General features: G+C 43.5%; 6 protein-coding genes and 1 non-coding gene across 10 annotated transcripts; 4 read left to right on the plus strand and 3 right to left on the minus strand.

The window, feature by feature from the left end:
- Positions 1–12786: 12786 nt before the first annotated feature.
- PNLDC1 (PARN like ribonuclease domain containing exonuclease 1) lies at positions 12787–24736 on the minus strand. The gene is made up of 19 exons (XM_086461070.1): positions 24661–24736; positions 24102–24159; positions 23907–23998; positions 22941–22974; positions 22697–22817; positions 21885–21973; positions 21490–21590; positions 20096–20175; positions 18951–19088; positions 17964–18033; positions 17622–17707; positions 17339–17394; positions 16178–16245; positions 15243–15296; positions 14994–15036; positions 14323–14422; positions 13675–13850; positions 13416–13514; positions 12787–12859 (listed from the first exon to the last, which is right to left on the minus strand). The coding sequence occupies exons 1-19, from the start codon at positions 24734–24736 to the stop codon at positions 12787–12789; spliced, it is 1614 nt and encodes a 537-aa protein (XP_086317196.1).
- Positions 24737–25361: 625 nt separating this feature from the next.
- On the minus strand, positions 25362–28718 carry MRPL18 (mitochondrial ribosomal protein L18). The gene is made up of 4 exons (XM_086461071.1): positions 28655–28718; positions 27012–27192; positions 25810–26044; positions 25362–25565 (listed from the first exon to the last, which is right to left on the minus strand). Exons 1-4 carry the CDS (start codon positions 28716–28718, stop codon positions 25494–25496), a joined length of 552 nt encoding a protein of 183 aa, XP_086317197.1. The 3' UTR covers positions 25362–25493.
- Positions 28719–29721: 1003 nt separating this feature from the next.
- On the plus strand, positions 29722–38752 carry TCP1 (t-complex 1). 3 transcript variants are annotated; one of them, XM_086482376.1, is made up of 12 exons: positions 29722–29800; positions 31284–31369; positions 32147–32275; positions 32872–32969; positions 33317–33427; positions 34116–34297; positions 34945–35071; positions 35395–35570; positions 36338–36461; positions 37520–37712; positions 38048–38211; positions 38462–38752. In XM_086482376.1, the coding sequence occupies exons 1-12, from the start codon at positions 29728–29730 to the stop codon at positions 38673–38675; spliced, it is 1677 nt and encodes a 558-aa protein (XP_086338502.1). In that variant the 5' UTR covers positions 29722–29727; the 3' UTR covers positions 38676–38752. The 3 variants fall into 3 exon arrangements, with proteins under 3 accessions (XP_086338502.1, XP_086338504.1, XP_086338505.1); XM_086482378.1 differs by lacking the exon at positions 29722–29800 and adding an exon at positions 30683–30758; XM_086482379.1 differs by lacking the exons at positions 29722–29800; positions 31284–31369; positions 32147–32275; positions 32872–32969 and adding an exon at positions 32800–32817.
- LOC147415990 (small nucleolar RNA SNORA29) lies at positions 30669–30804 on the plus strand. The gene has a single exon (XR_015183404.1). It is a non-coding gene; the product is annotated as a small nucleolar RNA SNORA29 (small nucleolar RNA).
- Positions 38753–38944: 192 nt separating the features above from the next.
- On the minus strand, positions 38945–47409 carry ACAT2 (acetyl-CoA acetyltransferase 2). The gene is made up of 9 exons (XM_086461072.1): positions 47361–47409; positions 47114–47248; positions 45674–45855; positions 44762–44879; positions 43844–43987; positions 42618–42740; positions 41727–41881; positions 39772–39882; positions 38945–39186 (listed from the first exon to the last, which is right to left on the minus strand). The coding sequence occupies exons 1-9, from the start codon at positions 47407–47409 to the stop codon at positions 39019–39021; spliced, it is 1185 nt and encodes a 394-aa protein (XP_086317198.1). The 3' UTR covers positions 38945–39018.
- Positions 47410–61734: 14325 nt separating this feature from the next.
- WTAP (WT1 associated protein) lies at positions 61735–90286 on the plus strand. The gene is made up of 8 exons (XM_086482380.1): positions 61735–61829; positions 65356–65393; positions 65478–65533; positions 73232–73290; positions 75066–75193; positions 82044–82222; positions 87021–87175; positions 89059–90286. The coding sequence occupies exons 2-8, from the start codon at positions 65364–65366 to the stop codon at positions 89640–89642; spliced, it is 1191 nt and encodes a 396-aa protein (XP_086338506.1). The 5' UTR covers positions 61735–61829; positions 65356–65363; the 3' UTR covers positions 89643–90286.
- Positions 90287–93679: 3393 nt separating this feature from the next.
- On the plus strand, positions 93680–102399 carry SOD2 (superoxide dismutase 2). 2 transcript variants are annotated; one of them, XM_086461073.1, is made up of 5 exons: positions 93680–93745; positions 94901–95103; positions 98804–98920; positions 100672–100851; positions 102202–102399. In XM_086461073.1, the coding sequence occupies exons 1-5, from the start codon at positions 93708–93710 to the stop codon at positions 102345–102347; spliced, it is 684 nt and encodes a 227-aa protein (XP_086317199.1). In that variant the 5' UTR covers positions 93680–93707; the 3' UTR covers positions 102348–102399. The 2 variants fall into 2 exon arrangements, with proteins under 2 accessions (XP_086317199.1, XP_086317200.1); XM_086461074.1 differs by lacking the exons at positions 93680–93745; positions 98804–98920 and having other exon boundaries at positions 94880–95103.
- The last annotated feature ends 39158 nt before the right edge of the window (positions 102400–141557 follow it).

The following is a 141557-nucleotide window of genomic DNA, read 5'->3' on the forward strand; positions in this document are numbered from 1 at the left end:
CCAGTGGAAACGTGATTGAGTAAGCCTAATTATACCTTCTGGCTTCCAAGAACAGGCCTTCATGTTAATGCAATAGGAGATACCTTCTGTGCCTTACTTCACAGCTGAGAGCCCTCCCCAACTGCACTAATCTGCAGGATCTTCCAGAGAGGCAATACTCATATTTTCGCTTATTCCTCACTTATCTCAAATACACCCTTATATCACAAGCAGATCAGCCCCTTGTATCACTCTCAGACATGGCTGTTGTAGCCATAAGGCGAATTACGTGTTTGTGCTTTGAAAAGCCTTTCTTTTCATACAAAACATTGCCTAAGAATCAAAATTCTTCTGGAGTAGACACAGGTGGCCCCTCCCTTCTAGGGTCATTTCTTTCTCATATGCCAAAGCCAAGCTGTTTCTCTCAGGTGAGGATTTGGAAACACTTCTGGGGAAAGGAGAGGAAGCATCTCCTTTTTGGGCCTCTGCCCTGGTCCCTTCTACTCTTGGATAACTTCACAATCTGATGGATGTAGAAGCCAGAGATGCCCTCCTGGGGCTAGGCAAAGGCCTGGACTGCCAAATCGGCTGTTTGACAGCTGATTTGAAAACAAACAGACCTTAAAATAGTATTTCTGCCATTGCATTGGCTTCAAACTTTCAGCCCTGCGTCGAATTGGACCAAGCAAAAGGAGCAGAATAAGCAGCGCTAAAATGACTTGTGCTTCCTTTGTCCTCCATATTACTCCAATGTCCACAACTCTTTTCATTCAATCTCGTCTTCCTTTATGCCTGTTTCTTGGTTATTTTTTTGCTCTGCCCTTTCTCTTATCACCCACATGCTCTGCAGCTCTCCACTGAGATGTTAGCTTCCTTCCTGTGACCTGAAGTGCCAGACAAGGCTTGAGAGACTTGGGAAAATGAAAAGAGAAGAATGATGTAAAGGAAAAAGCCATGTGACATTTCGTTTACTTCAGTGCAGACAGAGCCCTCAAAGCACAGTTAAAACTAGTATGGTGGGCACGCATCTTTGGTATCTCCCTGCGACATCACATCATTGCATTTCTACCCAGCACATCTCCACAGTCAGTCTAATCATAACCTGCTTCATGCCCTTGTCCTGTCACACCACCAGCATTAAAAGCTTTCCTCTCTCTACATGCTCATTCCAAAATCACCCACTGACTCTGGAGGGCTGCCTTCACCCCTCTTAGAATGTGCTCCTTCTACTTCGGACAGATGATTTATTTTTGCCCAGTTGTTTACATGATGTTTTTATTTGGTACAGGTCTTCCAGGACACAGACATGCACATGAAACAGGGAATCTCAGGAGTTTCTCCACTTTCCAAATTTAGACAGAAAAGAAAACCTTCTCTTTCATCTTAACCCTTTAGATTCACTGAACATCAAGGAAACGTTACCTTTTTGGAGGCCTTGTGCCATTTCCCCAGTTATGACGTCAGCCCTGGAGCCTCTCTGAGCGCACGTGGTGACCTGCCTCAGCTTTGCCTTTTGCTCTTCCTCCCACACGGCTCATCTACAGACTGTGGGACTCAGCAGCCCTGGGCGAAGAAGTTGTGAGCTGGATTAGCTGGGGTTCCCCTCGCTGCAAACATGGTGGCTGCCACTAAATATGTGCAATTCTTCACATGCACAACTACCCGTTTTCTGTAAAAATTAGCATACTGTCATTATTCAAGATATAAGTAATTATTTTTAAGTGTGTATCTTCAACATTTTCATTACCGCAGCAGCTCCCATCAAAACCTCCAGGAAAGCTTGCCCCTTGGCTTAACTGGGAACAGGACCCAGCCTGAAACTTGTTTGAATCTTGACTTGTATTTTTGTTCCAAAAAACTGAGGAAAACTGCCTGTGAAGCACATTTTTTTCCTCCAGTTAGGAATGACATGGTTACTTATGTCAGACATTATCTGAAAGTGTCAGAGTGCCTTGCCTGGGCTGACGAGATTGTGTCACCTCTAGCATGACAGTGCAGCAGGGCTGGAAACTGATGTGGTCGTTTTCTGGACAAGCTGGGACAAGAATGGGCAGAAAATCCTGAATACTTTTAGAAGGAGTACTATCAGCTTAAATTAACAGTTTGTTGTTTGGGTTTTTTTAATGTAGTAAGAAGAAATTGGGCTCTGGAAAGTAAGAGCTTCTTTCTAGTCCTGTGTTTCCAATTACTTCAGCACATTAATGATCTCACTTCAGTTTAGTGCAAAAAAAAAATCAGTATATTCTCCTTTACATCTGTTCTGCTCTTGGGAATTCTGGATTCAAGCACTGTGTCTGCAGCAGTGGCATTAATAAAGTCTGCTTATTTTGCTTTAATCTAGTTCATGGGTATGTCTGGGACTTTCCATTCCTGTACAACTAGTGGGGCCTTCAGCATCCCATTTGCTTTGTTTTGCAAGTCTTGCAAGCAAGAGAGTTGTCTGAGAAAGAAGGCGGCCATCTCCTGCAATTCCCTGGACACCAGAACAGTCTTAAACAATTGCAATAGCAAGTGTACATCCTTGTGCCCACAGTTCCTCCTTTGAGGGAGTCGAAAAAACATGTGAGGCTGCTACAAGGCTCACGTTCTGCCCCAGCAAAGACAACATGAAAATGGTAGGTGTGGGTGCTGTCAGCACAAAACAAGAGTCTTAGCAAATGCCTCCTGGCCTACTTTGCTTATGGAAGAAGAAAAGTAGTTTGAATCATAATACTGGTTGGCTTATTGTTTTAAATCACTGCCATGTAGTACTCAGATTTTTCTGAGTCTTTTTAAATAATGGAGTATACAAAGAAGTATTTAAACAGCCCAAAGAGTTTTTACCGTTTCATTCAAAACTCAGAGATCAAATGCACCAGAATAAAGATTTCATCCCAAACTTTTTTTTTCCCCAGTTTTCATAGTCTCATTTTATTCTTATTTATATACTTTTAAAATGCCCCTGGGCATTCCCCGTTGGGTGTCTAAAAGCAGACTGATAAGGCAGTGCATTGCCTTTGTTGACAGGAGATAACCCAGGACACACTGGGGAAGGTCATGGTGACAGAGCTGAGTACCCAGCCCTTCCTCAAAACAGAGGTATTGAAGCTGTGCCTCCTTGCCTTGAGACAAGCCTGTGACCTCTCCCCTTTTCTATTGGATATAGGGAACGATAGAAATCAGCACACCAGTGCTGGACGGATCAGGGTTACACCCCTGGTTAGATCCCTGGAGACAAATTACAACGAAATTCATTCATGACTCGTGGAAAATGTAGGCTCTAGTCCCACAAAGCGTTGAACGTTATCAGCTGTTATTACCAGAAATGAGGTAAAAGATGCTTGGTACTTCGTACTTGGTACTTTTTTTTTCCAAGCCTATATAAATATGAGCAAACAACATTAGATAGCAAAACGTGCAAGATCAACTGGTACCATGAGTTATGTATGTATACTTGTGAATATTTATGTGCTAACACAATGCATTAGTTGCCATTTTAACACAGAGGGACACAAATAATTTTGATCAATGGTTTTGTGTGCTCTAAAAAATTACAAACATTTTGGTTACATAAACAACACTTTATGTATCTGTGATTATTTTTTTCTTCTATAGTAATGATTTTACCAGACTGGTTTCCATGAAAAGTACTTAGTAGCTGACAAAGCACATTGTAATACAGATCATTTGCTAACACGGTCACATTTGCTGGGTCTTTATCATAAGAGAATAAGCATCCTTCATTGCTTTGGGGCTCTGGATTCCTAATACCCACAAAAGTAAGATCAGTAGGCCCATCCTATTTATTATTTTCTAGTTATTTCTTTGCATGCAGTGCTATGTGAAAGAGAATCTCTGCTGTGCCATCAGCTCAATACTGTCAGCTCAGATGTTCTCATAACTTGCAGAATTTTATTTCTAACCTTTGCAGAAATCCTCTCCAATGAGCAGCTGTCTCTCTGCAAGAAACTTTTTACCTTCCCCTTTTCCTGCCTTCGCTGAGATCTTTGTAACCCTGCTGTAACGGGGAACCAGGAATCACTCAGTAAAACATCTGTGATAGAATATGCAGTACAAAATGTGTATCAGCTTTAACTCTGAGGTGTTTGATAAACTCATTTCTCCTTTGGTGGAGAATTTTAATTGTTTAATTAAAGTAACATTCAGAGACTATTCTGTTTCTAACACCTTGGAATCATGAGACATTAAGTTGTTTGCAATCTCTCTGAATTATACTACCTATGAACTTCTAAACTATTTGGTAATAAAATGATGATATTTTCCCATCAGCTTCAGTAATACAAACTGATGGCAGAACATCCCTCGCTTGCTGACGGAGAAAACAGCTCTCGGTTCAAGTGACACCATGACAGAGTCGAACACTGTGCTGTCCCTCATTACAGACCCAGCAAAGCCTAATGACACTAAACCCAAGGGCTGAGAAGCAGCATGTTAATTTCTGAAGGCAGTCTTTATCTGGTGAGTGCTTCCCACCACCACTTTGAGATTCAATGGGAATGGTATCATCCTGTTTTCTGTGCTCCAGGATGAAGAGGAACAGATTTACTCTGTATGTCCTAAATCTGGCCATCACTGATGTGACCTCCATGCCAACACTAATGGACCTGCAGCCATCTGCAGTTTCAGAGAAGCTTCTCAGCTATCTCAGCTTGGTGCTGGGCATCATTTTCTCTGCCGGGTACAACGCTGGTCTCTTCCTTTTAACAGCTGGCAGTGCAGCCTGGTGCCTGATGGTCCTGTCCTCACACAGCACTGACGCAGTCAGCCTGAGCCCCTCTCATCCCAAGTGTGTGCTCTTCTTTGGAGCCTGTCCTGCCTGCTCAGTGGGATGGGGGATTTCACCAAATGAAGGACTCACAAGCTGTGCTCACCAAGGGCTCTCAGAGCAGCAATGCAATAATTATCTTCACTTCTGTCATTAATTACCTCATTTTTACCCCTCTCATGGTTCTCTCCAGTTTGGTCTTGTTCATCACTGTCCAAAACAGGCCTCTGCAGCAGAGATCCTGCACGAGGCTTGACCTCACCATTATTGTCACCATCATGGCATTCCTCATCTTTGCCGTGCCTGTCAGGCTCACAAGCACTGTGGAACGCAGACTTCCTACTTCACTGCCATTCAGGCTCATTCACATTTCTGCTTCGTTCAACATCACCAACCACGGTGCAAACCCCCCCCGGTCTCTTTCTGTGTTGGGGCACGGAGGAAGATGAGACTCAGAGAAGCCATTTGGAGAGCACTTCAGAGAGCCTTAAAGGATGGCACAGGGAGGGCAAGAGCAGAAACAGAGCCAGGACAGGTTGGAAACCCAGGAGTTTGATTACAAGACCCTCTCGAGGGGAGGCACTCCACAGCTGGATGAGCTTTTCAGACTTGTGAAGACTATAAAAACAGTGAGTCACTACACAAGATTACCAAGGAAGACTTTGCAGGCTTCAGTACAAGTGGATTTGAAGGGGAGGTGAAACAAGCGGTGAGTGGTGTTGTCAGACCTGTGGTGTGACAAAACAAAAACATTTTTCCTTGCAAAGAAAAGCAGATTTTGAAAAGTTAAAGTGAACTCCCCGTATTATTTCTTCCCCAAAATTGCTCCATTTTTGTGGTGAAAACTCCATTTGTAGGTGAATTTGAGTTTTCTTGATAAAAAAAAAAAAACACTAAATGCTCAACACTTTAATGAGACAGAGCATTTCACATCTCAAAAAATGGATTGCAAGCGGCTACAGGATGGAAAGCTTCCGCTTGGGTATTGCAGGGGTAAAGAGTGAAGGAAGAAAGAAACCTTCAAACCACCCTCTCAGGTAGGCACCCTTCCCATGGCTAGAAAATTAAAATCACACAGGGTCCCTGCCTGAGTGATTCGAGGGAAATTTCCTCCCAGCCCCCCCCTGAACAAGGCAGTTGAGCAGACTAAAGGGGGCAGGGAAACCAGCCTGGTCACACCAGGGCAGCAGCACGGGCCCATGCTGGCTCTGGTGGGCTGAGGAGAGCTGGGTGCAGAGTGGGGCAACCATGGCTGTATTCAGCTGGCCTGGGACACCTGCCTGGGGATAAGAGACGTGTGAACACGGAGCAGAGCACCATCCCTGAGCACCATCCCCATGCTAGAAAAAGTGTGGGGGGCAGGGGAAATCCACACATGAAAGCTGCATTCTTTTCTATACTTCAGAGCTGGAGGAGAGTAGCAGGAAACACCCTTGCTGCAGGTTGCCAGCTCCTCGTGTCGGCTGCTCCAGCCCTCTTGCCCGTCTCTGGTGGGCTGGGTGGGCTTCGTGCTCATGTGGCAGAGTAGAGGGTGCATATGCAAAACCCTGAGAGAAGTGGTAACCTTCAGCAAGGAGGAAGTGATGTGCAGGTGAAGCTGCCAAAACCCCCAGCATTGGGCTTGAGCCTAGTTTCGCCCTGCAGATCAGCAGCGCAAACCCTTTCACATCACCTCCAGCTCCCAGTCACCTATTCCTGCCCATCCTCTCCAAATGCAACTTCTTCTCCCAGCCCTTCTGCCCTGCTGAGGGGAGGCAAAGCCCATCTGTCTCCTACACTTGCTGCTGACCCTGGGACCTGGTGGGGGCCAACAACTGAGAAGAAAGGGTGGGACCAGGGTCCTCTTGTACTCTTGCCTTGCAAGCAGATGAGGCTGCTAATCCTGGCACATGTGCCAGGAGTTCATGACCACTGCTTTAGCACAAATACTAATAGAAATAGCTGACAGGCAAGCTCATCCTCCTTGGGAACCGCCTGCAGCAAGGGGATGGAGCAATGCTTTGTGCAGCAGCAGCCCTGTCTGCTGCTTGGTGTGACCCCACCATGGGCTAGCAGCCACCAACAGGCAGGATTTGTTCCTCCAGGTGCCGCCTCCAGCAGTAACACCACTGGAAGTACACAGGTAAAGGAGACTAAGCTCAGTAGGGAGCAGGTGTGGAATCTAAGGTGCCAGCCGGACTGTACAAGTATTTGGGAGTCTAAAGATGGTGACAGGTGCCTGTGGGATTAGGAAGAGCTCCAGTTGCATTTCTGTTCCCCATCACCATGCTCTTCTCTTGTACTAAGTTATAGCAAGCTGTGGAGCAAGAGCATCCCCCTCCACAGGGATGCCTCTGGCTGCAGACAGCCCCCAGACACCCCTCGCTGAGCAGCCAGCCCCAGCCCATCCCCTGGAGGCTGCCCAGCTGCTGCTGGAGACTGCAGGACTGCAGGGGAGGCTCAGGAGCCCAGCATGTCTCCTGTGGCATTGGTTCCCATGACCCAGCAGCCCTATGGAACAATTACATCAAGCCGCTTCAGTCCTGCATCCCTCAGGGGAGGGGGCAAGTTTTGAGCACTGCAGGCAGCTGTGGGAGACTGCGGGTTTGCAAATCCTCATATTTCTGTAGGAGTGGCAAAGTTTGTTGTACGTGTTTCACGCACAGGACAGATGAGTTCCAGTGGGTGAGTGAACGACTGCCTGTTTTGGTTACGCTGGCTGCACTTGTAAGCAAACAGCTTGTTAAACAATGAGAAATTATAGACAGCATGACCTTTGGTAACCAAAAGCTGGAGGCAAAGCAGAAATTTCTAGCAGCATCTTTTAGAGCAAGCTCAGAACATGCCACAGCTCTGTCCGATCGCTAGTGCCAAGTTTTATGGGCTAAATAAAAGAGTTCGTATTACTCCGTAATGCAGAATGAGGATTGCCGATTACTCTTCCACTGCTTAGAAACCCGGGTGAACTCCAAGGGTCTCAGTGGTCTGGACCAGGTCCAGACTTAGAACTTTTTTAGTATTTCCTCAATTTGTGAGTGCCTGGGTGGTGTTGAATAACCCATTTTCATATTTTAAATAGTGCTTTTTTTTTTTCTTTTTAACTGGATGTGTTTCTCCTGCGTTGTAAGCCCTACCTCTTACAGATTTCTGTCTCATAGGTATTTTAAAAGCAAGCCTAACTTACAGCACCAGCATTAGGTTCTTTGCCAACAGATTTGCTGTTGCTATTTTATTTTAAAGCTTGGCTCCAGAAGGTCTTGTATAGGTCTATGGGTTGGTACACTTGCTCCAGAAACAGAACCAGTGTCAATCACTCCTGTGTCTGGAAGGGCGGCCTTGGCTGTCAGACATGAGGAGGAGGGGTGCAGGAGCCCCATCTCCATCTTGCCTTTGTGAAACATCTCTCTGTTCATCTCTAATATGCTCACGAGGCTGGAGAGAAGTTGCAAGAGGATTCAACTACTTGCCTGATTGTTAGGATGCTAATGGGAAAGGCCCATTTGAATCCCCCCACGCTGAGTATTCAGGTCTTGTTCCCCTGCCTAAGCTGCAGGGCAGGGTCTGAATGTCAGGCAGGAGTGCTTCCGTGTGCAGTGCCTGTGCTTAAAAGCAAGCAACCCTGGCCCAGGTACCCCTCAGAGCTGGGGCTGCCCCATGCTCTTTCCCTGAGGGTGAGCCCAAAGGTGCTCATGCAATACTTGAAGTACTGGTTTTGTTAAAAACGTTAAAACCACAAGGTAGTTTCTGCAGCAAGAGAAAGCATAGATGAGCCGGCTGAGACACTGGGCATAAACTCTCCCTCATGCCCCATGCATCCTGGCAGTACATCTCTTCTCCACTTTCATGACCTCCTGCCTTGCAATGAACTCACAGCTCCTTGGGCACCTCCAGAAGAAAATCTTCCTTTCCCTCACCTCTGCCTGCACGTGTTCTCCTTCCAGTCTCCATCCTTGCTGAGCCTCCCCTTTCTGCCTGTGCCCCACAGCCACCCTCAGCCATTTTCTGCCCCGTGAGTTCCACATGTCTCTGAGGGCAGAGGTAGGGATTGGAGGCAGCTTGCTTCCCTCCCTGCTGCTCAGCCACAGCCTTTGTAACAAGATACTCGGTGCTTACACATACTCGCACGGGTAGCTCTCCACCAGCGCTCCTGTGGATGTGTGGGCTAGCCCCAGCAGCAGCTCTGCGAGCCAGCCACCTCAGTAGTCAGCCATCCCCACCACGAGACGTGCCACACCTCCAGTGCAGCTCTACTCCCTTGCTTTTGGGCTCCCCCAGCAAACCAAAAGATACACAGATTTGTGCTTTCCCCAGCATCACTGGCCTGTATCTCCTTAACACACCTGCCTTACGGAGGGGAGTGGGCCAAAGCAATGCTCCCCTTCTGAGGGTCCCTTGTGTCAGACTGAGTATAATCACCCCCTTTCCTTAAGCATAAGGGTTGTTAGAAGAAATATGGCCACAGCATTTCATGCACTGCCCTCTCAATTAGTCTTTGGGGGCGGGGGCTTGTCCAGTGGTGGAGACTACAGCAACCAGTGTAGAGGGGCCGTTGGGAAAAGCCATGGGAAAAAGGGAGATAAACCCAGAACATAAAAGCCAGAGCTGCTGCTGCATATGCAGAACACCACAAAAACGTGTTAACAGAGCAGTTGTACAGCAGGGTTTTCCCATCTCTGAGGCATATGGAAATTTCCTCAGTCTCTTCATCAGCGCACAAAGTTCTGACCCAGCCGCAGGGCTGCGATACAGCCAAAGCCACTCTGGCTTGGCAGGGTACCTCGCATCAAGGGGGCACTTAGCACCGGGCCTTTTCACTTGATTTGTCCAGTAAGACATTTGCAACCTCACCATTCCAAGATGCACCAAGGTTTTCAGCTATGATGTATTTTGAATAAATGCATAATATTAAGAAGATTCATTGATTCACACCATTAGAAGACATAAGAGTACGTAAAACTTTCTTCTATACAAAAAGAATACCTTGACTTTTAGGAGAGGTAAATCCTGCTGTCTTCCAATGCCAGTGTGTATCTGGCATATCACCACTGAAGACACAAGAAGTAAGAATGATGTTTTAAGGAATATTTAGAGACAGTTTCACCTTTTCCATGTATGGATCCATTGACATTTTTGCATAATTGAATAGTGCTGTTTGTTGGGCTTTTTTTTTTTTTAATTAAGGATAAAAATAAAATTTCTTAACAACTGTCTGGTGTGACAGGATTTCTCTGAAACAATACTGAGCTCTGCCATTGCAAGACTTCCATTGGGGGTGTTCAGCAACAGGAGGTGCCCTGAGAGGCTTCCCACCAGAGTAGAGGTATTATCTCAAAACACACATATTTAATCTTGAACATGTAAAAAAAAAAAAAAAAAATCAAATTGTTCTTGGAAATAGGCATATTCTGATCTGCAGTGCTCCACTAGCAGGGCTATACTTTTAACACAAACCTTCACAATTTCAGAGTTCTAACATCTTGTTTCATTGAGGGTTGGAATTATGCTTTCAAGCCTTACAGCTAAAGCACAAATTTCTCACAGTGCAGGGAAGCAGATGTGCTGTAAGTGCTGCTAGGGACTTCGCTGTGGTTTTATCACTGTCTTAGGGAGACAGGTTTGATTTTCTGAGCTGCCAGCCCCCAGAGCGACTCAGCAACTTTGACATGCACCTCTTCAGAGCCAGTTACAAGGCAGGTTGCACCACCTCGAACTGGCTTCATAAGAATCAAAAGTACCCCCCACTCCTTGCAGAAGACATGCAGGAACAGGCATAACCTGAATTACCTTTGGTACTTCCAACTTCAATTAATAACAATTCCCTAGTCTGGAACAAAAGCAACAGCTGAGGTCAGAATGGCCAGACCAGCGTGTTCAGGGAGATTTTGTCTTGATCTACAGCTGCTCAGAAAAACTTGTAAATCTGTTCCCACAGCTGAAAGTTGCTGCTTTGATTTGTTAGAGCAGCCCCCAGCCAACCCATTCCATGGGAATTGACTGCTAGTACATCTGACTGATGCCTTTAAAAGGCTCTGAGCAGCGAGTGACCCTAGGTTATTACAGACAGGCAACTTGTTTCTGTAAATTCTCCCCTAGGAGACAGATCAGAATATACTCATCCCGCTTATTTCTTCTTCATGTATTTGCTATGCATGTAAACTCAACCGATTTATAGTAGCAGTATCTGATCTACAGCAATTGTTATTTACAAGTTCTCCCATGTCTAGTGCAGGAAAGCCAAGTCTCTTGATTCACTGCTACATGAAGCATGTCTGTCCCTTGGAAAGGGAGAAGGCATGGTCAGAGCCCATGGGCTATTTCTCGGAAAGGGGTGAAAGGATCTCTGCTTTCTTCCCCAGGGAAGTTGGTGTGTTTCTCTAGAAGATGAACCACGAAAGAGAGTAGTACTGCAGGGAGCTAATCCATTATTTGTCTATGTGCCACTTGGAGAAGAAAATGAGAGGAAGGGAACAAAATTTAAAGACAAACAAGTTCTTTGTTCCTTCGAAGTGCGTGCTCCCTTAAAAACTGCTGTGCTTCTCAAAGGTAACAGCATCTGTATCATCATGATCCCCAGACTGTAAAGATTAGATGCAAGTGAGGCTGCATCTCCCCCTGTTTAAGTAGCTAGCTGAATCTGGACCCCAGAGAACAAGGGTATTATTTTTTCCCATATCACAAGCTAGTAAGAGTGCTTCTGTGGGAAAATGCATGCTACTGCATGTAACGCCCAGTGAAAATTTTCCCAAATCTACACAACACACAGAGCTTATGCTCTCCTTGACACAAGGGGGGGTGCCTAATGATGCTAAAAGACAAACACACCCCCCCCCCAACATTACAGAATAAACAGGGAGATACTCACACTGGTGTTTGAAGGAACACTGCCACAGAGAACCCCATCACTGAAGGGGTTACCAAAAAACAAAAAACAAAAAACAAACCCAAAGTCATCAAGAAGTCAGTTACTTGTCAGGCTAGGAGCTGGCTTATGAAACAAAAGCAGTAAACCACAAGCTGTGCAGAACTTGAGAACCACATCTGAAGACACACTGCCCTTTTCTCCCGAAGAGCAGCAGTGGCAAACCGTTCGCAGCAGAGAGCACGTGATCCTCAGGCACACTGCAATACTGCGCTGCTGCTTTAATACTGCCCTGCAGCAACTCCCATTTTACAGTCGATTAAAGGCAGATTCTACATATTAGATGATCGTGGACCCCACCCAATTAGGTCTGACTGATGAAATCTAGGGACCAGTATTTGGAAGCCATGGATCAGCAGGTTGTCTTTAAGAATAAAAGGAAATTAGGAAGGAAAAATTTCTGAAGACCACAGTCCCGGGACTGGCAAATACTCCAGCTGTATCAGAGAAACTGATCCACAAAGCCTGCCTCACGATATTCTTGGATAAAGGACTGCTCACATGCGGTGCACTAGAAGCAAACAGAAATGAGTGCCAACTCACCTGACCTGCGTATATTCTACAAATTGGAAGCTGATAAATTCTACTTATCCGTGTCCATCCTCAGCTCTGCTGCCGCTGAAAACACTACTGCATGACACTGACAGCACTGCAAATCAGTTACTATTCCCCAGAATCCTTCGTGACCCCCAAAAGTGGTTTCTCCATCAACTCTGCCCATTTTCATTTGGTAAACAGCGACATTTCCCCTGCTTTACAACTGAAGCTAAAAATAGCCTCTTCCATTTCATAACTTTACAAACTTCATCAGAAATATATTTTATGCAGCAGCACAAGCACTGGGAACAAGCTGGGGTTATGAATAGCTGTGAAGAACCAACAGAGGATCAAAGTAAATTAGGCATCGAAAGAACCATCTCTCATTCTTCAGGAGGGGACTATGCTTTGAACAGATTACAAAATACCACAAACTGGAAACAAACACATCCTCTTTAAAAAACACATTTCCAAGAAAGCAATTAAAAACACTATTCATAGCTTTTTTTTTTTTAACTCAGTTTATTGAATGAAATGAAACAAAACATAGACAAACACAAAAAAAGTAAGATCTGCATTCCTCACGTCTCATCTGTGAGGCAGTCCTTTAGAACGAACGGCAAGGAGCTCCTCCAAGTACAAAGGCCAAAAGAGACCACAGTGCCACAATACCAGAGACTCTAAAGGGTAAGAATAATAAATGCTGTTAGACTACTTACATTTAGGGCTTAATTTTGTTCTTATTAAGCACTGAGATTCTTTTCCAAACCATGTCAGACCAGAAATTCACCCTTCATGAGCATCGCTGTCACCGCCTCACAAGAGGGGTGCGCTGTGAATCCGGAATTCTGTCCTACTACTGAGCTTTTGACTCTGCTGTAGAGAAAACACATCCACTCAAGATGCTGCCTCTCTTTGAGCTTATTAGAGCTAGCGCTACAGCTCATCAAGATAATCCTCTCTCCGCTATGATAGCACATGATAGTTTTGTGCTATCCATGCTGTAACATTCCCTGGTTAATCAGGATCAAGACTAAAGTCCATCTGCCCAGGGCTGAAAGCTCAGAAGCAGCCACCCAGCCGTCGCCAAGCAAACCCACTTCCGAACCCCTTGTTCTCCTGAAGGGCTGGCAGAAGAACATCGCAGAGGGGCGGCAGCCCGCTGCTGTGGCAGGGCCGGGCACCCCGAAAGGAACGCTTTCCCCCCTGCCCGCTGCTGTGCTTCCCGTCACTCACTGCAGCAGGCAGCTCACGGGCGGAGAGTCCCTCCAGTGGCGATAGACGGACACCCGCAGGTGAGGGTGATGCCTGTAGTCTCGCAGAACGCGCCTGACGCTGCAATGGAAGCAGATGCCATGAGCTGAGGCTTGCAGGCTGCTCGCAGCACCCCACAGCTCAGGACACGAATCTCTTTATCTAATAGTTGTCACAGCAGGGGGAGGGTGGATCAGAGAGGATCAAGGGACCACAAAATTAAGACTTTCCAGCCACTTACTGCTTAAATTTATTGGAGAGCAGAATGAACTGGTTCTTTGAAAGCTGTCTGACATCAAAGCGACAAAGAGCTTTAAACTCTTGGTAAATCTGCCTTTCATTCAGCCCTGGCCAGCCATGGACATGGACAACCAAGAGAGGGGGATATTGGCAGGGAGCATCTTCTCCACAGAAATTCTGGAAAACGTACAGTACTGAGATATACCTGAGTTCAGAAATACTACAGAAACACTACTAATATAATCAGAAAATATGCAAAACGTGACACAAATAAAACAAGTTGTACAACGCAGCTGTTGGTGTAAAATTATTTTCTTTTGTCCTAAGGTTCTTCTAAACACGAGTCATAAAAGCCAACTGTCCCAATTACCATGGAGAGACAACCAGAGAAACAGCAAGCTCTCTTACAGAGCAGGATTAGGGCAACGTAAATTGACTAATGCCATCTTACAGGATAACAATATTAAAACACTTCACAAGGCAGAAATTCAACTCATTTGCCATTTTGAAAGGTCAACTGTGCCATTTGTGTGACAGCAACTTGGCGGGCCCAGGCACTGGCAGAGTCTTGTCCTCTAGTGAAGCCGTCAACTAGGCTACTGACCTACGCACCCCACAAACTGGTCACAGACCTGCAATTCATACGCACAATGCTTGAAACACCACCTCGGATGAAATTCACTTTGTTCAGACACTCGGCTAACACGCTGAGATATTGAGAGAAAGAAGGATCAGCCTCCACTGCATCACTACATCAGAAAACAAAATGGAAGAAAGTTGTGTTTCTCCAGTGCTGCACTGCTCCACAGTGTCTCTGGAGCACAGAGCTCCTGCAGGAGCTCTTCAAATAGCGACAAAATAGGTATTTCAGATCTTGGGATTTTCTACAAGAAGTCAAAAAGCTGCCAGCAAAGGGAAGGGATCTGAACAGTTGCCTCTTAGGAACTTAACTGAAGGCACTGAATCACACAGATTTCAAAAATGGAAACTAATGGAAAATTATTTGACCCTTACTCAAGTGCACTGAACTTGAGAGAGCTTGTTCAAGGATAAAAGAGTCACAATGCCATTTCCCAACCTCTGAGCCATCGCATGGCCCCTGATTTCATTTTTTAAATGTCAGCTTTGACATAAAGCTACTACTTTCAGATTTATAAAATAAAAATCTAATTAGAAGTGACATTTCCAATAACACTTTCTCTTATCCAAAAGGAAGGCCAGCCTGTAAAATGAAAAGTCAGCCAGAACGAGCTGACAACCATTTTCCGTAGGGCCCATCCACGTAATGCAAATTTCAGTAAACATCTAAACATCACTCACTCTGTGGATCTGCACAGTAGCAAATGAGCTGACTTCAGAAGAACTAGAAGGAGGAATAATGAGGTGGCATTAGAACAAAGCTAAAGAAACATAACTAAGCAAACGTAAAGCAAAACCTCATTAAAGTGCAGCTAAGTTACTAAGAGCAACAGACTGCATATAAACAAGTATTTCTTAGCATCTTAGAGCAGGAAAGGAATTGCCAAGTCCTAATACAAACTCTGAAGAAGTGTTTAAGAAACATTTTACCTGAACCACAGAGAAATGCATCATAGCCTGCCTCGTGAGGAGATTTCTTCTCAGCTGTACGTGTCCGACAAAACCAAAAAGGAGTAACACCTTTAGCACACTACGGGAACTGCCCCACTGCAGAATCCTAAGATTTGTAAGATCCACTGTTCTGTTTTGGAGGTTTTTCCCCCCACACCCTCAGTTCCATTTCCTCCCTCACCCCGAAACCTTTACATCCCATAGAAAGTCTATGCTTCTACCATGCATTTTAAAACGATACCAACACAAAGGCAGCAATTACACGAATGGCTGAAAAGCTTAGCGAGATGCACATTAAAAAAATTCTAACTTTCATGAAGATCTAAACCAAATTGTGTTGTATACGTTACTGACGGTATGGGAACCATTTCAAAACGCAGGAGGCTCTGCGCTGCAGGACACCATGCTGCCAGGAGAAGCCAGGGAACACCTGCCTCGCAGCCCATATCACACCACGTACCGAACACGCCCTCCGGCACACACAGCACCACTAACCCAGCACATGAGCCACTGAGCTCCTGCTACTTTCTGGGACCTCCCTGCCATTAGTCCCCACCCACTATTTTCCACTCTAGGATCACTGTTTCCCACCTCCCCTTGCCCCTTCCAAGGCCCACCAACTCTTCACAGTCCCAACCTGGGCTCAGTTCAGCCCAAGTTAGAGCAAAATGCCATTTGTGCTAGCTGCACGATGCAAAACTGCCCTGCGTTACCCTTGGCAGCTACCAGGGACATGCAGAACACATGTTATTTTGGGAGCTCAGGCTTTGGGTCTGGGCAGAAATGTGTATCAGCAGCTCAGTGCCAATTCAGCAGACCCACTGGCACTCACTCATGCTTTGCACGTGGACATCCACACAGTAAATCAAACCCCTTTTAACTACCAGACTTTGAACATTTGCTTAAGAACATACCATATCTTGAGCAATCACTTGCAAGAGCTATCACTGGGCATGCTGGATCTTCGGGATTTTGGTTGCTGCTGAAAACAAGTGGATGTGTAAGATTTTTGTCTTTTGTCATTACATTAGAGATGTTAGATAATGTTCTTTAGTGACCTGTGGCTTCATTTCAGAAAAAGCTACTGAGGACTTTAAAATGAAGTTTGGTAGTAATCCATGAAAAGGCTAAGATACTTAGTTAAGTAATATCTACCAGTTTTCTTCCTGAAAACTAACTCCTAAATACTTCTTCAGTCTCTTCCCACAATCAAACCTTCTAAGCAGCAGGTCTGCTCTAATTGCATACAAAAAAAAAATGTGACCAGAACTAAAAATCAATGGAAAACTCCAAGGAAAGGAGTTGACTAGATGGTTCTATTTGCATAGGGAACTCTGGAGGACAGATTAATAAACAGATAGCCATGGAATGACTGAAATAAAAGAAAGTACAAACAAGCATAAAAATTCCTAAGAATCTGCAGACTGAAATTGCTAAAACAAAAAACCCCTAGAATCCCAGTACTGTTTTTATAAGCACTAATGTTGCATCTCCTTCTTGGGAGTAGGGGGTGACAGGAAAGAGGCGAAATTTTCCTTTTCTTAGCAAAATTGACATGAATACAATTTATCCACAAAAGAAGTGTAAAAAAGAGAGAAAAAGAGAGAACTCTTCTACCACATCAATGCTAACTTCATGAGATACTGTATCTACTCACGTGCTCGATTTGAACACTGTATTTAGTTACTGCTTTGGGCTCAGTGCAGCTCTTTCTTGGGAGCTGCCATTTGAAATTAGGGTGTAGTTTCACTGGGAACTGAAACTCATTCATTTCATAACATGACATAAGCAACACACAACTCTAGAGTTGTATGTAAAACCGTCGGCAAGCCAAACTTGTGACCAATGAAGTAATGGTAGTACAATACAAGAAGTGACTTAGAACAAATAATTACTGCACAATTACTTTGTAAGAAAGACAAGCAAATCTTTTGCTCTTAAATTTAGAAAGCCAAGAAACCAGCTGAGGAACATCTGGGAGAAGGAAAGGTATGAACATGTGAAATGACTGACTTTGAAATATCTTCCCCGAGAAAACAAAAGGATTGCTGAAGGCTTTATAGACCACCACTTACCTGCACAAAACCGCATACACCTCCAAAAGATTAGATACTCGAGGAAATGGACATTTCTATAAAAGAAGAACACGTCAGAAACCCAACCAAGACAGACCTTGTGGTAAGTGAGATCATTTGCTGGTACTGCTGATTCATTAAATGAGATCTACAATCAGAATGTCTCAGGACAACACTGAGAACTGGTCACAGTTCTGTAACCACAGGGCACTGAGGAAAGATATCCTCTCTTTTGGGTGAAAGACAAGCTTTAACTCCAAACAAAAAGACCTCTGCATCTCACCTTCCAGAGGGATTTTGTTACAGTCTTGGTGTCTATGAGGACAGGAAACAGGTTGTGAATGTTCCTTTTAAACTCCTCATAGCTTTCTGAAAGCAAAACATACGTGGAGAAAGACATCGTAAACCTGAGGAAAAGCCAACTGTATTTCAAATGAGTACGAAAGAGAGGTGAAGTCAGAGGAACTATGCACTGCTCCAGCAGCTAAGAGCTCAGAAGAGGCAACTAGCACTGCTGCTTGCTAAGCACTGTGGGTGGCTGGGGTGGCGAATGACCACTGTGCTTACTGTCCCATCCCCATTGCAAAGGCAGCAGCCTGGGGACAGCAGCTACGTACAGCATTACCTGGAAGGGGCTTGTAGAACTTGTCGTGAAGATGCATAAGGTCCATAAGCATGTTATGTCCCACCAGGGGCTACAGGAAAAACATAAACACAACAGCCCATTGGAGCATATTTTTGAAGAGAGCTCAGGGATAACCAACTTTAGGCATGCTCAACAGCTGTAATCCTTTCCTCTGGTGGACAGCATCCACACAGGCTCATCCAAAAGACATTCAGGCTGCAAAGCTCACAGGAGGACCACTGCTTTCAAGAAATCAGACTTGTGAACTCTTTGAGGAGGGTGTTTTTTCAGCAGCATTCTAGTTTGAGTGGACCTAAGGAGCTAGGTAGATTCAGCTGAACACTGGCAAGATCTTCCAGTGATCAGATTTATAGGCTCACTCACAAGATGAGGTGCCTGCACATCACCCATAGTCTTCTGAAGCTGAAATTCATTCAGTAATCTGGATACAGAACATAAGACTTTCCACACATAATCAGACCAATGGTCCACGTGGTCCAGTAAACTGGTCTGTCAAATGCTGAAAAGCCTAACTTGCCCAAAAGGCAAGAATCTGCTCAGCTTTCTTAGATGGTCACTCACGTGGCATAACACAAGGATTTTCAACATTGCAGACTCCTGCATTTTCTCAAGTGACATACGAAACACATTGCAGAATGGGTTCTGGCTCCCTCTCCCCTGGCTGCACTTGGTTTGCAGAAATCACAGAAAAGCAACACAGGGAAATCTAATGTTTGGATCCAGAATTCTGAGCATGCTTTGGGAGGGGGATCAGGTCAGTAAGAAGACGCAGTGTTTAACACTCATTTTTTCTCATTGTGACTGCAGTCTAAGAGTACACCTCAGTTTTACTGACAACTAAACAGGATGATCACACTGAATGAGTTATTTAATACAAATTACTACTTTATCTTTTATCATCCCTCTACATCCAGTGTAGCCAATCAAAAAGAGATAAACAATGAGAGTAGGGATGAGGCATTTTACCTTCTTGGCTTTAACAAGTGTCTGGAAGAGGTTGGTGAAGCCCCGGGCAGACAGAAGAATAAGCTCCTTCTGGCAGCAGTCGTAACGAGAGTTCTCCAGAAGCTGACGATGCTGTGGACTCACTTTTTTCACCATTACCTGAAACGAACAGTCATTGGGTATCTCAGCCTCCCACGCTAGTTGTACGTACGTTGCTTACTGGGGTTCAGTAACGCTGAGGACAAGTTCAGCTTCTAGGCTATGAAGGATGGAGAAACTGCATTCCCTGGGACCCCAGGACTGCCTTCTCATTTCTTGTCCATATGGAGATCAGTGCTCCAGTAACGGAACAGGCAGCTGCTCTAAGGGTGTCTTACTAATTCTTCTCTTGTTAAGAGGATGGATCCTACAACATTTTTTTTTGGAGCACTAATGAAGTTAATTCAATTTAACTTGACACCAACATGGTAAGTTTATGGCACTGAAAAACAGAAGCAAACAGCAATCACGCAAACTGAGTCCCCAAAGGTGAGAAGGCTGGGTAAACCTGTCACTCTGCTGACACTGGTTATCAGACCAAAATAGTACCAATGGAGGGAAAAAAACAAAACCACCACCAACAAAAAACCTTCTGTAATGTACTTCTAAGCAACTAGTATCATAGCCATACCATGGTTTGAGAAGTCCACACCCATAGGTTTAATTCAGAAAATACCGCACCAAATGTAAAACAGCAACAGCAAACAGCAAGCCATATAACAGAGTAAAAGTCTTCAAAGCAACTACATGGCAAAAGTCAGCAAAGGAAAACCACAAAAAAGGCTAAAACCTGTACATTCTTGTGGAGTTACTGAAGGAGAGATCTAACAAAGTCTGGAGACACGGAGACAGTCTCTCCAGAAATGCCCCAAGGACAAGGACTTCCAGCTCAAGGTATTTTGTGGCTACAGGACAAACAGAAACCAAAGTTACTCAGGTCTTCTGGATCGCTTTTCTTGGAATCCCACAAGCAACACTTCCTAGAACATTCCTTTGTCACGGTCTTCTCCTCCTCCTAGACCCTATCACTAAAAGTATAGGTAACATTTCAGAGTCCATGCAAGAATGCCAGTCCTATCTGTCTAGATAGAAACCCTCTTTTCAAAAGGTCCCCATTTCCATCTCACCTCCTTGTCTCCAAGAGGCTGTGTCCAAACATTTTGGAGAGCCTGTCTCAGAACCAGCTGAACTTCAAACATCTGATAGCCTGAGAAAATAAAATAAAAACTTCAGAGGTGCAGACAAGCCTATTTAGGAAAACACATTTTTCTAGACAGAAGGACTGACAAGATGTTTCTCCCCCAGTGTAAAGAAAATACTCCTGAATCTATGATCTTGGTACATTACCATACACAATGGCAAGAAAAAAACCAAAACAAAACCATACCAAAACCAAACCCAAAAAATAGGCCACACTGAGATTTCAGGCAAATAACATCTTGTGAGGACACAGAGGAAAGGAAAAGACTAACTGAAAAGAAGAGGGAGGAAGGGTACCGCTCTGAAAAAGACTGTGGTTTTGGAAGGTTTCAGAGCAACACACCCAGAAGCCAAACGTACATGAGAGGCACCAATCAATGCATTTTCCCCCACAGCTGATAAGGAACCAACCCAGTCCTCTTCTGAACAGCATTCAAAAAGACACCTTAATCAGCGGTATTACTTCCTTAAATAAATGTATGTCTTGTCACAGGTGCTCACCGTTGCCAAACCCTACTAAAATATCAGTAACACATGTACTGCAGCTGACACAGCAGATACAGGGGGTGGGGAGTTCACTGTGTTTTGTATTTCACATGCTGCAAAAAAGCCTCAATAGACAAAGCCTTAAACACTTTCTGTCCTTCCCCATTTTTTTAAATTTTATTCCCTGACTTAGAGGATTAAGATTTGGTTTCTATGACCAAACTTACAAACTGTTCTCTGCTACAATTCCCTGTCCCTCAACTCCTTCAAAACAGCACAGAAATTCCTCAGCTCTGCTATAGTGCTCCCAAAAGCTAACACACGTGGTAAGTGGCCTGTTTATCCCCACCGGCATATATTTGTGTCTCCATGGGGCTCCTTGTTCCTCCACATGAGAGGGAACAAACTCTGAAATGGCGCCTGCCTTTCCCTTCCCCAAGCAGAAGAAAACAAACAAAAACCAGATCACCCAGGATTTAAAACAAGTCAAAAGTTGTTCTGAGCCAGAGCAACTACAAATTCTCCAGTTACTGCTCTGAAGCAGCACAAAATGGAAGTCTGTTACTAGAAGTACGTAGACATCCACTTCCACTACAGAAAGACCCACCACCCCAATGGAGCAGAAAAGCAGAGCCCAGAGATGAATGCTGGACAGGAACTGAGGCGCAGACAGGGGCAAAGAGTTACCAAGGCAGGATGGGCACAGGCGCTCTTCCTCTCAACAGAGCACTTTAACGGAACAGGCAGCAAAGGACAGCAGCAGCCCCAGAGGTTCAGAAGCGATGAAGCCACTCAGAGCCCGCAAGGGCCTAAAGGGAGGCTCCCTGTTTCATACCACTCAGATCCTGCAGAATCATAGTCTCCTCTTCCCCTGCTGAAGCTATCCAACAGGTCACTTCGTCAATAGCCTTCTTCAGCACATCCCTGTCCAGGGCACTAAAGCAGGATCAAGGGGAAAGAGGCAGCTTGTGAGAAAAAACTCTTCACAGATGGAGCCTTGTGCCTGGCTCTGGGAACGCAAAAGCATAAATTTCTCAACATCCACCCAATTCTCCAGATCGTATCCCGACATCTCAGTCTTCCTTCAGGCAGACGGCAGCATGCTGGACCAGCTGGTGGTGAGGCATTCAGACCAACAGGCTTTAATATTTCTGCAAAATGTGGTCTGAGTGAAGGCGAGTGGTCAATGCAGCCAGTACTGAGGGATCCACGTCTCTGAACAGCGCTCACCTGTTGACTTTCCAGCTGCCCGCTAAGAGATGCTGGCTAAGGATCTTCTCCTGTACCTCATTCATGTATGGGATTCCATCTTTGAGGAACTGAGAGGGGAAAAAAAATGCCAGGTTGGTTACTCTCCCCTCAACTTTCTTGCTGCAAATCAGAGGACAGAGGTTAGCCAGGTCCCAATCCAGTATATACTTGGAAGATGCTCGTGTTCCTCATTCTCAGACTATCCTCTTCAAAAAAAATCAAACTGTAGGTAATCCAAGATGCATTCTTACGTAAAGGAAGGGGTGTTTACGTGTAGAGGAAAGACAAGGATTTTTGCCAACAGTAATCAATTTCTTTTTCTTTGCTTTTACCTTTCCTTTAATGAGATACTTCAAGCGTCAAGATATCACGATGCATGCTGTCCAAAATTGCTAAACAGTGCTCTTATGTGATGACACAGTCTGAATTTTACAGGAAATCTGGCAATAGGCAAGATGCAGGAAAAATGAGACTTCCCCACCTTCAGGGCTCATAAAGCCTCCCATTGAGGTCAGTTTAGTAACCCCTCTTCTCAGCTCACCAGAGACAGGTGTTCTTTTTTTTGAGGTGAGGAAATCTGTCTTAGGCTGACAAAGATGTGGTCGTTACCTCTACGGCAGTTCAGTAAAACCAGCACCCAGTCTCCCTGTTGATAACAAACCACCTGATGCATTCCCTTTAGCAAGATGCTATTTCCACCAGAAATGTAGCACTTAGGGATACTAATCCTAATTTCTCCTGTAATTGCACAACTTCCTCTGTTCTAGATTTCTGGCAGAGAGATTACATACCTTATTATAGTCAAAGCCATAATGAGACAGGAACCGAATGCTAGATGCAGAGAGGGTGAATTCGACATCTGTAACTCCAAATGACGGAAAGAGAAAAAAGTTGTATGAATGCACCACGTACCTACAATGAAAAGAAAAATCTCTCTAGAAGATAAGTACAAGAAGTAACTCCTCCCAAGAGAATTCTGCATAAAATCTCAACTGCACTGTCTTCATTATAACACAAAACCGTTTTTTTACTTACTTGTTTGAACTTTCGTTTGAGAACATTGCCAGCCCTGCAAAAGAGAAACCTCCGTTGAAACGGCAACGTTTAGCTGGATGTCTACAGATACCGTGAAGACTAGGTAAGGGATGTGGGGCTCCCCTGCCGGACTACGTGTTTTCCATTCACTAATGCCACAGACACTGCCAGGCCACCCCCCAGCTCCCTGGGAGCTGAACAGGGACAAGCCTTTAGCGTTAAGTGGGAAAAGGAGTCGAGTCTGATTAAACAGCGAATGGATTGAGCAGTGGGTGAGAAGAGGCGAGTTGGTGACAAAAATCTCCAAGTAGGCATGCACGGGCCTGGAGGTCCAACTACACTGCAAAAGCATTTGGAAGGAGCTAGGCACCACAGAGGACTAGAACATATATGTTACTACTTAGTACTTTTTTTTCTATTAAGCCCTAAAAAGCACATTAAGATCTTAGATCACCTAAGTCTTTGAACAATGTTTTAAGCAGTCTTGGAGCTGGGCTCTTGACCCCTAACTGGTAACTGTCAATAGCCCTCCACCACCACCACCGGCCCTTTCTGGCATTGATTTTTCATTATTTTAGGAATATCAGAAATACTAGCCTTCATTTTCCTCTCTGACATTCCCCTTACTCATACACTGTATCAGATGACACAATCTTGAATGGAAGGTGCTGTCACCTACTTCTCACTTGCATCCTGTTTTAAAAGCCCTCTATTTGTACCTTCAAGCTTGAAATATAAACAGCTTTAGACCAGCAAAAAGTCAGGTGGGCCATATACTGTCATTTAAAATATTAAAAAGCTGGTAGCATTAAACTTCAGAGAGAAAAGAAAACTTACCACAGCAAACAAACAGCTCTGTAACGAGCGAATTAAGACCAGAGCTACCTGCAGGGCTCACCAGCTGACCAAAGGCCAGTTACCGCTGGGACCCTGGGAGATTCTTTTCTGTGTCAGAGCAGCACTTACCAAGCTGAGTGACAGTGAAGCGCTGAACGCTCTGCCTGGCCTTCAGGTACCGCTCCACCGGGGAATCAAACAGGCTATGAACAAAACCAGAATTGGGGGAAGGGGAGTAGACACGAGGAGGTTTGCAACGCACAGGTTGTTCTCTCAGCGCTGGAGCAACAAGCCTCCCTCACATTCCAAGTCCAACAACTTTACCTGGGCTCGCTATTTTGTGGGAAAGTTGAATGTAAGCCAGTAAACTCCATATCGAGGGCTGTTCAGGGGGAAAGAACACGCAAAAAAAAAAAAAAAAAATCTTAAATATGAGGCATGCATTCCACCAGCCGCAGGACAAGGATCTCTGAACACCCTTCTTCACCATAACCTGTGTGCCAAACCCACGGGCCGCAACCTCAAGAGGCAACCGGGCGCCGCGGCAGCGGAGTCTCCTACTGCCTCATCCCCGGGGCAGGATGAGGAAAGGGAAACATCCCCCGGGAAGGGTCCCCCGCCCGCCACTAACACCCGAGCCCGCAGCCCACCAGCCGAGGCCAGCACCGCAGAGGGCTCACTTTACAACCTCTCCTGCCTGTTTCAAGCCCCAGCGTCTCGGCGTTCGCTGTTCCAGCACACACCCGCTAACAGACACCTCAATGCCCGGGTCGCTACGGCCTCGCCCCTCGCCGGGCAACGGCCTGCCACCCCCCCCCCGGCAGGGGCCGGCGCCGGGGCTGAGGGCACCGCCAAGGCCCCCGGCCGCCCCCGCCCCGCTCACCCACGAAGGCGGCGCGGCGCAGGCGGCCCCGCAGGCGCGGCAGGCGCCGCTCGAAGGCGGCCGCCCCCACCTCCATGGTGGGCCCCGCACGGCCCCCGGCCCCGCGCGCCTGCGCCGGTCCGGCGGGGGCGGCTCTTCCCCCGGGGGCACCAACAGAGGGGGCGGGCCCGGCCGGGGTCGGGCAGCCCGCGGGAGGCAAAGGGCGGGGAGGTTTGGGATCGAAACGTGCCGCACGCACACGGCGGGGGCGGCCGGGAGCGATAGGGAACCGTCCGCGGAGAAGCCGGCGGGCGGGCACGGGGAGCGGGACGGGGACGGCGGCGCCCTCCTGCCGGCCGTCGGCACTGGGGCCGCTTCCCTCCTCGGGCCGCCGGGCCTAAGCAGTTGGAATCTAGGGCTGCGAAGATGTATTGGGGGAATTTAATCTTTTTATCGAGTTTACGGCAAAACTTTATTACAGTTCTGAACATTGGTGTAATGACGGCATCCTGCTAAGTTAGACTGGCAGTGTAGAGGGATCAAATATCTAAGCATTTCCAGAGTTCAGATTAGAACAAACCCAAATATTAAAAATAAAATATACTTTAAAATTATTGAATTCTGAAGTAAATTGTTAACCTGTCAGGCTGAACTATGGTAACAGTTTATTCTAGCCTTAAAGGTGTTGGTAATTTTAGAATCAAGAACATGACACACTGCTGTCCCGTTTAGAAATGTTTTATTAGAAGATGCCACGTTCCAACCTTTCCCAGCTCTGGACCTTCACTGTGCCGGCGCACACACCTAAAGAAGCGATCGCCATTCCTTGGAACGTTTTCCCAACCGTCTCCACTTCACTGATAGATTCTTCGTGGCTCATGCAGAACAACACCACCCTCCTCCATAGCTTTTTCAAATTCCTGAATCTTGTTTAAAAGACAGAGACAAAGAAAAGCCATCAGCACTGAAACATCAGTGGGGACACGTAGGTGGAGGGGCAGAGGTTAGCTGAAGCATAATGCCAGGAACTGCAGCTTGTCAAAGCCGCCCTTTTGAGTGTTGCAAGAACGGACTGCCAAGCCACATAAGGAAATTAATGGTGAAAAGGAATACATTTGATGCTTAAAAAGGAGAAATGGACCAAGTAAGCGTAAGGAGATAGGTACTTGCCGAGTCGCAATGATGTTCCCAGGGGATAACAGCTTTAAAGTTCACGAAGTTGATTCCTGCTTCCAAGCAGCGCTGTGCCATTACACGGCCAAGGTTTTTGCACGCTGTTACTCCCTTGGGACTGTACAGGTGTTTCTTTATGGCCCACTCTCGGGTAGAGGCAGATACCACAACATCCCCGTTACTGCGCTCAACAAAGGCTTCTACATAATGCTGTGTCCGCTCAATCCGTAATCTGAGTGAAGGAAAGAAAGAAGATGGGATTATGATGTCTTTTCCCGATGTAAAGAGAGAACACATTCAAATGCTTAAATATGTGACGCACTTTAGGAAATAAAATTGAATGTACTAGAACTATTAATGTAATAATGAATTCTTAATATTGTTTCTATTATCTAGGTGTTTGTTTATTAGGATATAAAACAAGACTCCTATTACCAGTTCAGCAGAGTGAAATTCCAAGAGCAGCTTTTCACCAGTTACTCGGGTGACAGCCCCACGCTGCCTCATGCTCCAAGCCCAGCCCTGTACACCTGCACAGTGGTACAGGCACATCTGAGCTGGACCAGGGGAACGGCTCCAGCAGACACGTAACTGCAGGTTTGCTACGTGGTCTCTTAAAGGCTTGTGCTTACACAGCAGGCGGCAACTTGTCGGGATGGGCAAGTGGTCAGACAGTACTTCATAAGCCATAACACAGAACCACAGAGTATTAGGAGCAACCATTTCTTGCTGCACTGGGACAGTATCAGATTTCCAGGTATGAACAAACCTGACATGGTTCCCCCCTCAAGAATAAAATAATGATTTTGACTCCCCAGCTTAAAATGAACTTATTTTCCAGAGGGCAAGCAGACAGCAGTTTCTAGCTCAAATAAAACAATGATGTATGGTCAGTGCAGGACTAGGAGAATCCTAAATTAAACAGCAGTTACTTAAGCAACATTACTGCTGCCTTAACAGTAAACATCTTCAATGCATACACTAGCTTTCACATGACACTAGCCAACTGTTCTCTGAACACAGAAGGTATCTGTTGATTAAGAGCAACCAAGGGGGCAACTGATTCAGCAACCCAAAAAGCTCATTTTGTAGAGTTTCTGCCTGGTGGGTTCCTGGGCTTCGGTTTTGTTTGTTTTGTTGTTTGTTTGGGTTTTTCTTCTTTTGGAGTCTTCATTTCTGCTGGTGACTTTCTGACTCACCTATGCCAGAATTCACGCTTTGGCCACGTTGTCTTCCAGCCACGCTCCTTCCTAGCCAGGGCCAACTGCTCCAAGTTCCGAGGATTCCTGTTAGTGAAGTCTGGAGCAACAACCTCATTTTCGCTTGTGTCCACTTCAGTCTCAGTTCTGACACTGGCTGTAGTTGATGCAGAACGAAGACCTTGGGGGAAAAGGGGAAATAAAATCCCACAGACTTAAAAAAGAGTGCAGACCGCAGAACAAACACAATACAGAATGATGCAGCTTGTAAAAGTTCACAGGGTAAAACCAGCTTTTAAAAAAAAAAAAACAAACGCTAAATAGATGGATAACCATAGCTCAACTTGTTTCTCCAATTTATGAGGTGAACTGTAAGCTAAAAACTAAAAGTTTTAACACTGGTTCAAAATTTGTGCATAAAATATAAATTCTCGCATGACTAGAAGATCCCCAGGATTACAGAAAGTGAAGTACACAAAGAACAGATGATAGGGCTACCAAATAGCAAGGTAAAAATCATCGATGCTGTCAGACTAATTATGTTGGGAATTAAAATAGTTTACTTGTAGAATATTAGAATTGATTATGTCATTGCTTAAATTTAGGCTGAACTGAAACTTGTTTTACTTCGATTAGCATGTGTTAAGGAAGACCAGTCCTTCAGCTCAAATAAGTGAGCTTTGCGTGGAACGAATCACTCTGTGCCATTTGGCAGAACACTTGGCATGGCCGGCTCAGCCCGGGCAGCTCCATTTACTGAAGCCTTAGGCCACAAGTGGTGACCTGATGCTGAACTTGTGCTTAGCGTGCGAAGGGAGGCCTCGGCAGCTGCATCCCGGGAAAAATGAGGTAGCCTCACTCTCGGCAGAAACTGTGTCCTGTGGAAAATGGGGCGCCCGTATTCCTAACAGATGCTGCATCCTCAAGGCAGGAAAAGCTGGAGACAGAAAAAGCATCCAACGAAGAACAAAAGGACCCCAGATCCAAATATTGTTATTGGACTGAACCATGGCGTGACGGGAGGAGAACTTAGATTGTGAGGGTGTAATTGCCCATGGATTTCTTTGTTCGTGGTCCCTCTCGGAGGGTCCCAGATGGAGCTGAAACAAATCGACTCTGTGGCAGAACCGAGGGTCCAAACTCTTCTTTGCAGTCGGGGGCTAAGATTGGATCGAGCCACACCTGGACTGCTCTGAGAGGAGGTTCAGAAAGCAAGGGGGTCCAGTCTGAACCTCACGGCTTGGCAGAGGGTCTTCCCAAACTCGTCTATAACAAATCGTCACTAATTAACCTAACAAACACGAATTTTGAGTTCGACTTGCAAACTGGCTCTGCTATACAACTTTTCGGTCCAGAAAGGCAGTGGGAACCTCTCACCAGAGTGACAGGCAGCGCCTCTCCCTGTCAGACCGCCCGCCCCGGCCGGAGACGCACGAGCAGCGCCCCCATCCCACAGCAGCCCGAACGGCCATTACAAGCGGGAGCCCGGCACAGACCGGGGCCTGCGCACGGCGGAGCAGCCCCACGAGGACACCCGGCCTCCGGGTCACCCTGGGAGCAGCCTTCCACCGGCAGCACCGGCGGTGCGGAGCCTCGCTGCCGGGAAAGGCCAGCATGGCGAGCCACAGAGGCGCTGAGCTTACCCGCTCCACGTGCCTGGAGCCTGCCGGCCGCCAGCAGCAGGCAGCCGCGGCTGCTCAGCGCCATGGGGAGCCAGTGCCCGCCGCAGCCTCGGGCGGCAGTCACCTCCCCTTTGCTCCACTCAGGGGCACCTGGGCGCCGCCATCTTGCCGACCTCGGCACTTCCCCCGGAAGCCGGCTTGGAGGTACTTCCGCCCGCAGTTGATGATGTCACGCGGAAGCGCCGGCTAACCCGCCCTGCGGCCAAGTGCCTCCGGTGCAAGCGTCCCGGGGAAGGGCACGGTGCGTCAGTCACGCCTCGCAGAACAAAGCCCCGACTTGGGCATCTCCTGTCATTTCGCCCCTCGGAAAAAGGCCGCGGGGCGGTGTCGGCGCTCCGTTTCCTGGGCCGGGTCTAAGGAGGAGGGAGCCGGGCCCAGCAAGCGGACGACTCCCCGCGCCTAACCAAAGCCACGGGGCCGAGACCAAAGCCGCTGCAAAGCCCTTGCCCGCCTTTAGTAAAAGGCGAAACTGATCCTTTTGCGCTGCAGGCTGCGGATCTGCCGCTACGGAACAGGGCACAGGCGGCGCCGGGAGGCGTGCGGTACAGCCCACCCCACGGAGGCGGCAGAGGGTACCGCCACCCCCGCTGCTGCCCCCTCCCCGGCCGCTGCAGGGTCATCCTGAGCGCTAACAAACCCCGCAGCCTTCGCGGGGGCGGGGCGGGGCCGGCACGGCACGGCACGGCGGGCCCTGCCCGCTCCCTCACCGCGCCCCTGAGAGGCGAGGGAGCCGGCGCGCATGCGCGCGAGCCCCCGCTACCTTCTAGAACCTCCTGGAACGGCTCCTGCCCCTCCCTCGGCGCGGCGGCTTTGTTCAACGGCACGCACCAATCGCGGCTTGAGACTGGACCGTACCGCGCTCCTGGATTGGGCAGGAGGGCGTGGGCCCGCCCCTCGCTGGCACGGAGCGGTCCCCAGCGCCTCCACCCAGGCGGGGGGGAGGGTGTACCCAGAGTTCCGTGCGGCCCTCTGGCCTTTCCGCGGCTCCGGGCGTTCCCATCCCTCTCCGTTTGGCGCCGTGGCCGGGCGGGAAGATGGCGGCGATGGAGGGGCCCCTGGCTGTCTTCGGCGAGCGGACCAGCGGCGACACGATCCGCACGCAGAACGGTAACGGCCGCGCGCTGCCGGCAGGGGCTGGATGAGCGGTGGGGGCAGACGCAGAAAGGAGGTAACATGGCGCGGCCGTTCCCGCCGCCATGTGCTCGGCCGCCTCTCCCCCCGCCTGGGGAAGGCCTCGCCCTGCCGCCAGCTTCTCTCAGTCCCGGCCCGCTGGGAGCCGTTGGGAGGGCCGCTGCTACCGGGAGGGAGGGTGGATAGCACTGCTCCTTCTCCGCAGCCTCCCCGAGGGAACGAGGGGCTCCCGCAGCCCCGGGCCGCTCCCAGGCGTTTGGGTTGCGAAGTGATGCTGCGTACGCCGTCCTCCCTTGGTAGAAGCACACACCGGGAGGGGGGCGGCTGCTGACTAGAATTCGGCTCTGTTCCGTCCCGAGCTCGTCGGGCGTGGGTCGGCAAGACCTGCAGACTGGCCGAGGAACCTTGGTGGGGAAGGGGCGGCTGGGGAAGCTTACTGGTCCACAGCACAGTGAAATAACCTGATTCTGAAAGCGGGGACCGTCCTCAGGATGCGTATCTTTAACTGTAGTTCTTAAAAACGTTCCACGTTTCTTAGGATTTTATACCAAGTCTTGGGGGAAGGCTGCAGGTTCCGAGACTCTTCTCAATTTCTAAGGGGGTAAAAGACGAAGGAAGAAGCTGAAGACCTTTACCCTGATGATCGTGAGAGTTAGCTCTGATGATACTTTAGGCAAAACGTTTGGAATGAGAATTGCTTTAATCTACGGCTGAGATTCTACTTGGTAATGGCAGCTTTGATACAACGGTTATTTCTTTCAGAAAGCTGTCATTACTCTTCCAAAGCAAAAGAAATCGGTATATTGATTGTTTGAAGTTCAGAGTGAAGATCTGAGTTGTAACTATTCCCATTATACTACCACTTTTTCAGTTTCCCGATTAAGTGGCTATGCTTGTGGGATAAAGAAAAACTTGCCACGGTCTGAAGGAAAAGGTTGTTTGTATCTTTTTCCTATATGAAGTTGGCAGAACATTCTTTAAACAGTCCACTGTGTTAAAGGTTTCGCGTTACTTTAGTAGTGACCAAAAGGGTCACATTTTATTTCCTTGGCTTAGTTACAGAATAAGTGTTTTGTTTAAGTCACGGACCTGGTGAGGACAAAAAGATGTGTTACTAATTAATATATGGTGATACCACTGTTCTGTGTCTGCCTAGAACTGAGGAGTAGAGTCCTCCATCTTACTGAGCCAGCAGAAAACAGTTCTTTTTCTGATTGGTTAGTTTTGCAGAGTTACTTGGCTGAACCAGCTTGGAGGGAAGAGTGAGGTTTGGCACAGATTGTATCTTGTAGTAGTAGCAATCTGTTACTAGCTTAGCTAGGCTAAAACCTAATCCTAGATTAGGTCACTTCATCTCAAATTTCTGACTCGCAGGTTCTTGGCACATTTTCATGTAAACTGAAATCACCCTGAAGTTGGAAAGCTAAAATCATTTTTCTTTTTTCTTTCACTTATTCAGTTACTGCTGCATCTGCTATTGCCAATATTGTGAAGAGTTCTCTTGGGCCACTCGGTCTGGATAAGATGTTGGTGGATGATATTGGAGTAAGTAAGCTTTATTTAGGAAGTGTCGGGAGGAGTTCTGTTCCTGGGTGAAAGTGCTTCCACTTAGTGTGCTTCCACAGGTCTAATGTGCACATACCTGTTTTTTCCATGGTTCTGAGAGGGGAGGGAATAGGAGGAGAACTGTGGTAAAACTGAGCGTCTGGTAATGTATGCTACATAATTTTACCTTAATCTAGTACTTCAGTTAATGTGGTACAGTTGTCTCCTTTCTACATGTAAGTTCTTGTCACCATTTGCAAGTATTGGTCAAATTCATAGGAATGAATATCTCCATTAAAGTGAGGCCTTGTGATGGTGTTGGCTTATATGTTCTGATCTCCACATTAGGAGAAATAACAAAAAAAGAATTCAAATAATCCCGTAACATTTTAAAGCAGTATTCTATGTTTCATATTTTAAAATAATTCAATCAAATGAGGAAAGTTTGCCATTTTACAGGCTGCTGTAGTAACGTACTGTATTAGAGGGTAGTCACTGCACTACTACTAGTCAGGTGTGTGCAAAATGTTTGACGAGTTTCTGTAACATAAAGACTTCTCTGATAAAAAGAAAGTGCAGATTCTGCACTGATAACGTTTCTGTTCTTAGAATGGGACTCCTGGGTTAAAAAGAAGTAGTAAACATTTGGTATAAATAGTTATTTTATGGACATTTGCAAAGAATAACTAACTTTCATTTGTATGAATGTTATGAAATACAAAAGTCAAAAGATGATGGAGATATGCTTTGTATTAACACTTGATTTCTGAAAATTAGGATGTGACCATTACTAATGATGGGGCAACTATTCTGAAACTGCTAGAAGTGGAACATCCTGCTGCAAAAGTTCTCTGTGAGCTGGCAGACCTGCAGCACAAAGAAGTTGGTGATGGGACAACCTCAGTGGTATGTAGGAAGTCTTACAGGCATGTGCACCAAAAGTCAGGGTTTCATTATCACAGTGCGGCTTTTGATTGATCCATTATGAATTTGATGCGAGGTCTATGAGTTACACAGAATGAAAAACCTTGTGGTTGACTGAATATAAGCAGTTTTTTAAAGTAGGTTATAGAATAAAGAAATTAGACTTTTGGGTTTTCTGAGAGATGCTAGTCTTCATATGCAGCTAGTGCTCTGGAATGGAATTTGCTTACTGCAGTTTCATTATTTATTTTTTCTGTTCTTGAAGGTTGAGGATAGATTCTGAATTAAGCTTCTCGGTTTTTAACAACCATGAGAAATTAAAGCGTGGAGACTTAAGAAGGTTGCTAAGTGTTGAAAATTTGCCTAAAATTTTTGACAGCTTGGGGGGCGAGGTGGGGGGCACAATCAGGTGGCTTTTACCTGATGTCAGAAACTATTTATAATTCTAGGTTGCAAGTACTTGTTTCCACTGAGTAGACATTGGACAACTATTTGTGCTTCTGCTTTCCACTTAATGGCAACAGGTAGTTATTTTGCTTGTATGGAATACATGTATTTAGTGTTTGTATTTCAAATAGGTAATTATTGCTGCAGAACTTCTAAAAAATGCAGATGAGCTAGTGAAACAGAAAATTCATCCTACCTCCATTATTGGTGGATACCGACTTGCTTGCAAGTAAGAAACTAATACAGTTGAAGTACATTGCATTTTTAAGGTACAATAACTGCATGCTTTTTGTTTATTTCTGTATTTGTGGCTCCATTAATACAGACTTCTTCGTGCAAAGTGGATGAGGTGTTTTGTTTTGGGTGGGTGTTGGTTTTTTTTTGGTTGGCTGGGGTTTTATTTTTTTAATTTTGTATTTCAATAATCACATAAAAATGTGACGTTCCTGTCCTAGAAGGTGAATTGATTTCATCCCTGTGTTCTTTGAGGTATCATTTAGAAGGCTGAAAACATGTAAGATTTTTGTCTTTCTGCAGCAGTGGAATTCTTTACCAGTATTTGTCTTTATTCTACAGGGAAGCAGTGCGCTACATCAATGAAAATCTTATTATTAACACAGATGAATTGGGCAGGGAGTGCCTAATTAATGCTGCTAAAACATCAATGTCCTCTAAAATTATAGGAATGTATCCTTTAAGTTGGTCAAGTTAGTTAACTGAAAGTGATTGACTGGAGACCTTGAGTAGCAAAGCTATTTTCCTTTGCAGCAATTTTTATGAATAGGGTATAGTATTCAAGCTGTCGTTTTTGTAACAGGGGTGTGAAAAACATTTCACGGTCATTATTGTCTGGCGTGGGAAAACACCTTCAGACTCTTCAAATTTATTTAAGCCTGGTTAGGCACACAGCAATAGCTTTAACTGTGTATTGTTTCCTTTACCATGTTGCACCTTATGAGACCAGATAAGGAGTTGTGTGAATGGAAGAATGTGTTACAGAAGTCAGGTACCTGGGGAGTGAAGCTGGAGGAGAGAAGGTTGCATTTTACTCCTTAGTCACAGAGAAAACCCTGCATTTTTTAGCTTTTGTGCTGACAAGGGAATACAGACTGACTGTAGGATAGGTGTTTTTGTTAAGGAACAAAACGTGTGTAAGATGCAAGCATCACACTAGCCTGTCCTAATTTTTTGTTTGAGGTTCAAGAATTACTCATTCCTTTAAGGCAGTGGTAAAGAAAGCTAGTGCTTCCATGCCTTTCTGGAGTTCTTTTTTGGGAAAAATTTTTGACTCTTAGTTTGGACACTGTCGGTGACTTTTTTTCTGAAGCATAATACTAGTTTTCTTCTTCAGTTTTTAACCTTAACAGCATTTTAGTGATGGTGATTTCTTTGCTAATATGGTGGTGGATGCTGCGCTAGCAGTTAAATACACAGACCAGAAGGGTCAGGCTCGGTATCCGATCAACTCGGTTAATGTTTTGAAGGCACACGGCCGCAGCCAGAAAGAGAGCATACTTGTGAACGGTTACGCTCTGAACTGCGTGGTGGGCTCTCAGGGTAAGAACATGCTACATTTGCATAATGCCTTTGGGTGAACTCAGTCGCCTTCGTCTTTTCTGCGTGAATCTTCTTACTGACTGCATTAGTTACAAGTCATGTGGGCTTTCAATTCCAGACCAATTAAACAAGAATCCAAAACAGCCTTCCCGCTTCACCAGTGGTTTCTAGGCTAGGGTCTGCCTGCTCGTAGTGATCCCCAAAGTGTTGGTGAGTTACTGTGGTTTCCCTAGCTCAGCGTCAGCGTGGTGACGCTGTGATCTTCTGGAATGGAAGTGCCCTCCCCTGTGGGGAGCCAAGGTCAGGTTTGGAGGGAACTGTTACATTTAGCAGAGCTGTGTTGTGATTAGGTAACGTAGAGGAAGCAAGAGCGATGGGTCAGCTTTTCATGGTCATTCACATTTTGGGGATGGAGGTCTGAAAAAGATAACAGGTTACAGAAGAGATGTGTTTTTAAAAAACCAACTCTCTTTTGGAAAGTCTTTATTAGCATTTTTCTGTACTAGGGCAGAACTGGAGGTGGAGAAGCAAACTGAACAGAAATCTGAAATGTGGAAGTAACATTAGTTTTAACCTCTAGTGCTATCTTGATGTTCCGTTAACTCGATTCAGCAAAATCCTTCTCCTTTCTTGTTTTCTGTCATCAGGTATGACCAAGAGAATAGTTAATGCAAAGATTGCATGCCTTGACTTCAGCCTGCAGAAAGCAAAAATGAAGCTTGGTGTTCAGGTTGTTATCTCGGACCCTGAGAAGCTGGACCAGATAAGGCAGAGGTGTGTGGAAGGTTGAGTAACTGACAGTGGGGTTTCACAGGCTTGTTTTGGTTTCTTCAGTTGAGCTGGCTTGGTGTAATTTTGGCTGAGTGCAAGAGGTTAAAAAGGTTTTAAATGTTAGCATTGCCCAACAATACCAACTATTAATGGTTAAAAGTCTTCACTTCTGGAGGCTGAAATAGTATTAAGTCAGTTTTTGAGAAATCCAGGTATGTTCGTGCAGTGGTCCCTTCTCCTTGCAGAGCTCTGCATTAAGATTTCAGGAAATGGGTTGACAGAATGTGATTGTAAATATTTAAATACGTTTGACTTTATCCTCGCAGAGAGTCCGATATTACCAAAGAAAGGATCCAGAAGATCTTGGCCACTGGTGCCAATGTTGTTCTCACCACTGGAGGTATTGATGATATGTGTCTGAAATACTTCGTTGATGCTGGTGCTATGGCAGTACGAAGAGTTGTAAAAAAGGACCTTAAGCGGATTGCTAAGGCGTCTGGAGGTATGTGTATATAGAAATATCTTATTTTTTTCATCTCTTTTTTTTCTTTTGTTAAGTAAAAGTTGTTGTTTAGGGTATTGGTAACTAATTTTCAAAGTATGGCTTCTTAATGTGCAAGCCATGCAAGGAGAGGATGAGTAGAGCTGAGCCACTCTTCTTAAGTTTTAACTTTACTGTTGCTTTTAAGTGACTTCTGTCAAAGTAGATGAGTACTGTAAGAGTTGTCTGTTGGAGATTTAGGGGGGAAAAAACATGCTGCCTTGCAGCTGTCCTCTTGCGGAAACCAGAATCTGTGTTTATTTAGAAGTCTTCATTAAGCACACATTCATAAGCCTCTGCTCAGAGGGTTGTATCAAGGGTATTGTTTAGATCGTTCAAAACAAATTAAGAACTCCTAAATCATTAAATACATACTGAAAAAAAAATCTGGTCCTATACAGGGTTGTTTTTTTTTTTTTCTGTCAATTCTTAAATTAGAAAGGAAGCATTTTCATTATGGTAAATAAAGCACAGAAGCTTGTACTAGCTGTGGAAAAATAAGTGCTGTAAAGATTGTGCAGAAAGAGCAGCGTCAATTATAAACTGTGGAATATTGAGTTGCTACCTGAGAATGAGAAGTGCTGCTGAATTTAAGAAAAAACTAATTATGTTGCTTTGATTTTTGTTTTCAATTTCTGGCTTTTCTTTCTGTATGCCTGTTCTGAGAAGTTGACAAAGGATGTGCTGGAATAGAATGCTAATTTCACTTTCTGATTTGTTTGTTAAAGCAACCATATGTTCAACTCTTGCAAACCTTGAAGGTGAGGAGAGTTTTGAGGCATTAATGCTGGGACAGGCAGAAGAGGTGATTCAAGAGAGAATCTGTGATGATGAGCTGATTTTAATCAAGAAGTAAGGATCCTTTTTAAAATACTCAAGTTTTCTGTATGCTTTCTACTAAGTTTGAGATAAAATCCCTTTTACTTCCATGCTGTCTCAGTGGTATGAGTAGTTGTGCCCATGGGAAAGAGTATACCAGTCCTCTGCAAATTAAGAGATGAAAGTATCAGTGTTTAATCTCCTTTGCTGGGGCTGGACACTTGTTTCATCAACCATGATGTGTGAGACAATCAGATTGCTAGATAGACCTTGCTTAAAATTTTGTTTATAAACAATTTTGTCTAAACTGGCTTCCCTTTACAGACAGTAAAGGGAAATAGGTACCATCTGAGTGATTTCATCTGAATAAGAAGGTGCAAGTGAAATCTTCACCATTTCTGGTAGAAGACAGGGTTTACTTGTGCTGGTTTCATTGAATCATTGAACCTGCTGGGTAGTATGAAATGGCCCGTATTGTTGAAAGGGTATTTGTTTTTAATGGGGTTTTAAGAGCAGCAACAATCACTAACTGTCCACGCACATGGTGTTTTCCATTAAGTTTTAGTATGCCACTGCTGTCTGGTACCTGAAGACTTGAGCATCAGTTTGCTGAACAAGAACATACCTCTGACACTAACTCGGCCCCTGCTTCAGTGTCCCCTCTCAGCGTTCAGCTTCCTGTAGCCTTGTTTGTGCGTGAACACTGACCGCGGTGCTTGTGTGGCAGTTACACGACTGCTTATACTGTAACGCTGGCATGAGCTCACTTGATGGCTATGCAAAAGAGAACTTTCTTAATACCTAATCACATTTTCCCCCTATTTGATGGGAAAGTACCTTGTCTGCCATGCTTTTGTTGGATAGCTTTCTCTAAAAGTCTGAAACTCAAATTGGGTTCTTGCATATTAGAAATTATTGACGTACTGAGTTACAATGTACATAGTCTGCGAGGGTGCGTAACAACGTTAAGATTTTCTTTTGAACATTGGAAGACTCTGGCTCAACTGAACTTGGCTTTAAAGAAAAAATTTGGCAAGACAAGTTTTAATTTGTATACAGCATGGCTGACTTCTGATTCCTTTTTTCCCTAGTACAAAGGCTCGTACTTCAGCATCAATTATCTTACGAGGAGCTAATGACTTCATGTGCGATGAAATGGAACGATCTATACACGATGCTCTCTGTGTTGTCAAAAGGGTATTGGAATCCAAGTCTGTTGTCCCAGGTGGTGGTGCTGTGGAGGCAGCACTTTCAATATATCTTGAAAATTACGCGACCAGCATGGTAAGCCTTGCAGGAAGAGGTAATGGTGTGTGCGTGTTAAACTAGGACAGGGTGAATTTTCAAGCGTTTATTTTCTTCTACTAGAAGTTGGTTCTGTGGTTGATGAAAACCTCATCATCTTACAGAATGTAAGATGCATCTTTAAAATGGAGGATAAGTTATTCTTTCTCTGATAATTAGACTCTATGTGTGATTCTTTGACTTAAAAATAGATTTTGCATGTCAAAACCCATACCTACTGTTGACACTCTTGATTGTTGCTGTATTTGATTGTTGCTGTATTTTTTTCCTCTTCTATTGAAACAATTTGTTTAAAAACTTTTTCCTCTTTCTAGGGATCACGTGAACAACTTGCAATAGCAGAGTTTGCAAGATCCCTCTTAATAATTCCAAATACGTTGGCAGTAAATGCCGCTCAGGATGCAACAGATCTTGTTGCGAAGTTGAGAGCGTTCCACAACGAGGCTCAAGTTAACCCAGATCGTAAAAATCTGAAATGGCAAGTATCTGCCTGTAGGAAGGCTGTTAAAAGCGAAGTGGGTGGGTGACTTAAGTGGAGAATTGTTCTGCCAGTTTATTGAACCATCATTTGCATGAAAAAAAAAAAGGGGTGTAGGTTATCACTGAACTCTTCTCCCTCTGTCCTTTAGTCCTATGTGTACGGGGACCTAACAGTAGTTAACTGTCATACGCCCAACTGTGTTTTGGCTTTTCCTACCTCTCCGTCTGACAAGATTTCTTCTTTGCAGGATTGGTCTTGACTTGATCAATGGAAAACCTCGTGATAACAAGCAAGCTGGTGTCTTTGAACCAACCATGGTCAAAACTAAGAGCCTAAAGTTTGCAACAGAAGCTGCGATTACTATTCTTCGAATTGATGATCTTATTAAACTGCACCCTGAAACTAAAGAGGAGAGAGGGTGCTATGAGGATGCAGCTCACTCTGGAGCACTTGAAGAATAACTTAGGTTTTATTTATGTTTGTCTAACTTACACTTCCCACTCTTGTAACTAAGATGTTAATAAAACAAGTGGTTGAATTCTGCTGCTATTTTCTCGTGAACAAATTTAATTTTTGAAAGTGAGGTTGGTCCTTCCATTAGGAATTTAAGCTGTAGCATGTTTAACAGATAGAGTGCCTGCAGTAGCCACTGCTCTTTTTGTCAAGGCACTGATTAAGTGGCAAAAAGTAACGGAGTAAGCTCATTTAATTTGGGGCAAAACAAACAATGTAAGCTTCATGATCAGAAGTTTATTAGTAAACTGTTTCAAAGCTAGTTCACGCTAGCCCTCTGTTCATTCACATTCATCTCTCGACGCACATGGCTATTCCCATTCCTCCTCCTATGCAGAGAGCAGCGACACCACATTTTCCACCTGTTCGTTCCAGTGCATGTAGAAGAGTAACAAGGATGCGGCAGCCAGAGGCACCAAGCGGGTGGCCGAGAGCAATAGCTCCACCTTGGATATTAATCTAAAATAAAGAGCAAAGCCAATACAAAAGGTCAAGTCAAGAAACTATTTAAACTAGGTTAGCTGAGTTTCAACAGGAGTGACTTCACTGGACATAGTCCTTGATTGTGAATGAGCCTGAAACTGCTGCCGCCAGGTCAAGGAGACAGTGAACATGGATGCCACAGCTGTTAATAATTAGCTTTTCTTCCAAAAGGACCCATCTTTACTCTCTGAAGATAATTAAGGCGATAATTGATGTGAGTTTAGGGAGGAGGGAAGAATGACATTGCTGGAAGAATACAGTGGCAAATACACTTCCAGCAGCAAGTTCAACGGGGGCAGTTAACTGTAAGTGCGCTCAAGCAGCGAATGAATACAGCGTTGCAGCCCGTTCAGCTGGGAAGGGGCATGCCTGCTGGCAGGGCAAGGCAAGGCTACTGCTGAGCGGCATGCGGAAACACTGACGAGAGTTCCCGTCCTTTCTGCGTACAGCAAAGTGACTGTGAGGGGGCCGTTCTCTTCGGAGTACAATCGAGGTGTGCAGAAAGGAACAACTTTGAGTTACAGGAGGCAAACTAATTATGGCCTCAAATGCGTTCATTACCTTTTCTGGATTGACTTTCAGTTCTTTTGCTATTGCAACAGAGAGTGATGCAAAGGCTTCATTAATTTCAAACAGGTCAACTTGTTCCAGAGTCCAGCTGGCTTTGTCAATCTGAGAAAACAAAATAAGAGATTTTATTAGCTTTTAGGTCTTCAGCACCAGAGGAAGCTTTTTGTAAGACTTAAATTGGGTGATTTGAAGTCAGCACTTCTAAAAAGTTGAAGGAAACATTTTACTTTTTTTGTATAGCCAGGGTTGATGACATAATTCTTGAAGCAACAGACAAAACTTCAGCGTCAGCAAAGGTCAGTACCATGTGCTATAACATGCTGGCTGCTCTTAAGAAATCTTGACTAATTTTACACACGTAGTGGTGCAATTGTGGAAATTAAACCATATGTGGGCCCTTAATACAAGTAAGTTGCCACTTGAAGCTTCTCACAGGTGCCTATTTTGGAGATGCTTTGGCTCATGTTTTCACTTGAGAAACTCTTGTGGTGCAATTGCCTACTTGGGTACAGGCTTAAGCATGTTTCACATACTTACATTTTTACTTCCACTCGCTTCGTTTCTAACAACAATCCTTTTATCTGCAGAGACATCTGCAGCCATGATGTTTCACAACTAGCTAGCCAGACTTGCATATATCCAGGACTACAGTCAAGGAGGAGGGCCTCTTTCTACTAATTACAGACAGTATGGAAACTGTTCACCTGGGAAAAGTCTTTTAAGATTTACTGTGGTGTTGTGACATCATAGTGAGAGGAGGTCTGGGCCTTGCATTTTAAAGTGCTACTATGAAATTCTGAAGAGATAAACTGATAATATAGAGAAGGGTGTAAAGTGTTTGGTAAGTTTACATTAAGAAGCAGGGTGCCCTTTTTTCCAGAGCACCTATAAAATTATAGGTACTGTTAAATACAGCTTGTGTGTTCCACCATTTAAACTAAAAACGTGTGTTGTGTATACATTTACAGAATTCTTCATTTAAAAGAACAACTTGAGATCTGATAAGAAAAAGCTTTAGCATTACAGTTCTGATTTTCCCTTTAAAAGCCCAGAGCTTGGATGAGTTCAAGTTCGGCTTGTGCATTGCCAGGACCTTCAGAGATGAACAAAAGGCGGCCTTTATACAGTAAACATAAAACTAGGAAGGAATACTAAAGCGAATCTATCATCAGCTGTACAGGAGCTCTTTTCACGCTCAGTTTCATAGCTCAGTTTGAACAAATAATCAGCTGGGGCTGCCACGGGCTATGCCTCTGTTGGCAAGCAGCTGGTACCACAGGGGCTGCTCATTCGGGGAGTTTTATTTGAGAACCTTGTCCTGTGGTCTGAACACAGCGCATTGGGGGGTGATAATGGTCTGAGCACATCAGACATGCTTCTGGAGCACACCTTCTTGTGTAGTTTCACCTGAAAGGAACCCAGTTTGCATGCTCCGACCCTTTCGCAGGGGAAACACACACAAAGGGCACCATCGCGTTTGCTAATGCAGACGCACTCGCTGGCCCTTCTCTCAGCCTTGTGCTATTGCAGTACGATCAGGCAGCTATCTGAAAGTTAACCTGGCCAGACACAACATCAGAACCCTATCGCGGCAGGACCAAATCACCTCCAAATTAGGTTGGCATACACATCCATGAAATCTGATCTTTAGCCTCCTAGGTTATCGAGGTGGCCTTTCACAGACCTGACTAGTTTATGCTCTGAACTCCACTCGTACACCTAGACTTTTTTTTTTCCCCCCAATGAGCAGGCACCAGCCTGGTAGCACTAGAAATCTTAATCTTATATACTCTCTGCTATTTTAAGTCTTGGTTTCACTTAGTTAATTTTTTCTACTAAGTTTTCCTTAGAATACAGAAAAACCAGGACATGGCCAGAAAATGAAAAGTGATTATAAGCAAGAGTTTTTAAATAATAGATACGCAGATAGATAGATAATTACTTACAGCTTGCTTTATTGCTGAAATGGGCCCTACTCCCATTATAGATGGATCTATACCTGTCTGAGCCCAAGAAACAATCCGAGCCAAAGGCATAAGACCTCTCCTCGCAGCTTCCGATTTCTTCATCAGAACTACGGCGGCAGCTCCATCATTTATACCTGCAGAATGACAAACAACTTGGATGTATTTGTTGGGTTTTATGGCTTTTACTGTACCACCTTTTCCTGCCTGCATACATTCACAATCTAGGCAAAACAAAACCCAGGAATCTTCTATTGGTTTAGGGCAGTATTGTTCAGATCAACCAAGTCTGACCTCTGACAGAAAGTCTTAAAGAGGGTAACACATCTATACTGCTGTAAATGTGACACGTTCGTGATTTCTATTTGGAAAGCAGCAGGTGTAGAATTGAGACACAACCTGACAATGAGCACATCGGATTTATTAGGTAGCCTCTGGAAGAGGCAGCATAAGGACCAAGGAAGAAGTTTCAAAGCTGCCTGTGGCAGGACAGTTAGTCCCACAGGAGTAACATTTTCCAACATGAATCATTAGGTTTTCCTTTGTCCAGACGTGCAGTATTAGAAACCACTAGACAGCCAGATACAGAGGGGATGGCGTTTCCATTTGTACCAGCCTACCAAACATTGCTGTTACTGCCCAAACGCTTGTATGGTTTTACAGGAAGCAAGCAGACAAGAGACAACCCATCTGTAAAGAAATCCTCCACCACAGTTATATTCCAGTTCTACCTATGTTGTCAAACATGTTGCCATTTCCTGCAAAATACATTCAGCAGTAACCGCGGTAAAACCTAACCCTCGCAGAGACCCTCCCTTGAGCCACGAGCAGCTACTGTTCTTCTCCATGTCAGTTTTGGCCAGATGGACAAACCTGAAGCGTTAGCTGCTGTTACTGTCCCAGTTCCGTCCGTCAGGAAACAGGGCTTTAACTTTGCCATTGTTTCCAAGTTGCTCCCGTGTCGAGGGTGTTCATCTGTTTTAACTTCTACAGGACCTGCAAAACAGAGCGTTATACTCACAGGAGGGTCTAATCACACACACACATGCCTCGAGCAGAAGGCCAGCGTCAACAACAGGCCGATCGGGAATACTTGCCGTATTCCTTGTGACCAACAAGCCAGCCTTACGTCAGAGATAGCTTCCAACTCAGCGCAGCTGTTTAACAAACTGCTCTAACCCTCCAGCTGCTTCTAGCAGGACAGACAGCTGGGTTTCCTGAGACAAACACTAACACCTAAAATACTGTCTAGCTGTACAAAAGCAGATCTTGTTCCTGCTGTTCCTAAGCCAATGGTTTCTCTTGCAAGCAGAAGGATATCTCATGGCAAAGTATTATTATCTGAACTGGTATCAAGAAAGCCCTTCATTAATTTGTACCCAGCCTAATGCCAGAACTTTTCCCACAGCCCCTATTCAATGCAAATGTTGAACAACTGATTGTTGATTTCTGTTTGGAAAATTCAGTTTTGCACCCACCTCACAAGGAGCTGGGGGAATTCCCCTGCTCTAGAAACAGACCTGTGGCTCAAGCACAGGTTATAACCCTAACAGACCTAACGAGAAGCATACCTAATACACATAACCTGACCTAGTTCATTAACTAGTAACCCTAATTATTGTCACTGTGTATTTTACTAGGTGGGCAAGGTTTGCCAGACCCACATGACTGTTTGAAGTTTGGTAAAGGAGGAGTCTAACAAAACAAAAACCACTGACGTGGTTTAGTGGGCATGGTGCTATCAGGTCAACGTTTGGACTTGATGATATTAGAAGTCTATTCCAACATAACAATTCTATGACTCTATGATTTTGGTACCATAGCCAAGCCCATGTTAAGTCAGTGGTTTGCCTGGGTAGTAATTACATCTCTAATAAGAGCTACATTTAGATATTCCACATTTGCGTTGCTTCTCTCTTACTTAAAATATAACCATTGAAAGTTGAAAAAGTGAGCAACAGGCTACATACTTACAGAACAGCTTACAGAAAAGGCTGGACAAGTGGGAAACCATCCACTGATTATAGAAGACATAGTAGAAAACAGATTTTTTTTTTCTTCTTCTTTAAAATCAGCTCTCGTTATCCATTCACACCCACCTTTTTTAGAAGGTACAAGAACAGGAACAATTTCTTTTGTAAAATAGCCAGCTTTCTGTGCTGCCTCTGCCCTGTTTTGTGACTGTACAGCAAGTTGGTCCTGCTCCCCTCTGCTGATTTGCCACTGATTGGCCACATTTTCAGCTGAAATAGGAACAAAATGCAAACTGCCATCAGGAAATGCTAAAATTTTAGGTTGTAAAATTGTAAGCACAAAGGTAGTCACTAATGTTTGCTATAGCAAGCAGCTAAGCTTGTTGAACGGTTTTCATTCTGATTCCCTCATTTTGTTTGCTTATGATATTCTACTATATTTTCTTTTGAGGGTGAAAATTTCTCTGTGGGATCCTATCCCAGGTGTTATATCAAGTTAAATGCAAATACAAAGAAATCTAGTTTGTTGCTTCTATGGATTATTATGCTCAGATCCCTCTACAGCTGCTTCAGAGAAGGGAACAGTTCTGGAGCTACTCTGTTTCATAAGCAGGGTCTGAAAAAGCGGTTGGCTGACTATCCCATCCAGGGTGCAATAACCTGAATTCGCAGAGCCATGTGTATCCACAGTACACTTTACGAAATCCCTGCCCGCTGTAAATCTGTGCTGCTTAATGCTCCAGCTACATGCAGGGGTTATTTTGTTTATTTTTCCTGAAACTAAATTAAATTGTTCAGATGCAAAAGCGATGCAGTGAGATTAGCTCAGACAGAAAAAAAACACCCCGAACAGTAGCTTTAGAAACAAAGCAGAAAATGCCTTTGATGCCTTTCAATATTAGGGAATTCTTTCTTTTTCATGACTACAACTAAGACAGCTTGAAATGCATTATTTGAAACATCAGATTTCTGAAATTTCCTGTCAGTGAACCCTTCCCCCCCTCCCCAGTTAACCATTTGATTTTCTGGACTGTCACCACTTACCTGTTATACCCATATGATACTGATAAAAAGCATCCGTAAGGCCATCAAGGATTATAGTGTCCTGCAAGGAAGCCTCTCCCATTTTCACCCCAGCTCGCATGTGGATGACATGAGGAGCCTGCAAGAAGGTATTTCGAAAGGGGTTGGATGTTTTGTATCTCCAGTGCACAATACAGCCAGAAGCAGAAGAGACAGGCCTGGTCTGTCAGCTGGCACGGTCTGTTTGGTCTGTGCATTTCCCCAGCAGCAGATCACCAAGCAGCAAGCGCTTTCTCGCCACAGATGGAATCAATCGTCCCTGGGGCCATACGGCCGTAGGTCCCCCATCCCACCAGCCTGCTCTAGGTGGTTCCCGATCACACTCCACTGAAGCCAACGCGAATGTCACTCAGCACGGGCAGATAGCGAGCCCCGGCAGAAGAGGCCACTGCTGCTTCAGCCATCAGATCACCGGCCCAGCACCATTCCTCAATACAGCCTTGGGATGAACACCTTGAAATAAAGGTGCCTCTCCAAGCTCAGTTTGCTTGGTGAACAATAACGTTCCCAGTTATCCCTTCTTTGGGCTTCTTGCCACACAAAAAACCTGCCTATTTGCCATCTGTCACAAGCAAGTCATTCAGCACAACAGGGCTGGATGGAAATTAAGATGGAATTTTAAATATGGTGTGTGTTTGCATGGCACCTTTTCAGCAGCTACAGTATCAGGGTTTTTTTTAAAAAAAACAAACCAAAACCAAGCTACGGAAGTCAATTACGGCACGTGTAAATTCATTCCCAAGTGCAGAAACTGAAGCTGCTCTTTCCAATCTGCCTCCAGAGCGCTAGCCTAGAAACACAGCGCTTCAACATGACCTGGTGCTGTTCTATCCCAGTAAGCCAGCACAACGCGAGTGCAATCATTTGCTTTACCTTGCTCATACTTTCCATCCCTCCTGCGACCACGATGCTGGAGTCCCCCGTCAGTATGGACTGAGCAGCCAGACATACCGCTTTCAAGCCTGACCCACAGATCATCTGGCAGCTCCAGGCGGGCACAGAGTAAGGGATTCCTGCAGCAACACTTGCCTGACGGACGGGGTTCTGGCCCGCACCTGCAGGAAAAGGCAGCATTTTTCCTTTGTCTGTTCTTAAAAAACAAATGTCGGCCTTCTCACTTTTCACAGCAGGTACCCCAATCCCAAATTTAGAGCTTGCTCCTATTTTCAGTTGGTAAATAGATAAGTTCCCAGTGGCAATCTGCAAACAGGAGCTCAGCTACCTCTCTCATTTATATCATTGACCAATAAAATATCTGCAAGATCAGTGACTTGCTACTGATAGTTTTATATCTGCAACTCTGCTTTTGATGGCAGGTCAGATGAAACACCAACTTCAGATTAGCACTAGCCTGTTGTACAATGTGTAAGACGACAGCTCATTTAAATTGCTACTCGCTGAAGGGTTTCTTTTTGACAGCCGTACAGCACCAGCAGACAACTTTCCCTCAAAGGTCCTACAGAGACCAAAAGCACAATTATGCAAGGACAGTCCTGAAAGCTCCCATTCTTTGTTGTAATCCTTCTGGAGAGAATAGGAGTGCTTTATTCAAAGAAAGCATTCTTTATCTGCACCTCCTCAGGCCAAAGTAATGCCAGCTCTTTGTATGCAAGCAAATGGGTAAGGAGAGCACATCATTCGGTAATCTAAAAATATACAGGAATCTGAATCAGCTTTAAGTAAGACAAAAATACTGATCTCCTTTATTTTCTTCCTTCATCTTTAAAATACAAAACTGCCCTATGACTCCGTTGATTAAACATTACCCTGGAAAAAGCAGGGGACCGTTCAAAACAAACAATTCCTTACCAGCCATGCTTCCATTAAATCAAAATATCTGTCTCCAAGCAAGTGGCATCGCAGATCCCGCAGGCGGGTTTTGCAGACCAGCACTAATGCAGGCCTCACCCCTAAAACCTCAGAGTTATGACTACTTATGATGTTAAATTTATGAGAGGACATGGCCAACGCAAGAAAAGGGAAGCCATAACAAAGAGAAGAACTGACTTTCACACATACACTGTTACCTACTTTCGGGGATTTAAAAATAAAGCGAACCATCCCCCCCCCACCACATCCTTTCCAAAAACCCAGCAATGGGTTCGGCCATCCAGAGCGCGCGGAGAGGCGGCCAAGGTGCCGCTCGAGTCCTTTGTTAACGAGCCACGTTCTTAACGGCAAGGAACAGCGCTCCGGCACTCGAAACCCGAGCCCTTCCCTTGGGACAACGGAGGGGACGTGGCCGTGGAAAGGAAGCACCCGCCCAGCCGAGGCAAGAGGGCTCCCCGCCGCGCCCCCCCGCCGCCCGCGTACCTGCGGTGAGGACCTGCCCCAGGATCACCTCCGACACCTCCCCGGGGGCCAGCCCGGCCCGCCGCAGCACCTCCCGGATGACGGCGGCCCCCAGCTCGTGCGCCGGCAGCGCCGACAGGCCGCCGTTGAAGGAGCCTGGGCAGACACAGAGGGAGAGCGCTCAGCACCGGCCCCGGGCGGCGGGAACGACACCCGACACCCGCCCCCGGCGGGAACATCCGCCGCCCGGCCCGGCCTGACCCCTCACCGACGGCGGTCCTGGCGGCGGAGACGAAGACAACGGGGTCCGCACTCATGGCGGCAGCGGCGGCGGGGAGCGAGAGCGGGAGCGGCGGCCGCGGCTGGAGCGAAAGCGGAGCCGGCGCCGGGGCCGCCCCTCGCGTGTTGCCGGTCCCGCCCCTCGCGCGCTGCCGGGCGGGGCGGGGCGGGCCGCGGCCGGAGCCGGAGCCGGAGCCGGGGTGGTGCGCACGGGTGGTCCGTGGCCGCGCCCCTGGGGAGAGCGGGGCGGCCGGGGCGGCGATGGGGCCCGCCCGTACCCCCGGCGGCGGGGCGAGGGCGGCCCTGCCATCTCCCTGCCGGCGGCGGCGGGAAAAGCCGGGGCAGCGCCTCGGCCTGCCCGGCCCGGGCTGCCGCGCACTTGTGGGCGTTCCGGTCGCTGCCTTCTCCGCGGCCCGCTGGTACGGCCAGGCTCGGTTCAGCGCCGTTTGCCAGCTCCTGCTTATACTCGGTTTAGTGTTTTACAACATAAAACACGCAGATCAAGTGCGCTGTGGTTATATTGTAAGCAGTTTGTTTACTTCATGGTGGCGTTTCATTGTATGTACGTGAGCAGAAAAAACTCCAACAGATAAATAAACTATAACGTGTGAGATGGCACAAGCAGGATGCAGGAAAAACCACAAAACCACGGATAAAACGCGAAGAGCAAATTTATTCTCCTTACCTCGCGAGCCGGGAGATCTCCGCAGCAGCACCCGGGGGCAGGCACGCAAGCGGGGACGCAGGCACCACCGGGCTCTGTCCGTGCTGGAGAGAGAGATTTCAAACCTGCTGCTTTCACTGGTATATCAGGGATTTTCGCAGGCATAGTTTTTCCACTGTGCTTTGATCTTTCCCACAGCAGGGCAGGAACCTCAAGCGTGTTGGATAGGGTGCCTCTGAGTCCATCACAGGCCCATGTTACCTAAACACAAGGGCTTCAGGACATGGTTTAGCGGTGGACTCGGCAGTGCTAGGTTAAAGGCTGGACTTGATGATCTTAAAGGTCGTTTCCAAACTAAACAAGTCTATGATTCTATGTTCTACTTCTCAAGCACACAGACTAAACAACAGTTAGTATGATGTATGTGTTTTTTGACACCCCAGCTGCAAGTCACTTGGGCGTGTTTACAATCCCCCTCACCAATCCTCTGTTATCTTCCCACATTCCAGCCCCTTGCTCAAAAGACCACTTACACTGGGCCTGGCAAAGCTGGAGGTCTTCATTTGGGCTTTCAGGGTGTAGGGCAGGGTAATTTACAGAGGCATACAATAAACACATACAGAAAAAAGGAATAAACTTATCTCTACAATAATGCTTTGACTCAGGTGTCCCATTCATCCTGTCAGGGAACTAAACCACTTAGCCAGCCAGGCACAATCAGTAGATTGTTCATTTGATGCATGAAGTCCTGGAGATGTCGAATGTTGACCTTTACACTGGCTGGTTCATCAGTTATGTTGAAGCAACACAGGCCTTCAAAATTGAAGCAGCATTTATGGTGTCAAAGGAGGAAATAGTCCACCGTCAATCAATTTTGTAATGTTCATTGGCATACAGCCATTACTACTCAGAAAAAAACAAGCAATGAGAAACATTAATATCAAAATCACTTAGTATAATTCTGTAACAGCTACTGGGGTTAGCACACCAATGAAACACATCAAAAGATCTGCAGTTGTTAATCTTCCCTTAATATAACAGCAGATGAGTTAGTTACAGTAGAGGCTAACAAAATCTAAGTATTTACACGTTGATCTTGCGGAAATGTATCCAGGGTATGTGCCTGCAGTATAAGACTACAAAGCACGACGAGCCAACCTGTGATAGGGGAGGAAAACAGGAGCACCTTGTCCTTCCAGTAATACATACCCCATTCGTTGCTCCAGCTCCCTCAGCCAATATTACTCTGGGTTTGATAACCTGATGTGGGGCCATTGCCTACACAGATCGGAGAGCTATGGCTTGCACTTTTTCAGATTGAACTTCAACTCGATGTTGGTTTCGTGACACCAATAACGCTGTTCCAATGCTGTCTCCTCTAGATAAGGCATGGGTATTTGTTGAAGACACCTGAAATACAAGAACTCGAGAATCTGGTATCAATAGAGAGTGTAACGTAAGAGCAGAAGTTGGTGTACAGAACCATATGGCATTTTTAGGGGTTATTATATGAATCTTCACGTCTAGGCTAATAGGTCATGGTCCCACCATGCAATCCATCGGTGTAAACAATTCTATTTCCCCTGTAGTTAATATTTTGGGAGAGAATGGGTTGTTCAATTGTGCTATGTTGATTAGCGTATTTGGTGGGTTAGGCAAAAAAAAGCCCCGACACTGTAACCACAGCAGTGAATACATATTATCACCCCCTCCACAGCGGCAGGGGGCCCATGTAATCAACCTGCCAGGTGCTCAAGGCCCATTGACCACGTTTTATCTTTCCCCATGGTCTATACACTGCCCTTAAATGTAACAGTGTACAAATAGTACAATTCTGTGAATATGCTCTGTAAAGCAGATCTATCCCCTCCTTCCAGGGTTGTAAATCTTTGCTGATTTTTTTTTCTGTGTAACCATGCCTGCCCCTCCCTACAATCTACAGTCATTCTCCAAGTGCCACCACGTTTTCGAACAGGCCGAATAGGATCCAGCGATTTTAGGGGACCTGCCAAACCTCCATTTCTGCTGTTTTGGCATTTGCCAGGTAGTGCATTGCCTTGAGGTGGCAGATGGGGGTGGAGGGTGGGCATGGAGGTGGCGGTGGGGCCAGGGACAGTCAGCTTTTTTGTGTAGATGCTAACTTCTGCCATTGGCGAAACATTTCTGATGTTGTGATCCCATTTATTTCTGATCATGGGATACCGGCTCATACAAGATCATTCCACATTTGTTTCCTTGTCACCCGTGATGTAACTCCTTTCAGTTTTCCTGGCTTTCCTTTATTCACCATCCAAACAGATGGTCCTGAAATTACAGCCCCAATTTCCCTCAAGGTAGCTGCTAGGGTGCCTATATTACCCGTAGCATTTGTCACTGCTGGTATAATCAAGGGTTTTAGTGAGGCGGGCGCTCCTCTCAAAAACTGCCTTTTGACACTTGTCGTTACTGCTACCTTGTCCAGATTGGATCCCACAACCAACGCATGAGCCATCCCCATCTGCCACACCCAATTAATACCTTCTTCCATTGTGCGCCACCTTCTGAGGGACAACGCTCATTTGACAGCTTCTGCATGTGCTGTTAAAACTGCTGCGCTCAACCATCGATACAGCGTAGGTGCAATAATGTCTCGCCCTTCAGGACCTCTGACATTTTGCAACTGAGCATATCCTTGTTGTATCTGATGATCATTTGCTATAGGGCTTAAAAAATCTTTTTCACCTGCTGGTAAATGAATAGATGCAGCTCCACTATCCCAAGCTCGCAAAATCCATGCCAGTATGCCTTCCCCGCTCTTCTGCAGATACATCTCTAAGAATTCCCTTAACTCTTTAGGAGTGTAAGTATGAGTGATCTGCACTCCCCCAACAGCTTGTTCCTGCTGCCCCATCATTTGTATGGGGGTTGTGCTTCCACCTCCTCCCTGCCTTTTAGGTCCAGATCAAATTCAAACTCAATCTCAGAGTCTGAGGATTCACTCTGAATATTTCCATCCCATTCCTCAGGATCCCATGACTGTTCTGTGATGAGAGCACGAACTTGGGAAATCGAAACCTTGCTTTTTCCATATTTGTCCCTTTGTTTATTAGCGATACGTGCTGCCAACTGCTCTATATGATCTTGCAGCTTATTGCACCGCTCTGCTTGCAGAGCAACTACTTCTTGCGTGATCAGCTTTGCATTTTGTAAAGTCCAGACTTCCTTTTCCAATTCTCTCATTTTACTCTGTAATGCAACACCTTCACAGTGAAGAGCTCTAAGACCAGTAGCTAACAACCATCCCAACCTCCCCGCTAATTTGCGAGAAGTTTTCGATGCTGCTTTCCATGGCAACCTGTGCATAGCTGTTTCAATTGCCTGGAGGCAACCACTGCCCCATCATCTATTTCAGGCCATGCTTCTGGCAGAGCAAATTTAGCCAGGAAAGCACTGATGGGGGTCCAGTCCTCAGTACCACACCATCCCGGAATAAAGGGAATCGCCGTTGTGTCCTCCCCAGTCCCTGACTTCTTTTTCAGCCATGGCAGGGCTGTTCCTGGATCCTGCCAACTACGCCAAATGTGTGAGCTGACACAGGTAGGATGCAGGAACAACCACAAAACCACAGATGAAATGCAAAGAGCAAATTTATTCTCCTTACCTCGTGAAATGGGAGATCTCCACAGCAGGACCTGGGGAGGGGGGGACGCAGGCACCAGCAGGCTCCGTCTATGCTGGAGGGAGAGATTTCGAACCTGCTGCTTTCGCCGGTATATCAGCGATTTTTCGCAGGCGTAGTTTTCCACTGTGCTTTGATCTTTCCCATGGCAGGGCAGGAATCCCAAGCATGTTTGATAGGGTGTCTCTGAGTCCATCACAGGCCTATGTGATCTAAACACAGATGTCCTACTTGTCAACCACACAAGACTAAACAACAATTAGTATGATATATACACTCCAGCTGCAAGTCACTTAGGCATGTTTACAATCCTCGCCAGTCTTCTGTTATTTTCCCACACATGCAAAATTGCCTGTCATTGTTTGATCCGCTTACTTCCACACACCCTCTTTTTTAATATAACAGAAGCCTAACGTGTGTGTATACTGATATTATATATTAGCATAGGCAGTGCTACGACACTGGCCCAAGAGCTGTTCCTGTCTGACCTGCACAAAGAGGCAACCAGGGTACTACTCCCAGGCTGCCTCCACGGGAGGCAGATGCTGCAAGTGGAAACCTAACATAGCTGAGAGGGGCCTGGTGCTGGGAGCAGGAGCTCCCTGGCAGCCAGAGAGGCAGAGGGTGGAAGGAGAGGAGGTGGCAGCAGCAATGGCTGCTTTCCTTAGCAGGGCAGGCAGGCAGAAATGTTCCTCTATGGGGAAATGTAGCTGGGAAGCCTAGAGATGTGGAGTGGAGAGCAACAACATTAAGACATTTGGAGGAAGAAGGGACAGAATAAGGGGAGGAACCAAAGGCATAAGCCAAAGAAAGTAACAGCAGTAAAAAACCACATTTGATAGATGGGCTGAAATCACTTGTCTATCTCACAGCCTAGATCTTCAGTCCTTACTCTGTCGTGTGCCAAGTCCTGTGCTGACTCATTCGCAGAACAGATACTGGGCCTAAAGGACATCCCAGCCAAAGCACCCCATTGAAGTTGCAACTGAAAGCCAAGAAGATGTTTAGGAAACGTGTGTCGCTCCTACCTTAGCTAAAGTACCAACAAAGTTGGGAGATATTTTTTTTTAATCTGTGTAGTAAAATTTAGTAGAATTTTGGGGTGGGGTGAGGTCATAAAGAAGTACAAATGAAGATCTAGAAAAACACATAGCATGTGATGACAAACACTGACGAACGTACATAGCAGTGGATGCACCAATACACTTGTGACCACATTCTGCCTGTTGGCTAATCTGACCTCTGTGGTAATAGATCTGCATGCATGTATCTGAACCCTCTGTGTGGAAACACTGAGCAACAGGAGCAAAACAATACCCAAGCTGGATTCCTCTGGCTCTTACCAGTCATTATTCTTGCTTTACAACGCAAAAAGCTACAGCATTACTAGATAGGAAAAAAACCCCACTTCGGCTATGGAAAGCAAGACTGTTAGTCTAGATTTCACCAATAACTCTGTTAAACCATGCTGGTCAGAGTAACTCCAACACTCAAAATGGGTTTTTGCTTTTAGATATTTCAGTCTGACTGAAGGATAAGGCCAAAGGAGGAGGGATACGTGTGCCATAAGATCTATTCAATTACTGTGGGGTTTCCAGCTTTTGGCAGGAGAAGAATCCACTCAGATATCTTCGGGAAAGGAAATCTCTGGAAAATTCCGTAGGCAGCCGAATCCTTAAGTGGGCTAATCTACCAGTCTCCTAAGGATGCATTAATAGGCAACTGGCATGTGCTATAGCTTTTCTTTAATGATTGTGTGTGCTCAGGGCAGCTGATAACATTATCAAAAACCTCAAATTAAATCTGGATGGGAAAAACATGTTCAGTGTCTTTTCAAAAGACTCAAGAGTAAGTAATTAGTAGATCTACTGTACAAGCAACACTTAGGAATATAGGATTTATACAACACAGAGTGATTGTTTTAGAAAAATACTGTACAGCTCCTGAGCAACCCTATGTGACTGGATGTAGCCCCTGCACCTTTTCAAAATTCAGTAGGGAATGAGTAATATAGCTTTATGAGGGCAAGACCAAGTAACATAGTTTATCAAGTGTACCATACACCAATACGTCATTCTTAATGTAATATTTGACTGATTACAACTTAAGGTCACCAATGCAAATACAAAATCAATAATGTAAGATGAGCTTAGATTAACACTGAATGTTAGATGTGTGCAAAGTCCAAAAATGACAGTATACCTGAGGTAAGCCTTACAGACAGCATTCCCTTGTATTTAAAACTTTACAAGTATCCTCATGAATACTGAATAGAACATAAAGTGAGGCTTCACCCGCTTCCCTCCTCACACTTCACTTTTAATCCACTAGGAGACGGAGAGTTTGAATGTGAAGCAGCCTTAAGGACTTCAGGCCAGCTCACCCCAAAAAGCCAACCTGCTGCACCTTTGCTCTCAGCCCCAAACAGCAGAACTTTTTTGCAACTCAACACGAGTGACGGACAAGGCTGCAATGCTGGGCCACCCTGACAGAGATGAATGAGTTTTATCTTGCTAGCTTTATCAGACTTGCAGTATCCTATTTAACTCTGCTTGGACAGTGTCCAGGATTGAGATCCAAATGGATAAAAGGGACATGTAAGGAACAAAATAACGTAGCAATTGCACAAAGGCAAATAATTATGAAACGTGTGTGGTACAGGTCGAAGTTAAGTTATTTAAATGTAGAAAAGAACCTATTAAACGTGACTAGGCAGCTCTGCTTTTAAATTCCGTGTAGTTAATGAGCAGCATAATACTCAATAGCAAACTACTGCCCTATGCTGGTACATTTTACCCTTTCTTGGAAATCTAAGCTCTGGGAAGTTAAGTCAGTCATTAAAATTAGGACATCAATTCAGAACAGACAGCTTACTTGCTATCAGTAAAAGAGTAAAGCTATGTTGTACAAAGTTTATTTATTACCTTTCTATGAACACAATGAAATGGACTTGTGCCTTATCTGAAATACTCAAAGTGCAAAGATTTTGGCATTTTCATTTGGTAATGGTGGCTCAGATTTCTTAGAAATAGGCTAAAATTTAGAGTATTTCAGTGTTCACTAATTTACTCTTCTGCTAAAAAATGTTTCCTAAATTTAACCTTCGCAGAGATCAGCAATGCTCTCAAGGTGTGAAATCCTTGCTTTATACCACAAATCTGATACTTGGTCGGTGAATATTTACAAAAATAGTTTTCTTGAGGTGCAAGTTTGGTAAAAACTAAGCTGCACCTCTTATATGCAAAAAAATTGCAAGGAACAATTAGTTTAAATTAGTAAATCTTGATACAAGATCATGCCATAATTTTCAAAAGCTTAATTTTTACAACTTCCCTGTAACAGTAAATTCTTCAGTCTTTAAAATCTTATATACAAATAATGGTACTAATATCTGCTTTGTCGAGATCCTTACCAAAAAAAAAAAATGCACATTGGATTCCTCGGGGAAGGAGATGTGGCTCCTTTCTTTTCCCGCTGGTGTTGCCTTGCATCATTCCATATTGCACAGCCAGAAGAAAATGGTGTGCTCCTCTGGTCACTCACGGAGATACAATATTATTCACATACTCATCGGTGTTCAGTTGATCTGCAGCTGTGTGGAAACACTGACGGCAATGAAATAAGCACATGTCAATGTGTTCCCATGATCAAGACGTAAGTTTGAATCAGAAGTGATCCATCTTTGTATCTTATCGAACTGGCCCTTTGCTGTAGGATAGGGTACTTATGATACTTAAATTTAATGTCAAATAATTGGCCAACATTTGGGACTTTTGTTACTAACAGTGGTAAGAGTATTCTGCCTGCCCTTAATTCTCTTTTGTTTTTTATTCTTTGCCGGCAGCATGGAACACACCTGACTGCTTTTGTAGCAGTGTGTTTTAAAACCAGCATCTTGAAAGACAGGAGTCAAACCTTGCCGCAGTAATCATGTAAGACGCCTCATAATCCTTGATACTTATGGGATCCATAGTTCTCATCAGAAAGCATTTGAGAGGCATTGACCCTTTAGATACAGGTTTTCTGTGCTTTGTCTGTGTTTGAAATCACTTTTCTTCCTGGTAGGGAATAGGAATTGTTCTTCAGTTGGCCTAAGGAAAAAGCCAGCTTTTTGCTCTTTAACAAAGGGACAGCAAAGTCACCCTTTTTTCTCTTCTTAAAAAAAATTAAATCAGCTACCAAAACAAGTAGCTCGACAACAAGCATATTTCCTGAAACCCAGAGCCTTTTTCACTTGGGAAGGATCTGAGGAAGCCTTTTGCTTTCTCCACATACTTGACATTGTGTCAGGATATACACGGCACTCAGGCTTGCTGAGTGCCTTTAGTACCTTAAGGCCTCTTCTCAGGTCTAGTAAGACAATTAATTTCTTTTCCAAGTTCCCTTAGCAGTGGACTGACAGTTGTCTATGGGTAGGTTCAGCACCTAAGGTATATCTCAAAGGACAAACTGTTTTCTCAGTGAGGATGAGATTTACATTTTCTGAAATTCCTCAACCTCAAACTCCAGCCTGACTGAATGCGTCCTTGGAAATCAAGTTCCTGATAGGCAAAAAATGTTCTTGGCTGTGTTAAGAACAATCTCTGTTTTTCTTTAATATATTTTTGTCAGGGAAAGTTTATAATCTAATCAGCATTAAAAAAAAATACTGTGTTCCCCTCAGTCAGAAAACCTTTGCATTATTAAAACTACCACAGCTTTTCTATGCTTAAAAAAGATATAGTAAATACCTGGGTTTATATCGTTAGCAGCTATATGCACACCTGTACTTCAAATGCAATCTTCAAACTTATCAAGCATCCCCAAACTGAATTTATCTTGAGTCACCATTTGGCTGCAATTGTATCTTGACTGATTATCAGTGAGGGCATGTCTTCAGGAGAGGCTCTGGAGTTCACTCACTGGTGTGGTCAGCCCCTAACAGGAACAAAATTCCTGACCACTAGGTTGCACACACCAATTCACAGGTGTGTGGTAGCATCGCAATGCCGCCATCTGGGACACGAGTTCCAAATCAAATTGTCTCTGTGGAGCTGTACATTACTGTACTGCTGATTATATATGCTTTCATGGAGTCTTATATGTATATGTAAATTGTAAAAAACTGGTAGTTAAAAGAGAAGTCCTGATAAGAGCTTTCTGAAGAAGTTTAATTACTTCTTGCTTTAAAAATAGAAGAAAAAGATGTGATAATTCCACTAAGACCCTTAAAAAGGTCTTATCAGGGGATATAAAGAAAGCATTAAGCCTGCAGCCTAGTATTCAGGAAGCTTCTTTAAGAGAGGGAGTTCCTTGATGTCAAATTTGGGCTTTTTGCTGCCCAGATCTTTATCTAGTAGTTACCTGAAGGACTTCTCTGTATCACTTTCTTCTCATGCAGCAATCCATACATTATATCTTTCCCCAACACCTGTAGGCTACAGCAGTCTTTTCTAGTGCCCCCCCCCCCGCCCCGAGCTCAGTCTCAGTTCCAGCAGCAGATGTACTGTGGTTTTGCCTTCCTCCACCTCATGTCCTTGCAAGTCAAGGATAACCTTTGCAAGAGCTGATTAGCCTTTCTCTAGTTCCTGAAACCCAGAACTGAGCAGGTAAAAACAATTACAAGCCTTGAGTTAATGGATAATTAAGTTAATGAACAATACATTGTCATTCAAGTAACTTAAAACTGAGTGAGACAACACAAACAGATTTAAAACAAAATGAGAACTCTTTCCATTAATATCTCCTGAGCAGACCCTCAGTGTGAAACACTAGGAGGAGGATAGGCAGTGGTGTGGGAACACAGGGGGCTTGCTCTAACACCAAATGACGGTCTCGTCAGGACATTCTTCCCCTTTTTTTATTCAACTTTTCCATCAAAGCCAAACGTAGAAGAGAGTCCAACAATTTTAACATATACTTCAGATCACCTCTTAAACAACAGGAGAGATACAAACACAATATACTTAATGAAAGCGCAGTGGTTAATTTCACCTTAAACATATTTATTTGTGTTTAATTATGGCAAGATGTCCTGCCCACACATTAAATAATCTGGTTCCTATTTCACCTTATCATTATAGATGAATGAAAATATGAGTTTTGCTTTTTTGTTGGTCCTTGGACAGATTGTTATGTGTCCTCTCATCTGAGGACAAGCGATAGTGCTGGGGGTTATGCTAGCACCTATTATTTGAAAAGCAAATGTACTCCAGTTTTCATGCTGTAAACACAACTCAGGTGCAGGTGTCAACATGTTTATTCCAGTAGCACCGAAAAGTCCCAGGTTAGTTCTCAATGCGTTAGGTGATGTGCAAACAGAATAAAAGGCTATTTCAGTTAAACGTCCTCTTCCTGTAGCCTGAAGAACCAGGCCTGTAGCAAAGGCCTAACTGCTTCCAACCCTTATCTATTATTTATTTTAAAGAAAGAGATTACCATTTGTCAAGAAGACAGCTAAACCTTGAAACTACATCGTAAATAATGGTAGAAAGAAAACAATTCAGTAACTGATCACTTCAAGGCCTATATGTAAGTCAAAACATGGGCTTAGATGTGGGAAGGAGGTGCCTCCAGGAGCATCCTTATCCTCCTCAGGAATGGGGCAAACAGCTAATCAGCAGATTGGTGCCCTGAGACCACTCGATACCTTAAAAGGATAATGTGAGGAAGGGTATTCTGCTGCCCACGACCACCAGAGACCACCAAAGACGCCCGGGCATGCGCAGAAGGGACTGCTGACCTTGCAAAATAGAACACTCGCGACTGGATAAGAATAATTGGTCTAATTACAATTAGATAGGTGGAACCTGTGCCTTTGTGTGTATAAATGACTGACAAAGGTGTCCAATGGTGTGCTGGATCTTTGGTGAAATGCCCCTAGTGCCCGGCACTGAATAAAGCAATATCTCCTCTCTAAACTTTGATAGTTTCGAGAGTGTCTTTATTTCAGTTAACAGTCACAAAAGTATCAGAGGACTGGTTAACGAATTGCTGCTCTTATTTTCTCACACAAAAATTAAGTGTAGGCTGATAATACACGTGTTTATTTGAAGGGACAGAAGGAAGGCAGGCCAGAATATAAAGCTCTGCAGACTGATTCTGCTTACCTCTAGGTGTCTCTGGCTGGCTGCCTCTTGCTCAGCTAGCATGTTTCCCACAAATGTAATCTACACTTGTAAAGACAAATTTAAAATAACTAAGTGTTGACAAAGGGTAAAAAATGCAGGAATGTTTTTTACATGCTTATGAACAGGCACTAGTGGAAGGTTTACTGTTCCACAGTGTATCTGAGCTAGACCTTTATCCGTACTATTAAACAGACAGAAGGAGGGCCTGGTTTCTGAACATAACAAAAAATAGCCAAACTCCAGGCAAATATTACAAGGTCTTTAAATCACCACCGACATACAGAAAATGTTAGGTAATTTATATACAGAATAGAAATACTCAGAATAGAAGCAGCCCTGAGCATATCTTTGCATCTCTTTTATATGGAAAAAGTTTAAATTTCTTGTCCTGCTTGGCTTATATGCATTTTTAGTATTGTAATGTTTACATTTGCACATGGGGAACTCAAGTCAATTTGCTACATTAATGTTCACATTAAGGGCTACTCTGGTATTTCAGCACCTCTTCCATGCTGCCATATCCTGTGATGGCTTCATCTGTTAATCAGTACCTTGAATGCTTAAAACAACTACCTGCAAGGTATTTGTGGAGGAAAGCAGGAGCAGGAAACACCAAACAGTAATCACAGACTATCTTTTTCAGTTTAAAAATGAGGTAGGACTTCAAAGGAATTAATTCAAGCCCTCTGTCCTTGTGGTTGTGGTTTTGCTGATGACACAAAACAGGGAGGCGTGGCTGATACACCAGAAGGCTGTGCTGCCATTCAGCAAGACCCGGACAGGGCAGAGAGCTGGGCAGAGATGAACCTGATGAGGTTCAAGTGCAAGTGCAGGGTCCTGCACCTGGGGAGGAATAACCACATGCACCAGTACAGGCTGTGGGTCAACCTGCTGGAGAGCAGCTCTGTGGAAAAAGACCTGGGAGTCCAGGTGGACAACAGGTTAACCATGAGCCAGCAATGTGCCCTTGTGGCCAAGAAGGCCAATGGTGTCCTGGGGTGCATTGAGAAGAGTGTGGCCAGCAGGTCGAGGAAGGTTCTCCTCCCCCTTTACTCTGCCCTGGTGAGGCCACATCTGGAGTCCTGTGTCCTGTTCTGGGCCCCTCAGTTAAGTGAGACAAAGAACTACTGGAGAGAGTCCAGCTGAGGGCTACAAAGATGATCAGGGGGCTGGAGCATCTCTCTTGGGAGGAAAGGCTGAGAGACCTCAGGCTCTTTAGCCTGGAGAGGAGAAGGCTGAGAGGGCACCTTATCAATGCTTATAAAGGGTGGGTGTCAGGAGGATGGGGCCAGGCTCTTTTCAGTGGTGCCTACTGACAGGACAAGGGGCAACAAGCACAAACTGGAACACACAAACTTCCACCTGAACATGAGGAAAAACTTCTTTACTCTGTGGGTGGCAGAGCACTGGAACAGGCTGCCCAGAGAGGCTGTGGAGTCTCCTTCTCTGGAGACATTCAAAACCCGCCTGGATGCAGTCCTGTGCGACCTGCTGTAGGCAGTCCTGCTCTGGCAGGGGAGTTGGACTAGATGATCTCCCTTCCAAACCCTAACATTCTGTGATTCCGTGTTGCTAATCACACAATCCTTACTCTTTTTTGGGTAACCACGTCAAATCACTTGTAGCGTGCCTTGGGTTTCAAAATGTTTCAAGTTCTCAATGAAAAATCCGTGTATTCATATATATATATGCCTCTGGATGAGGGGGCATGTACATTGGAATCTACTTTGTAGTGAATATATTCTTTCTGCTACCGGTAAGAACCATGAGACATTTCTGGAGTATCTTCAACAGTGATGTGGTGAGCGACAACCAGTTACACCGGTGCAGCCCAGCTGACAGACCACTTCAGCCTACTGCAGCTTTATTACTTTGCCAGCAAGAGGGGAAAGTATTCACTTTCCCTAACAGCATTGCTTGAGAAATCACAGATAGTAAGGCAGACAAACTCGATTTTAAAGTAGGAGCCCAGTGCTAGCCTACAATTAAGGGCAAACAGCATGCTTTCTTCTTTATTATTCCCGAACGCTGAAATGGATGTTTAACTTGAATTCATGCTTTTAATTGAAGCAGCTGGAATTTGACTCCCTTTTCTTTCATTGTCGATTGACGACACTGACTGGCACCGATCCCGCTGAGCTCGGTCTACCGGAATGAAAGCGTCCACTCCGCGGCCCGGCGGACGGGCAGAAAGCCCCAGAAGTGACGCCGCCAAGCCCGACGCCCATCTCCCACGTCATTAACGGCCTCGCGCAGTTTTCCTCTCCAGAGATGCCGTCTTTTCCGCCAGCCCTCCGAGAAGGGCAGCTTTTCCAGGAGACCCCCGGGGCTGCCGCTCCCCGGCAGCCGGTTCCACGGGCGAGGCCGCGGCGGAGGAACAGGCGCGCACACACCCCGCGCTCCCGCCAGAGGCGAACCCGCTCCCGCCGTCTCTCGCGGCGGCGGCGCCCCCCGCCGGCCAGTGACCGAGCAGGGCCCGTATCCTTCCGCCCGCCCCAGCATTCCCCGCGTACCGCTGCCCCGCCCCTCCCTCTGCTTGTTTAACAAACAAGCTTTAAATCGACGTTCAAATCACAAGGGAGCCGTCGCACCGGCGGGGCAGGGGCGCTCCGACGCCGCCCTCCGGCGGGACGGGGGCCCCGCGCCCCCGTGCCCCGCCACAGCGCACCACTGCAGCGGCTCCCGCCGCCCCGCGCTAGCTGCGCGCGCAGCCCCCCCCCGCCCCGACCATAGTGGGCGGCCCATGGGCGGAGCGGCCGGGCGCTCATTTCCTCCTTGGGCGCCATTTTGTAGCGCAGAGAATCCGCAAATAAAGAGCGGGCGGGAGCGGCGCGCGAGGGAGCCCGGGCGGGGGGGGGTGCGGCGGCGACCACCCCAGCTCTGGAGCGGCGGTCCCCGTAGAGCTGGTTGCGGGCGCAGAGGTGGCGGCAGGCCTGAGCGGTGGCGGCGTTTCGCCCTCGATGTGACGGGTGCGGCCCAGGCAACCAGTGTGCTGGGAGAGCGAGGCCTCCGCACCGCGGGCGGGAGGTGAGTGGCCGCGCGAGCGCTCCTCCCCGCCGCCGAGCCCCGCCGCCCTGGAACCGCCGTCTTCCCCCTCACGGGAGGCAGCGGGGCCCGCGGGAGGGACTGGGCGCCTCGCGGTCCCGGGGCGCCAAACCCCGGCGGCGGCTTCTGTCCCTCACCTCGAGCGGGGGGAGGAGCGGAAGCACTTAGAGCCATTTTGTGCGAGGCCCCGAGCCCGGCATGGCTGCTCGGCTGGGATCCTCCTCCCCGAGTCCTCGGCAGTCGCCACGCCCGGGCACGGCCGTCGCCGTCCCCCCCCGGGGCGCGGGAGACGCGTTTCTCTCATCCCTCGTTGCAGACGAGCGAGGGCGGCCGGGCGGGGCGGGCAGTGGCAGAGCTCGGGGGGGGGGGGGGGCGGTGGCGGCAGCGGGGTCTGTCAGACGGCTGCGGCGAGGCAGCCGGTCAGCGGCCTGCGGCGCGCCTGGACCGCCGCCGGCGGGGGCTGCGCGGGGGTGGGGGCGGGCGCGGGAGCAGGCTCCAGGTAGCGGTCGCTCCGGCGAGTGTGAGGTCTGCCCCGTCAAAGTGCTATTTTAAAGCTTTTTTTTTTTTTTTTTCATATTTCGTAAGCCTGGAGCCTGTGCCGGGGTTTTCCCCACGGGACTTTTTTTTTTTTTTTTTTCATATCGTTAAAATACCTGGCAGTTACTTCAGGTGTAACTAGTAAAGCAGCATGTCTGATGTTATTTAATTACTTTGTTTCTTAGGTGTTTTTTTAATCCTTAAATCGTGTGTTTTCTAAACGTTGTAGTAAAAGATGTACAGACTAGTGGAGTTCCCAAAATTAAAATGCATTTTCCTCATTTCGCCTCTTTTCATATTTAAAGTGCTATAAAAGCCTAAAACACGATGAAATTACATAAAAATCCTTTTAGTGCCCGTGACAATGTTATTTTAAGGGTGCAATATGGTTTTTTATTGCTCGTTGCCAGGAGCAGATATGCAGAAAGAATGGTACGCAGCAGCCATCATTTCCCCAAAATCGTGAAAGTCCTTAGTTAGGATAGTACAGTTAACCTGTTTATTATATAAATCACAAAATGTAATTATGTTAATTCCAGTCAGTTATACAGGAATTTGTTTTCATTGATTCTTTTTACTGTAGAAAATAGTACTTCGTCATGTTCTTGGAAAGTGTTTCTGATCTGTGCAGGAGAGAGATCATCTCTTCTTTTAGAGGAGAGCCGAGTGATTAGAAGCACCTCTTTCTGCACAGTGCTTGAAAAGTTATTGTATTAAATTCAAAGATTGAACACTTCAGTTGTAATGTTACTGTCTGTAGCATACAGAATTCATCTGTTAATGAACAGAAAGCTAAGGCAGATCACTGTGACAACTGATGTAGTCAGCCTGATGCTCTTTATGTTTCTGAAAAACACTGAGCACAGTGGTAGAAATATGTAGCAGTAATAAATTTGTAAGCTTTCAGTAAGTTACTGTAGCTGCCAAAAAAGCTGATGCATGAGAGTAGTGAGGTGAAATTCACACCTACAGAAAGAGTGCTAGTGTTTATCCGTAGATGTGATCAACCTAGCTTTTCCAAAATAACCTGTAGAATATTTTTAGCTAGTGTGGGTTTTTTAGTGTACAGTTCTATTACTACAAGTGATAATAGGTGGCAGTAAGACAGTATTTTCTGTAATGCAGTGACCTGTAACCTCAGAATTCAGCACTTTTGTGCTCTTGTCTGAAACCAAGAGATGGCTTTGTAAATGGTGGTGTGCTGGGCGTAGAGGTTAGAATAGCCGGGTCTGCTGCTGTTGTAGGAACTGGGCGCTGGAAACTTGAGCGAGATTGGAGATACAAGATAGGCTACGTTTAGATGGACCATCAGCCTTTGATTTCTTTCAGACGTGATTGTGGGAGCAAATAATTGTTGTATGCTGCTGCAGGGTTCACAAGCCAAGTCTTTGGAGAAGCACCTTTTTCGGTATTTTTGTGCACCTGTACTACTCTGAGGAACACACAAATAATGTCTTGACATCATCTGTGCACAGTTTAATCAGTGTTAGCTGTAGTTCTGCGAGACTTCTGAAAAGCATGTTTCTCTCTGTTGAGGACTTAAAATTTTCTTCAAGGCTACTTCCAAATACTGAAGGAGTTAGAAGATTCTAAAAATCTTTGGGAAAATTATGGTGGAAGAGGTAGGCAACCTAAATACAGAGGTCACAAACATTCTAATTGTGATCTGAAGTTACTCTGTGTTATTTTGGATGGCTGAGTTTGGTACCAGTAGTTTGTATTGACAGCCTCTTATGCTTGAAGATATTTAAGGTACGTTTTTGGTAAAACAGTCTCAAATAAGGAAATGCTTTAGTAACTTCGTGTGTGTGAGAGGGAAGGTGGGTGGGGGTAGAGGAAGTTCTTAGGGAAGCACTTAAAAGCATGTGTGTTACTGAGACTAGGAAAAGGAAACTGCCATTTGTCAGCAAGATGCTTCTACTGGATGTTTTTGGAAACCTTTCTGTGGGTTCTAATGTCAGCTTTTATTTTATGAAAGGCTTGGAAGTTGTTTCATCTGTGCACTGTACTTGGGGCAGGGTGTTGTTGTTGGGGGGGGGCGCTGGCATTTTTTTTAACCAGGGCCTTGTTTGGTAGTGTGCTGTGTGTTTGTGAATGGTTAGTGTAGGTTGAAGAGGCTCTACTGCTTTTGGCACGCATTTGTTTGTCTTATTGACGAACAATTTTAGGATTTGTCTTCGGATGTGGAAAAGTTAAATTAGTTCATTGAGTGTTGTGAAAATACCCAAGGTAGTCTATAAAAAAAGACTTCTTGAGAAAATATTTTTTTTAACTAAAGAGAATTGTTTTTGTGAAGCTAAGCGTTCATGACCAAGGAGTTGACACATCCTTCCCTGGTATACGTGCATTGCAGCAGCTTTACAAGCTTGTTGAATCTTAATATTATGTGCAACTTTTCTGTTGGAAAGCATATTGCAAAGATGCAGGCCTCTAGCAAACTTTGCATTCATTGTTGCTTGTATGCTTATAAACTTTGTGGACTTGATATTTTTAATAATCATAGTTGTAGAAAATACTGCGTGTTATCCTTTTTGAGGTAGGGAATCATATCCTGTAACTCGAGGAAGTGTGAATATTTAAGCTAGCACAATGCAATCATGTTGCAGTACCTACACAGAAGAGGAATTGAATTCGATGGTGTATCGAAGCCATTTATTTGACATCTTTTCATAAAAATATTCACAAGGATTTAAAAATAATTGTTTAATACTTCCTGTTTGTCAGAATCTTAAAAGTAAGAGAATAAGTACTTGGAAGAAAATGTTATTTTGACATAACCCAAACATTAGTGGTAATGTTCACAAATTATTTGCTTTTATTCCAAAGAGATACTAAAGTAGTAGTATAAATTGCTTTCCTCAGACCCTGATTATTAAGGCTAGAAGTACAAGTTTCGGACTTCTTCAGTCTTTCATGTACACTAGTAACTACACTAAATAAAACTCCTTTTTTTTTTTTCCTCCCCCTTCAGAGTTCACAATGACGAATGAAGAACCTCTCCCAAAGAAGGTATGCATAAAAATACTTGTGGCTTTGTCCCCCCCAGGTAATCAGGACAGCTTGATAAGTTATGCTTTTCCGTTTGCTCCATAGGTTCGCCTTAGTGAAGCGGATTTTAAGGTTTTACCTAGAGACGAGCTCATCCTAAGGTATAGTGAAAAGCAGTTTTTCCATGTCAACATTTTAATGAACTTGTAATGGAAGATGTGTGATGTCCCTCTTTGGTTGTTTTTAGCATCCTTGTTCTGAAAAGCTATTTTATCCTTTTCATGATACATCTCTTCTGTAAAGTTTTTGTCTTGTTTCACATATTTTTATATATATATATATATAGTGGCAGTGGTGGGAGAACAATGACACTTTTCCCAAAGAGACAAAAATCCTGAACAGTATTTTGTAATACACAGTAGGAGTGTTTTTCTTCACTTGTAATTTTAGAAGCTACGGTTGCTTACATTCCTTTCTAGATAGCAAGTTATTTTTAAATATAAGAAAAATGTCATCTCCCTGCTCCTACAGTAAGTTTTAGGCTTTCTTAGACTGTGCAGTTGTCTTCTCAGCATGTTGAGATACTAACCGTAAAATGTTAAAATGAAGGTTTTGTCACCTAAAACTTGCATAAAGAAGAGCCTGGCCATCTTTTTCACCTTTCAGAAAGCTAAGTGTCACCATGGAAAAAATAATAGGCAATCCTATCAGGCAGACCACCTGCTTAAAGAAACTGAACCAAGCCACTTGCCTCTGTATACCTGAATTTCCTGGTGTGTAAACTGTGTAAACAAGGTGCTAACTAGACATCTGTGGGTCATCTGTTTATCTGCTGGAGTAGTTAGGGTGTGTGTTTTGGTAAACTTAGCTCTTGGCTTTTTGTAAACTCTTAAGTTACTGGCATTATCAGGGTCTCTCAAGTTAAATACAGCTGTTTCCTAGAACAAAGACTAAACTGTGTAGAAACGTGAGGATAACAAGTGCAACACTTTATGATCTGCTACTCCCTCTTCTGGGCAAACTGCTCTGCCAGCCACTTCTGAGGTGACAGTTCTTTCCAGGGGAGTCAGTGTAGTCTGGCTCTATGTTTAAAATTTGATTTCTAGTTTCCTCCCAGTATCTAGTCTTTTGGCTAGTGAAGGACAATGTATTTAAACAGTAGGGAAAAGTGCTGCTTTGGTGTTAAGTGCTTTAGGCCTTGTGAGCCTTTTTATAGAAGTTTCCATACTCAAGATTGTCCCTGGAAATAGCAGACTCCTAAGGCTGTAAAGCTATACCCTTACTTCCAGATATAAAATTCCTGTCAAAGTACTAAAGTGTGGATCCTGTGTCACTTGCTTTCTGATTGATAGTGTGAAAACAAACAAACAAAAGGTTTCCAATTGCAGTTTCTGTAACTTGCAATGATTAGTTGCTACCATGGAAGAGATCCATTTCCAGCATATATTCAAGTGAGAGTGTGATGGATGCACCCAAGGAGGTAAAGTATGTCATCAGCTAAACTGTTAATGAAGAGACAGAAGGGAATTTGCTAATGACAGCTGTGTTGCTATTGAATCTTCTTACTAGTGTAGTCAAAGCAACTTCTGCTCTCAAAAAGGCCACTTGCTGGATTTAAGGAGAATAACCGTCCATTATACCCAAAAGTGGAAACTTAAATGCCATTTTGGCCACGTCAATTTTATTTGTTTGCACTAAGCAGTTCTATGAATGCTGTTGTTTTTTTGTTTGAATGGGGTGCATATTTAATGGATTTATAGTAAGTTCAGCTTTAATTGTGATTTCAAGTAAAACTAGCAACTGCTACCCTAACTGCTGGCTTCGTCGTAAATTGGAATAAAAGATAACACTATTTTATGTATGCCATATTTTATTCAAAGGCATCTCTACTACTTTGAGACATAGAAAAGCATGTTTTGACCACTACTAGATGGTCTTAAGATTTGGAATGCATTTTTTTGGTCCATGCTTTGATGAGGCAAATGCTTTTTAAGATATAGGCATGTGTTGTCTGCTTTCAGCCTTTTAGGCAATAAATCATCATCCATGTACAATTGCACTGATAAAATACATGTGTAGAAAATATTAATTATTTTTTGGTAGTTCTTGTGCCATGAATCCAAATTTCATTATCCTTTTTCAGCAAAGTACATAACTTAGGTTTGCTCATTTTTAACTTCTGTTGACTAAACGTGAGCAGCATCAAGAAGCCTTTCAGTCTGGCCTTTTGGGAATCTCTGCTTGTCTCGGTTGTTGCTGTGGACTTACGTTGTTCGTCTTTCCCCTCCTCTCTTTGATGCAGTAGCCACTTAGCTTGACTCTGTAGGAGCTTCTGCAAAGAAAGAAGAGCCAGGAACACAGTAACAAAGCACTCTGTGGATCATACCTAAAAATCTGATCAGTATTGCCCTGATCATTTAGCCTAATGGTTAGTCTGTAAAACACAGAGGCACCCCAGTTTACACAAGCAATTCTGAGGAAATGCAGTGCTTCTACTGAACTTCAATCAACATGGACTTAACAGCCAGTCACTTTCAGAATGGCTTAGGTGCAATGTTGGGTGTGCCCTGCTTCATAAGTGCTTATCATTTATTCTTGGAAAAAGTGAACACCAAAACTCAGCATAAAAAACGGGTGCTCCAAGAAAAATAGTGGTATTTATAGAGGTATTTTGAAGCTGTGGAGTCTTTAAGTCTGCTTAATGTTTTTCAGGAATCCAGGGAATTGACTAACCTACATAATACTGCTCAATTACCTTCCAGTCCTTGTGAGACTATAAGCAACCCCTTGAATGTAAATATGATTTGGACTATCTTCCTGGTCCTGCGTAGGGCTCAGTCTCTGTTTTTAGAGCCTTTCCAAGTAGCACTTTAGTGAGGCTCTTCAGATTGCTGATGTTTAGCCATCAGATTACTGATATGAACTACTAAACAGATCAAGAAGCCAATATTCAGTGGAAACCAAACCGATTGGAGAAGAAAGCTGTCTTTTAGGCATTGTCTTTTTCCCCCGTTTGAGTTCACCGATGAGCTGCCAGAGTCCCCTACAGGTGTACCAGAAGGGGCAATACAGGGCTAGGAGGTCAAGGCAGCTCTCATGTTTGCATAAACCAATCCATGTCTTAAATCACATGTGTAAAGAGGAGAACTATCTCATTCTTGTATCTTGGGAAGAAAGGCTTCAGACTTAAGGTCTGGCCAGTGAGTTCCTATAAATCACTGGTTTATTTGGTTTATTTAAAGGAGCTTTTGGAAGTATGTGCAAATTCTTAAATAGTTTAACTGAAAACTGAATTGTTACAGCACTAAGTGTTGATTTTACCTATGTGTATTAAAAAAAGTTTAACGCAGGTATTAAGTGCAGATGGGAACCTGGTAGAAGGGCTATATCATCTTCAAGTAAGGCAGAGTTTCCTAGAGGGGAATTCTTTCCTCCTGTGGTTGAAGATGTTCTAGTAGTGATCTTCAGGTTTTAATTCTGAAACAGTTGGGGGGGGCGGCAGGAATACTTCTGCTTGTGTCACTATTGATTTTTTTTGAACGTGTTTCCTTTACTGAACTTTAAAATGTGTTTAGGGGCAAAAATCTTTTCCCTGAATATCCTGTGAAGTGAGCTAGCTGGAAAATGTTTGAAGTGTGTAATTCTCAGGAATGCTATATGGAAACTTACATAATTTATCTGAGCTCTTCAATGTGTTCTGGTGTCATACGGGAAAGTTGAATGTTTTTATGCAGAGGACTACAGTATTTCTGGATACCGTTTTCATTAAAGTTACTAACTGTGAAATAAAGACCTGTTTGGTGGCATACAGTGACATCTGTGAGTTGACTAGCTGTTTCCTGACAGCAGTAGGGCCTAATGAAGGCTTCAAATCATACTTGCTCTTTTGCTTTTCTTGTGTGTGTTTTTTCTGGTGGTTTTTTTTTTTTTAACTTGTAGTTCTGAACCTTTGGACTGCACTGGAGTTGTGCTTGGTAGCTGGGTTTTCTGTGATACTACATCCACTGCTAGATTAGCCTCAGATTGTGCTGTCTGATTTCAGCATGGCATGGCTGAGATTCCATCACTGAGCAAAGGCATCATTACAGCATTCCAGAAACTTGCTGTCCTTGTCACCTCTTTCAGGCTCTGTGTGAAAACTTAGCGTGTGAGATTCACCTAATGGGAATGCAGGCTCACCTCAGCCTTGCATGTCAGCAGCTGGGAGTCCCCATTACTGAAAAACATGTAGAAGCAAAACTGTTGTGCATGGAGATTCACTTGTACGATGTAAGACCAAAGTCTTGCATCTGGAAAGGCTGCCCACTTACTGTTCATGAGAATTGTTCCTTTAGAGAGTGGTGTTACAGACTCAAATACCATTCATGGAGTCATTTGGGACCTAGAAATAACAGTTTTACACCTGTCCTGTTTAATCCTAGTGTCATCTGGTCTTATCTACCAGTGTAGACATAATAAACAGAGAAGGAATAAACAGCTAAGAGTTAACAATGTTTAGAGTTGAAGCACTAAAAATATCATCAATGATCTTCAGCATCTTCATTTTTAAAAATATTTTATTCTGTCACAGTTCCTTATTTTCCTTTTTATTTTATTTTGTGTAACTTCAGAAGCTACAACTTTGTCACTTCAGCTTTTCAGAGATCAGAATTCCACTTCAATTCCCTCTGTTAATGATCTGTGCTACTACTGTAAATGTAGTGAAATAAGCTGGAAAGACTGTTTAGGAGAATAGATTATTAAAGGCACTGAACAGGAAAAGTTATTACAAGAGGAGACTTAACTTAAAAATTATAAAAGGTGTTTAAGGCAGTTAATAAACACTTAAGTCGAAACTGAATTATCAAGGCCATCATAAGACTGTTTTTAAAATACCCCAAACTAGTCAAAGCATATATATATATACACATCAAAAAAAATTGTTGTTATCCTTCCTTTAACTTGGTTTCATGAGTGTTCTCAAGAAACTGTCTTGTTGATATATTTGGTAAATATTTTTGACATGCTAGTCCTCAGGATTACTGAGATCATTACAAAAATACATACACAGTAGATGAAGACTCACAACTGCAAGTTTGATGGAAAAGCCATCAGTCCCCTTGCAGTAAGGGCTTACCAGTATATTTGCGTGTTTTCCTGAGCTGGAGTTATTTATAAGAATGGTCTGCTTCATTAATGTGAATGTTTTTAAACTAATTATATTTCACTTCTTATTTTGATGCCTTTAGACTATTTGATTGACTGTTTTAATGTTTTTTTTTAAATCTAATTGCATGAAATAAGCCTGATTTTTGTCTCTGTAGTTGCTAGCTTTCTGTTTTGCCTGAAGTGATGTGAAAACCAGCTCAATTGCTAGAAGACAAAATTGCTTCTGAGATCTCTAGTTGTAGCAAAATTCAGACAGTGCGTGTGTGTGAAAGTAAAGCTGCTGTCGTAGAAAAAGTTCAAGTTTTAAAACCGATGACTTGATTGTTGAAGAGTTCTCTCTGGGTCAGTGTGGTGATCACAAGTTTATTCTGTACAATTTCATAAACTTGTGTGGTGGGTTGACTGTGGCAGGATGCCAGGTGCCCACCAAGCTGCTCTGTCACTCCCCTTCTCAGCAGGACTGGGGTGGGGAGAAAATGAGATGGAATAAAACTCATGGGTCAGGATAAAGGCAGATGCATAAAGCAAAAGCGAAGGAAAACAAAATACACTCTATGTCCCATCAGCAGGCAATATTCAGCCACTTCCTGGGAAGCAGAGCTTCAGTATGTGTGGCAGTTGCTCTGGAAGACAAATGTTGTACTAATGAATGCCCCCCATATGGTATGGAATATCTCTTTGGTCAGTTTGGGTCAGCTGTATGCCCTCCCAAGATCTTGCCAACCCCCAGATGAGGTGAGGGCAGAATGTTGGAGAGACAACCTTGATGCTGTGTGAGCCCTGCTCAGCAGTAGCCAAAACACTGGTGTGTCATCAACACCTTTCTAGCTACCACTACAAAGCACAGCATGGTGAGGGCTGCTGTGGGGAAAGTTAACTCCATCTCAGCCAGACCCCGTCCAGCTTGCTGAAGGATGATCTGCAACAGTCTTCACCAGGTTTTTGACAAAATGTGACGTCTGAAGAGTCATGTTTCTAGAAGAGCTGGCAGGTGTGTGACTTAAAGTCCGTGACATGGCCTAGTGTACTCTGGGTTTTCTTCTCCAGGAATTCACTTCTTGCTTAAATAATACTAGCAGTTGTTGAGAGGTGTCTTAGAGGTGTTGTCTCTGATGTTCTTGGTGACCATGGGCTCTCTGGTGGTGTGTGTGTGTTTGTTTCTGGTGGTGTCTGTCGTGGCTGCTTAACTTGTGTTTCAGGTCTTCATTTCACATGCTCTTTGTATAGCTTCCGTTATCGAGGGAGTGTGTCGTGATTTTGACAGAATTAGTGGTTTTAGGCTGTGAGATGTAACTTAAAGTTAAGTAATCTTGCAGCTGTGTTTGAAGACCAACTCTTGTATTTTGTGTAATTCTTTCATGTAAAAATTATGTGCTTTTTTCCATGTTTGCTATGTAGTAGACTGTTCCAGTCTTTCTTTGGGGGGGATTGAAATCTCCTGAACTAACATAGAACTTTCAGTGGTCAAACTGTGAAACTTTTGTTTCTAGCAGTGTTCTTTTTAGAGTGGAGAGATAAGTTCAAGGGTTAAGTGGGAACACAACTTCTCTCTTCTACAGAGCTTAAGAGAGTTAATTCATGCTGATTTCATGTTCAGCTGAAGAGATGTGAAATTTTGTTGTTGTTAGAAGGAAGAGATCTGGTGCTTACTTTCACTTTTCCTAGTGATGTGATCTCACTTGCTGTTACAGATCTGATGCTTCTTAGACCCTTTAACAACCTGTTTGAATACATTAAATGGCCAGAAATGATGTGGAGTTAGATTTTATAGTTTTGATTGAGACAGTGGTGGTATAGGTGAGGGTGTTAAAAAAGAGCCATTATGATGAGTCTGGTGTAGAATAGGTGTTAGGGAGAAAGAGTGGTTGGGAGGAGGGAGCAGAAACCTTCCCTTTCTCTGACAGTAAGCTATTTGATGAATTTGTTTTGTAATGTGGAATTGTATCATCGTGAGGAAGATGCATAGTTAGGAGCAAAGTATTTTAAGAACAGACAAAAAACCCCTGAAAACATCATCCTGTGAACTTTGTGGGTAAGGCATGTCAGACTGAGCTTTACTGCAGACTTTATTTGCTACTGATTTGATCGTTTGTATCAAATGCAGTGCTGTTAAGTCTGAGGTTTTCTGACTGTGAATGAATTGCTTAAATAACATGCCTTCAAACGGTTATTAAACTGGTTGGCTTCTGATTGATGAATGTAGTCAGAGTGTGGTCTTGATTTGAATGAGCTGGTATAACCACTTACACTAAAATTGGTACTCTAGGTTATTGTAATACGTTTGTTTGTCTTGTTGTTCGCTGGGTAACACTTTGTTGTCTTTACATTATGGTTTCTGTTACAGAATTTTGTTTGAAGTGTTCTGCTTTAAGAATGAGATGTATCTTGGGTACTTTACAGCAATAACCAAGTAATAAGGGTTTGATCCTAATGTTTGTTTAAAATATTACAGTAAGTTTTAAGATGTCAATTTTAAGTGTTGTAGTGCACAGCTACCTTTTTATCCTTTTGAGATGCAAAGTGGGTTTAACTATTTCCATGATTAAAAGCCTGTTTTTAAAAAACTGTAATTCTCTTATGCAATTGTGTAATTACCTCTTGACATTTTCTGATTATAGTATGAAAGTATACTCTGAAGGTTTATGAATGAGATGCCTTGATCTTAATAGACTGAGCTTCAGAAAATTCTTTTTTCTCTATCTCTGCAATAGGTGGAAGCAGTATGAAGCATATGTGCAAGCTCTGGAGGGCAAGTACACAGACCTTAATTGTAAGTTAGCCAAGTTTCAAAATGGTGCAAGTTACTTGGACGTTTGCATGAAGCGGAGTGTTCGAGTGATGTTTGTGCTTTCTAAAACTGTTGGAGATTATGATCTATGTCAGTTACTTTTCAGAAAGAAGTCCCTGTTTTTTCTAGTGTTAAGTTTTTAAGCCTTTCCTAGCTTTCTTAGCCACTTAATCCTTTACAGATCTTACACAGCATCTAAAAAATCTATTTTTGCATCTGTAGGACCATTTGTACCCAGACTGCTAGGGGAGAAAAGTCTCAAAACATAACCCCACAAATAGGTGTCTTTTCTGTATGAAAGGAAATGTTATTCTCCACCAAAGTACTCCATGAATGTTTGTGCCTTCAGTAGTCTCACAGGATTGTAAACCACATGGAATGGGGAATAGTTTGTAGAGGTAAAGGTCTAAAATGAGTCCCCAAGTAGTGTTTGATCTGATTAGGTAAATTTGACTATTTGATTGTCAGTCTTATGTGGTCTTTAAAAAACAAAACAAAACAAACCCAAAACAACACTTCGTCTGTACTTCAGTCTTTCAAAAGAGAATATGGGGAGAACATCCTACTCTGAAATGGGAAAAGCTGAATACATTCTGGAAGTGACTGAATTGCCAGTCCTAAATCACTTTTAAATTGTGTTGGCAGCTGGAGATGGGCTTTTTCCTGTTCTCACCTCACCTTTACAGTCTAAATACTTAAGACTTGGTACCACTGAGTTTGAAGGGTGTTTTTCTGTCAGTGCAAACAGGTGTCCTCCCTCTTCTCTGTTACATCCCTTTTCTGCTGCCCCCCCATTATGTTTGAGTTTTGGAGATAGCAAATGTAAGCGGTTGATTTCATTCTAATCTCAAACTGTGCTACACAGATAAATAAATTGGTATAATGTTCCCCGTTTCTTGATTTTTTTTTTTTTTTTTTGGAAAGTAGTACAGGCTCTAGTAATCAGTATTACTGAGTTATCTGCAAATAATTATTTAGACATAATTGTGCTGAAGCAGTTTGTTCTTGATTTGCATTTACAGCCGATCATTCTCAAGTAATTAGGAAAACTAAAAATCTTAGTTATTCCAACTTGACGACATTTTATACATGCCAAGTAGCAGAGTGAATACATACTGTTTGTATCAGGCTCCACACCCATGTTCCTGTTTGAATAATTTGGGCATGTGCTGTGCTCCCTTCTCGCATATTTCATATATAACATTTCATAAAAGTTCATGGATCAGAACAATCCTAGTTGTGACTGAACTGCCATTTCTGAAGTACTCGAATGACTTACTGTTCACTCATGGAGTGCTGAGACCACTTTGAGGATTGACCACACACAGCACTGTTTTACAGACTGCGGATCATTTTTGCCAGTGTAGGCTTCCCTCCTCCCCCACCCTGGCTTCAACACCTCATAGATACCAGGACAGTTCCAACTTCCTGAGCTTAAGACTGCAAGTTGTAATAGTAGTTGGTTAAGCAAGCATTTTAAAAGTTATTTCCTGTATAAATATGGAAACTTTTTTCAAAAGCTTAGTAAGTCTTAAGGAAGGAGCAGAAAGATGTATTTGAAACCAGCTGTTGTCAAACTCTTCTAATACTTAATGATACCTTGATTTTTTTCTTAGTTACGCTTATTATAGTCATGCTTATTTATGACTTTTTTGCTATTTATCAATTTGGTTTTTAGATTCTTTTAGCTGTCTTTATAAACTGTTCATGAGAGGATGCTATAAAATACGTTTCTTGTGTGTTATCACTTGTATTAGCTAATGATGTGACGGGATTGAGAGAATCTGAAGAGAAGTTGAAACAGCAACAGCAAGAGTCTGCCCGAAGAGAAAATATTCTGGTGATGAGGCTGGCAACTAAGGAACAGGAGATGCAAGAGTGTACTGTAAGTATTTAGAGAGCGTAGTTTTTTTCAGGTTGTTACAGGAATACCAGCTTTTGAGCCAGTATCCATGTGCTATGTTTCCCATATATCTATAGCATCACATTTTCTGTACTTAAAGAAATGGCAGGGCACTTAAGCTTTCACTGAATTAGTAAAGATCACTTCTTAAAGTTTGCCTTTTTAATAGTTATTTCAGTTGATTTTCAGCAGTGATTGTGCTTGGAAAGACTTTTGCTTCAGAACCAAGCTAATTCTTGCATGAGCCATGCTTACTTTCTTCTAGCATTTATCAGCTGTGCATATTGACCAAAAATCTTACTTCTGACTAGCACTGGATGCAGGAACAAATTGAAATGTAAGGATAAGATTGAGTTTACTGAGTTTCCTTTAGGAGGTTTTAGGCTAATACTTATGTTGGGTTTGGATTACAAGGTATTTGTAAGCTTCTGCATCCATATGGCTAGGCAGGGGAAAGAGCGACTGACTTCAGAGGAAGTTCTTTTCAACTTTGGCAGATCGGCTTCTCGGGGTTTCTAATGTTCTCTGTACCAAATACCTTTTTTGTTGCTGTTTCTGTTTCTCCTTTATTTCTGTGGGTTTTCTGTGACTTTTTCTTCTGTGTTTAGTTTTGGTTTCTTGAAACTATCTTCTACCGCTTTGGACTTCTGATGTTTTTTTGGATTGCTGACTTAACGTAGTTTTCACCTGCTGATTTAATTTTGCAGTTGTGAGATTGTAAAAAAGCTTTTTATTGCTACTTTCTGTAATATACTCCTGAGAGCTTCTCTTCTGAAAAATACAAGCTCTGTGCAAAACTAGTAACTAGCATTGTAGCTTTCCTCTGTTGTTTTCTTTGAGCCTTCCTTTCTTTTTTCCTGTAGGTTTTCAGAGCTGTCGGGTATAGTAGTGTGACATTTAACTCTGTACTCAGTATTTTCACTGCTCTTACCACCATAAGATGACTTAGTTCATAGTAGGCACTGGTATGAAGAGGAAAAAAAGAGGGGGTAAAGCTTATTTTGCAGTGGCAAAAAATAAATCAGAGTCACTGAGGTTGGAAGGGATTTGCAGTTTGTCTAGTCCAACCTGCCTGCTCAGAGCAAGGTAACTGTGCACAGTTGGGTTTTGAGTATCTCTTAGAATGGAGACTCCAAATCCTGTGTGGGTGACCTGTGCCAATGTTCAACCACTGTCACAGCAAAAAGTATTTTCTTACATTTGAGTGGGATTTCCTGTGTTTCAGTTTGTGCCCATTGCCTTCTGTGCTTTCAGTGGGCACCACTGGGAAGAACCTGGCTCTGCCATCTTTACTCCCCCATCAGGTATTTATGCACATTGATGAGATCCCCCTGAGCCTTCTCTTCTCCAGGCTGAACAGCCCTAGTGCTCTCAGCCTCTGCTTGTATGCCAAATACTCCAATCCCTTAATCATCTGCATGGCCCTTTGTGGGCCTCATCCTAATATGTCCATGTCTCTCTTGTACTGGGAAGCCCAGAATTGGACCCAGTACTCCAGATGTCTCACCAGTGCTGAGCGGAGAGGAAGGATCACCTCCCTCGACCTGTTGGCAGCACTCCTCTAATGCAGCGCAGGATGCTAATGAAGATCTGTTCTGGTAGTATACTGCAACACCTCCCTAGTAGTGTGACTACTGTATTGATCCTGCTTCTCTTGTTAGCTTTACTGGTAAATTCTGCTGTGAGGAACACCAGTAATAAGAGGGGTTTTTAATTTGAAGTTCTGAGCATATAGCTGAAACAATAAATACAAAAAAAAAAGAAATTTAAGTTTTTCACCAATACTGAATTTGTGTGTACTATTTTTGCTTTTCTTCCTATTTCAAAAAGAATGAGTTAGACAATTCCAAGTATCTAAGACTATGAATTTTGACAAGATAATGAAGACTGTAGGATTTTTTGCTGCACTTTGTTATAGATTAGCTGGTGATGCATAGGCTTTCCAGAACATCTGTTCAGAAGAACTTCTGAAGAGCTTTTATTAATTTCAGTGTACTTAAAAAAAACCAAACCCACACCAAAAAAAAAACCCAAAACCAAACAAACAAAAAACAAAACCAAAAAAACCACCCCCCCACACACAAAAAAACCAACCAACCAAAACAAAACAAAAAACCAAACAAAAAAACCAACCCCACAGCGGGGGGGTGGGGATGGGGAGAGGTGGGCAATCTACCAAAAAGAAACAAAAACCAAACACATACATACCCAAGTGGCTTCTGTCTTCCTAGGTATGGACAGATGAATGACACCAAGGATGTAATCTCCTCCATAGTGTATGGAGGTAGGAAGATACGCCCTTGACGAATGGGGGTAAAAGCTATAATGGAGACATTGGCACCTTAAAGTGTTTTCAAGTTTAAATGCAGGTAGTTTCAAGAAGCTCTGGAGGACTACTTGGGTTTGTATTACTAGATAGCTTTTTTTCCAATAAAGTAACAGTAGCAAAATAAATCATGTTGGATGAGATGCCAAGCTAAGCTATAGGTTGATAAATCATTTAATAAATGAACAAAAATTATTCACTATATGATGTTATTTGATGTGTCTAATTTTTAGTCCATAAAATAACTTTTATTTTTAGTGTAGTTAACCATTTTTTATCATCCATATTTACATATAAAATGTACCAGTGACAGTTTCCTGTCACATCTTAGTTAGAAGGACTGAACATCTATGGTGTCAAGTTTCTTGAAAACTATAGGTAAATATTTACAATCTAATACTCATTGTTGATATTACTCTTAATGTACTTTTGGGACTTGTTTTATACTTACAACTTGCTGCACTCGGGTCACATTCAAATTTAAATGGATAAAAACATCAAAATACCATACCATATTCAAATGGTAGTAGTTGACAAAGGCATAAGTGAGTTTTGTGGTTGCTGGTGTGTAAAACACCTTGCTAGTTAAAATATAAAATCTGCTTTAAAATAAGGTGTGATGCACTTTGTCTTAGTTGCTGTTTTAATTTGTACCCTTCTTTTAAAAAGGTAAAACACACCAAAACCTATTTCAGCTTATAAAAGTCACCAGCCATAGTCTTGAAAGTGTAGGTGTGCACGTCGGAGTAGCAGTAGCAGAATCATTGTCCTGATTCTGTTTCAGTACTTTCTTTGAAGAAACAAGATGGCAGTTGAGCGCATAGCTCCATTCTCTCTCGTGCTCTGTGCCGAGTCTAGCAGCAGAGTATGTGGGTTTCTTTTGAGCTGGGAGCTTACTGAGAGTCTGACTGGTGTGGCAGGCTTACTCTGCGTAGTTTAGGGTGGCCAACTGAAGGGCTAGATTGAAGTTTTGGTGTTTAATGCCTTATGTGTCCTATTGTCAGCAGCAGCCTTGAGCTACCTTCCCCCTAGCAGGCGCAACCTCCTAGAAGAGGTTGCTGCTATTAGGGAAGCGTGGGTAAGGCATTGGCTGCTGTTCCTACAAAAAGGTTTATTTCTGGCAGAGGTGGTGATGGAGTTACTGCTACTTCAGGGAAAGGCTATAACCCCCTCCCAAGCTGCTGCACAGCTACTGCAGGTCAATAAGTGGACAGACATTTGGAAATATTTGCTAGTCAAATAGGTTTTCCATGGAACAATGAGTGGAAGCTTCTTGTGGGTGCAATTGGACTGTAGTACCCAAGCAGTCATTACTCTTAACCTACTTGTGGTTTAGGTTACGACTCCGTTGTGTTTTTTTCTCTTCTTTGTTAGGCAGTTTCTTCCCTCCTAGTCCTCCTTATAAGCTGGATATGTAATTGTACTACTTCAGATTGCTTACATTTTCTGTTAAGCACCTGTGTTCTGTTTTGTTAAATTCTTCATGTCAGAGAGTCTGTTCTTTGTGAATATCTTTGGACAACTTCAGCTGAAAGGATTCAGCTGTTTGCAAGAATATGTGAGAAGCAGAGAGGTTGAAAATGTTACTGTCTGTCTTAACAACAACAAAAATCCACCCAAACAAAATCCCACACAGCCTGATATCCTCTAAATAGACTACTTCCAGTGTTCTCCTGCCTTGGGTTACAGCAGAAAGCTGACATCAAGGTTTTTATTCTATTTGTGAAAATTCATTCCTGTTTGTCTATCTGAGATTTTTGAAAAATGCCAGCTAGTGCGTGCTTTCATGTTTGGGAATATGAACAGCCAGTAGGCGTTTTGGGTGTTAGTGGGTGTGTCCTGGGCTCTGGCGTTGGACATGACTGCTCCTGTCTATTTAGCCCTAGCCTGAAGTTGGTCCTGACTGCAGGCAAACTCTTCTGCTCCCCACCCTTACCACTTGGAATACCAACAGAAGGAGACATGTACCAGAGTGGTTAGAGAGAGTTGGAATGGGAGGCTTAGATTTGCAAGCAGGAAGATGAATGCAATAAGGAAGTAGATGGAAATGTTAGGAGGCTTGCTCTGGGAGTGGGTCCTGTTGGGGAGAGGTTGCTAAGTCTGGGTGGGTGACCAGCCTGGCAGTGAGAACTCTGGAGTTAGAACTGGAGAAGGCACTTGTGGGGAGAGGGAGAAAATTTGAGTTGGAAAAGCTGGAGGGATAAATGGTCTTCTAAGTTTGGTGAGGGAATGAGTAAGGTTTGTTGAGCTTAAGTAAATTGTCTCTACAGTACTATTTTAGGAATAACAGTTGAGGTGTTATGTGGAGCCTGTGCAAGTGCTTTCTGCTTGGCCTAGGAGTGTGAGCTAGAGGTAGCCAAATGAGACTGTTAAATAACTGACATTGGACAGGATCGGCTGGGTCCCCTTGAGTGTTTTAGTGCATTTCTGGCGTGAGTGAGGAGCAGGTGGCAGCAGTTCTTTGTGCTACTTATCCGAGGAATCTGTACAGTTCCTAGGCTGGCAGTAGAAGAGGGAGGGAGCTGGGCCTAGGTAAGATAAGGAACGTGGTCTTTTTTTCCTCAATGATGCTTGTCTAAAAATAGATTTGGAACCATGTTACTGTAGCATAAGTATATTCCTGGAATATGTTGCCAGCTGGAGTGTCTGTATGTGTGCGGACGTCTGTTAAACTGGCTGTTTTCACCCTCTACTAGTGCTAGCCCTCACAAAGAATTGACAGGTTACTGAGATACTTCCAGTAGTGCAACTGTCAGAAAGTTGAGCGAGTAGAAAAGATAGATCAATAACAATAAATTAAATAGATATTTATTCAGTGAAGAATATTTTGTGCATTCAGTGAGGCAAATGACCTGTGGGTGTAAAATGCCATTCCAGAAATACTAGGATAATCTTAATTTGAACTTCCTGTTTCTGAGTAATGTTTGTAGATGGGTTGAGTGCTTTTATTTCTTGAAAATATTTCATGCAGTGCTTTACTTCCTTTATATTTCTTTCTGGACACATGAAAGTTTGTCTGTTTAAAACTTAAAGTATGATGATTACTTCGGGGGTTTTTAAGTAGCTAAAATATTTTTATGTTTATAATATCAAATTAATTTGGAGTCAGTGGAAGTAAGTTATTTCAATACCTTTGAAATCACTTACTTGAAATGAAATCCAGGAATTGTTGCTACTTAATAATATATAAATTAAAACATATGTTGTCCTCAATCAAGAAGTGACTGAGGTCACTACTGCATGTTTTTAAGGTAAATCAAATATTTGTGCTTATATTTTCTCTTCACCATTGCTGTGTGAAGACCCCATAACAGAGTAACTGTGTACACAGGAAAATGGTTAAACTGACAGTGCTTTTGACTGTCTGTCAGTGCTGTCTGTCGTGAGTAAAGCAAAGTGTAGAGGGAGACGCTTGTCCTCCATTCTGCTTGGTGATACTTGGCACTGTTCGTCAGTGAAACTGTTGCAATCAAGTCTGGTTGCAGGATTGTGCGTGCAGCAGGAGGCAAACCCCCTGACTTCCAATTAATGTTTTTTTTAATGTCGTGTAATTTTGTTCACCTCTTGCTGATGAAGAAATGTGTGTGATACCAGGAGCATAATAAATTGAACTTAAGAATGAACGCTGTCAGTGTAGGGTGATGTGATTTTTAGTGATGAGCTGGATTCTAAACACGTACTGTTTAGTACATTTTTAAGATTGTCTGTTGTGATGGGATTAAAATAGAAGAAACTTTCAGAAAAGGTGATCCTATTGACATACAAGTTTTGACTACTGAATATTTAAAAGAAATCATCTCACAGTTTCTCCTGAAATTCTGACTATATCGTAAGTCTTCTGGGTTATAAATTATAAAATTGTATATCTTTTAGGTCGTGGTTATTGCAAGAGAATCAGATTCAACCAAAATCTGTTTAATTGATGTTAATATTTTTAAATTATTTTGTTAAAATAAACATGCAAACTTGCATCGTAAGTGTCTATCACATTTGCGAAAAAACTTAAAACCTTTTTAGTGGTTGCTTTAAAATATTACTTGTCAATATTAGCTGTAATGTTTCCTTAACATCTTTCTCTGAAGTTACATGGAGACAAGCAATCTGTTTTAAGCAGATAACTCTTTATATGTACTCCCCACACCCTGCCCCCCCACCCTGAGAGTGCAAGCAGATATAAAAGAAAAGGAGAATTCTTAATGCTCCAGTCGTTGCTTTGGCAAATGTAAAATGGCATGTTGAAAACAATTTGAAGCAGAAATGTGGGAAATTGGCCTTGAAAGTTTAAGCTTGGCAGGTGGTGGGATGGGGGATTTGGTGAATGTGCACATTGATAGGGTGCAGGTGGGCAAAAGTGGTTTTTATCCTGCCTTTTTCAGGTTGCAATGTTGAAAGAAGGCAAGCTTCCTTGGAATATTTTTGGAATAACTATTTTTATTTCTGTTTAAAAGACTCGAAAATTTTATTTAATGTTGTACGAGTAACAGTCTTTTTTCTTATTTTATGCAGAATCAGATTCAGTACCTCAAGCAAGTCCAGCAGCCTAGTGTTGCCCAACTACGATCAACAATGGTGGACCCAGCCATCAACTTGTTTTTCCTAAAAATGAAAGGTGAACTGGAACAGACTAAAGACAAACTGGAACAAGCCCAAAATGAACTGAGTGCCTGGAAATTTACGCCTGATAGGTAAACAAAACAAATACTCCCCAGTCAAGACTTCCCTGACAGTCCCACTACGAGAATGCTATTGTGGGACAGCCAAGTACTCGTTTCCACACCAAGACTCAGACGTTTTGAGGCAAAAGCCACATTCTTATACTGTCCAGCTTGTAATGCTTAATGTAAAACTTACCAGATGAACCTTGTGTTTCAGCTTTTTTCTCCCCCTTTGCTTCAGAGGCCTGACGGCGTCGGACTATTCTGAAGAAATGGCCATCTTCGAAAAAAAATCTTTTCTAGAACGTGTAGACATTTGCAAAATTGTCCTATTTGAAGAAAATAGAGGGAGAAACAGAAGTCTTAAGTCTGTGGCACACTGTGTCTACAGACAGTTTGGAGGAGAGAGAACCTAGAGATTATAAATCATGAATTGAACATGTAAAATTCCCGTAAAATGTAGAAGTGGAATATGCTTCGCTCTTAACCTTGAGCCTAGTGACTTAGAGACACTGTAAGTCAGTTTTGCCAATAAGACTGTGGACTTCCTGCTTGTTCACTGAACTGCTGGGTCAAAACTCAATGAGGTGAATTTTGCGTTGCAGAGTTTACTTGCTAACCAGTTTTGAATAGCCACGAGTGCTATTTGATATCACAACAGTGGTAGTGTACGCATTTGACTGTTTAGCCTTTGGGCTCTGCACTTGATGGAGCCTTAAGTCAATGTTGCTTAATAATGAACTGTTTTCTGGATGGTTGGTAATACGGTGGACGCCTCAAAATTAGGACTGTACGAAAATGTACGTTCTATCTAATTGCAGGTTTAAAATTGTTGGAAGCGATACATATTTGATCACAACTAGCATGTATAAGAAAAACTGGTTGTGATAAGTTCTTCGCTGCATATTTTCATGCAGAAAAGAGAATTTTTCGATCTTCTATATTAAGAACTGATCTCAAATGCTCGATACAGAAGGCACACAATGGCAACTGTCTTCAGTGTTGGTGGGGTGTTTTTATTCCTTTGTACACCTGGGGTTTTTTGTATTGCACTTCTATATAAAATGTGCCTTGAAATAGTTGTAATATTTAGTTCAAGGAACACGACTGGTTATACTGTTGTATTGTGAAACTCCTGGGATGAACGAGAATTGAACAGGTTGTTACTTCTGCATTGTCTCGTTCTCTGAAAACAAAGTCAGTATTTTAACAAACAAAAAACCTTAAATGCATGCATTTTCCTTGGTGAAATCAGTGAAGGACCCTTTGCTACTCTCTTGATGCCTCTGTTCTGTTGTCCCAAGTTACTTGTAAGAGTAGCGATCTGGGACAATTGGGAGTGCATGTCTGAGGTGTGTAAACGAAATGCGGATCTGGTATAGCATTTGTGTGTTTGTTTTTTCTCCTTAGTGAATTGAGTTCTATTCAGTAATCCTGAGGTTTTGATTTTCAAAACAGTTGGGCAACATTTTATGACTCAGTCTGATCCTAGAAAATTTGGTTTTAAATTAAAAAAAAAGACATCCAGCTGTCACAGAAGGTGATGTATTTTAACTGTTTTGATGACTTTTATCAAGATGGCATTACGTATTTTTAACTCAGAAGTATCTTAACTGTTTGTGCTTCAGATGATTAATATGGGATTGAAGAGTAGTGTACTTATGCAGGTTTATTTTTTTTTGCACGAGTAATGACTTAACAGCAAAAGAAAAACCTTCAGAAAAACGTTACCTTTTTAAGTGATACATCTGGAATGATTTTGCTATAGCAGTATCTAAGATTTTAATGATCTAGCATCAAAACAGAGGTAAGACTTGCATTAATAAATTGTTAACATGTTACCAAGGCGTTTGTAAAGGTCACTATAATGTGCGGATAGAGGCATGCCATGCAGATTGCTTGTTTAACTCTGAGTTCAGACAATTATTTAATACATTTAGATACAGGTTGGTTGTTTTCTTAAGTCCTCAGGCTCTAAATGTGTGTGTACAGCTGAGGAGGGACAAGTAACTTGCCACTTTCTTTGAAGCAAAAGTATCAAAAGAAAGTTCTGTTGTTTCTGTAGCTACAACGTACCCTAATATGCATCAGGTAATTTTAAGTCAGTGGTGTGAATATGCTTAATTCATATTTTCTGTATTCCACTACTGCATATGAAAATCATTTCCTGGTAAATAATTGAGACTCTTCTCATTAACTGGGCTAAGATTTTATTGATTTTTATTTCTGAAGGTAAAGAAATGCTGACTCATGTAAAGTATTTATAGGATTTTTCATTCTCTTTGCATCCTGCCCCCCCCCGCCCCCCCTTTAATTACTTTAATTGTCCATCCTTGTATGCAACCACTCTTAGTTCATGGCATCTGACCTAGTTTTTGAAAGAGATGGTGCTCCTATCCAGGTCCCCATCTGATGTTCTTTGGCTAACAAGTTAACTGCAGCCCTAAGCGGTCTTAGTTCTGGGCCTTAACCATAGATAAGTTTATGCAGCATATTCATTGCTGATGTCTGGAGGGAGAAATAGAAGGGTGTATAATCAAAGGCTTGGCTGTGCTGATCCACTTCAGCTGTCATTAAACATGGAGTATGCACTTGGGCTAAAAATTAATAGAAATGTCATTTGCAGTAAGCCTAGTACAACAAACACTAGTCTTCTGAAAATTTAACCACTTATGTTCTTACAGGTTTTGTTGCACGTGTGTTCAAGAGGATTTGTGAAAACAATGCCAAACTTAGTTTTACAGCTAATAGGAGTTATTTTAATAGTTACTGAATTTTATGTTCTTGCATGTGTTGCATTTTTTTGTAAATGGCAAGGGAAGGTTACTTGGTGCCATGCTAGTTCAGAACATCTGGAAAAATTTTGATGGGAAGAAACAGCATTATAGGTAACTATGCAAATTTCTATACAGGTAATAAATATTTTACGTTTTGCCAGGAGGAGTTAACATGACAAAATTAATGGGATTCAAAAATTGTCCCAGTTCCAAGGTAACTGGTACTTGCTAATTCTACAGTTGACATTGTTTTGTGAAGAGAAAAGCATTAAATGACTTAAGCACTGTCAATTTCTTCAGCTTGTAGTGATGATGAATACAGTAACAAGAATTTGCAAATGGCTAAAGATCATTGCATGTCTGCCTAATAACTTTTGGGGTATGTCACATTGGTTATCTCCAAAGTGGTCCTGCTTTACACAGAATGAACATCTCTAAGGAAACTTGCATCTTAAGTGTGCGACTTGGACTGTATTAGGTCAGCACAATTTAAACTTCAAGGACCTGGCATTGGACATCACATCAAGAAAGAAAACAGGTTGCTGCCTTTAGCAGAGTTTCAGGCTTCCAGGACTTTACACAGCCAGATTCCTGCTGGAGCAGCCCATCTGAAAGATTTGGGAAAGTCAGTCGGAAAATGTTAAATGGGGCGAGGTTGGCAGAACTTAAGTTGTCTAAGGCTTGAATGCTTAAAAGGTAGTTAAGGAAATTATTATTTTAAATTTTTCTGGGTATTTTGGTTGCAGGAGAGAACCATGGCTGTGAATTGTAGTAGAAATTTCCTGTTCTACTTTTTTAATCCTCAGAATTTCTTTCAATCCTTGTCACTTGTTTAAAAGCACACAATCAAAAAATTAAATGACCTTCTTGGTCTTGAAAAGTAATGCAAGTCCTGCCGTTGAATTCACAATAAACCTGTTCAAGTTTGGGTTGGTATTTTTTTCTTTTTGGTAGAGCTTACACCTCTGTAGAGAAGAGGACAGCTTCATTATGCTGCTGAGCCTATTAAAAGGTGGTTGCTATCCTGACTGGCAGACCAAGAGTCTTAAAGGACTTTTAGGTTTTTTGTCTTTCATGGATTCAGTTGTATTGCCTATATATTAATTTGCATACTACTTCCTATAATGTCTTACAATGCAGTTTTTATCGTGAAGGTTAAAGATGTGTGATGTTGCCCATTTAGTAAAGAAAATCTTGTCAGTTCAAAATACTTTCTTCATGCCTGTTGCCCATTTCTGTCAGAAACTGGACATTCTGATGATCATTACTCATGATCTAAAATCTGTCATTCTAAAGGAAGTAGATTAATAATACCCCTTCTTTAATTTCCTGGCAATTTTTAACTACATTTTACTGTCTTCTCACCATGCAAGATGTGCTTAGGAAAAGCTGACTGTAGAAATGACCGTGAAACAGACTGTATACATTACTGTCAAATATATAAGTTGAATTGAAAAATAGACATCTAATTTTTTAAACAAGAGTACGTGGACAGCATTCAAAAGAATGTCTAAGACTCTTAAAGGAAAATTGATGTCACTATGAAAAATGAACATGGGATTTAATACTTCCCCCAAGCAACTTTCTTCTCTTTACCCAAGTTGAATTGCTAGATTTTACTAGTGCAATAAACAAAGAAGGTTTTTGTTCATAGAAGTTACACATGTAAAATGAATTATACTGTACTTGATCTTTTGAATTACAAGGCACATCTTTAATCAAGTATTTGACTCCATTGAGAATTAGCATATGCAAGATTGTGCATACTGATAATCCAGATGTTGGTATCCAAAAAGAACATGCTTATTCGTATTTGCAGTAATAAAACTTGCCTTCCACTTTATGGGACAGCGACGGAAGATCAACTGACATTGGAGCAGCTTGTGGTAACTATAGGGAGACTTTCTGCTATGACAATTATGTTGAGGCATAATGTTCCTTGAATTGTGACATGCAGAAATTGTATCTCCTTTTTTGTCTGTAATTGTGATTGAGGAAGATTATTGAAGGTTTTATATTCATTTTGTGATAGATGGCTCTTTCCTTTGCAGCCAAACAGGCAAAAAGTTAATGGCGAAGTGTCGAATGCTTATCCAGGAGAATCAAGAGCTTGGAAGGCAGCTGTCCCAAGGACGTATTGCACAGCTTGAGGCAGAGTTGGCTTTACAGAAGAAATATAGTGAGGAACTTAAAAGCAGTCAGGATGGTAAGGGATTTTTTTAAGAAAATGGAAGTTGCCTTGCACTTCTGCTAATTTAATTTCCTGGTGATACACATACTATAAAAAACATCTGTGCCAGAATGAAAGGGCAATATTGAGTAAAATATGACAATTGTCTTTACTGGTAGTCTTAATTTAAAAAACAAACAAAAAACCCTGAAACAGAACAGATTAACTTTGGGGTACTGGTGGGATTTGCAGCTCCAGTAGTGCAGCGTTTGAATTTGAAATTGCTAGATTTAATACGGTAGGTCTTGCTGTTTAATAGGGAATGTTTAGATTGCACACGTTATTGGTGAATTGGTAAGATGAAGGCTGCTAATGTTGGTTGAAGCTAAGCATGCACTGAGAACAGGATGCTTCTTGTTAACTCTGACTCATTTTGAAATTATTTTTTTTTAAAAAAACCAACTTCTTACTCTTAGACATTGTTAAAAAATCTTTTTTTATGCTTTGGTAACTCAGATGAACTAAAAATACCTCATTATTGTGTTCGCAGTCCAAATTCTACAGCGTGGTAAACCTAAATTGAAATTACCTGTAAACTCTGACCTCTTGCATAATTTAAATGGAGGGGAAAATGCAGATTTTAGAAAATCTTCAGTTGAGTTCTGCATAGAATCAGTGGGTTTTGTGGTAGAATGTTACAGAGTAGGTTATCTGATTACTACAGTAAGTCTTGGGACAGGAGCTATTTAGAAATCACATAAGCCTGGATATCTTGTTTTTCAACTAAAGTCTGTAACATAGCACAGACTTGGCATTATCGAAGTTTGACATACCCTGTATTTTTAAGGATAGATTCCCTGCCCCATAGGATTGTATTTTTGAGAAAGCAGCAGTGTGAAATAATGTAACTAGAATTCTTAATGTAAATAATTCTCTCTGTAATGATATGTTGTTGGAATAGTTACCCTTTTGCTACTTAACTACTATGCAGATAATGCACTTCGTCTACATTTATAAAGTTCACAATTGAAGCAAGTGTGGACATTCTTGAAAGATTTCTGCTCTTGAATGCAGTATAGTAAACTGAGCTCTAGAACTGAGAGGTGTTCTTTAGCCCCTACTGCTTCTTCCCCATGTGAACAAAGATAACTATAATCCTGCTGTAGCCATTTTCCTAATTATTTTTTCCATAGCAGGAAGAAAACTAGTATTATGAGTTTTTACAATAACAAGTAGTTTGCATTTTATTTACTCCATCATATCAATGGTGCAGTTCAATTGAAGACTTAAGGGAGTCAGTGGTTCTTTTCAAGTCAAATTTGTTTTGCTCCTAAATGTAAAATCCTTTTTCTTGGGACGTAAATACTAAAACACTTGGTGGAATTAGTCAAACAGTTTTGTTGGTAAGAAAATCTTCTAGTGACCTATTATGCAGGATTTAAAGGAATAAAAACAGTTAACAGCTGAAATTTCCTTGGAATGGGACTATAAAGCCTTTTATTGTCACTGAATAGGCTTTTGTAATTATACAGATCTATTATATACAGGTGTGGTTCATGGTCACGATTACAGTATTTCTGCTAAGGTTTTATACTTGAGTGGAAGCAGATACACGAGGATCTACTTGCAAAATATTAGTTGTTGGAATAGAGTTATTCTCCAAATACCCTCTTTTCTTGCTCAAAAGTAATTTCTCCTCATACATTCTGAGTAGCAGTAAAAAGCATGTAGGTGGTAGTTAAGCATTTCCTCCTTCAGAGGCAGAGTATCGAAACCAGTGCATACCTAACGGCTGAAAAAGTCTGTTGAAAAATTTCAGCATGAAATGTTGAGTTACAGGATTTTAATTTTTTTGTCTTGAGATTGAAGCTATATGTGGGCTATTAAGTATTTGCAACAAATGTGTTTTCTTTATATAGAATTGAATGACTTCATCATCCAGCTTGATGAGGAGGTAGAGGGTATGCAGAGTACCATTCTAGTTCTTCAGCAGCAGTTGAAGGAGACTCGCCAGCAGTTGGCACAGTACCAGCAGCAGCAGTCCCAGGCCTCCAACCCAGGTACCAGCAGGACTCCATCTTCTGAGCCTACAGACCAGGGAGAGGCTGTGGGTAAAGACTGCAGCCGTCTGGCAAACGGACCAAGCAATGGTAGCTCCTCCCATCAGCGGACGTCTGGGCCTGGATTTTATAGGGAGGGTAGCGGCACGGAAGATGACTTCCCGGCTTCTCCAGGGAATGGTAATAAGCTGTCCAACCACTCTGAAGATAGAACTGGTAGAGGAAGTGGTAGCTACATAAACCAACTCAGTACTGGGTATGAAAGTGTAGACTCTCCCACTGGCAGTGAAAACTCTCTCACTCACCACTCAAATGACACAGACTCCAACCATGATCCTCAAGAGGAGAAAACAGTGAGCATGAAAGGTAACAGAACTGTGGGTTCTCGTCATGTCCAGAATGGTTTGGACTCCAGTGTAAATGTGCAGGGTTCAGTTTTGTAACATTTTTCTGCAACATTTTTATACAGTGTCATTTAAATTGGGAGAGGATACTGTCCAGAAGCCGTTTAAATTAGTGCATACTTGTCACAATTTTGCCTTTTTGTGGGTTTCTTTCTGCTTCAATACCTCTGCCACTTTGGAAATTTTAACAGTTAATTACGTTGAATGTTGCTAAAAGGAACGTTTGTGTAGCTCAAGTTATTTTTATATGAGTTAATGTGAAGTTGAAATGGAAATTATTTCCATAAAGTATAACATAAATGATGTCTGTACAAATCTGTGTATATCTAGAACCTGTGCTGTGTAAGGGCATTCTTACTCATACTGTTGTTATACTTGCACCACCTTCAAGATTTGTCATAATAGCTGTGGGTTTATGACTGCCAAGTTTGCCCAGTACAGTAGTTTTATCACTAAAAGATGGACTTACTGAAGGAGTCCTGTAGTAGTTTCAGTGTTAATTACAGTTTTTCCCACCATACATCTGTGCATTTTCTCCTTAGGTGACCGAATGTTTATGAATTGTGTGCATAGTTACTCAGTTTTTAAGAACTGTTGTATCCTGTTTATGCATATTGCTCTGTGACTCCAATATTATCTTACCTGTACTGACCAAACCTAAATAAAAACTTTTAATAATGTAATTTCCTCATTGTTCTGCCTTGGCTTACATGGGTTATTTGTATGCAGTGTCTTTATAGTAATTGCTTTTTTCATTGGATTTATTCCTGTGTCAATCCCATCTGATACAGCCTATGACAAATACCTGAAGTTACAGCTGTGTACTGTCATGCAAATTTCAGGCCAGTCTGCTAGTGCTTATTCTGCATGTTTTGTCCTGTAGGTTAAAAAAAAAAAAAAAAGAGAAAGTTAAAAGTAAATCTTAAAGTTGGAATCTGGCCTCTAAAGATTAAAGAAACCCAAAAGCTAGAAGTATCCAACAGGTAAATATACAAATTAAACTACAGAACTTCAAGAAGTTAGTAATTCAGCCTCTTAAACCAGATACAAATCTTTATTGTTTTTAAATGCCTACCTGAGGGAACTGGCTGCTTAACAGGTACAGAGGATGAAAAAAAAATTACCTTTAGTCAAGCCTACTTTTATTGTTCAGTAGCAGTGTGTTACGAATTTCTCAGAACCTGAATTTCTGGTGGTTATTTTCTGTCTACTAGTTTAGTGATGGTAGCACATAAGCAATGAGTTGAAAAGCACTGGCTTTTAAGCGTTGTTCAAAGGAAGGTAAAAGTGTACTTAGCAGTATACTTTCAAGTAGACTTGAGCCCAGTTTCAACATTTTTCTGTCAGTGAATCTTGTAGTTACCAAAGGACTAGTAAAATTATCTCATGTTGCCAGTAAAACAGTAATAAATAGCGTATAGCTTTGCGGTTCACTATGGACACAGACTCTTGTTTGAAAGCAGTGTTTCTCCAAACTTGTATTATGTACTTGGAATTTGTTTCAAATTTACAGTTATAATAAATTTCTAGATTATAGAAGGGTTTCTGTGGTACCTTTTTTAAGTGGCATATTGTGTGAGAATTGGCATCTACAGTAGCATGTCCAAAAGATGGATGAAATTAAAATACTACTAGCTGCTGTCATCTGTGTTGAGATGTGCTAGTCCATCTACCACTGCTATTTTAATTTTACAGGGTTCACTTAAATGTATTAAAACTGCTTAGTAGTTGTCACTGGAAACATAAATTCCACTGGCAATACCTGGTTGGTTTTTGAACATTGCATTAGCCCTCGTTGCAGGAAAACCAGCAGTTACTATTGAATGCATGAAAGGGAAGTGACAAGTATAAAAAAAAAAAGTACCACCGTTATCTGGCACCCAAAGTAATTTCTAGTTTACAAAAATCCCTGATGATGATTTAGATCTGTAGTTGTGGTGATTTATATTTGGTCTTAGTATCGTATTGCTTATCCATAGCACGTGTATCTGTACCTCCTGGATCCCCTGTACATGGTAGAATATATTTGCAAGAAGCTTAAAATGCTGATAATAGATTATTATAACAATGGCTTTATCTGCTAATATAGACAGTAAAAAGCCTTGTGGGGAAGTCTGTGGTTGGTTCAAATGTGTCTAAAATACAAAAGCAACTCATGCCAAGAAAACGGTAGACATCTTTTCACTTAGTATAAGGAATTTAGAACGATGTAAAATGTCTTTGGAGTTACAGTAATTGCTATTGTGCTAAGGTTTAAAAAATGCATAGCTTTCAGGTGGTGACAGCTTGCTACTTAAATCTGTCAGTTACTATAGGACATGTCTTAAAACCTCATAAAGATTTTAATTTTCTCCAGAGTGCAGTACTGAATTTTTAAATAGTAAAAAAAAATAAAGCTTAGCTACAGAGATAAATTAGAAATACAAATTATACCCTCAGACTAGAAGTTAGCTTAACTTGTTGAAGGAAAATAATTGTAAGGCAAGGTAAGCCATTCCCCTTGCCATTCTCTGCTTAGAGGGTATCTTCTAAACAATCAGGCCTGGAGTGTTTTATTTGTTTGAGGGTGTTTTTTTTTTTTTCTTTTCAAAATGAAAGCAGCCCAGCAACTGTGCCAGTTAATAACAGAATGCATCATATCATTGACTTGCTTTCATGTAATGCTTACTGCAAAGCATTAATGAATTGCGGCATAATAACATACAGAAATGCTAAAACCTGTGATATTCATGTTCTTGCCTGGCTGTCCACCCCTATATCATGACATTTAATAACCCTGAATGTAGTTGGTTAATTTTAACAAAAGATCACATTTTACTGATCACCAATAAATAGAACATATTCCTCCATAGAATTAGGTAGTGCTTAAATCTTGCTGTATATGTTTTCAGTAATCAGGAGGAAGACTGGTTTCCAAACCTCCTGTGTATTTCTGTTGATGAAACAGTTCGTTTCACTGTTCAGGTTTCCAGAGAGTACTGATAGGTGAAACTGAATGAACGTGGCTTTCTAAGGTCTGTCAAGAAATGGGGGGGGGGATGGATTCACACTACTGCACTGTGCCGCGCAGTGGGCTGACGTTCCCTGTGTAGGGCTCTGCAGGTGGATTTCCTGGGAATTTCCAAGATAGTGTATTTTCAACAAGGTTGTTCAGACCTAACCCCCACTGAGTTTTTGTAACTTGTGTTTTTTATAGTCTGGTAAACGTGGGTTCTGTAAGATCTTAGAATATACATGTGTATTTAAAAGAAAACCATAAGGCTGAGGGTTTGGGGTAGCAGAGGTGATTTGGATACAATTAAAATTTACCTGGTGTTTGTCTTGCCTGCAGAGTGCCTCCGGACTCTGAAGGAAGAGTTCTCCATGCTGACCTTTCTGGAGAACCAATTTTTAATAGCTCTCTGGACTAATTTGCACTAACTATACCGATTATTTTAGCTGATGGGGTTAAGGTGCCGGAACAAAGGATTTCATCAGCACTAAAGGCCGCTGAATTGCCACCAGAAGGAAAACAGATGTTGGGAAACAAGATGCGCACAAAAATGAGGAAAAGAACAGAAATTACCCACCCCGCCCCCCCCAAAAAAGTAAGTTGTAGCTGAAAAGGTATTTTTAAGCGCACCTGGCCCTGTCAGCACGCTGGCAGAAAGGTGTCCTTGCCAGGCAGGCGCTCAGCGCTTACCGCAGCCTCCCCGAGCGGCCGTACCCCTCCGGCGGCCGCCGCCGCCGCTGCGGGCAGAAGCTCCCGGCGGGCGTCCTGCTGCTTGCCGGGGACCCCGCGGGCTACTCCTCCTCCGCAGCGGCTGCCGCACCGCGGCCGCCAGTACCGACGGCCTCAGGTTTAAGATAACGGCTCTAGATAGTGGTGCTGTCTATGATACTGTGCAACATAGATTGTAAAAAAGTTGGTGTTTTTCCCAGTCTGAAGAAATACGTTCACTGCAGCACTTTATCAACCGCAGCTCCGCTAAGCTCGGCCCCCTCAGCAGCCTGCCTTCGGCGCCGCCCGCCCCGCCGCCGGCCCCCGCTCCGCTGGGGCGGGAGCGGGCGGTGCCGAGGGCGGGCGAAGACGCGGTTGCGCTGTCGGTGTAGCCCGGCCGCCAGATGGCCGCCATGTTGTGCCGCTTCGCCTCGGCGGGCAGGTGAGAGTCGCGCCGCGGAGGGGTGGGGGGGCGTAATGGCGGCCAGAGCCCTGCAGCTGGAGGCGGCGGCCGGACTGTCCTCGCCCTCCGCGGCCGAGCGGTGGGCCAAAGGGGAGGAGGAGGAGGAGGTGGTGGGGTCGCCCCTTCCTCGCCCGTCAGCGGCTCCCCGCCATTTCGGGAGCAGGGAGGTCGCGGTGATGCCGACTGCGCCGAAGGGGTCGGCGAAGGCCCGGGCGGTGGCGCGGCCGGGGGGCTGCTGGCTGTTGTCCTCTCACCCTCCCACGTTCTGCCCTCGTCCTCCACCGCGGGGCTCTCGTTGCCTGACGTGCTGCCAGATCTGCTTGTCTGTGCTAGCTAAGGGTCGCTGCACTCGGCTGCTCCTCGGGGCTCCGAGGACTTTGCTCTTCGTTTGCCCCTGATTTATGCCAAGGTCACCAGCGAAACCAGTAAAAGGGCCTCAGGAGCTGACCTTCCTCCCGGGCCAGTGGTTCTCCTTTCGTTGTGTTGTAGTCTCTCACGACAAGTGGGAGGTGTTAACCTGGGGAAGGGTAACCAGAACCTGCGTGGTTTTCTGTGTTGGGCATTGTGGCTGCCCTGTCGTCACGCAGCATGTGGTTTTCCAGTACCTGCCATGGGGACAGGGAAGCGCACGTGTTGGCAGTAATGCTAGAGAGGTTCAGTCCTGGGAACTCGGTGACTGTGTGGGGTTTTCAGGCTTTTTATTTCCCAGTACAAGGACCTTGTGGATAAGCGAGGGAAGGATACTTCAGGGACATCGTAGCTTCTGTTTTTGATCAATAAAGATCAGGCGAAGCTTTGAATGTTAGCACATTGCTGCTGGTTTTCCATTCCTACCCTACCTTTGCCTTGCCTGCATGCATGGGAGGGCGTGTGACACTTTGTAGTGGCTTGCAGGGCTTGGTTTGAGAGGTGGTAACTTTACATTGTGAAGCACTGGATCTGTGACCTTTATGTGAATTCACCTTTGCAATTAAGCTACGGAGTGTGCTTGCTTTCAGCTGTTGAAAAATGGAAATTTGACTTCTTTACCTAAGATACCACCCTCTGTACTTAAAGCAGCAGATCATAAGTCTGCTTCAGTGGTAAAACTCAAGTACTGAATAAGACTACTTCCTTCTCTTCTTTCTTTTCTAGAAGCAACGCCAAGTTGATAGCACCATTGGGATGCTTGGCCTCTAGGCAAAAGCACACTCTTCCTGACTTGCCGTATGACTATGGCGCTCTGGAACCTCATATTAATGCAGAGATCATGCAGCTGCACCACAGCAAACACCATGCCACCTACGTGAACAACCTGAATGTTGCAGAGGAGAAGTACAAAGAGGCACTGGCAAAAGGTTTGTGTATCCACAGCCAATAGGCGAGGTGGAAGCTTCTTGGCATAGGGGATATAGGAGAAGAAAAATAGACAGCCCATCTTTCCAGCGGAAATAGTTACTTTTAACAGTATTGGATTATGTAATTCAAGCTTTTTTTTTTTTTTTTTTTTTTTTAAATAAAGTGAAATATTATTAGGAACAAGCTTTCATTGTAAACTAAAGTGGTGCTGATAATTGGAAACTAGATGTAACTAAAAAGCATGAATTCTGGTTTCCCTAGTACTGTAAAACTAGAAGAAAATTCGTTGCTTGTTCTGGATCGGGTCTGTATTTACATTCGTAACTTGAAACAAAGACTGAGTCAATAGAAAATTGCAGTCATGTTACTAAACAAATATTTGTAATGAAAGGTTAGTAAGAAACTTATATAAAGTAAAATTTTTGTACCTTGGTGGTTTTGACATGAGATGCCCCGCTGATTCTGGTGAAGTAATCTTAGTTGCCTACGAATGGAGGTAAAACAGATGTGCAGTTAAGGTATACAACACCCAGTGAAGAGATCTGAATTTGGGTGTCAGTTATGCCACTGGGTCAGATTAAGGGGTCACATGCCAGTGTGAGACACTAAAATATGCAGCAAGCCATCATGGAATTTTTTCTTAAGATCTCAAATTGAATCTTGACATATGCTGACTTCTATGAAAACTTTATAGTTGTGGCAGGGCTACACTGAAATACATGAAATACTTTTTTTTCAAATCTTTTAGTTTTTCAGCTGGACTGATGAAAATATGTGAAATAACATGTATATCTTTTTGAGAAAGTGGAATATTTTCTGAGTGTATCTGTTGTGATGGTCTTTCTTAAGAGTATCAGTTTACCTCTTTAAGTAGCGATTACTGCACAGGCTCACTTCTGTCTAGTTGCCAGGTGGCTTCACAGTGCAGTTTAACTGCTTGGGCTTGGATGAAGTGAGAACTGTCAATATCTGAGTAGCCTTGAATCCAGTATCCCTTGGTAATTGCCAGTGTGCTTGAATAGAGAATGTTGGTTACCCATGAAAGTTTAGAGATTTTCAAGTGCCTAAGTAGGCCTAAAAATAACTTGTGCAGTCTAAAATAGTGAACTAATGAGATTCTATTAAGGATTAGGCAATCGGTATTGGCTGCTGCTTTGTCCTGCTTGTGGTGGATCCAGGAAAGTTGTATTCTAGAGATTTAATTAGTGCAAACACAGTTGAGGAGGGAACTTGAACTATAAGGAAACAGTGTATCTGCTGCTGCGGTTACTAATGCTGTTTAATGACCAAGGCTGCAGCCACTAGTGGAGGCAGAACTTCTGGTTAGCAGAAACATCTGCAATGTTCTGGGTCCTTTGAGGTATTTTTGAAAAATACTATCCTTGGATAGCATCTCATTGCTTGCCATTGGAAATGGTCTATCTAGGCATTATTTTGCAAATGGATAGTGTATTGGTGGTGGTCATGCACACCAAAGCAGAGAAATACTTACTTGAGATATTTATGAGTGTATATTTTGGTTGGGATTGGATTTTTTTTTTTCTAACTGGTATCCCAGTACACTGTGTGTAGTATTTTGACCCTTGTTAGAAAAACTTTTTAAGACCAGGCTTTAGGAAATGGCAAAGTCTGAACTGCCACCTCACTCTCTCGGTATTGTTGTTCTTTTTCCATACTTAAAAACTGAGCATGATCGTAAGTCTTTCTGCAGTGCACTTCAGTGTTGGGTTACATAGCAGGCCTGATCCCTATCTAGTCTCTCTTCTGGATAACAGAACCTTGTCAGTGGCTTTTGTTCAGCAATAGAAAGTAAAGTATTCTCTTCAGATTATCTTTAATATGTTCTTCACCTATCTATATCTGCTTAGAAAACTCAAATAAAAGCTGTCCTGAGTTCAGTCCTGTTGGCTTATGTTGTCAGCTGATTTGAAAATGAGTATGCACTTCTCTGGTAGGGTGCAGCACAGGACTTTGTTTCAGCATAGCTGGTTCTGCTTATTGGTTCATCAAAGTGTGCAAGATTTGCTAATTGAAGGATAAGAACTTGAAACTTATTTTAAGTCAAAACTTGCGCCTACCACAATTTTCCCTGCTCTTTTCTGACCATCGTGGTGCTTTGCTTAACTGCTTTTACAAGGAAACAAATGACTCTTGGTAGACTGAGAAACTGAGCTGACTAGCCTTGAGCACCTCTAAGCTGCCTGTTGTGGTTTGCTGAATTGTCCTCTGTAGTAGTGTTGAGGAGTATGGTAAGGTGAAGCAAAGGCCAGGGACTCTGTATACAAATAAATTCCAAGATACCTTTACTTTAACTTAAGGGCAAGTTATCTTCCTCCCCCCCGCCATTGTCTTTTGCAGTGCAAAGTTCAGCAGGACTGATCTGACAGCACCACAAATACTGTGTTTTAAGGGCAATGGTCAAATGCCATCTCTGGTTGCTAGTGGTCCTGAGGAATAGTTTCCTCTAAGAAATGATGGAATAAAGAGCGATGAAGATATTAAAGACATTCTGGGTTATTTTTGGATTTCTGGTTGTGATATTCTGGATTAACTTAAAAGTGTCATTAAGGCGTGCAGAATTAAAGAGCAGTGTCCCGAGAATGCCATTTGAGTGGGTACAAGAGATGTTTCATCCTTAAGTTGATACCTGAATTCAGCACATGGTGTTTTTACTAACCGTGTTGGATGCTTTCTTCCAGCCCTGTACTAGTCCGTAGTTTCTGAAGGGTATGAGGAGATGCTGAGAATTTGGAGTCCTGTATTAAAACCTTTGTTATGGGTGTGCTACTGCTCTGTGGCTTGCCTTGGTGCCTGTGTTAAGATGACTCATTTATTGCTATAGGGATATTTCTACCACTCATTCCTGAGAGAGTGGAGGAAAAAGCTGCCCCTACTGATTTCTTATTATGGAATGTATTGGAGTGGTGGTGAAATGTTTCAATTCTTTTAAAAGCCAAAACAGCATTCAAAACACTTGTGTTGAAGTGGTACAGCACCGTTTTAGATGCACGAGGCATATGACATTTTGTGGAGAAGGAGGAAGTACAGGGCTGTCTGATCTTGATTTCAGACACAGGGTTCTGTCATGTGGCATAAAATAATAATCTGGGTCACTATGTCTTCCTGCAAGTACCTCCCTCCAAAAAAACCCAAAAGCAAAATAAAAAATAGGAGGGAGAAGAACATTTTCTTTGTGTATGTGCTCACTGTACTCATCAACTTTCTCTCAAGCACAAACTATGTGCCCTGTAAATTCTTTAAGAAGTTTAAAAGTTCTTAGTTTGCAAATCAGTGAGCTAACGGGTGAGAAATGTTCTTGTCTTGTAGTGGTAATACTGAGCAGTTTACAAGTGCTGGGTCTTTAAAGTGTTCTGGCTGTACTAGTTGCTTTATTCTGCTGTAGAATGGCAGTAGGTCTTATATGTGTAGTGTGGGTTGCCTGACAGTTGCAATATTGGCAGATTACGTATCACTACAGCGTAAGAAAGGGTCAAAGATAAAGAAATCTTTAATGTAGTTTGTCAGTGACTATCTAAAATATGGGTAAGTCACAAATATTTTCTTTAGACATGTTATAGGCTAGTAAGACTGGAAAGATTTTGGAGGCTGATGGAGGCCTAGCGGCAGCTTAATGACTACTGAAGTGGTAATGATCATGTTTTTTGTGTATCTATGTGTTTTTATCTTCTGGATCCTTAGGTGATGTTACAGCTCAGGTGTCACTTCAGCCTGCACTGAAGTTCAATGGCGGGGGTCATATCAATCACACCATCTTCTGGACAAACCTTTCTCCTAATGGAGGAGGAGAGCCTAAAGGTTAGTGCTTGTTACAGTGGTTTATTGCGTCGCTTTTAATTGACCATTAGAATTGATCTTTTCTCTCTTTGAAAGAGTCTAAAGGTTCTTTATTTTTCAGAGTTAATTTGCCTTTCTGTGTGACAGTTATCACAATTCTGAGGAATTCAGGGGTTTTTGGATGCCAGCCAAGAATATAAAAAGCTAGCCCTGTGCCAAGTAATTTTAACTTCCAAAGCTGATTATGTGTACAGTGCAAAATACTTGGCTATTGCTGTATATTGTCCTTTCCATCTTCATGAGAGAAAACTGTTGTACAGAGCTATGCTAATTGAGTGCCATATGTACTGAGTTCACAGAAAGGGAAGAAGTGTGCTGCAGACCACCCAACCTACTGGCTGGATCTATCCTCCAGTTTGAATAGTGGTAGTTTAGCAGTTAAAGCCTGAAGGAAGAAATCATCTTTGAGAGGACAGGGTAGCGATGATCTTCAAGCAACCTGCAATTAAAAGTAAAGGCCCTGTAACACAGATCTTTCAAAGGCTGTTGCGATAAACTTGAGGATTTTTGAATGAGGCTTGTGTGCCTGTCTGTAAATCGGTGGACTTCAGATGCTTTGTACAGCAAATGTACAGCTTTGTTCAGCATTCATAGGTGATTGGTGCTTGTGGCTTTTGACTCTACCATGGAAGTACAAAGATGCTCTGAAGATGATCTAGTTAAGACTAGGGCATAAAGTTTTGAAGCTGAAGTTTCAACAAGCCGTTCTGATGTCAGTCCGTTTCCGATAGAGCTTATTTTCAGATGACATTCTCAGAAAAGATGCTTTAAAGCCTTGATTTTTTGTCTCCTAATTTATGTGAAGTTTCTGTGAAAGCCAGTAAGCCTAAAATGTCATCTTTCAGCTGAATGGTTCAAGGCTTTTGTAGGAAGCTTGCTAAAGCCTGTCTTAAGATGCACTTGGAGCTATCGCCAAGAGATTTTCAAGACCATCTGTCTGAAGGTGGAAGAAGTGAAGAATTCTCCAGCACTGCACTGTATGAAGCATTCTTACACATGCTAGTTAGAAAGGAGCGTAAACACCTTCAGGTTTTGAGCAAACACTTAAATACCTGAAAATCGCAAGTGTGCTAGGGTGTAGGGGAAAGGCAGTAGTTTCACAGTGCATTGTTAGACTAAACAATTCTTGTTTCTGTTCCCTTCGCCCCAGCACAGATTAGCTTAATAATAATAAAGAAGGGATCTAACTCAGAGTCTACTTATCCATATCGACTAGACTACTTAACTGTAGAAGCAGATATAAATTTAAAATCTGAGGCAAGTGGTTAAATGCCTCTTACTATGTGTAGGTTCATTATACTGATATCGGAGGTGTCCAAATATTTCTTTGGACTAAGACAAGTCACACTTGCTTAGTGTTGTCTTTTTAGATACACAGACTAGCTCCTCACCTTCTTTCCTAGTCCTCTGTGCTGTTCCCTTTCAGATAAGAACATCAGCTTCTGAATGTCCAGTTGATAGCACCCTGACTGTGTCTTTGACAACAACTTGTTTGACTCCTGCGCTAATTTCTTTCCAGTCTGCTTACCCTCTTAAGCAGGTTGGGACAGAACTGTTAGTTAATGATGCAACTACTCTGTTTATCTAGACACTTCATTCCCACAGAGCCCAAATGCTTCTGCTCCTCTTTCCTTCTATTTCTAGGTTATATCTGGAAATTGAGAGATGTTACGGACCTGACGTTCTGTGATCTTTCTGTTCTTTTTTTAAAGGAGAATTGATGGAAGCCATCAAGCGGGACTTTGGTTCCTTCGCAAACTTCAAGGAGAAGCTGACAGCCGTATCGGTTGGTGTTCAAGGATCAGGCTGGGGATGGCTTGGCTATAACAAAGAGCAGGGGCGCCTACAAATAGCAGCTTGTGCAAATCAAGACCCTTTGCAAGGAACAACAGGTCAGGTTTCTTTCCTTCCCCTCTGCTTCTCTCTTTGTACATTTCATAGGCGAGTGTATGCGATCTGAAAAGGCGTTTGTGGACAGATGCCGAGAAGAAATTGCTGGATAAATAGGGCCAGAAAACTGAATGTCCCTAATAGCGGAAGTGAAAAACAGTTGCAGTTTTTAAAATCGCATTTTAAAGCGGGACTTAGAAACTGTGGTGAGCAGTAGGGTTTAAAGTCTGTCCAGTCCAAGGGGAAGTAGGTGGGGCATAATGTGAAAGCGCTCTCTCTTGGACAGTAGTTTTAGCTTAGGCTCTTTTGGATTATTCTTGAATAACTGGAGTAGCTTGCTGTATTGAGGAAGATTAAGCCTCTTGACGTTCATTAGATTGTTTTCCCTGGCAGAGTGGCTATTCACAGAACTGTCCGTGCAGGCCAGACAACAGGAGAGGGGAAGGTATACACAGTAACTCTTGTTACTGTGTAGGCTGAGTTTAAAATGGAAGGCTTATAATCTGCTTCCTTAATACAGGTAAAGAGTAACGAATGTCAATTAAATCAGCCATGGGTGTGGATAAACCTTACAGCTAGGTGAGCAGCATAATACTGGGGATGATCACTTTTGAAGGTATTTTTACTTGCTGAGAGAGACATGGAAGTGATGATGGCAGGCTGGACACCCTCCGCAGAGGGAAGAGGCCATGGCCAGTGAGAATCCTGCTGGCAGTGTCTGTTTGTCTAGCTCCTGTTGGAGATACCTTTAAAGCATGTTCTGTGGAATTCATAGGGAATGGCAAGGAATTGCAGGTACTGTCAGCAGGCCGCTACTATCAGTAGGGGGGAAGACAAAAAAAAGAATAATTTTGATACAGGGACATACAGCATAATGGGGGTAAATTTTACCCCTCCTGCCCATGAATACTCACCATTAAAAATTCAGCAAGAACGATATTTTAGCACAAGAGCAAGGAAAGTAGTTGGACACTTAATGAATAACTTGTAATTAAAATATTGAAAGCAAACTGGCATGGCCAGAGACTCGCTCGTAGTGTAACTTTTCGTGGAAATGGTTGCATAACTGTGCAAAAGATGTAAAACTTTAAAAAATGACTTTGTCTGTTTTCAGTTACGTCTTCAAGGCGGTTCGAAAGTATTCATAGGTCTTAGTCAGCTCTTTCAGTTCATGCAATATGTGTGTTTGTGGAGAGCAAACAGTTCTGCAAAACGTTGCAATAAGCATCTGTGTTTTCTTCCTGCAGAGAAAGGCTCATAAATTGGGTGCAGCTTGGGGATGCAAGATAAGACTTTACATGTAAAGCATGTTTTCGCAGATTTACAAAATTTATCCTCTTTTTTTTTTATAGGTCTCATTCCTTTGCTAGGAATCGACGTATGGGAACATGCTTATTATCTTCAGTATAAAAATGTTCGACCTGATTATTTGAAAGCCATCTGGAATGTGATCAACTGGGAGAATGTATCATCAAGATATGCAACTTGCAAAAAGTAGAATGGAATTCTTGCACAGACTGCTAAGATGTTACCACTTGTACTCTGATACCACTCGTGTAGTAGTGCCTGTGGCTTACAAGTGAATTGCTCTACTGCAGAAAACACTTAGCTCATCCAACAAAGCATTTCATAATCAAGCAAAGTGTCTGCTTGTTTAATTGTGAGAGGTATTTACTTAGATATTTGAAGCTTTAAACTGCTGTGCAACAAAGGGAGACACTTCAAATAACCTTTTCCATTGCATCCAGAAACACAGACGACCTTACTGAAGCTTAGTGATGTAATGGATTTCCTTGTTGCACTAAAATACCTAAGTGGAAACATGTACTAATGTTGCTATAAACAAATAAAAGAATCTTCTATAGCTGTCTATAAGAGACTCGTTTTTAGTAATAGCTGGTCCAGTTACCTGATTTAAAAATGACTGGAGAAGGGAAACACTTTTTGTAGTTTGTTGCATTACAGGCTATGGAGCTTTCTTACAGATTAAAAAGGTGAAAGGGGAAATGGGCGTTGCTGTGCCTGCCTGACTTGACCGTCTTCAGTAATCCCTACCCGTTCCTGGATCTTTTACGTGAGATCTTAGGGTACTGCGCTGACACACTAGCTTTTGAAGTGGTGTTACCTTGGACAACAGATTGCAGTACTGGGTGAGGCTGAATTGTTCATCCAGGAACTGAATGACAGCATGAGATACCCATTTCATACTGGCTGTTCAAATATATCCTGAAACATCCTTTAACTTAAGAGACTGATTGCATGCGTGTATCAAGTACAAATTGTCTCTGCAGAGCTGTGTTCCTGAGGCAGTTATAACAAGTTAAAGTTAATGCTTGAGATGCGAATGAAGTACTGCCTGGTGTAAAGGAGCATGCCCAAAAGGTCTGGAAAAATACGAGGAATGGTTGGTGTTGCTAATTTTGTTGCAAGTATTTCAGACCGGATGCTACTGGACATACCTGGTACCTTGTGCCTAAGTTTTCTTTGGGCTTTCTCAGTATGCTCCTTTAAGGTCCGGACGGGTTCTCAGGGAAACAAGGAAAAGGCTTACATTACCATACGGCTAGGCTGCTGTTGTGCAGTATCAAGTAAGAATAAGGGGAGAAGTGTTTATAAAGAAAGGCCTTTCGTTAGCAGATGCAGGGAGAGAAACTACTGCCACCATAGGAACGACCGGTGAGATACCTCTGGTGAGATACCTCCGTTGCGAATGAGAGTGAGTTGTGCGAACAGGGCTTATTTTTGCATTTAAAGTGTTTTTTTCTGCTGTGGGATATTTTTTCTCTAGGCCTAGTTCTCATCTCAGATATGCAGCTTGAGCTCCTGCTTAAGTCTGAATTGCTTCATGGTCTTGTTTAAAACTTATATCATCATCCCTCATATCCCTGGTTTGCCTTTGAGGGTGTGAGAGCAGTGATGAAGAAAAGCCTGTCTGTTGGTAATCAGTCTGACAGCTGTTGACTTGAATTTAAAAAGAAAAAAAAGCCTACTGAAGGGTCCGTATTCTCGCTGTCTACAGAATCCTCTGTAAGTCGGGAGAGCTGGTGGATGAAGTCTCTGTCACAAACTGTGCTCAGCTTTTCTTCTTAGAGAGGAAGGCTAGGTCTCCATGAGTAAACGCTAGCATCATGTAGATTTTTTTCCTGATAGAAGCTTCTGGCAGAATTATGTTTCCTAGGTGGCAATTCGAAACAAAATCTTCACTGTAATTATTTACTGGGGTCATCAGTTTATTCTGAAACCCACCTTCCTAACTTAATGTTCCCAGCCTCTGACCTTGAGCGTTTCCTTCTAAGCACTTCAGAATGCTTATATTAATGCAAAATACATCGGGTAGCCACCAACATTCCTGTTGCAAGACTATTGAAGCAAATAATCTTTAGGGACTCAATATTAGTTAAAGAGTTGGTGAATATTGTTGATAATTATTAGGGAGAGAAAGGAACATGATTTACAATAACTTGTAAATCGTGTAGCTAGCTGTAGATATAAACCGTAATTTAAGCAGGTTGGGTTGGTATCTGGATTAGTAAAGGGCAATACTTAGGTTTTAGTTGTCAGACTTCATCTTAGTGAAATCCTGCAGATAAAGGTGGATTGAGTGGGGTGAAGCAGTGCATTTTTTTAGAGGAGGAACAGGCACTTCAGACTTGGAGAGAATCCTTTGTTTCTTACTTTCCAGAAGTACTTTCGAAGTACAGCGGAAGCATGATATGTTTACCATGGAGTCTGCTTGAAGATGAAGGAAACAGTGGAGACCTTTTTTATTTCCTTGTTCAGGACTACACGGTATGGTGAAATACCATCTGGCAGAGATCAAACGCCCCTAGTGGAGCGCTCCTTCTCATGGCGAGCGAATGCTGAGGCAGGGCTGTGTGGGCGAGTGTCGTAATGCATCTCCTTGGTACTGCCTGCCCTTGAAGAACAGAGAGGTGAACCTGGCTGTGCACTGGTGCTCTGGAGAGGAGTGCTTAAGCTGTGGAGGAAGCCTGAGTTAACTCCAGGTGGTGGGGACGTGAACCCTGGAGAGCTCCTCAAGCAGGACCAGCTTTTGCTGAGGCTTTAAAGCCAGTGGTGTGAGACCCAACACGTGCTGCTAAGGCTCAGCTTCTGCTGCGCACCCGGTTAAGAAGCAGCTCGGCTCATCTGCGTCCAGTCAGCTGGTGAGCTTATCCTGCTGCCTTGTATCCTGTCTTTAAGTCTGGATGTAGAAAGTCCAAAGCTGTACACAAACACGGATGTTTGTGGGATAGGAAGATGAAAATTTACTAAGTGTTGAACGCAAATAGTAGGAACACTGAAGCAATGAAAATGATTTCATGATTGTTTTGGTGGACAATTATAAAGGACAAAAAAAAGGGTTTTGTGGTTCCTTTGAAGGAAGAGCTTGGTTAAACTGTCTTCACTCCAAACTTATGGAAATCTGGAAAAAGTCCTGGTGGTTCTTGTGACACTGGGAGCTGGAGTACGTGCCTGTAATTTAGCAAGTCTGCCAGCAAAGCTGCCAACTGTCTGGGCAGTGAAAGGGCATAAGCTTCTTCCTAATCTGTGTGGGCAGTAAACTTGGAATGGCTGTCCCTATTCAGAACTAGCGCTTTGCGTTACAGAAGTTGCTGTGGAGGTGGGCAGGTGTGTCTCTGCCTAAACAGGAGGGTAAATCATTACAGCCAATCTCAAATGTCCCATCCAAATGGACAAGTCTAAGGCCCATTACTCAAAAACTAAACTACTAACGTGCTTTGTTCTGCCTAAAGCTTCCTGACCCTAGTGGTAAAAATAGTAGCCGTGTGTGGAGCCATAGTGTGTAAAGTTGTCTCCATCCTGAACTGTGCAGGGTATCTCTCATCAGGAGGCATGAAATTATTTGCAGACTTGATCTGCATGACAGGAACAATGAGTTTTATACTGCAGTGCTAGCTGAATTGGCCTTTGACCTGGGCCGAAGAGGAGAGTTGCAGAAGAATTGTGTCCTGACAGTCCCCCTGAGCCTAGCTTTTGTCAGTCCTTGCTTAGCTGTGTTGCTTATGACGATACCATGTATGTATACGCAGTTCATTTGTGTGTAGTCCACAGTATGTCAAAACAAGAACTTGGAATAATTTTCAAGAGGGGAACAAGTGCAGTACCTAACCCAAATCCTCCTGGAAGTGATTATGTGTTATGAGTCGGAAGAACACAGTGCATCAGGGTGATCCCACAAGCAACACTTACAGGTGGGAAAGCTGCTGTGCTTGAAGACACTGGTTTGTGGACTACAAACAGATTTCTGTGGCTGAACGTCTCGAAAACAGATGCCGTCGGGCCTCACAGGGCAATGCGCTGCTGCGAAGTGCGAGGGCGCATTTGTGATTTGTTTTTCTGACCTGTAAAAAAAGACATTTGAAGGCTAATGTGAGTTGCAAAGCACGTGTGTCTCACTTTGTCCTAGCGAAGAGTAAAGCAATTAAAGGCCGGCCAAACGGAGCTCTTGCGGCCTCTCCGCTGCCCCTCCGAGGTGGGCGGTGCGGCTGGTGCCGTGGCCGGTCCCAGCGAGCCCGGAGGGTGGCGCAGTCGTCCCGCTGTTGGGACGGGGCGGGGGGGGGGGCGGTCTTGGTGCCTTCACTGAGCAGTCAGACATGGGAAGAGATCAAAGAGGCTTTTTTCCCAATGCTTCCACTTTCCATCTCACAATTATTTATTTCATCTTTATCTAGAACGTGTATTAAAACCTCTTTATTTACAGAAGACTCACTTGTCTTTGTTTTGCATTCAAAAATTTAGTTCTCTCTAGTGTAGCAAAATGGATTTAAAATGCTGCTGTGCCATTCTGCTAACATTTTACATGCCTATTGCATTGACCTTGCAGAAGTTAATCATTACACTAGTATAAAGCAAAAGAGTTGTGTTTGCAGTAGTGTCTAATACCGAGTAGATAAAATCCTGGTAACTTAGTCGGTTTAACCTGCCTTTTCCCTAAAGTGCTTTCTGCTTAATGATTAAAAGTCATGCCTTCAGATTTCGTCATAGCTGATTCAAAAAAGCAAAGCTGCTCTGGGGGTCCGTGGCAGGTGTGTGTGTGCAGAGCTGAAGCCGCTCCTGTCCCAGAGCTGTGCGTTCCCCACTAGGTGGGGGTGTGTATCTGCTTTATCGTGTTGTCAGTGGGGCTTCTGAGTTGAATTTCCAAGAGGCAGGCTAAGAAGCAGTTTGCGTGTTTTCACTGCACAGGAGGGGACCTGCTTGGGCTTCCACTTCCCAAATAATCAAGGTAACCCCTGTCATTGAAGCTACCTGTCAGTAAACAGTATGTGGGGAGGAGGCAGTGCTGCTGTGGAGAAAACAGTTTATTTTAATACACACAGTCAAATACAGGTCTTACTATAACTAGAGCCAGGCAGGCAGAGGCTAGAGGAAGGTACTTCCAATTAAAATGAAGATGCCTCTAGGGTTCCCACCTTGCTGCCTCATCAGGCTCTAACTATGTCTGTGTAGGGACACACAGTGTCCATGACATCCTGAATGGTCTTTCAAGCACAGAGACCAGAGATTTAACCGCAGGGGACAAAGCCTGTTACATGGCTCTAATGAAGCCAAGACTGCAGAGGGTACACAGCTGGATACCTGAGCCACGGAGGTCTACAGTTACAACTGTCCTGCCTCGTAGGGCTGTTCCGGCTCCAGAGAAACTCCAGCTTTTCACTGCATCTTCTCACCTGAAGAGATGGATATACAAATTAGCCCAGAGGCAAGTCACCAAACCTGCTGCTTGAACCTGCCAGAGCTGGTGGTGGACCCACGTAGCCTTGTGACACCACTGAAGCAGCTCTCTGACACACGTGTCCCACTGCGGTGTTTTAAGCATCCATCTGGGTTATGATGGCAAATCCCTGGAATGCAAAGACCTCCCTACAGTACAGCACTTGGGAAGTCTTGGCATTAGGGCTATGTGAAATGACTGGCAGTCCCATAATTGTGGGCTGTTGTTGCATGTAAATTTGCAGAAGAAATTACAGTTTCCTGAAAGTATTAATTTCTCCAAAACGCTGGGAAAACAGGCAAAGGTTGCTAGTTACTGCACTAGGTATTTGCAGACAGGCTGGGGGCTTCCAGAATCTGGCTTCCTCTGAGGGTCTTTTGCCCTGCTAGGGAAGGTTAAAACTTTGAAAAGTCCAGGTTGGTCTTCAGTTGGAGTACAATTCCTTAGTCCTTTCTTGGTTTTGCCACCTTCTTTCTGGGAAGGAATGAAGTCTCTATTTCCCTGGCTTCTCCCCACTTCTGCTGAGGCCCCTTATTAAGGACCACCTCCTTCAGAGCAAGCTCTGTGGTTCTTTTGTTCCTTGTAGCTGTGTTCCTTCCCACCAGCTGCTCCATAGTGCCTGCATCTTAAGGGCTTGTCCTCTATGCTACTGTCAATAGAGCTGTAGCTCTAAAAAGTCAGATTTAGAAGCAAGTACCATGGCAAATCAGTCATTTTTATCCATGACTTTTGCAATACTAGCAGTATCAGAAGACTACTACACAGGAATTTCAGTTTTCCTTTGTTTTTTTTAAGAGAAGGTTAAGAGTTTTCACACTGTTATTGCAAAAAATGTCACTGGCACATCAGAGGTCTGCAAACCAGAAGGTAAGGAGAAAGAACATCTGTTAATTTCAATGTCATGATTTGAAGGTAATCTCACAATTCTGAGAAGGGCTAATTCTTACTATTTCAGCATTTGGACTTCACAGAAATGGGAGATGTTGCAACCCCTGTTATGCCTCTAGAAATTCAGACCTGAGATAGCTAAAAGAAAGGGCTTCCAGTTTGCAGGAATTTTGAAGTTTGGCTGTGGTCAAAACTGGCCAGAACTGAAAACTTGTCAGTATTTCCAGGAATCCAGAAGCTCCCCAGACCCTACAGCTGCTGGGGAAGTCTGATATTCTTGTCTGTTGGGGCAGCCGTCATGGGCTTCAAGCCTCAGGCTTCTCCAAAGGTCATTCAGACAGAGCTATTTCAAACAAAATGTTTTGGGCTCACCCAGGTAGCGTTTAAGAAAGCTCTCCTGCCCTGTCTTTCTGGTATCTGTCTTCTGACTAAATGCTTCACTGGGATGTTTCCAGCCACTCTTAGCTCTCAAGCAGAATTGTGTTAAGAGACTGTAGGGAGGAGGGGATGTGCAGGCTTTCAAAGGGTGCATCACTGGACTGTCTCTGGCTTCTCACTCCCATAAAAGATGCATGCAAACCTGGCCAGGCTGCCAGGAGAAGAGCTTAACACTTGAGTCCTTTGAGTGTTTGAGTTAATTTCCCAACACGCTGAGAGAAACTTGTGTCAGAATGAATTTACCCTTTTCTTCCATCTGGCCTCCCCTACTTAGTATTTCAGGCCATTTCAAAAGACCTTGAGTTTAATTACAATAAGCTGTATTGGTATTTACGGGGAAGAAATGCTCATGAATTTCTGCTTATTTATTTTTCTCATGGAATAATAAGGATCATAAAACAAACTCTCACCTGGATTTTTTTGGGATGGAGGAATATTATTTATGACAGCTTAAGTGTAGGGCTTGGTGCTTGCTTGCATAACTAAATAAAATGGGAACAGTCAACTGGAATTAGCCTGTCTGAGGGTCAAAAGCTCCAATGGGAGTTTTTCACTTGTCTTCATGAGATCTAGGTCAGTTCAAAGCAGTTTAGAGCCAGAACTGCTGTTTTTCTTGTATTATCTAGCTGGGAATTGGAGTTGTTCCTGGATTTTGTATTATCTTAAACGTAAGTCGTAGCAGTTAAGTAGTGGTTGTGGTCCATCTGCTGATATTCATTGCTGTCCTAAATACATTCTCTCCAGCTGGTGTGGGATGGTGCAACGCACGCTGTGTGTGTGAGTGTCGAACCCATGTTTTGTATAGGAAAAAGCACAGGATATTAGATGGAACTAAATGTTTTTGTTCCAGATGTGGCTGTCTAGCATAGACACTGAGGGATGGATATGGGTGTGGGCTGATGGTGAGGGTTCAGCCATGAAACTGGCTCTTGAAAGTCGCATCTACATCTACTGATTCTGGGCTGACCTGCCTAGATTCCTGTCCAGTGAGCTCTGATGTCAGCTTCACTAGAAAGAGGCATGTTTCTGTGGGCTCAGAGAAGTATGCAAGGAGCTAGCTCATGTTGGGATGACCTCTTTCCTTTGCCTGAGCCCTTTGCATCAGCATCCAGTGTGTCACCACAGTGCAATGAGCTTCCTGCTGTATTTGTTATTCCAGATCCCAAACAGTTCTCTGTAGGGCAGTTTTGCACGGGTGGGAAAGAGCAAAGCTGTCCATGGCCTGTGCTGCACACAGGGGAGTGCTTGGAGTCAGCTGCAGAGGGACTGTGTGGACTGCAGCCCTGGGCTGGTCCTGGCATCAAGGCAGCAATACAGAGAAGTCCTAGTCTGGCTGTTACTCACTTGGAGTTCCTTGCAGAGTCTGAGCTGGACCTGACATCTGAAAATGCTAGCCATGCTGTCCAGTTATGGATCCTCAGGGATTACAGTTTTGAAGGGGCTAATATGTGTATGTGTCTAAACAATGCATATGTGATCGCGAGCTTATCTCTGTGTTGTCATTCTGTTAACCTCTTCTGGGTGTTCGGAGAAAAAAAATGGCAGAAAAACCATCTGGCTACACTCACTCTTGCAATCCAACATCTGGCTGCCAGACTTGAGAGGCTGTGTAATCTCTGCTCATGCGGTTTCCATGCTTTGATTCCTTGCTACGACTGAGCGCTGGAGAGGAGCTCGCCCCTCGTGGCAGAGCGTGAGCTGACAATCTCTTCGAAGGACAGAAGGTGACCACCATTAGACCTTGTTTACATGGAAGTGTTGCCAGGTTAATCCAAGCGGCAGTATATGCGTATGGTTCTCATATTGCTTCATCACTAAAGCCTTGGCCTTAAAAAGCTATTGCTCGGGCTGGAGCTGCTCTTGCAGTTGCCCAGTTATATTGTAGAGGTGAAATGGAGTCCTGCACTATGAATGTCATAAAAAATGGAGGCTTCCTCTTAGCCTTTGAACTGAAATTCAGGAAAAATATGTGTTGTTTTCCTCCACCTCTGACTTTGAATGAATTGGCAAGACGTTTTGAATCAGTCAACACCCTGTATTCAGTAAATAAGTTATTTGCTTCCCTTAGTCTTGCCCAAAGCATTTTCCAGCTCTGTGAAACTATTTTCTATTGGCTTGAAAGGGGATCAGAAATGAAATAAACTTGTTGACTGAGTCAGAAAACATGTAACGGCAGCTAAACAAGAACTCTGATTTACTGATTTTCGTCACGATCAAATTTAGACTTCATTTTCTACAGATATTTAGGCTGTGGAGTGGGGATTTTTTTTTCAAAGGAATTCACAATGAATTTGTTCATCTCAAGTCAGAATGATTGTCTTGGTGGCAGTTGGCAGTGACATTTGGGTTATGTTAATCAGCACAAAATTAAATATATTGTAAAATTAAAAATAGCACTAAGTAGGATCCAGCAACATGAAAAATAAGGGAAAAAGAAAGAACTACCTGTAAGAATGCAGATCAAAAGGAAAGAATTATTGGGAAGCCACAGCCCCAGGTTTTGTGTTATTTTTTTTTCAAGGAAAAGCAAAAAAAAAAAAAAAAAAAAAAAAGAAAAGACTACAGGCTGAAAATTGCGATACTCCATTTTATGTCACTTTCTTTGTCACTTGGCAAAAGAGAGAAGGGAACAGACAATGGTAACCCCTGGCTGCTTCTTGGTCTCTCTAAAACTGTGCAGATGATGCCATGCAAATTAAAAAATCAGTTTTTGAACAAAAAGTCTTTTTCATCTTTTTCCCCAGGAACTCCCCACTGTTGTTCGTGGTACACTATCAATACAAATACACGGAAAAAGCAAGACCTGTCACGCTGAAGTGACTTGCTCTCATTTCATGCTAGTTGGAGTCCAGCCTTACATTGCTCTGGTAGGAAATTAGGCAGACCTACCACTTTTCTATAACCTTTCTGTGGACTATTTTCTGCTCTTTGTCGTAACCCTTTAACTGGGATTGTGTTTTTAGTGGGACCAAATAAAAATTAAATTCAATTTTTTCATTGACCAAAGGGATGCTCCAGTTTATTAGGACATTTAGGTATTTCACAATACCATCATTCAAGGTGGCCAAAATGCAAACAAACTTGACTGTAAAAGTTTCTTGTCTTCTTCCTAGTAGGATAAAGTATTGCAATGTAGTACAGAATGGAAGTGGTGCTTGATACAGATGGCAAATAATCATGTGGTACTTTTGGGAAAATGGCCTTATGTAGAAAACAATGACAAAATTGTCCTGAAATATATGTTCTGCATTTAAAATGATTGATTTGTATGTTAACTTTCCTTTATAAAATGTTTTTGTAATGCTGAGAGCCATGTGAACTTTTTTCTTCAAATTTGGCATGCCACCTTTGTTCTCTGAACTTGGTTTTAAGTTTCAAGCTTTGTGTGGACCCCATTTACGATGAATGATTAATAAACTTAATTTGGTTTGAAACGAATCCAAACAAGGCATTGTAATTAAAAACTTAAATTGGCCCAGATTCAGGTGAAAATTTCTTGAGGCTAGTGAAACTTTTGATAAGAAATATGTTCAGGAAACAGGTGAATTTGGGATATCAGTATGTAGAGGTCTAAATTCGGAACAAATAAATTTATCTCCAATGTTAAATTGTTCACATGTGGTGATAATAGCCAGGAGTGTCATGGAGTAAGAAGTCAGCTGCATTTCAGTGATCTCTGTATCAGGCAAGTCTCAGCACTTCTCTAAAGCTGCAGAAGCGCATGAGGTCCTGACTGCTGGTCTTGTCCTTTGTTCCCAGCACGTAAAACTTCCATCCTTCACAAGTCATCCAGGAACCTGCAATTACAATTTCCTTAAGAGGCAGGATATCAATGTACTTCAGAAGGGACACAAGCAACGGAGACCGGAAAAATGCTGCTGCTCCTGCTGCTTTCTGAACACACATCAGATTTGTATGTATTTTGAGAAAGCTTGAACATCTTGAGAAATGTTTTGTATTTTTTTCATTGGGTACTGAAAGAGCCCTTGGGGGCCCCATCCAGCGTGAAGACGGTCTGTGAATGTCTGACTGGTAACTCTGGATTAGCACGGCTGTGAACAAATGGGCTGTGTGCTCTTTTTTCAGTACTATTTAACAGATTAAGGTTAGGAATTAAATGTGGCATAAAATTCTGTCCAAGCAATTACTGCTGGGGCTGTGGTGGTGTCTAGAAGGCCATCGCCTGACCCCTTGGCCTGAGATTGAATTTGTGTTAAAAGAACACTCTGTATTAAGTAGGGCCCAGGGACTGCTGGCTGTGCGTGGGATGGTCTAGGCTGTCTGCTTGCTCCCCTAAGGCACAACCATAAATATTGCTGTGATAATGAGAGCTTGTAGAAAAATCCGAGACAGTTCTTTCTCTGAGGGATGTTGCCTCAGAAGAAGTTTGAATAGCAATATGTGTGCTCTAACAAAGAGGTCTGGGACATCCCATATTCTACCAAGATCCCCTAGTGAATGTATTGGCCGTGTCCAAGGTATTTTTGCACAACAATTCACATCCAGCTTCTGGAAAGGGGTATAGGAATGCATTCCCAAAAGGTGAATGGGTCATGCTGGCAAAATACTGCTATTGGCATGCAAGTAAATGCCCTTTTTCTGAAGATATCTATAATTATAGCTGTAGAGGAACCAACCATGTATTTGTTTGGAGGTAATCAATCATGTCACGGCCTGGTTTATGCAGGAATTTATATCACAGTATCTCTTTTTGTTTCAAAGCCAGCAAATGTAATATATTTTACTTCTTTTCTCAAATCCCACATAATTTGCTTTACTATTCCTGTCTTTCTCCCTGATGAGAAGTTGAGTTTTCCCTCTCTCCAGAAGTTGAGAACTTCAGTCAAATCCTTGCCTCCCTCTTACTAATGTGTGTAACCATGTAGATTATTTGTACTGTGGCCTGTGGCTAGTCTGAGCCTCTGCACTAAAGTGTATGGAACAGCCAGGTTTTCCAAGGCCAACCAATCCCATACGATACAATAAAGCCTTAAAAAGAAAAGATTATCCCTGTTTTAGAGGCAGCAATATACTAATCCCCATCTGAATCACACTGATGTAATATAATTTATTTTTTCAAGTAGAATAAGGAATTTGGACAGGAAACTCTCAAGGGAAAACTAAGGAGCTGTAGCACTAATGTAGGCAGGAGTCTCGAGTTGCCACGAAAATAGGTTATACATGGTGAGAAATGAGGTTTTCTGTAGAAACTTAAGATATTCACAAGCCAGTTCTATGTTTCCATGCTTTGCTTTATTTAACTGAGCTGCCAAAAGGCATCTTCTGTATGGTCTGTCACCAGTCGCGTGAACATGGACATCAACCAAAGAGGAGATTTTTTTTGTAGCTGATCTGTGAACCTGCTTCGTTTTTCCAGCATCCCTTTGTATACATAGTTGTCAGCCTGGTACTTACAGCTCTTCTTGTCCTGCCTTCACCAGTGCTGTGTGCAGAGAGTAAAAACGCCTGTGAGTCATGCTTAATCCCCTGTTTACATACTACAGCATCCCATTAACTTTGTGGAGAATCTCAGGCTGTTGTGTTTTTAGAGAAATGAAGTAAAGTTAAAGGAAGTTAAGGGAGGACATATTGTTACCTATGAAACATATATACTAGATAGAGTACAAAAGTAGTTTTTTCTGATCATGGTGTAACTTCAGTAATGGTTGACATGAAAAGCCCCAAAGTGGACCCTTTAAAACAACAAACGTATTGCCTAGGAAAAAGCTCCACTGCTGCAGAAGGCTGACTGGCATGACAGATATTCTTTCTTCTCTAGTATGGTGAGTTTCTTCTATAGTATGCTGGGAAGGCAAGTGTTTCCCACCAAAACACTGCCCTCCTTCCACCACAGGGCACGGGGCTGGGTGTTTACTTGCATCAGCCTGTTGTACAAGAAGTTAGGATGGAGCTTTCTCATGTGTTTGATAGATTTTTAAACCAGGCCTTTTCTTTGGGCTGTTAGAGAAGTTGCAGATGCTGCTGTTTCAGCTGACGACTGTGTAGGATTCCGTAGCAGGGAAGCGTGGTGGCCGAGGGGAAAGGCAGGATCCACCTTCAGTGTGTCCTTCTGCAGACCTGGGAGAATTTTGTTGCAACAGGTGACCTTCTCCCTTGGTTCCTAGGAGCAAACCAGTGCTCTTAAGTGTGGCCATGCAACTTATTTTGCAGCCTTTCAGGCTACTTTCTTCTCCAGTTTCTGCTGTGCTGACGATCAGCTATTTCTGCTACCGTAGTCTGTGTTCAGATGCCTTACAGCAGCTGCCTTGCTTCAGAGTTATGGCTGGCTGTCTCCACCGCCTATGAGGAGGGCCAAGATCTGGCAGCACAGGAGGACATGTTGCCTTGGTCATGTGTCCTGCCTGGGTGCAGGGTAGGCACTGGGGTACTGGTTAGATCCTCCTGAGGTGCCTACATATTCATAGCCCCAGTCTACCATTTCTGCTTCAGAGCCCAGACCCTTGCTGGAAGGCAGAGGGGTGCAGGGGCATCCTTCCCAGAGAGGCGCAGCAGCATTGAAATCCTTTATCTATGGGGACATCTTTTCCAGCACTGTAGTGATTTGGCTACTATTAAGAGCATCAAATTCCAGCCCTGGGTGTACCTGGTGACTCTCAGATACACGGGATATATGTGTATGTATACATGTGCATGTGTACTCTTAGACACACAGGAATGGGCGTCCCTGAATCCAGCAGTGCCACAGTGTCAATACAATGCTGGAGAGGAGTGTGCTCAGAAGCAAGCCATTTGTTAAACTGTGTTTTGTTGACTCAAAGCCCCAGTCCAGCCAAACACTTCAGCAGGTGTTTGGTTATAAACAGAGGAATACTCACAAGCTCAAAGATAAAACAACCATGAATTACCCAGCTGGGCAACACTACAAAAGGGCAGCAGCTGGCCAGCTGTGCCCTTCAAGAACAATGCAGGACTCTTGGTGTAAAATTACCTTTTTGGCCAACTTTTTCTCATGGATGATACTGCTTCTCTTTGATAACCAAAACTGATTGGAAGAAAAACTCAAAAACCAGAGAAATTAAATGTACTGTGAATCTCACAATTGTAAACCTAAATCTCAAAAATTCCTGACTGCAATGACGCAGCTGTCAGTAACAAACCTCACGTGAAAGCTGAAATTTCATTTTGGATTCATCAGTGGACTCTTTTACTACTGAAAGAAAAGAAAATCACACTCCCTCATGAATCGCCAAGTGAACGCACAATAGCTGTATTTATTTTATTAGCCTTCTGACCTTTCCCTTCTCTGGTGAGGTTTCTTTTTCCTATTAGCTCTATTAGAACGTCTACTGAGATGGCAACAAAACAAACACTGTTATTGTTGGCTAACTCGCTCTTTTAGCAGGGAACAGGGATGAACAGGCCATGAGCAGATGCTTGCCTTGCACCTCCAGCCCATGGCAGGAATGGGAGCCACACCACACTGGGACACCAGGTCCCAGTAGAAAGCCCTCACCATTGACACTACCGCGCTGAGGATGCTGCATCTATTTTCACAAAGTGCTTCAAGTCATGCTTGACTTGGAGCCTGAGAGTAATTTATTTGCCTCCATTGGCAGAGTGTTATTTTGTTTTGTACCGTTTATGTATTTTTCCACAGATATTGGAGATTTCCCCCCCTCTTTTTTTTATAACTGCCCCACAACACTGCTTTCTCTGGAGGTGATCAATGCTAGACCATATGGGAATGGCTGGATGCTTCCTGACCCCGTGGTTTCTGGAGCAGCTTGATTTGCTACAAAGCACTCAGCTGCTGGAGGGACAGGCGTAATTATTGTGGTAACGCTTGCCCAAAGTCCTATGCGGATTTTGTGTCCTTAATTTACCGATCAGTGTAACTGGCTGCTCAGCATCAGTGGAATTGGGTGTTTCAAAAATTTATACCAAGCAGTAAGTGTCGGCTGTCACACTGGCACAGAGCAGGACTGTGGAATTTTTGGACTTATATGGAAGTCTGAGGAAACTTCAGAAATAATTCTGGAATATGCCCAGCAGACTGCATGGTAACAGTGAAATTGACTGAGGAATTTATAGCTGTGGGGAGAGAACGATCATCTTTTTTTTCTAAAGAAATTTTGATCCCAGGAGGGGAAAAAACAGCTCAGAAGGCTAGTGGAGAATTTGTCAATTATTTTTTCCTTCATAGGCAACTTGTCTGGGACCTATATATGTAACTGATAATAATAACACAAATACTGCTGAAATTACCAGCAGCATTTAAGCAGGAGAATTTGGGGCTAGAATCCCAGCAGCCTTCCAGAATGCCAAGATTGCAGTTCCATGTTGTTCTAATATTAGTCACTTCTACCAGATAAGATTGCATATAAACCACAACCTATCTGCAGTTTCAGGAGGGCCAAACCAACCCATTTAGGAGCAGTTAAATTGCTGGTTCTTGAATGTAAGTGGCAGGATGATAAATGTGATCTGTTTGCTCATAACCCTAGGAAAATGCAGCCAATCTTTCTTTAGTTTAACCTAAGGGGAAAAGCATATTAAATATCTACATGTCGGCATTCGGAATCTTCTCTTTTTAGAACAATGGCACACTGCTTTGGAATTTAAGGGGTATGGCTGAATCAATTGCTCTTATACATTTACTTCATATAATTACTATGTTCTCCTAATTAATTTCTTTATATTATTTTACCACTCAGGAGACTTAGTTACTTGCTATAATCCATGGTACTAAACACTTAAAACACACACCACCTACAAAACCCCCCACCTTTCTCTCTTTCTGTGGCTGTCTAGGTACTGGGAAGAAAGTTTACGGTAGCTGTATTTGTTGTTGCACTCATGGTACCTTTCAAGTATGATGTCTGTCTGGTGAAGAGGCAGCTGGAAGCATCCCTGACACCCTGACATGTACTGTGCTTGTCTTTAGAAAGACATTAGGAAATTTATGAGTCTCCCAGGGGAGATGTACTTCTAAAAGTGAACAAATGACTAACTGTGCTATTAGAGGAGATGTGATAAAATGGACACTTCAGATAGTGGGGAGAATAGAGAGGAGTAGGGTCATCACCCATCCAGCTATGGATAGGCCTTTTTAGCAAGGCAACACTCTTGCACCACCTCAGGAAAGGTTATACTGAGGCTTTTGCTGACAGTCATATCAAAATGATCTGGTATCCTAGATGCCCAACCCAAAGACTCAAGAGTTGAGACAGCAGTACTGCAAGTAGAATAAGAACACTTACAGCATCACAATGACTTCCTTGCAGCCTGAGCAGTGATATTCACCTCTTTCTGTGATTCCACATTGATCCCACCTCACCGGCCATTTGAGCACCCTGTGATTTTCCAGAAAGCTGCTCATAACCGACAGAACAGCAGAGACTGTGATGCTCTTCTGGGCCTCAGGGCACAAGGGGTTAAGCCAGGACTAAGGTGAACACGAATGTTTTTGCTGTTTGTGTTGAGGGATGCTTTACGGCTGCCTCTTCAGAGCTATTGCCCAGAAGGCCACACTAGTTAAAAAATGGCTGAGAACTTCTCCAGCTGATTTTCCTTTCTTTTTCATGCATCTGATGCAGGTGTTCGGTGCAGCATGCCGAGGAGGCTGTTCCCAGGCTCTACATTTGTGTCACACCTGTGCCGTGCCAGCTATGCCGGAGTCCTGTCTCGTTTGCAGGTTTTCTGTAGACTACATCAGTATGAAAATACAGGTGTGAACAAATAATTATCTTCTAGCTTAGCATCCTGCTACTCACAAAATCATGGAATGGCAGGGGTTGGAAGGGACCTCTGGAGATCATCTAGTCCAACCCACCTGCTAAATCAGGTTCATCTACAGCAGGTTGCGTGGAATCACGTCCAGGCAGGTTTTGAATGTCTCCAGAGAAGGAGATATTCACTTTTTCTGTGCACAGATGTTCTTGCAAAATCCCAGTTAAAAGACAGAAAGGATTAACAAGACCTGCTTCCAGGGCCTCGGTTAGACCCAGCCAGTGCCTCCAGTTACCTGGTTTGAGCCATGGAGTGTGTCAAGAATGTACGTATTATTATGCACTGGTAAAATATATGCTCCATAAACTCTGAAGCCTTGATTGGCTCAGCTAGAAATATTTCTAAATGAGTGCTGCAAAACATTGTATCATTTTAGAATGGCAGTTAGTCTTTTACTATTTTTTGAGCAGGAGCAGTCAGGAGAATAATAGTCAAAGAAATTCCAACCCAATGCATTCATGGCATCCCATTTAATAGCAGTGAACCAAATAGTGCAAATTACCCTAATGATCCCTTTTGATTTAATAGCTGGGCTACCTCTGTGTTTTTCAAATAACTGAGGTTGTAAAGTTTTCTACTTCTTAACTAGGTTGCTTTTTGGTGTCAGTTAATGTTATGTTTTATTTGGTGGTTTCCTGCCAGTTTATTTCATGTTTTACGCACAAGTCATCTCTATAGGGTACTGTTAGAAAATATTTTATAACATTTCATGTCTATTTGCTAACCACAAACAGTCTCTCTGGTAAAACAAAATGCATTCAATTATCTTTATTTTTACTAATTTCGCTTTTCTCTGAAAAGTCCCTTCTGATGTGGAGAGCACAGCTGCACAGGGGGAAGCCAAGAGCAGCTCGGAGAGAAAGCAACGGTGCTGGCGGGATCTGCCGAACAGGGACCACGCTGCTCCCAGAAACCCAGCTGGTGGGAAGGGAACTGCTGGGCTCTGCTCCTCTCTCTCTGCACCCAGAGCAGGGACGTGGCTCAGCCTCTGCCAACTTCTGCCCCCGCTGCGCTGGAGCTGCAGGCCCAGGGGCGGGCAAGGCATCTGTCCCACCTGCAGGTGACAAGGGCATGGATGGAGGTACGCTGCCGATGGGCAAAAGCGCCATCCCTCATTTGGTGCAGGCTTTCATGCTGGCTGCCCAGCAGCCTGCCCGCAATGGCTGTGCTCGTGCTCCAGAGCAGAGAATGCTCAGGAGTGAGTTACACGAAGTGGTGCCAACAAAAACCGTGCTGCTGCTCCACTGCTTTGATGATGTGGACTGGCATAGCCCTGCTCTTTGGATCAGCCCAGGAGGCTTTCAGTGCTTTCCTTTCTTGAGTGCAAGGGTAGAGTGAACGGATTGACCTGGGAAAGCTGGTTGTCTTGACCTTGGAGTATATATTGCTTGTAATGTTACGAGACTGGTTAACATCAACCTGGGATTATGAAAGGGGTTGTCTTCAGTTTGGGGCTTTGTTTCAGATGCAATGAGTCTTTACCAATTTCTACGCTCTCCTTTAATAGAAGCCAGCTGCTCTAAATACTGTCTTATTGAAGGTTCAAGATTCCCAATATGGTTCTTTGCAGTACATTTACCATATTACTTTGTTTTAAATGTTGAATATGGCCTTATTGTCAAAAGACTTTCTCATCTTCACAAGCATGTGGATGTAAAACAAACCCCACAAGGTTCAAGCTCTGAACGGTGTGCAAGGTTAAATCATTTTGTTGGAAGCGGGGACAAACATATGGAAAGAACGATTTCAAGCACAGTTTGTCACTGCAAGGTGTGACGTGTGTGTTGGGTATAATTCCTATTTATACTTGTAGTCCAAAACAGTCCAAAATTCAAGTTTAAATTTGCTCTTAGTGCAGTGGAACGAAGTGCTCATCCCCTACTGAGCCGGGATGCCTCAAAGGCATCCTGTTACTCCAAACAGCCTTTCCAGGGAAAAGATGGCTCTCCACCTCCTCAAAGGCTTGAATCTGAGGCACAAGCGCTGAGTGTCAGTGCTATGGTAGTTCACCCGCCAACAACCAGAGAGGGACTTGCTGTTGCCCTGGTGGCATGCAGAGTGACAGGCTACAGCTTGACATTAAATCACCTCTATATATTCTCTCAAAAAGTAATTCAACTCTACAGCAGCAGAAGTTCCATGGGGCTGAGTAAAGTGTCCCCAAGGAGTTGCAAGAAAGGCCTGCTCTGCATGCAAAATATCAGGGATTAATTAACATTGTATATTTTAGCTGGTGTGACTAAATAGAACAATGTAGGTGTAGGCAACTGGGGGTTGAGTGGCTTATTCTGCTTTCTTTTAATCTTCTGAAAATAAAAAAAATGTTTTAAGCAAAGCCAAAGTTCAGTATTGTAGTACTGGGTGCCTGTGTATAAGCTCTCATTGGCTCAATCAGACTCATTAAAACACTTAATAGCTGTACCAGTGCAAACTGCTGTGTAGGTAAGACCTGAGATGCTCTTTCGTTGAAGGAAGGTCTTAGAGGAGGTGTGGAAATTGACCAGACTTGCTATAAAATACGTCTAGAGGAACATGAGAGCAACCAAGTGGGTCAAGCCAGAGGTTCACCCAGCCCAGCAAGTTGTGCTTTACCATTGCTCACATGGGAAGCCAGGGAATGGTATAAGACCAGAGCAAATGCGAAAGGATGTTTCCCCATCCTCCAGCAACTTGTGTCTGAGCCAGAAGGGAGTACCTTTGTATGTAATAACTCTTGGTGTGTTCCTGGTTCATGAACCTGTAAAGTTGTCCCTTGAACCCAAGTAGACTTTTATACCTGCAGCATCCTGTGCCAAGCGTATTTGGGGTGGAAAGATATTGATGGTGGATTCCTCATCTTATGAACAGAATTAAAGGTTTTATCTGCCTTTTTAGCGTTGTCAGCAGTGAGATCCAGAGACCTATTCAGTCTTCTTGTGGAGATTTTTTATAACCAGATGTTCCAAATGACCTGAGATGAAATATTTAGTAATAGTAATAATATATGCCAGGCTTCTGACACAGTGTCTGCAGCTATGTCTGCCTTCTGAGGTCCAGGTATACCAAAAGAGCCATAATTCCCGTTGTAGTGATTCACACTGCATTTCTGTATGGTGATTTTCCCATCTGGCATCCTTTATTCATAGCAGCAGCTCTTTTTCTCTTCCAAAATCCTGTTTCTTTTTACTTTGTTCTTTTTCCTTTGAGGCTTCTCACCAGTTCAGGGAAGATAAGTGGATATGGAGATAGTGTTGCACAGGGTGAGAGGGAGTGCACACCTTCAGAGCAAGCATCTATTGTCATCAACCTCTCTGATTTCATTGGAGCTCTTGTATTTCCCCTTAGCTGCCTTCATGCAGCAAAAACCCTGAGTAACAACGGAGCCTAGGGTTCATCAGTCATATGCAGGTGCTACACCAATGCTGATGGTGGGCTGTACTCTCTTATGTTGTTTATTCAGGATGCAAAATGTTCAGGCACCGGAGGGAAAAACCTTTGCATAATTTCCTAAAGAAACTTTAATGTGCTGCAGCCACCGTCTGCCTACAGCCCATAAATTAAAAACAATTAAATGCACAAGACATGGCAAGTCACTGCATCCTGTTGGCCTGCCTCCTCCCTCTTGCCTTGTACAGCCAAGGTACAAGGAAGCAGCTTCTCTGACAGAAAAAAAAAAAACCCAGCAAAAACCCAAACTGCAACTCCCCAAAAGTGAAAGAAGAAAAAAAGCATCAGGGAAACAAACTGAAACACAGGAAGGCAAGTCTTGTGACCCATGAGCTCTTTTGTTTGCAGTATAAATCACTCCATTATAATCATAAATTTGAGGAAATAATTGGACTCCATGTATAAATCTATTGCCAGTGATTACAGGCAAAACGCCCCGAGCAATGGAGCCTGCAATCCAGAGCTAGTGCGGTTTGGGGGGAGGCCCTGGGGAGGGGGAAGGGAGCCTCTGCAGCCGCCAGAGTATTTTCCATGAGCAGTTCTGTAGCTGGAAACAGATGCTCCATGCTGCTGTCCAGCCAGCAAAGTAATGTAAAAAACATTATGAAGATACCCTTCAAAGCATTCTTCACTTTGCTCGTTGTCTGGCAGGGCTTGTCCTTCTCCTTGCTCCCCACCAAAAGTCCTATGTGGGTATTGTGAGCATCTCTCTGCCCCAACCCTCTGAGAAGGTGGAAATGGCCTCCCTAAAGTTAAGGCAGCTCTTTCCTTTGTGTCTGAAGATCGGTTGCATTGCTGTTTCTTAGTCTCAGGTCCTGACTGAGCGTCAGAACTACAGAAGGACTTTTAGATCCCCTTGGAAATATTTCCTGAGCCAATGTGACTGCTGTGCCTGCAGGAACAAAAGGTTAAACCCATTTCCCACCTGGTTGTCTGCCTGGGCACCACCTTGCACTCCACTGCCCCTGGGTGCATTTGCCCCGCACTATTCTCGCCTTTGTCCAGTTCATGTAGTTAGCCATGTTATAAAGAATATAGCTATGAGCAGCGATCAAACCTGGGAGTGTAAAAGTACTCATTTTGATTCCTAACCTTTCCCCACAAGGAAAAGGCTGGTTATGCAGGGTAGCGTGGTCTGACATTGTGCCAGCCATTTTAATTTAAGGACCAAAAGCTGGGTGCCCGGAGGAATTTGCTTGACGGCACAGTTGTCCTTCAAAATGAAGATGTCTCAGCAAGATCCTGCTACTCCTGCTAAGGCTGGGGTGTTGGAGCTCTGCATTTGTAGACTCAGTTTCAAGTTGGTGGAAAAAAGCCAGATTATTAAGGCTGAATTCTGCACTGGTGCTTGTTGCTTCTCCTTTGTGTATGTTCCTGCACATTCTGCCCTTAAATGTGTCAGTTCCCCAGAGGAGCATGTTCTGGACATGTGGCTACTGAAATCAAATTTAGACGGACAGAGATTGTTTGCTGCTGGCCACAATGCAAGTACACCTTAATGTAACTTGTAAGTATGCATGTGCCCTTAGGACCATGTTCCTGCCTCTGCCTTTCTACAAGCGATGTAGACAAGATGAAGGAATGCTGCTGTGGAGCGAGAGGAAAAACCACACCATGATGGGCTGAGAGAAGGACCATTGTGTGAAAGGATGGATCAGAACAGCTTTTGTCCAGCTTGGAGGAAAAGATGATGCATTAGTTAAGGTGTGAGAGAGTGAGAAACTACGTTTACAGGTAGTTGTTCAGATATACAGGTCAGAATGCTGCAGGTGCAAGATGCAGACAGCCTAGATGTGGACACCTGGAGAAAAACCTGAGTCCAAAGTGAAGCCCAGGTTGTAGACAGGGTGGTGGGACTTTATCACAATGGCCAAGAAAGATGATGTGCCATAACCTTGCCTCAACTGTGTCACAGGCTTGCTCCTTCTTGCCTTTGCCCCTTCAACCCTTCTCAAGGCTTCCTGCCCCCAGCAGGGTGCTGCTGGGCCCCACGCCCCAATAAAGGGTGTTGGATGATCTGGGCTCCTGCCATGCTGAACACCCCCTCCAGACAGCAAGGTGCAGCAGCGTGGGAGGCAGCCGCTGGCTGCTGTGCCGGGCGAGGCTTTGGGTACTCCTTACGGTGAAGCAGCCTCTTGCTAAGCCACACTTGGCCCTTCCATTAGACCATGGCTCAGTGGGCTCCTAAAGAAAAAGTTCTTGTTCCTGAGGGAAGCTTGTTGATTTAGTGCAATCGATCGGATTTTTTTTTTTCATTATTTCTACCAATTTTTGACTTAAACCAGAAAATCTTTCTCTTTCTCCTAGCCTTGCATCTTTTCTGCAGCAGATGGTATTTCAAATGCTCCACCCTAAAACCAGTGCAGCTGCTTTTCTAGCCCAAAGAGAGATTGGTTTACTTTCCAGTTCTGGTGTCCAGATAGCTGCCTGCTACCTGCATTCTGGGGACATTCCTCTTGCTCCATATTTTTTTCTTTAAATGCAATATTTTGAACATCTAGGGTTTACATGAAGCAGAAATCCAGTGTTCCCCACACTGCACACCTGTGGGACAGATTTTTATATATCTGGGGAAGCATTCCCAATGCAGACAGGCTTTTGGGCTTCAAATCGTGAAATGACTCTGTTCTTCCTCTTCCTCCCATGGCATTTCCCACTCCTCCAGTAACATATTTTGGGAACTTCCATGTTCAACTACCTCTTACATAGAAAAACATACTTGTTTTCCAGCTTGTCTGCTGGGTTTTTTTTTTAATTTTGAATCTGTCTTAGAAAGTGTCTTAACCATCACTTCTCTCAAAGTCACTTCTACTCTACCCATGATACACTACCGTATTTTTCTTTCAAATAGCTCTTTATTAAATTTGAGTAGCACACGATAATTTTCTTTTACAGAACTTGCATTTCCCTCTATTAACAGAGTATTTCCAGCCAGCATAAAACTTCCCCGTCTTTAACAAGCTGTCTGGGGATACAAAAGTTTTTGGCAGCGACATAAACAGTTCTAATCCTATCTATGCAACTCTCGTTGCCATTTGGCTTATTGTTTTTGAGTCTCTACCATGCTAAGAACTAATTTTAGCCAGACTGCTGGTCTTGTTTTTCTTCTCTCTCACTAACATACAGCACTCTGCTTGACATGGTGGTGTGATCCTGACCAGAAGACCATTTTACAGACCATTGTAGAGCTGTGTTCTTGTAAGAAAATCCTATCATGGCTCAAATTACTGAAAGGGGAGAGTCTCTGCTGTGGATAGGCTCTGCATATGCCATGCAGTGCATGGGTGGGAGTCCTGCTCAATGATACACCACCTGAGGCTCCCAGCATCTAAAAGGAACATAAGGCTATCTATACTGTTTTCTTATAGTGTTAGCTCTAATAAATAACGTTTTAAATGATACCTTACAGAGTGCGAGTGCCGTTCATACTTGGATCATAATGGACCAGCACCTCCTGGTGCAAAACACATGGCTACCATTTGGGTGGTGTGTTGGATCTGCCTGACACCAGCCTAAAGTTACAGCTGTAAGAACCATGTTCAGATCATGAGCACAGGGATTTCCTTGCTCAGGGAGGGGTAAGCACCATCATCAGGGATGCAAAGAGAGAACATGTTAGATATTGGACCCATCTAAGAGTTGGAAAGAGCAATTAGCCCCCTGAAAATGCCTTGTGTATAGCTACTTCTCTGTTTTGTTAGGAGAAAACACCCCTCCTGGGCTTCTGGAGGATGGAAAAACAGAATGGGAAGGGAAGGGAAGGGAAGGGAAGGGAAGGGAAGGGAAGGGAAGGGAAGGGAAGGGAAGGGAAGGGAAGGGAAGGGAAGGGAAGGGAAGGGAAGGGAAGGGAAGGGAAGGGAAGGGAAGGGAAGGGAAGGGAAGGGAAGGGAAGGGAAGGGAAGGGAAGGGAAGGGAAGGGAAGGGAAGGGAAGGGAAGGGAAGGGAAGGGAAGGGAAGAGGGTGCAAAAACAGTGGAGCTGTTTATAAAAAGATGGAAAAAAAGGGAAAGACAGATGGACTGGGGGATGTTGTTGGACTTACTCAAAAGATTCTTGAAAACAGAAAAGCCACCACCATTTTCTGAAGGGAGATTTTAAAGGATTATGTTTTATTTCACAGCTGCTGTAAGAGAGTGAAAACAAAAGGGGACTATTAAAAACCAAAATGGAGCATATGCCAGCACATGGGACACAACTCACGCCTCTCAAAACAGAGGCTCTCTGCCAGTTCCCTGCAACACCCTAAGCGTGTGCTATGAATCTTTGGTGAGGGCTGGCCTAAGCACTCATGGTAAATTCACTTCTTTTTGTGTGAGGATATCACAAAATCTCCAGACTCAGGTAGGAAGGTACCTCTGAAGGTCATCTAGTCGAGCCTCACTCTTGATGAACAGGTGAGTCCTGGGGAAATCCCCAACATGGGGAATCACACCCCATACCTGGGACCTGCTCCAGTGTTGCAGTGCCTCCTGAGCAAAAGATTATTCCTAATGTGAGTTGAAAAGCCACAATCAGTGGTTGTTGCCCTCTTTTGTATCATCTGACACCAGTGAGACCGGTTTGGCTCCATAGCTCCGTACTCTTTCTTTGCTCACAGCTTTCTGCCTCTGCACCCAGCAAAACCTGGGGGTTCAGGCCAAGACCTGGCTGGGGGTCAGCTGTTGAAGAGGTAATGTTTGGGTGCTGGTGGGGCCACACAGCTGCCTGGATTTGTCATTCTCCCCACTGTTGGGGTAGATGGCCGTCACAGCAGGGCTGCAGCTCAGATGCCCCAGGAGTCACAATCTGAGACCACTCTACTTTATGCTCTTTGAACTGAGCTTTGCTGGCCAAACCTTCTTGTTTCCACCGCTGGATTTCATCTGAAATCAAGTTACTGTGGGCTGAATCAAGTTGCTGGGGGATCAAAGAAGGATGAGTGTGGGCACAGGGGAGGAGGAGCAGCCCTGTCCTTTCCACCTCCATGAGCTGTTGCATAGGCCCAATGTGAGTTGGCAGTGAGTTGAGGGGTGCAGGTTAATCTGTGGAGGTACCAGCTTCTTTCATGGACTGTAGAGTGGAGTAGATGACCTGCTTGTACTAGGCGTCTAAGTTACAGACAGTAAAATTACATGAGATGACACCCATGTTTTGCCAGGCTTTTCTAACCATGTGGGTTAGAAAGGCAGTGTTTTTATAAGAAATGAAAGTTTAAATTTTCATCTAATCCTGATGCTTTCAGGAGTGGGGACTTCATTACAAAGTTCAGTATCAGCAACTCATACAATTGCAAAAGTTGGCAATGCTGAATTTCTGTTTGCTGGTGTTTTTAGAAGCCAAGTTGTGCAGTGAACAGTGGTGGGAATTGTAACATTTTGCCCATTTTAGAAATGGTTATAACTCTCTGTAATGTCCATGGGACCCATCCGCTGACATTCTTTGGTAACATTTTCTGATAGATTATTTTATACAAGCAGTTAATTGCTCTCTCTGGATGAGTTCTGGTTTATTGATGACAAATTCAGAGCAGAAAAGAGATATCAGTGCCCACAGAAGAAAAACAAAGGAAGCTAAATTATATGCAATTTACAGTAAGATTATATATTTAGATCTGTTTAACATATGTTAGCAATGAGGGTAGTGGATGTTAGATTTAATTTGATCCAGAAAAATTATGAGTATTAGTCCCTCTGGAATCATTCCTGGTGAATCTCCAGGAAGATTCACAAGTATTTTAATAAATCAAAAGTGAATTGAAAAAAAAGGAAAGAAAAAAAAAATCAACCAGTTTCTTCTTTTAATCTCAAAGATTCCGGTTTCAGATCCTCAGAGTCCTGCAGATAATGCTCTAGGATGCTGTATTCGAACAAACAAGAATAACATCCAACAACAGAAGTAACTTTCTCTGGGTCTCTAAGATGCTAAAATTTGTCTCTAATATACTGCAGTGCTTTCCTTAACCAAGGACAGCTGCCTTGCTGGGGTAGGGCTCCCAGGTGCAGAAAGGCACCTTTTCTGCCACAAATCAGCCCCAGGCTCTGCTGAGTGATGCCAAAGGGGCTGTGTGCCCACAGCTGCCAGAGCAGACCCCTGACCAGAGCAAACTGGTGTTCTTTTTAGGGCTTCTGCCCTAAGGTAAACTTGGAGTGCTTTCTCAGGTTTACCTGTAGAGAGAGAAGCCTGTCCATGGAGAGGGTGGACCACAGTCATTGCCCTGGTGCTGGTGGAGCAGGCTGAACCATGGGGGAAGGAAAGCTGGGCAGTGGGCTGGAGGTGGGCACAGGCCTGGGAGAGATGCTTTGGCTCAACAAGTCCAGCTCCCTGGACTGTGGGCAGTGGGGCATGCAACCCCTTTGGGGAGCCAAAGAGATTCTACCCTGCTTCTGGTCGGCTGCTTCTCCCAGCGGAGTCTGGGGGCTCTTCCTCATCCTCACAGCACCCTGGGCCAGGGATTTCTCCCAGTTTGCAAGTGTCAATGACATCCTTTTCTTCAGGCAGTTCCTTTTCCTTCCTGCTATTCACCCCAGGTATGTTCTTACAGAACTGTTTTACCCTTTCCATGCTTCACATTTTCAAATGAACTAAGCCAATCACCCTTGGTGTATAAACTTGCTTGAGGAAATCAAAGCCTGTTTTTCTGATATTCCTGTATTTGCCTGCAAACCAGATCATTTAGCACTTCCTAAAGTAAGTGTTTTGACAGATGTGAGGGAAGATTTATTCCTGGTTCCCTGCTTCACGTGGTAGCAAGGCAGATTTCCATGACTCTCAAACCTTTGGAAAAATGTCGAGTTTCCTTATATTGGTAGTCTGAAGGGAAAATACTAAGAGTTTGCCTAGCAGTTTTGACAGTCCAGGTGGCTTTCTTTGTAAGACATGAGAAAATCTCAACTCAAAGCTGTGGAAGAGGCCTGGGAATAAGTTTTCTTTATCTTAAAGCAGGTATTAACTGTTCTTATCAGGAACTCTCTGTAACATAACAGTTAGTTATGTTGGATATGTTAGTTATGGGGAACCATGCGCATTGTGCATGGGGAAACAGCTTCTGGGCTCTTACAATGAATTTTCATAATTTTTTTCCCTTTGGTATAGGAAGTTGTTGTTTCTATGAAATACCCACGGGTGTACAAAGAATCAGGCACTCTGTGATGTCCAAAGGGCATATCAGGCCACGTGTTTTGCCAGGAGTCTGGAGGGAGGCAGGTGGGAGGGGAACGGGTACTGTGCATGCTTTGCTCTGGCTAGCTTGGGTACTACCTGCGTGCCTCCGTGGTAGCGTATGCAATGGGCAGGGTGGATATGGCAGGAGTTCGGGGATGCTGGGTTATCATCTGCAAGAAACCTTGAGACCACAAAATGCTAGAGACATATTTGGTAGCTCCAGTGCTTACCTTTGGTGGTTAAAGTACATGCACAGATGACTCCTGCTCTGTTCAGCTATGAGCTGAGGATGCCAGAAGGAAGATCAAGCTAGCAAGACAGCTCTTGTAACTTGGTTTCCTTCAAGGATCCCCCAGCAGAGGTGCATACAGACCCACCTGTTCCTGGTAGGGATTAGGCTGCAGTTACACCATTGTGGCTGCTGTGAACTGATGTGAGCTGCCAGAACTCTAGTACAAAATGGGTCATCACCCAGTACATATATGTGTTGTTGTGCCTGCTGAATTAGCCGAAGTTCCCAATGCAATGGTTACAGCAGCTCTGTGCTTCACGCAAAATCGGACTGGTGCTGCTTGCCCACACAAGCACAGGCAGCACAAAATCTGATACGGATGAGAGCTGCATAAGCAGATAACAGGTGTTTGTGTAGCAGTCCATCACCAACTAGGAAGAAGGCATTTAGAAGACATTTCAAGATAAGACCAGACAAATACTAAGCACAGATGGAGGAAAGGAACATTCTACACAGTGGGGTCTTACCAGGGTCCTGTTTGGATCCCAAATCTATATCAGAGAATTTCAGGATGTTCAAAGCCATGTTGGGCAATCAGGAGAAAGCTGCTTAGCCTGAAGGAAAGCAAAGAAGTAAAATCCATTACAGATTAACTCTTGAAGCACATATTACATCATCCACACACTGGCTTTAATCATAACCACTGTATCAAGTACCACAGACAGTTTACCTCCACTTATGACTGTTTCAGTTCAGCTTTCTGTTCAGGTGGATCTGAAAATACACAGATTTCTGTTTTCCAGTCCCTGTCTCGAAAACCAAATTATTTTTCAAAGAACCTGTTTGGAAGCAAGAAGCCCTCTCCACAGACAGGGCTGCTCAGGGCGAGCAGGGCAGCAGTGGTCACTCCTGGCTCTCTTTGGAACTGTTTTTGATGTCACTAACATTTGACAGAGAGTATTCCCTCCAATCTTTGATTCCAAAGTGCTGCAGGGTAATCACAATAAAGTGATAAAAAATAGCAAGAAGGGAGAGAGGAGCTAAGAAGCACGAGCAAATGAGACACTTTTCAAAGAGATGTGAAAAACACTGGCAATCTAGTGTGAGGGAGAAGTGCGCTATAGCATTCAACTAAAGCTGAAGACCGTAAAGTTAACTGGGGAGTATCTGTGAAGGTTTTAAAAAATTAGTATTTCCATTATAGGAGTAGGATTTTATATAGCTGTTACGTTTCTTGTATATGTGGGAAAACCTGAAGTGACATTTTGGTTTATGGAATAGCTGAACCCCAGGCAGACATGAGAAAAGGGAGGGCTAAGAGAGTAAAAAAAAATGTGTTATCAGTGGCATAGTCATCGCAGAGCAGAGGCAAGTTGAGAGTCTGGACCGGAGAAGGCACAAGGGGAAGCAGAACTTCTTGTGGATCATGCTGTTGCTGAAAAGAAAGAGTTTTGGCTTTGTCTGATTGAGCCAAATGAGGCTGAAAAGAGGTAAAGTAAATGGAGACAGCACATTGTTAAGTGTCATTCAGAGAGAGCAGCAAAAGGGTGTGGCATGTACGCAGCAGAGGAGTTAAAAGAACAAGGTGACAAAGGGGAAGAGCAACCTGTGAAGATTCAAGAATGGTTGTGTATGAGTGTATGGCACAGGCGGGCTTTGGGGCAGTGGAGAAAATGGTTTGTTAGGGTGCAAGAACCCAAAGACTGTATGCCTGGAGCTGGGCTGGTGCAGGGAGAGAGAGGATGGAGGTCTGCTTTCTGACGCTATACAAATATCAAGAAGCAGAGAGCCTCCAACAGCCAAGAGAAAAGGCATTTGCTGAAACAGGCACATTTCTCTGCTATACACTGAACAAACCACTGGATCAAAACACAATACGGAATACTGTATCATGTGAAGCAAAGGAATGAATGTCCCTGCTCAAGTGTCTTTCTATGAAATGGGAGGTCATAGAGGGGCCAGTCACTAGGGATGGGATTAAGGAAGAGATTTTAAGAGCGAGCAGATGGTGACATATTTTAAAGAGATTATAAAAGGGGGAATCCTCAGGGCAGATGTTTTCTCAAAGACACCGGAACAAGGCACTGGCAATGACAAGAAAATATGCAGAAAATGTACGGCTATTAGAAGATGGCAGCAGCCAGATGGTTCAGATTAGCTCAGCAATGACTGCAAAGGCAAAGTGCAGCAGCAGGTGGGTCAGGCCTCAGTGGAGCTGCAGCTGTGCAACAAGCTGTGTGTCCTCTATCCTCTTTACAATGATGGAAACATCTGGCAATGGGACTTCAGACCTCACATTTTTCACCTGATGTGTTAAAAACCACAAAAAGCTCTTCTTTGAATGCTTAGGTTAAACTCAAGCCTGGTTGTGAGAGAAACTGGTGCTGGTTTCATGAGAAGGTGATGAGAAACTTGGACTTTCACCTGGCTCATGAAAACAGATGCACCTTGGCAGGTTTGACGTGTGCCACACAGTAGGAAGAACAGGAAGACATAAGCTTGCCAGAGGCCAGACAAGGGATCAGGCATAATGAAGTGTTTTGGTGAAATATCTAAGACCTGGAAAGGTGTTTGAGCTCATACAGTCACCAGGAGAGTGGACTTGAGGTCTGTGAAGGAAGCAAAGAGGGAAGGTGTAGGCTTTCTGGAGGAATAGGAAGGAGGATAAGCTTGAGGATATTTTTTATCTGAATGGATATGAAGACCTGGAAGGGCAATAGGCAAGGGAAGAAATCGGTCAGAGAATCTAGAGATTTTAGAAATAAACAGAGTATGAGCCTGTAGATGCATAGATGTGGTGCTCTACAGGCAAAGCTGTGTGGTGGGAGCAGCCCCTGGCCCCATGATAGAAAAGGCAATGGTACTGGCTGCCTAGTGTATCTGGGGGGGTGCAGCCCCTTGGGATCAACAGGTTGTCAGTGTAAACATTCAAGGTTTTGCCAAGCCCAGCACTGCCCTGTGGTCTGGGCAACAGGAGCTGAAGCAGAGCAGATTCCTGAAGAGTGCTAGACACGTTTAGCTTGGCTCCTCTCAGGAAGGTCTGTTTTATAAGTTTTCCTCTTGGTACAGTGCAATTTTATCGTTCATTTTTACTGTATAGGAATTATCTGCACATTTTGGAGAGAATGCTTGCCAAAAAGAATTATTTCCGTTGCTTCAAAACATAGGAGTCTTAAAAAAGCCTAAGAGGTTTCTTAGCTCTAGTGCTGAAAACGTGGCACTTCTGAACAGATGATGTCCTCTCCAGACATGCAGTGGCGTGGGGGTGTGAACACTTCAACAAGCAACTGGACTTCTAGGGCTTTCTCTTTTCAATATAGTGAATGGAACCTGCTTTGCCTGAAATGTTCTTTATCAATAGCATACTATTTGTCATTAATGTTTGGCCAATCCGTTTTTTTTTCTTGGTTTGGCTGAAGCCTGGCTTAAAGTTCAGGCAGGCACTGGACTTATGAATGTGTTGCTAGGAAAAGATTTTATTACAGAAATTTCAAAGTGCTCACACTCTAATCCCTATTTGAGGGTAAAAAATTAACTTTAAATGAAATAAAACATTTGAACATGAATGTATATATTATCATTTACACAACCAACTTGTTTGTAACTTACTGCCAAAGTGTTGGAATGAGACATATTTTTTGACTTATGGCAGCTGCTGACTGATATTTTACACCTACCCTCAGTGACTGAAATGGGAATTCAGGAACATCAGCATGAATACCAAGAAATCCTGATATGGGTACTTTGAAGTCCTGTCATTAACCTGTTCCTCCTGCCTCCCCTTGGAGACTGGGTGGATTTTTAAGGTGTTGGTTTTTCAACCACTGCCCATCCTGCAATTTAATTGTATTCAACATGCACCTTTATCGTATGTCTGCTACTCCTGAAGTATGTTCTCTACATCCCTCTGCATTTATTGCAATGCCTACTAAGCCTTTTTGTCATCTCTTTTCTGATAAAATCTCAGTGTGTTCACTAGTTCTCAGCAACTTATTTGAACTTATTTTTTCTCCTTAGCTGTTTAGATGTTTATACTGCAGCAGTCCCATGGTGTTTTTATGTCTCAAATCCAGTATCTGCAGACACTACAGAGTTGCAGTTGAAGATTTGGACTGTAACTGTCGAGCAGGTAAAAAATTTCACTGGTGCACTGGGCTGTACAATCTTGAATTACCTAAGGCGAAATGTGGATTTGTTGTGTTTCATTGTTACCAACAACAAAGTCTTTCCTGGCTCATAGAGAAAACATGAAATGAAAGAAATTCTATTAGTTGATTAGCTGCAGTGGACAGATAATGTAATAAGAAAAAATGAGGTCATTGCACTAAAAATAGGGCGTTTAGGAGCATAGTTAGAAGTCTTTGCCTGTCATTTTAGTTCAGAAAACTGTCTGTCGTCTCCTATCCACATAGCCTGATGGTGGCTTGCAGGAAGAAGCAAAAGCTTTCTCAGTGTAACCCAAATGAAATGAGGGGGGAAGACCTGAACTCTAAGGAACGACTCCCAGGATCTTTCTCCATTTTTACCTCTGTCAGGTTTGTGCTCACTGAAAGTAAACCAGAACAGCTGGCAGGTTTGGGCCAGATCCAGGCTCTTGGCCACTGCAGGGAGCACTTTGCTTTTGTCACTGGGCTCTTTCAAGGACCTGTCAGAGTCCTGTCCTCTCTGGGCTCTTGAGCAGCAATTCTGCAGAAGGAGGCAGAGGCATGACACTTCTTAGAGATATTTCTGTTTATCCCATTAGGGAAAAATTCACCTCTGGACAAATTATTTTCAGGCTGGTGCTATGGTTATGATTAAGGAAGTTAATGGAATTGGCATATTTATACTTCATGTGGGACCTCTGAATAGTTCAGTATTCTTCCACTGAAGGAGGAAAACCCAGCCAGTCACCTCAACATACAGGCTGGAAAAATAATGTTCAACTTCTTTATAGATAATATGATCCGAGCCAAGGTCTTAGCATGCTCATCCTCAAACAGTATCCCATGGGAGGCAGCAAATGCTTTAAGAATAAGGGCTGCTTACTGATGGATTTGCCAGGTATAGAATTCTTTTCTATATACACACATATATATAGTTGTGTACATATAGATGTATTTCGATACACTTGATTATACTGAAATTATATGTGTATATCTGCCCATTCTTATAGCTCTATACCTGACTAGTAAGTCCTAAAGACAACTCATCCCATCCTGCTCACTGTTGTCTCCCACCCCAAACCCAGATCTTGGAAAGGACTAGGATAAGATGGAGAGCCGTGAACAAGACCTTTGTCTTCAGGTATCTAGCTTCATTGCCTGAGCCTGTCACGTGCCTTTGCAACTGTGGGACAAACATTGTCTCCTGCCTCAGCTGCACTTTCCCCAAATGCTGCCTTGCTGCAGGGCCAGGGGAGGAGAAGGAGCGGAGGCTGCTGGAATTGCTGTATGGGTAAACCAGAGTGACTTTGCAAAGAGGACTCGAGCACTGATGCACCACCACAAGCTGAGCAATGCTGGGCCATGTGGGCAGCCACAGCAGAGTGCTGCGGTGGTTACTGCTGGAACAGGCCAGCTAATGCTCTGTAATGGCATGGCCATGGTTTCTGGTCTAAGACAAAGGTTTCCAGTGGCTCACTTCCATAGTGGTCACAAGTTTGTGATGTTTGCCTTGCGGGCTGGAGCCCAGCACTGGTCATTTGCTGTGCTTTCCTGCTGCCAGTATGTCACAAGGCTGAAGTCTGGGGAGTAGGTGCCTGTCTGCCAGGACATCCCACTGGCAGCGCAGTGCTGTACAGCGAGTGATGGGAGGGGGAAATTCCTTTGCTGACCCCTGCAGGAAATCGGTTCATTTTCTGAGCTCCTGGGACAGCATTAACCTCCTAATTACAGAGACCCCTATAATCAGTGGGGATTGCCTCAGTCAACCCATTTACCCCTCTAGCCACAAGCATCCGTGCCACTGGCTGTCTTGCTCTTTGGTAGCAATTACACATCCTCTACCAAACTGCCAAGACTCAGACCCTTAATCAAGATTTTTGGGGGGATTTCCTCTAGAGAGAGGAGGCTGGTTACTGCCCTGGAAGTTGCTATTGTCCTTTATAAGCTGCCTGCTCTTAAGTGGAGGCTACAGGGCTGTGTTTTTCCTGAGCAGCCCGGAGGAGATTGTATTGCTGGCTGGAGTGGTTGTTGTGGTGTTTCCAGATGTGCAGCAGAAGAGAGGTAGCAGCTGTTTTACCCTTGGGGGGAAGCTCCACTCACTTCTGCCCATGCCAGGGCACCTGTACCAGGGCAAAGCCACCCGCAAGCTAACAGAAGCACAGGACAGGGTTGCCATGAGGAGACTGCCTGTGGGCTTTCTCCTGCTCATGGTGGTGGAGGTTCTTCTGCTTGCACACCAGAGTGGCTGGATAGGTCCTGCAGACATGGACCTTCTCCACTCCACTCAAGAGCTGAAAAATAGAGAGGCAAAACAAAACCTGGATCTTGATAGAGAAAATGTTTTAGGGCATTGTCGGGAGGTGTAACAGCTAAAGATGTGCCTGGTGCTGCGGGTGAAACTAATCAGTCTGTCTTGACATTATCTAAAGAAATCAAGAGGCAATGCTCACAGCAGCCCTGTGCAACACAGTGTGTTCAGGTACCTTAAGGCACCACTAGCAAACTCTTATTGCTTTACAGAATTTAACATAAGATTTTACCTTGTACCAAAATTTGTCCCAGTAGTGTATTAATTGAATTGCCACATCCAAAATCCCCTCCAGAAACTGAAGGCAGTCTTCTAGGCTGCTGGGAGGCAAATCTGGAGGAGACACTAGTGCTTGAACCACAGAGCAATGATTGCCAGTGTTAAACAACTCTAGGTACCACTGCTCGTATAAAGCTGGTTAGTTCAGGGAATGCCATTTCCTCGTGGTAGTATCCAATGCTCACAACCTCAGCACATGGTGGCAAAGGTTTGTTTAAGAGAGCCTGCAGAGGAGACAAGATTAGGATCAAAATGATGAAAAGACAGCATCTACAGACATCAAACAGGCAGCCTGGAGGGATGCTGGCCATTAGCAAAGCTGTTTTCCAGAAGACGCAGTCTGGAACAAGCCAAGAAGCAAGAATGAGTGTGTAAGCTGAACTGGCCATAACCCACTAGTCCCAGCCTCTTTCCAAATGCCTGAAAGAAAAGACAGGATTCTCCTGTATCTGGAGACCCACAAACCAAGAGGTGGAAACTTCTCAGTAATTCTGGTGACTGCAAAGATGATACAGTTGCCCAGGAACTACTTTGTAGCAACCTTAATGCAAAACTTGGTAGACCTGAACCAATGCCCTGAATAGCACCCCAAATCTGCCAGGTAGCAAGTCCAGGCCAGCAGGGCAGGATGCTCTCAGCAGCCTCACACCCATATTCCACACTTCTCTTTTATGGGCACATTTTTTTCTGAGGCTCAATAGTGTTTTGGGGAACCTACAGAGGCCAATAGCCAAAACACAGCAGCCTGAAACTAGTCCTTGAAGGCCAGTACAGCGTAGACAGGTCATTCATCTTGGTGTCTCTGAATCTCCCAATGCAACAACCTGTGATCTAGCCAGCTGAGAAATACTTCCACCTAGCCTGGATTTTCTTGAAAATAGTCCAGAAATGGTAATGGGATTTCCAGTTTCGGTGGCTTAAACTCTGTCTTGGCTTGTCTTTTTTCTTTTCATTTCCTTTGGGTGCTATACCAGTGACTACAGTCCAGCTTGCATCATCCAGGGTTTTGTCTTGGTGGGGGTTTTTTTTTGGGGGTGGTTTTTTTTTTTTTTTTTGGTGCGGTTTGTTTATTTAGCTTGTTTAATGACAACTTGTCCCAGGCAGAAATGCACAGGAGCTCATGAGGAGACTAGGATACACATGCCTGCTGAGCAGCAAGACATAGTGCTAGGTGTTTGTGTGAAATGTGCTTCCCTTTCAGTTTGAGATTGCTGTCTTCTGCCTGTAAGGGGGAAATAACTCTGTTGATGGGGTTAAATGCCAAGCTCTAAGGTACAGAAACAACGAAGGGCAGCTACTGAGATGTAAGAAACTCAAAAGCTACTACCAAGATCCTCTTTATTTCAGTCAGCAGACCAGTTTTGTTTTGATCTCTGGCACATCTGAAAAGAGATTGTCTTGCAAGACATTATCTCATCCCAGATGCCCATAAAGTGGCAGACACCATGCAAAGGTTCACCGCTGAAGTAAGGGTGAGAGGCCTGTCTTGCCCAAGGCAAGCAGCATTTGGAACAACAGCATTCTTCATAGATAAGGGGACCAGGACAGACTATGCCTGGTCTTGTTAGCTCTGCAAAGACAGGAGAAGTCAAGAAGGCTGAGCTCATCTCCTGCCTCTACTCTTGTGCTCGAGCTGTTGGTTGTGTGGGGCATGGCTGTGCTTTTTGTTCTTCATAAGGCTATGTCAAGACTTTTCATTTAAACTGTTAGATGAAGGGAGAGCAATGTTCAGCTTTGAATTGAAGTCCTGTAAAAAGGAAGAAGTTTTGTTTCTCACCCAATGAAGCAGAATCATAAGTCCACTTAGTTTGGCAGGAAACATTCCTTCTGACTCCAGATTAAACGTGTCGTTTCAGGCACTTACAAGAAAAGAAAGGAAATGAACAGCTACAACCAAAACACCTGAGAGGAAGGCAATGAACCCCTACTTTTTCCGAAGTTGCAGGATGTGAGAGACCCATATGTATAATCATTTCCATCCCTGGAGCCATCCATCTGCATCTGCTGAGAGAGTGCTCAGGTGAGAGCATTTTGCACCTAGGAAGTGCTGTTAGACTCTTCTCCAACACTTCTCACTTTGTTTAAATGTCTTTATTAAACCCCATCAGCTTCACTTGCATTCCAGAGTATCACAGAAAGAAGAATTTGGCCTCAGATGTCACTGATGATCTTACAGTATGTTTAAATATCACTTACAGCTGCAGGTGAGTGGAAAGATTTTTCAAATAAATCATTACTGTGAGTATCAGATTTTCCTAGTATTCAAGAAAAGGGAACAATATAATAATTTTGAAGAAGCTCTATTAAATTTTGAAACACATTGGGAGGGGAAGCAATAGTAATGGAAAACTACGAACAAAAGTTGGATTCTTCCTCTGAAAGAGCAGCTGATGTGTACACATAGAAATGCATAGCTATGTCTCTTATGCATGAGTACCTTTATGGAAGTGAAATGGAGGTACAGGAATTGCATTTCCTCTACTGTAGTAAAGTTCTCTGATTACAACGAATGAGCAAAAAGATGGGTGCAAGATATTTCACTGAGCACAGCTTGGCCAGGAAGGAAGAAAGGCACGCTATTTTTTTGCAGAGCAGCTACATAAATAAGTAACAAGACTATTCTTATTAGGAAGAAATCTTTTACTGTGAGGGTGGTGAGGCACTGGGAGAGGTTGCCCAGAGAAGCTGTGGCTGCCACCTCCCTGGCAATGTTCAAGGCCAGGTTGGATGGGGCTTCGGGCAACCTGGTCTGGTGGAAGGTGTCCCTGCCATGGCAGGGGGTTGGAACTAGGTGATCTTTAAGATCCTTTCCAACCCAAACTATTCTATGATTCTATGATTTATAATTGCATTCCTCTGAGAGTGTTGTATGCCACAGTCTCCTGAGTGTGATGTGCCACTTATACAAAATACACTGGTCAAACTCTGGCTCTGTTGCAGTCAGGTCAGGGGCAATTCCCAAGTGCCGGGGTTGGGAGCTGTGTGTGGATCTGAGCTACCCTGGGGTTGCTGTCTATGCCATGGTGCACTTTTTTTGAACGTGGAGCACTAGTCAGAAAAGATAGATGGGAATGTGCTGTTACTCTTGCATTAACAACCATTACCACAGAGATGTCCAGCAAAGGCATCGAAGGGAGCATCGACCTTGGACCTGGAAAAGCAAGGAGATTGTGCATGATGGTGAGGAGGGGACAGAGGAGAAGCTCAGAAGCCTGTTCTGACCCAGCACAACCATTCTTATGTTTAGCTCTGATGTTGTGTCATTCAAAATTACATTCACAGTCTTAATCGATCAAACCCGGCAACTATTACAGTGAACTTTTGTCATACATAGGTGTTGTTTCCTTATGCTCCATATGTGCCTGTTCTTTCTTCTCTTTTGCTTTGATCATGGACTTGAAGGGGGGTGGAGAATCATTTTGTTATATATTTGGATAACACCTTACCAAGATGAGCATTGGTCCGTGCCTAGAATTTCTAGGCACTTCCTTGATATAAATAAATACTAATAATCTGTACTTCTGAAAAAGGCCACAAGCCAGTAAGTTTGATGTTCATGTAAACATCCTAAGTAAGAAACAACAAAGCTCCAGTCCTCACAGGCTGTGAGAATTAGCCAGATGCACTGTTTAGGAGATATAAATGATAGCAGCCTAAATAGCTACAGACTGTGATCCAGATCGTGAATACCCTATGCTTACTAAGAACATGGCTTTGGATATCCACTGACAGATGATAAGGGTTGAGGTACAGGGGAAGAGGGTGCTGTAACAAAGCACAGGTAGAGGGCTAAGCAGCATCAGCACCTGCCTCTGCACTGACTCACCCAGCACAGGCTCCTTCATACAAGACATGCTCATGTGCATCCCTTACATCAGCACTGCATTTACTCCAGCATGACCTCATGGTGACTGTAGGACACAAGGAGGGGTGTCTCCTACTCCACATCCACGCAAGACAGCACCTTTGTATTGTGCTGCCTGAGCTCTGAACAGATTCGTTGCCTGTCCGTGGTGGCACAGTGTGGTAGCTCTTCCTCTACAAAATTGCCTCCTTTAAAAATACTTTATGCACGCTGGTAGCCGTGACCACAACAGATTTTTCTTAGAACTGGGTAGTCTGGGGTGCAGGTGACTAAATCAGTGAGCTCAATTACCTAATGCAAGCCATAAGCCATGTACAGTAAACTCCACCTGTCAGCAGAAAGGCCCAGGGGTCTCTGAGGAGACCAGAGATCAAGGACCTGTCAAGGACTATGGGCTGGCAGGAGACATCAGGCATAAGGATGTTGGTGGATTGCAGAATGCCTGAGTTTGGTCCTTAGTGTTTTCCCTGCAGCATGGAGCCAGAGTTTACCTTGTCATGCAACACATGTAGCTCCTGTTCCATCTTTGCTGCAGGGGAAGAAAGGCTCATACACGTTTCCCATTGAAGATTCAGTTGTCCATGTCATGTTACTTTTTAAAGAGAAGCCTATTTTTAATGTCCAGGAGGCAGAACTGCTATGAGGTTACACGAGGAACCAGAGAACGACCTTTTCCTTCATTGTATTGAAAAATGTTCTGCACAGCTCTTCAGAAAAACCAGACCCTAAATGCCTTTCCTGCAAAGTCTGGATAAACACTGTAGATTTTCATGCTGATTTTAAACACAATGGGAATCAAAGATATCTGTCCTGGAGGGAAGGGAAGACCACTAAGCAGAACTGAAGCGAGGAAAGGAATATGATTTTACTAATACACTTCACATATTAATGTTGATCTACACCAGTGTACAGATCCTTGGCTCAACGGCAAGTCTGCTCATATATATAAGAGTTCAGCTCAGGATGGATGTGAGTAACCCAGCAAAAGCCAAATGGTACAACGGTTCTTTCCAATGTTTGTCTCAGCTGCTCTGCTGTCACTCTGCTGATTTTGCGGGAGATGGAAAGCAGGTTATGTACTGTGCCTGGCAAGGGTGACAGGCAAGGATGAGGCTACTGACTGAGTCAGAAAACGCTTACAGGAGTTAGCACTGGCAGCCAGTCCTGCTACAAAGTCATATTTCTTTTATGCAGCTGCCATTTAAGTTGGGTAACGTGCAAACTATTGCTTTGGCAGCCCCTTAGAAGTAATAGTGTCATAAGTATGAGCAGTTCTTCAACAGCTTACAAAACATACAAGTGCCCCTTCAGGCTCAGGTACTTTGTATGGCACCCTTCTCCATGGCTGGGTTTGTATATATTCTGAATAAGGACAATAAAACTGGATTTCTTCTTTAGTTGGAGAGTGTAGGTGTGGAAGTGGTGTGGTGAGCCCAGTCCCACAGGAGCAGCATCAGGGATCAGTCTTCAGTCTGGAAAGGGCTGCAGAACACTTGTTCCTCCTG

The sequence above is a fragment of the Leptosomus discolor genome, chromosome 2 (assembly GCF_034619465.1).
Source record: "Leptosomus discolor isolate bLepDis1 chromosome 2, bLepDis1.hap2, whole genome shotgun sequence".
NCBI classification, from domain to species: Eukaryota; Metazoa; Chordata; class Aves; order Leptosomiformes; family Leptosomidae; genus Leptosomus; species Leptosomus discolor.

Bases quoted from the DNA above. Each gene is read 5' to 3' on its own strand.
- PNLDC1 (XM_086461070.1), bottom strand. From the start codon at position 24,736: ATGGAGGTGGGGGCGGCCGCCTTCGAGCGGCGCCTGCCGCGCCTGCGG. The intron at 18,034-18,950 runs GTAAAATGCCTC...TTTTTCCTGTAG, and splicing joins CACTTGTTAAAGCCAAGAAG to CCCCTGGTGGGACATAACAT. The intron at 17,395-17,621 runs GTGAGATGCAGA...CTTCTTTTATAG, and splicing joins TAACAAAATCCCTCTGGAAG to AAATGTCCATTTCCTCGAGT.
- MRPL18 (XM_086461071.1), bottom strand. From the start codon at position 28,718: ATGGCGCTGAGCAGCCGCGGCTGCCTGCTGCTGGCGGCCGGCAGGCTC. The intron at 27,193-28,654 runs GTAAGCTCAGCG...TTTTCCCCCAAG, and splicing joins GCTCCAGGCACGTGGAGCGG to GTCTTCGTTCTGCATCAACT. The intron at 26,045-27,011 runs GTGAGTCAGAAA...TCCTTCACTCAG, and splicing joins AAGCGTGAATTCTGGCATAG to ATTACGGATTGAGCGGACAC.
- TCP1 (XM_086482376.1), top strand. From the start codon at position 29,728: ATGGCGGCGATGGAGGGGCCCCTGGCTGTCTTCGGCGAGCGGACCAGC. The intron at 32,970-33,316 runs GTAAGAAACTAA...TTTATTCTACAG, and splicing joins GGATACCGACTTGCTTGCAA to GGAAGCAGTGCGCTACATCA. The intron at 33,428-34,115 runs GTATCCTTTAAG...ACAGCATTTTAG, and splicing joins TCCTCTAAAATTATAGGAAT to TGATGGTGATTTCTTTGCTA.
- ACAT2 (XM_086461072.1), bottom strand. From the start codon at position 47,409: ATGAGTGCGGACCCCGTTGTCTTCGTCTCCGCCGCCAGGACCGCCGTC. The intron at 45,856-47,113 runs GTACGCGGGCGG...CTTTTCCTGCAG, and splicing joins GGGGCAGGTCCTCACCGCAG to GTGCGGGCCAGAACCCCGTC. The intron at 43,988-44,761 runs GTAAGTGGTGAC...TTCCTATTTCAG, and splicing joins GTATCATATGGGTATAACAG to CTGAAAATGTGGCCAATCAG.
- WTAP (XM_086482380.1), top strand. From the start codon at position 65,364: ATGACGAATGAAGAACCTCTCCCAAAGAAG. The intron at 65,394-65,477 runs GTATGCATAAAA...TTTGCTCCATAG, and splicing joins AAGAACCTCTCCCAAAGAAG to GTTCGCCTTAGTGAAGCGGA. The intron at 75,194-82,043 runs GTAAGTATTTAG...TATTTTATGCAG, and splicing joins AGGAGATGCAAGAGTGTACT to AATCAGATTCAGTACCTCAA.
- SOD2 (XM_086461073.1), top strand. From the start codon at position 93,708: ATGGCCGCCATGTTGTGCCGCTTCGCCTCGGCGGGCAG. The intron at 93,746-94,900 runs GTGAGAGTCGCG...TTTCTTTTCTAG, and splicing joins CGCTTCGCCTCGGCGGGCAG to AAGCAACGCCAAGTTGATAG. The intron at 100,852-102,201 runs GTCAGGTTTCTT...TTTTTTTTATAG, and splicing joins CCCTTTGCAAGGAACAACAG to GTCTCATTCCTTTGCTAGGA.